Consider the following 107,764-nt stretch of genomic DNA (forward strand, 5'->3'; position numbering starts at 1 on the left):
ATTGCCCCCCTCCCCGATTTTGCAAGTCATGGTGATGGATAATGAGCTCAGCTTCCAGCCATTGACAATCTTATTCAATCACCTCTCCAGCTTTAATGTTTTCAGCTGTTTTAAAGCTTTCAGTCATGAGGGCATGAATTTTGTTCTTTTAAAAGCAAAGATCCTCAGGCCCCAATCACATGATTAAGAGATCCTCATTATGAATATAATGACAAAGGTAACAATGTAAAAAGAAGACACAGCTGATTTTTCTTGAAATCTAAATCTTAAATAGTTTTGGGGTGCCAGCAGATTAGAAAAAATGTCACTATTGAGAATCAATTAGTGCCATATTAGAATAAAACTATAATGCTTTTACATTTTACTGAAGGGATGAGTAACCTGTGGCATTCCAGATGTGACACAGACTACAATTCCATCATCACTGGCCACTGTCCTTGCTAGTTGGATTTAATGGGGGTTGGAGTCCAACAATTCATTCAGGATCCATTCCCCACCCCCCACTTTACAGGCTGTAACTGGAAGAAGCTGCTTTGGATACAGAGCAGTTATCTTCCTTTTCAAATGTGCTGTTTGCAAGAGAACTCTGTGCAAAGCCACCCACATAAGCTGCTCTGCACATACTACACAATCCTTCCAAGGGCTTGTGCAAGCCTGAGCTGGCAAATATGAGCAGTGTATTGTATTGCACACATCACTCTCTGGACTGTGACTGGTTTCTGTTAACCACATCTTCGTAACAAGCTCATAAGTGCAATACGGTTTAAGAATATTACCTGGAGCCGTTGTCTGCAAAGCATCAAGACTTCCGAAAAATTCCAACTGTGCTTATAAGCACTGAAAAATTAAATAGGCTATGGTGTCTTCACAGTTAATTTATTTTGCAGTTACAAGCAGCCACTTAAACTGGCTACAAAAGAATAAATAAAGGAACCATGAGTGCAGCAATCTGGATATGCGCATCATTGGAAGACTGTTGCAGCGCAATGTGCTTCATTGCTGCCCTCAACTCAAGTGGACACAAGATAAAGTATTTTCCCTTTTAAATTAAAAAAAAACCAAAAAACTGGCCCAGGTTATTTTCACCTTTGGCAAAAGAAAAATAGGCTGTTAAATACACCCAGCAATACCTCTGCTTCAAATTATAAAATGTAGAAAAATGGTATAATATCATACAGTAACAAAACACACACTGGTTAAAGCACTTCAGTCTGTTCCAAAATACTTCTGTCCAAAATGCGTTGGGGCAACAGGATGAACTTCTGTCGTTAGAATTGTGATATCTGGGAATTCCTGGATTATTGATTTGGCACCTTTAAAAAAAGAAAAGTTGGGGAAGTCAAACATTTCAGTAAACTACATTTGCAACTCTGCAACAAGGGCTCCCATCTAATTGCGGAGCTTGATTCTCTTCTCTCCCCTCCTCCTCCTCTGCCCCTTTAGAATTAACCCATCTAACATACAGACTTCATCAAATGTCTTATTAAATTACATGCTCACAATGGCAATTGCTGCTGGCATAAACTCCTTTCAATGATCCATTTTCCTCCCCAATGTTTTGTACATAGCTGCATTCTTTGGCCAAGTGTCATTAATTGCAATGATCCTGGATGCTGACATGAGTTGGTCAATGGCAAATCCCAGTAAAGTGGACTGGGGCCATATGTGTACTGAGAGGAAGGAATCTGTCCCCAGTCCCCTTGTAACAAAGTATTCCTTGGCAGAAAACTGACATGAAAAGCGTGGGGAGCAGGGATCTTATTGGCACATGTGGTGGAGCTGTACCATAAATTCTGGAAACAACCAATTACAGAAATCAGCACACATATAGGTAAACATGTTATTGTCTATTTTTGATAAAGATAATGTGTATCCTGTACCAGAGAAAGTCAACAGGATTAGCTCATAACATTCAGTTTGGCTGTTTGTCTGCCCTGTTGCTTTAACTTACCATGAGGTGTAGAGAATAGACTCAGCAGGATTATGACATTTGGCTGGACTCCATGTTCTATAAGAACCTTTACAGCCTCAATCACAGTGTTGCCAGTACCTGACAATATTTTTGGGGGGAGGGGGAGAGAGGAGGAGAAAGAGGAATTACTCTAGTATATTTTCAAGTTATGTTACTATCAAAATCAAACTATTTCACCATTAATCTGCATGGTCTATAGGTATGAATTCTGACATTCCAAACAAAAACAATAAGCTAAAACAATAAGCTCAGTGCATCTGAAGCTCCTTCTCCAATGGCTAGCATTGCTCAATGTACTCTTTCAAGGAGTAAATAGGGTCAGTTTCGAAATGGGTGGCAGCCATGGGCTTAAATCTCAATTCTAAACACTTAACTCTGAACTAAATTATCTTGTCAATTTCTAGCAAGTGCATTTGGCATTGGGGTTTGAGACTATTATGGCTTCTATATCTGATTTTAATGCATTTTTATAAAAGTTTGAAATTAAAAAATTGGTTAAACAGAATCAAACAGCTCAGATCTGAGAAATAAATATCTGATCCTATTTAATTAACATTTAGGAATGAGCAAAAGCTTCAATATCACCCCCTGCTGAACAGTTACAGTCTACTAGTTGCACCCAGCATCAACATCCTCATTCCTTGTTTGTACTTAAGTGACTCAAACAACAAGTTGCATCTTTAGATGCATATTTTCAACACGTGCAGCCTATAGACTAGGCATAGGCAAACTCGGCCCTCCAGATGTTTTGCGACTACAGTTCCCATCATCCCTGACCACTGGTCCTGTTAGCTAGGGATGATGGGAGTTGTAGTCCCAAAACATCTGGAGGGCCAAGTTCGCCTATGCCTGCTATAGACACTGCTGTGCCAGCTAATGTGCTGTAGTTCAACTAATGTAAATTCTGGAAAAGCTTGAAAAATCCAGTGTTGTATGGCCCCAAACCAAATCCTTAATTCTAACCAATGATAGATTTGCCTTCCAAGAGAGCTCTCTAGTCAAATGGTCAATATTTGTGATGTGGGGAATCCTTTAAGGCACTCACTTAGTATTGGGTACATGAGGAGAACTTTTCTCCTGAAAATATCTGGTGGAAACTTTGCATAGTACACTTTGGCTCTCTGAGTGTCTTCATCGCTCTGGATCAGGATCTTTCCTATTCGGATTGATCTACAACAGTCACGCAAACCCTGTTCCATAGCCTCTCCTTCATGGGGGGAAGAAAACAAGAAACAGTTACAAATCAAGCAATGGCCAGCCTGTTTCACTAATCTACCTGCCTTTTTGTTTTCGCAATGGCTTCTATATACAATTTTCATTCTGCAACATACAGTAGCTCCCATATAACAGAAGACAGCTGATGCCATTCAATAAAAGCTGGTGTGAGAGGCAAGCTCTATCAGCAAGGAAAGATGCAACTTACATTCATGTGAAAAATTATGAATACACACTTCCATCATCCATTTTCCATGAGGATACAAGCCAAAAGTGGCTGTGTCAAAACTTGCTCTTAGAAAGGACATATGGGATTAACCCTTTGCTTGGAAAGCAGTCATTTTTGTCACTGTTCCTCTTACAGCCCTCTATGTTGCTTTCCTAAGTATAATTCAGTAACTTATGTGGTAGTCATACATCTATTTCCAATATGGTGCCACTTTTGCTAGAAACAGCAACACTGCACTGATAATAAAAAGACTGAACACACACAAAATGTTAAATGACTTACCACTTCTCATTATGCTGACTCCACAATTTCCTTTTTCAAATTTCACCCCTTCATACTTGTACCCTGTTGAAAGGTCACACAGAATCTGGATTAAAGATGTTGTTTTCCTTTTACTCACACTGAATATCCTATTTCAAGATGGACAGTGAAAGTTGCATTAACCACTTACAATTCTAAGGCACATTTTACACACCTCGGTGATTTCAAAAAGATGTCTATCCCTCAAAGTTCCACAGAGAGTACAAGATAAAATAGAAGTTTATTTATTTATCCTACTCTTCATCCCAAAAAGGCTCACAGAGCATCTTAATCAACACACACACACACACACACACACACACACACGACAGTCCTTAAGTTTACAAACTTAAAAAAACCACACACACAAACGACAAACGGATAATGTATTGGAAGGGAGATCAGCTTGGGTACAAATCCTTCTTTCTTTTTTGTATAATATATTTATTAATTTCCATGCAAAAACATTACATTAAAGAGAAAAAATAATAAAATAAAACATTTATAACAACTGTATACACAATCAATATTAAACCCACATTATAAGATTACTTGAATCCCCCAACTTCCCTCTACTCCTTCCCTTGGTTCCTTTGTATTATCTTCATTCATGAATGTCAGCAGGGTACAAATCCTTCTAATGATCAGGTGGGATGGACAGGAGAAGTCAAAAGTAGCTGGTCTCTGAGATGAGCCAACAAGAATGGCCCTACATCCCTTCTACATCCAGCCAGACACTCATACACTGCATCTAAACCAAGACCTATTCTCAGACCCATGCAGAGTTTGTCTGAGGCCTGGGGAGGGAATCTTGTTAGAACAAAGTAATAAACTCAAACAGGCCACTGATGCCCCCTCCCCACTAAGTGGGCTTAGCCTGGGGCAGGTATATCCAGATGCCCCCCTCCTCTGCAGGGGCCTTCCTAGTCTAGCAAACACATTTTAAAAATTGCTTTTCTCCCAGTCATGAAAAGGCCTGGCCTTTGCCAAATTATCTCAAAAAAATCATTTTACAAAGTGATCAAATTTTAAATATCCTCTTATTTACAGAATGCCCACTCTATAGCTAACTTTATTGGTAGGTCAAACCACACTGCCCATTTTACTTTACACCATATCCTTATTCTCCACACCAGCTAGGCTGGACATACTTTCCCCATTACCTGTTGGAGTGGTTACTGTGCATTCTGTGTATGGCAATTGATTCAACCCCTCTTCAACCACAAGCCTGATCTGTAAGAGAGAAAGAATTCAAATGGGGGAGGGAGCAAGACAAAGTGGAAGAAAACCGAGAAAACATTGTCACAGCAAGGCTTCAGTTTCAACTAAATGCTAGCACACCATTAGTGCAAGGGCACAGCCCAAGTGCTCCCCTCAACATCTTCAACAGTCCAGAAATAAGCACAATGGACTTTGATCCACCATCTGCACCACCTACAGATCATTTTAACTATTGTTTTTTTTTTGGTATAATGTATGTACAACATTTACACACTGGAAAGCATGGAACAAAGAGCACAAGACTTCAAAGCTACACTCCTGTAAAGACTCCCAGTTTGAACTCCCCTTGCCTAGATATTTTCAAACTGTAATATCATCTTATTCTTTCTTTATCCGATGGTTAAGTAACCTTTTCCAGGTTGAGGGCCACATTACAATGGTCACAAGCTGTTGTGGGCCACATTCCAGTAGCAATCAGGGCAAGTCCCTCCACCCCCACAACTCTATGTAGGAAAAATGTTGCATGTGAAGTGGCCCTAGGTCAGGGGTCTGCAACCTTTAAGACAAAAAGAGCCACTTGGACCAAAGAAAAAAAACTGGGAGCTGCAAAACCATTGCGACATTTAAAACAGTGGGGAGTGTCAGGGCACACAATGCGCCTCCTCCCTCGCTAGTATCCGCCCCGGAGCCGCGGCAAAGGTGTAAAAGAGCCACAGGTTGCAGACCCCTGCCCTAGGTGTAGGTATACAAGAAAATGTAACAAAATAAGGATTTTCCTTGGTTATATATATATTTAATGTATTCTTCCATAGTTGAGGGGAAACAATTTGTAAGTGGAAGAACTTCATGTCTGTTATTGTGTAAGTGGGTATTTCCATGAACAAGCCAGCATTAAAGAATGGCAAGAGATTCTCTGTGTAGTAGATACTGCCCATTATTTAAAACGGGATCATGTTAAGTAAACATCCTGAAAATGTCATGTAGCCAGGACACCAGAGTGTTTTTTAACAGCTAAAAGCTAAATGGTTTTATCTGTTTGGTGCAAGAAACTCTGCAAAGAAACTAATAATGTCACTGTAGAAAGCAAGCCTGAGTTTTTGTTTCTAGATCACAATTTAGTTCAGCATATTAATAGCCTAATCCTACACATATTTATTGGAAGTCTGTTGGCATAAAAGTAGATATGCTTAGGATTAAACATAAATGCTGATATGAAAACTATTACTGACAGATCGTTGGTTTGTAAGCAGCAGGTTCAAAGAAAATTGATCTCTTTTCCAGTAACAGTTATTCATTCCAGCAGAATACTCCTGTTAATACACCAATCTACACAACAGGCCTTCAACTAACTTACCAATCGATCAGCAGAAAATACGAAGTCCCCTCTGCTGGATGTCCTGGAGGAAAAGAACAGAATTTTTAGTATGATTATCCAACAAGCTACTATTGTTAAATATCCCAGAAAATATGCACACAATTAAAAATAAGTGCTGAAATGCATCTATCACTTTCCCTCATAATATAAACTAAAGGCTTGACCTTTAGATTAACTTATTTGAAGTGAAGTCATTAAGGTCTTTGAACATTAGTCATTAGAGGTGGATTCAAAGTGTTTTCTAAGAAGGTTTATAAGCAGAGATATTATGCATGAAGACAAAGAGTTATGCATGTGAATCTCATTTTACTCATTGTATTATTTAGCCTGACAAGCTAAATCTAGAAAGTGAAGTAGCAGTCCATGGGGTCTCCCTATAATCCACTAAAAAACAGAATTAATTAAAAACACTAGGAAAAAGATTCTGCCATCTCATGCAGTGTTCGAAGCTCCCATTGCACATTTTGCGACAGGGAATTTCATTACTGTGAACAGCTTCTGAGCTCTGGGCGTAGTACTGTGCCTAAGATTTCATTCAGATTAAAACTGCAGAGTGGAAGGAAAGGAGGACCCTTTTCTGCCTCCCCACTTCCAGCTACTTTCTGAAGACTGGAGAAGAGACCCCCTTAAGAATATTAGGGGGTAGGCAGGGGAAGTATTAGACGATATGAAAAATTAACACAATATTTTAGCTGCAGTTCATTAATTTTCAATTTGTATTCTTGTTATTTTAAAAAGTGCCTAGACATTCTGTTGTTGTGCCCATAACCTAGGTTTAAGGTGCCATTTAGCTCCCAGTTTTCATATCTCAGTTTCTAACACTGATCTCATGACAACAGTCACAGACGTTACTTATACACAGTGCTTTTTTTCTAAAAAAAAAAAAATGTTTAGGGGTACTCTCATTTTCCTACTCATATTGAAATACTGCCCCTCAATGAGGCCAAACTTAAGATTCACAAAATGTTTAGGGGTATGCGTAGCCTGGCATTCCCCCCAGAAAAAAGCAATGCTTATACACCTCTCCCACATTTAGAAGCTTTCATTTTATCTTGTCATGTTGCTGTTGTATTCAATGGTGGGGATCATAGTTTAATGTTAGCATTAGACTACTCAAGTCAACTCCATGGTTTAGTTTGTTTTAAAACTAATAGTACTTAGTGTTAACCACTATCCCCAGTTAAAAAACAGCAAGCTATATTTAAGGGAAAGCAACATGAAAGCCTTTCAAACTTATCCCAGCTATTTGGGAGAAGGAGAGGGAAGGGTGGCAAAAGCCTGTAAGGATACTAGGTTCATTCGTGGTGCACTGAACCAAAGTTTAGCACCGAGGATTTCAACCTTTCTGGGTCCATAGCTCCTTTGATCAACTACATTCTTTCTGCAGCACCCCTGTGGGGCTCAGGAGCCCAGTTATGTCACCGCTTGCCTGCAGTGCTGACAGCCTGTCACCTTTTTCAAACACCCTCCCTTGTGGAGTATTCCCTCAGCCTCCTCTTCTCTCTTCTTGGGAGTCCTCTGGACAGCCACTGCTGCCCCTCTGCCCCAAAGAGAGGGGCCTCCTCGCACTGTCCCACAGGGGCCTGGGAATTCTCTATCCATTCCCAACGGCAAGGGCTGGTGAAATGGGTGGCTGGCTCCCTCGCCTGCTTGCTTGCTTGCTTGCTTACTCCAAGGCTGCCTCAGCTCCTACAACCAGCACCCAGTGACCAGCCCCAGAAGCACCATTTATCTGTGGAGCTTGTAGCCAGGGTTGCTGCAACAAATAGCTATGCAAGCCTTTGGGAGGCAGAGATGTGAGAGGGCATCATAGGATGAAGGGAAGGGAAGAGGGACAGAGGCCAGTGTTGCCCGCAGCACCCTAGACCATCATTCAAGGCACCCAGGATGCCATGGCACACTGGTTGAAAACCACTGGTTTAGCATGATATTCATACTCAGACCCCATCTGCACTATACATTTAAGGCAGAATCATACCACTTTAAACAGCCAAGGCTTCCCCTAAAGACTCCCTCAAAGTATAGTTTGTTGTGGGTGAACTAGCTGAACTCAACCAGCTACACTCTTTGTGGGTGCAGGCTATCACAAGTACATAATTCAATGCTTAAAAGCTTGCACTTCCTACCCATATTCTACCAGGCCAGAATCAAAGTTCTTCATTAAATTACAAGGCTCTTAACAACTTGGGTGCAGGTTATCTTAAGAACTGCCTGGCTTTTATATGCTTAATCACTGAGGTCTTCATGGAGTCACTGTTAGTGCTCCCCCACCTCACCAATGGCTCAAATGCACAACTTGTATCCACAAGGAGCCTTATGTTCAATATTGGGGCTGAACTCTATGAAACTCCTTCACAGCTGAGATAAGACAGATGACATCCATTTTGAACTTCTGGCATCTAATGAAGTCCTTATTTCAGCAGGCATTTTAAGCATTCTGTTGTTGTGGGTAATTTTAATTGATTTTTATTATAACTTTTTAATCATATTGTAAACCACTAAAATAAGCAATCACAAAAGGAAAATATTGCAACCTAAAATGGTCACATTCTGCATATTCTGATCAGAATTAAGTAATAATAATAATAATAATAATAATAATAATAATAAATTTTATTTATATCCCGCCCTCCCCAGCCGAAGCCGGGCTCAGGGCGGCTAACAACAGTCAAATAGTCAAACAGTCAAATTCTAAAAACATTCTAAAAACATTTCATTATAAAATTAATTAAAATCAAATTGTTGGCAACCGATTAGGCAAAATTCTGTGCAGGTTGCCAGAGGAGGGAGTCAGGCTGCGCCCTGACCAAAGGCCTGGTGGAACAACTCTGTCTTGCAGGCCCTGCGGAAAGATGTCAGGTCCCGCAGGGCCCTAGTCTCTTGTGACAGAGCATTCCACCAGATTGGAGCCACAGCCGAGAAGGCCCTGGCTCTAGTTGAGGCCAGCCTAACCTCTCTGAGGCCTGGGACCTTGAGGATGTTGTTATTTGCAGACCGTAGGTTTCTCTGTGGGGCATACCAGGAGAGGCGGTCCCGTAGGTACGAGGGTCCTAGGCCGTATAGGGCTTTAAAGGTTAAAACCAGCACCTTAAACCTGATCCTGTACTCCACCGGAAGCCAGTGCAGCTGGTACAGTACCGGATGAATGTGATCTCGCAACGAAGACCCCATAAGGAGTCTCGCCGCGGCATTCTGCACCCGCTGGAGTTTCTGGGTCAGTTTCAAGGGCAGCCCCACGTAGAGCGAGTTACAATAATCCAGTCTGGAGGTGACCGTCGCATGGATCACAGTGGCTAGATCAGGGCGAGAGAGATAAGGGGCCAACTGCTTAGCTTGGCGGAGATGAAAAAATGCCGCCTTTGTTATAGCTGTAATCTGCGCCTCCATAGAGAGGGAGGTATCGAAGATTACACCCAAACTCTTAACGGACGGTGCTGGCACTAATTCCACCCCCGCAAGAGATGGGAGTTGCCCCCTCGATCCCATATCGTCCCGCCCCAGCCAGAGGACCTCTGTCTTCGAAGGATTTAACTTCAACCGGCTCCCACGTAACCATCCAGCCACAGCTTCCAGACATCTGGTCAGTGTGTCTGGGGCCGCATAAAGATGTTAAAAAGCATTGGGGAGAGAATCGCACCCTGAGGCACTCCACACACCAAGGAGTGACGCGATGACAATTCCCCCCCAAGCGCCACCCTCTGTCCCCGACCAGAGAGAAACGAGCGCAGCCATTGAAGGACTGTGCCCTGGATCCCCACGTCGGCAAGGCGGTGGTCCAGGAGTTCGTGATTGACCATGTCAAAGGCTGCTGACAGATCAAGAAGAATCAGCAGCCCCGACCCGCCTCGATCCAGCTGCCTGCGGAGATCATCTGTTAGGGCGACCAGAGCTGTCTCGGTCCCATGCCCAGCGCGGAAGCCAGACTGGAATGGATCCAGAGCAGATGTTTCATCCAGAAACCTACCGAGCTGTTCAGCAACCGCTCTCTCAATCACCTTACCCAGGAATGGAAGATTTGAGACCGGGCGGTAATTGGATAGATCTAAGGGATCTAATGATGTTTTCTTTAAGAGCGGATGCACCACCGCCTCCTTCAGTTCCCCTGGGAATATCCCGGTGCCAAGGGACAAATTGATGATATCCCCCAGGGGGGCCCGCACCTCGTCTGGACACGCTCTAATTAGCCATGACGGGCACGGGTCAAGAGGACAGGTGGTGGGCTTTCCAGCTTGGAGGAATCTGTCCACATCAGCTGGAGATATCCGGTCAAAGTGGTCCAATACTGGACCCGAGGACAGTCGAGGGGCCTCCAGTTCCTTTATTGTATCCAAATTGGCAGGGAGGTCATGGCGGAGCAACAGGACCTTCTCCGCAAAAAAGCTCGCAAATGCCTCACAGCTGTGTGTCAGATTGTTATTTAAATTTGGCTGTCCTTCAAGGGACGTTAAAGACCGAATTATACTAAATAATTGCGCCGAGCGAGAGCTAGCGGATGCAATGGAGGCCGAGAAGTAAGACTTCTTAGCGGCCTTCACTGCCATCTCATAGGTTTTCATAAAAACCCTATAAGATGTTCTTGAGGCTCCGTCACGGGCACCCCACCATACTCGCTCTAGCCGTCTGAGGTCCCGCTTCATTTTCCGAAGCTCCTCGGTAAACCAGGGAGCCCGGTTTCTGCGGGGTCGCAGAGGGCGCTTAGGTGCGATCTCATCGATGGCTGCCAGGAGCTGGGTATTCCAGCCCTCAACAAGCTCAATCAATGAGTCGCCAGGGGGAGCAAGGTCCCGCAAGGCTTGGCGGAATCTATCAGGGTCCATCAGCCTCTGCGGGCGAGCCCAAATCGGCTCGCCACCTAAGCAGGGTGGGGGTGGAAAGTCAATCCTGGCTTTCAGAGCGTAGTGATCAGACCATGGCACCTTCATCGAAGGAGACATGATCACATCTATACCGGCGCCAAAGATCAAATCCAGCGTGTGGCCTGCTTGATGTGTGGGGCCCGAAACAAACTGGGAGAGCCCTAGTGTCGCCATGGAAGACACCAGGTCCAGAGCCTGTGAGGAGGGAGTGGCATCAGCATGGAAGTTGAAGTCTCCCAATAGCAATAGGTTAGGGAACTCCAAGGCCCAGCCGGCCACCGCCTCCAGCAGGCCTGACAGGGTGGCTGCTGGTGCGCTAGGTGGCCGGTACACCAGCCAGACAGCCAAGCTCTCCTCGGAGCCCCACACTAGGCCAACACATTCTTTTTTTTTTCTTTTTTTTGCATATAGATATTTATTAGTTTTCAGACAGAAAAAAGAAAAAAAAACAGAAAACATACATGACAAACATAAAAGTAACAGCAGAACACAAAGTAGACACACAATACATACTACAAAAAGTTATCACCTATCGAATTAACATTGTCATCTCTTTCTGGACTTCCTTCAGCCCGCCCGTAAATCTTCCACAATAATAATCAAAGATACACATTACCTAGTTTGTATTGTCATTATACATTCTTCTTCCTCTATTTTCCTTAAAACAATACCTCTTAGTCTTTCACAGTGCTTCTCTGAATCCCCTTAACGTTATTTGGCCTTTACTAATACATTCCAGGTAATCTACATATTTCTCCCAATCCTTGATAAACTTTTGGTCTCTTAGGTGTCTAATCTTTCCCGTTAATCTGTCCAAGTCCGCGTAATCTAATAACTTCAATCTCCACTCCTCTATTGTTGGCATTTCCTTTTTTCCCCACTTCTGAGCAAGAACTATCCTTGCTGCTGTGACTGCGTAGTAAACAAATTTATGGTCTTTCTTCTTAATTTCGTTCCCTAAGATCCCTAACAGAAAGATTTCAGGTTTTTTAATAAACGTATACTTTAACACCTTCTTTAGTTCAATATATACTTCTTCCCAAAATTCTCTCACTTTCCCACACTCCCACCACATATGGTAGAAGGCACCCTCCTTCTCCTCACATTTCCAACATTTGTTGTCTACCTTATACATTTTCGATAATTTCGCAGGTGTTATGTACCACCTGTAAAACATCTTCATGATGTTCTCTTTCACCGTCATACACGCAGTAAAGTCCAGGCCTTCTTTCCATAGGTTCTCCCAATCCTCGAATTGTATAGCATGGCCTACATCACTAGCCCACCGAATCATTACTGTCTTAACTTCTTCATCTGCCAAATTCCAATCCAACAAAATCTTATACATTTTGGATATTATTTTCACCTCATTGTTTACGATTTCCGTCTGAAATTTTGACTCTTTATCTGCATACCCTCTGTCTTTAGTCTCTTTTCTGAACATCTCATTAACTTGGAAATGGTGCAACCAATCGTACACATACTCCTTAACCTGCTCATACGGTTTTAATTTCCATTTCCCATCCTCTTTCATTAGCAGCTGGTCATATGTTGCCCAGTCACCTCTCATATTGGTTTTCTTAAGGCTCATCACTTCAAGAGGTGAGAGCCAGTGCGGGATTTTAGGTTCTAATATATTTTTATACCTTTCCCATATTTCAATGAGTGGACCTCTGAAGATATGATTTTCAAACCCCTTGTGTACTTTCCTCTTGCCGCACCACAGGTAGGCATGCCAACCGAACCTGTTGTCGAAGCCCTCTAAATCGAGTAGCTCCTTGTTCTCTAGTTTGACCCAATCTTTTATCCAACAGAGGGATGATGCCTCATAGTATAGTCCCAAATCTGGCAGGGCAAAGCCTCCCCTTTCCCTCCTGTCTGTCAGCAGTTTAAATTTTATACGAGGTTTTTTGCCCTGCCAGATAAATCTTGATAACACTTTTTGCCATTCTTTAAACATTCGGGTCCCTTTAATTATAGGAATTGTCTGAAATAGAAATAGTACCCTCGGTAGTACGTTCATCTTAATAGTATTGATCCTTCCCCAGAGGGACAGTCTCAGTCCTCCCCATACTTCCAAATCCTTTCTTATTTCTTTCCACACTGGCTCATAGTTATTTTTGAATAAATCTATGTTTTTAGGTGTGAGCCAAATCCCTAAATATTTCACTTTCTTGACCACCTGTATCTGTGATTGATTCTGGATTATTTCTATTACATTTTGATCCATATTCTTTACCATCATCTTTGTTTTCTTCTTATTTAATTTGAAGACTAGGCCAACACATTCAATGCCGGGGATCGATGGCGATGGTAGAGCCCTGAAAGGACAATCTTCCCGGATTAATACTGCCACCCCTCCCCCCCAGCCCACAGTCCGTGACTGGTGGAGGACGGAGAAACCCGGGGGCGCCATCTCTCGTAAGGTAACAGTTACCCCTTCACGCACCCAGGTCTCCGTCACACAAGCCAGGTCGACCCCCAGCGAGATAAAGAAATCTCGCAGGGTGGCGGTTTTGTTGCCTATAGACCTGGCATTGCACAACACCAGTGAAGGAGGTGAGTAATCCTTGCTCACCCTACCCTCGTCTCTCGGGATGGGGCGCAGATTGGAAGGGGTACGAGCATATCCGTATCTCGATCCCCTTCGCCTATAACATCTGCCCCCACCGCCATACCTCCCTCGCCCCATCACGGTAGCAATCCCAAGCCTCATACTAACCTCCATTTACAAGGTAGAAAACAAAACAAAACAACCAAAAACAATTATGCTCAAACAAAACCAATCCCCACCCCACTCAGTGTCCTACCCCAAAACAAAACAAAACGGAACAAAACAAAAATACATAGATAAAAACCACCATTCACGGTGGTACAACAAAGTAAACAATAAAAGCACCTTTAAAACACCTTAAAATACATATAAGCATCTTTAACATTTGCTGCTGCAGCACCAGTGTCCTTAAAGCTATCACGGAGGTGGGCCTGGGCCCCGCCCCCTAGGCCAGATGGAATTAGCCTGAGGAGGGAGAGGCCTTCTCCAACACTCACAATGCGGCAGCAGTGATGTCCCAGTCCTCAATGAGGCCTTTTAAAGCTGTGGCGAAGGTGAGCCTGGGCCCCGCCCCCTAGGCCAGATGGAATTAGCCTGAGGAGGGAGAGGCCTGCTCCAACACTCACAATGCGGCAGCAGTGATGTCCCAGTCCTCAATGAGGCCTTTTAAAGCTGTGGCGAAGGTGAGCCTGGGCCCCGCCCCCTAGGCCAGATGGAATTAGCCTGAGGAGGGAGAGGCCTGCTCCAACACTCACAATGCGGCAGCAGTGATGTCCCAGTCCTCAATGAGGCCTTTTAAAGCTGTGGCGAAGGTGAGCCTGGGCCCCGCCCCCTAGGCCAGATGCAATTAGCCTGAGGAGGGAGAGGCCTGCTCCAACACTCACAATGCGGCAGTATCAGCAGTTAAGACTGCTGTTAATTGGAACATGCAGATGAAGTCAAAATCCTTTCTAGAAGCTATAAGCTCATGTGTGACAATATTATAGGGTCATGTTAAAGGTAAAGGTAAAGGTACCCCTGCCCATACGGGCCAGTCTTGCCAGACTCTAGGGTTGTGCGCCCATCTCACTCTATAGGCTGGGGGCCAGCGCTGTCCGGAGACACTTCCGGGTCACGTGGCCAGCGTGACATCGCTGCTCTGGCGAGCCAGAGCCGCACACGGAAACGCTGTTTACCTTCCCGCCAGTAAGCGGTCCCTATTTATCTACTTGCACCTGGGGGTGCTTTTGAACTGCTAGGTTGGCAGGCACTGGGACCGAACGACGGGAGCGCACCCCGCCGCGGGGATTCGAACCGCCGACCTTTCGATCGGCAAGCCCTAGGCGCTTTTACCCACAGCGCCACCCGCGTCCCTTATAGGGTCATGTTAGTTCCATAATAAACTTGATCCCCCATTCAAAAAAAAAGGAGTGGCTTTTGTTGCTTATTTAGGATCAGCGTATAAGCAGTTAAAACCATCTGCAGCCATATACAAAATGCCAGCAGTTAAATTTACCTCCCATTAACTTTGGATTTTGTCAGAATAGAAACACACTGCTCAGAGCTGCTTCTATGGAAACCTGTTCTGAAGCCCAACTGCCTGCAAATCCTTTTTTCATTGTAAACTGCAGCACTGCCAATTTTAGCCCTGAAATCAGGCAATATAATCTGCGCTGGGAATGAAAGTTTTATGAGACTAAATCCCACTCCCCATTAAACCCAGCATACATATATAAACACGAGACATGTACAAATATTCAATGAAACAAGCCACTGAAGTATACAATATTTGTATCCCTTGTCCTATCACCGTGATCAACAGGGGCAGCCCATCCCATTTCACCACCTGAGACAAAACGGGAAGGTGTCAACCTCTCCCCACTGACAGTTCAACCAAAACCTTGCTTTCTAGGGTTGTGAGGCTGTGGCAGCAACTTCCAGGTTTCAGTGAGATCTCGCAAGAGGTCCACAAGGTCTTGCCAAAACCTAGAAGTCACTGCCACTGCCGCTTCTCTGGCTGCAGCAGCAAAGGTGGTGCACCTCTAAGGGAGAAGTGGTGGTACGGGCCATTGTAGCTTCCAGCAAGATCTCATTACTTTAAATTGAACCTGAAAACAGACTTGTATAATGTGATCAAACAGCCCATCTCAGTTCAGGACCATCTGAAATTTCAGACAGTTTTTGAAACACTCCCACATATAACTCATTGGAATAGTCTTAAACAGGAGGTTACCTGAGCATAAGCAGCTGTGGCTAGACTATTTCCATCCAATTAAGAAGACAGCTTGCATGGAGTTCGTTGTCTTTCTATTTCTAAGGGGAAGCATTCCTGTCTTACCTAGAATTTATCCAAGTGTCATCAGAGAAAATCTTCTGCACTACCTTCAACTGAACACATGTCTATGTGGTTGGCTTACACATTCAGCTGCCAACCATTAAGTGTACAGTAGTCTAGTGGAGTTAAATTTAGACACGGGGTTACCTACACAAGATGGTCGTGTTAGGGTTCATTTATTTTGTGCCTTGTTCCTCCCTGCCAGAACTCTACTTACTACCCTGCATCTTTAACAGTACCAAAAAAGAAAGAAATCAAGTAGATATGCATGTGTAAACAGCTGTATGTCTTGGCTACCTTTAACAATTATAGGGGATTGCCAATTGCCTTGTATTCCATAATCAAGCAAAAGATGTCTTCTTTCAAAAGTGATGCCTTTATAGGATTAGGCATTCTGTTTCTACAGCATCCAGGCAGAGGCCTCTTTAAAACCATGCCCTAGGGATTGCTCCCAGCAGCTGGTACTCAGGGGGCATACTAGCCCTGGACATTAAGGTCCCATTTTTCATGACAGTCAAAAGCTCTCTTCAGGTGCTCTGTATGTGTATTAAGTAAATATGCAAGAGGGGCTATGGGAATCAGCACATTTCCCTTCCCCGCATCACCCTCCACAAATTGAACGGCAGTCACCTGAAGTAAAACACCTTCCTATATTCAGAAGCTCCCTGTATGTTTTAGAAGCCTGGAAAAATAAGGTTCTAAAATGTGCAGAGAGCCACCACAAACTCAAGACGATGATCAGCTCAGGAGGTAACCCTCCAATTTGTGGAGGGAAAAGAACATGGAGCAGGGCTATTGCACTTGTCCCTAAAAGTCCCCTTCATGTATTTAACACACATTTAGGACACCTGCAGAGAGCCGTTTCCTCTAATATTTTGTAAAGTCATCTAGTGATGTGGGGTGTAAAAAATTTCGTTTTGTAGGTTCATTAGTAGCAATGAAATGGTGCACACAACATTAAGCAAGCTTGACAGTTTCAAAAGTTTCTTTGTTTAGTAAATACAAGTAAAATTAATATGCTACATTAGTTTCTAGGGCCTCTGATTTTTTCTAATGCAAATTAACTTAATTTGTATAAGGCATTTTTTCCTGAGAATTTTCCAAATTAAAATGTTTGCATAACCCACATCATTGAGGGCATCCAACCTACTATTCATTACAACTCATTATGGTTGTGGATTCCATATGCTAATTATGCTTTTCTTGTCTGTCTTGAATCCACTGCCAGAGTACCTAAGATGGACAGACATTTCTCTGCTGCATCGTTCTATTTTTCCCTTGCTTTTCTCTGTTTCATTCCAAAGATGTCTTATACAAGAAGACTAGATTATTGGCTAATCACCGTTTTCTCTTGTCACTTAGTGGCAAGGTATGACGAATATTTCTCCAATTACAAATACATTACACTGGAATTGACAAAGTATATGTGCATATCCCCCCAAAAATGTTGATGCACGAGGAAATTCAATAAGACGCAGAAATGAGGATTTTGACATGGAAAAACTGACACTGCCAAAGGCACAGTGGCAACACTGGGTGCGTCTATAATAAATGTGTGATGTCAGACAATGTAAGCGACATTTCTTCTAGCCCGCTGGAGCACACAGCTAATCATGATGCTATCTACAGCTAGCTGACTTTTTACATTGTGCTGTACATGTTAATACATTCATTCAAAATCAGGAAGTAGCTACTGCAAGAGCTTTACAGATAAAATAGCTGCAGCTACAATTCAGGAAAGCATATAATATACTATAAAGCTAGTAGCTTTGAGAAAAGCATCATTGTTTTAAGACAATTGCACAGTGGTACCTCAGGTTACATACGCTTCAGGTTACAGACGCTTCAGGTTATAAACTCCGCTAACACAGAAATAGTATCTCGGGTTAAGAACTTTGCTTCAGGATGAGAACAGAAATCGTGCTCCGGCGGCGCGGCAGCAGCAGGAGGCACCATTCGCTAAAGTGGTGCTTCAGGTTAAGAACAGACCTCCGGAACGAATTAAGTACTTAACCCGAGGTACCACTGTAGTATGATTCTTGCCTAAATCATCCTAACACTTACCTGATCCGCAAGATCATTTATGTAGTGGAGAACAGGCACTCCCATGACACAGGCACTTCTTAAAGAGACCGGTATGCACATAAAGCTGATTTTCATGATACCTCCTTTTTTTGAGGAGGAGAAAGCAGCTCATCAAACTGGTTAAATAGAAAAGCATCCATATGCAGTTTGAAAGAAAAAACTTTTTCATTGTTGTCTCTTAACTCTCTGTGTGCACAACCACCGGGCCCCTCCAAGCTGGTGTTATTTTGCAGGCAGTGTGTTCAAAATTAGCCATGCACAAGGTGCATTTTGCCCCTGGCTATTGGCCACTTGCAACCAAGTGAAGATGCATGGGTGCCAGGATGGAGGTGCATGCCTGGGGATAATTGGATCTTGATTGTTTGTAGGAATAGGCCAATATATATGTGGACTGTCCCTGGATAAAGTGACTTCTCTCAAAGTTCTTAACCTAGCACAAGGTTGTCATTTGAACTAGCCAAATATTTAAGTGATAATCAATCACAGTCAGTCCATCACTTGAAAAATAAGTCTTTAGAGTTGTCTTGCCCCAAACTGGCAGCTAGACATTCTGTTTTGGTGACTGAAACCTTGGTTAAAGGAGCCATTTGGCACCTAATTTATATATCTTAGTTTCTAACACTGATTGCAGGTGTACTTTGCAACATGTTCTTGAGTTTCTTCTTTAATAGTTGTTCTGTGATGATTCCCCAGTATTGCATTATTGCTCTCCAGAGCAACTATAGTACAACAAAAATAGCATTTGTGGTATAAAAAGTTACAGGATTTCAGCAGGACGTTACAGCTATGCACTGGTTGGAAATGAAAGGGTATGACTGCCACAAAACTTTTGCAGGAATAAATATTTTTTTTGCCTGTGGGGTCATACACTGATAGCATCAAAAGAACAAATCATCACAATTACATCATCTAGAGGGGTCCATACTCACCAACTGTAAAAAGTGAAACAAAATGCTCACACCTAAGCTGTACGCTAAAGACTAAATATATCAATACCAAACATGCATTCAAATAACCAATAGTCGGCTGTCATTTTCCTAGCCTGGCTGCATGTTTGAGAAGTTTAACTATACAGTACAATCCAAGAAGGACATTTCAGGCAATTTTTCTACTTATACAGCTTTCATCTGAATTCTGGATTCAGCTGATTTACTCCACATTTAGCACGTAAAGGCAGCCCATGGATGACACAAATTTCCCTAAATAAACTTTCTTAAGATCAGACTTGCTCCAAGGCTGCAATCCTAAATTCACCTTGGAATTAGAGTTAGACCCACTGAACTTAGTGAAATTTACTCCTGAATGAACAAGTATAGATTCAAAACGCATGCATATCAGCACTAGATAACATTAATGTACAGTTAATAAAATTAGTATTTATTGCCTGATTATGCTGTTTCATGTTTTTTTATAGGATAAATATTAATGTGTTGGGTTTTATATGTTGGAAGCACCTAGTAAGGACAAAGCTGGCCTAAAAACCTCACATTACTGAGATAACTAGATGTGGGACCACTGTCCAACCAAATCATCATGTGATACTTTTTGAAGAAACTGCAATGTGTGCAGCTGCAAGATGCAACAGTGCCTTCTCTATGAATGACCAGCGAAGTGATTAGCTATAGTGCTTATTAGCATTGGGACCCAACCACCATCCTACTCACTAAAATCTTTCACCTACCAGCCAGCAGTGCAGGATCTGAAAGGCACCTACTGCATGCCAAAACTTGTCCCTAAGAGTTTAGCAGAGTTCATGGTATATGCTAGGCCTATTTTCACTTAATGTTAATCCCAGAGGTTGGCTAACTCAGTGTTTCCCAACCGGTGTTCCGCGGCACACTAGTGTGCCGCGAGACGTTGCCTGGTGTGCCGTGGGAGGGAGGCGGGCGAGTCGGGCGGCGAGAGGCGGGGCGGCGGCGGCATCTCCTGCTGGATGCAAATCCAAACATGGTGGGCGCCTCCCTCGCTCCTTTGTAGGCGGACCATCAAGAGAGAAAGAAAAGGAGGCGAAAGAGCGAGAGAAGGCGCCTGCGCGGAAAGAGGAGCGAGCAGTGCGCCTGCGCGCCGCGGCGCAGTGAAATTCCGTGAAGAGGGGAGGGGGGGCTGGAAAAGAGAGAAAGGAAAGATTTTTCATTTTTTTTTAAAAAAAAAAAAAGGAAGAGGGAAAGAAGAGAAAAAGCGGCAGAAGCTGAGGGGAAGGTTTCCGTGAGGGAGAGAGAGAGAGAAACGCGGGGCTGGCGGGACCCCTCCTCTTCCGCCACACGTCGCCCGCCACCGCCTCAGAATCTCCTCAGGAGCGGCGGCGGCTGCTCCCCCTCGCCCCCTTCCTCCCCCCCAGCCCCCTCCCAACCCCCGGACGAGGGACGCAAGGCGGCGCCGCTGAGAGGACGGGAAGGCCCCCGGCGGCGGGGTCGGCTCGAGCAAGGAGGGGCGAGCGCTAGCCGGCTGGCTCTAGCCCGGCAAGAGGAGGAGGAGGAGGAGGAGCACGCCGTCGCTTCCACAGCGGCCACCCCACACTCCCCTCCCCGGGCACCGGCGGGGAGAATGACGGAGCTCCAGTCCGCGCTGCTACTGCGGAGACAGCTGGCAGGTCGGTCCGTCCGTCGGTCGGGGCAAAACACACCACAGCGCAGGCAGAGGCAGGCAGGCCCGTCTCTCCCTGTCCACCCCAGCTACACAAGCCACACCTTGCTCTCAGTTCGATCTGTCAAATAACTCACCTATCATTCACATAAAGAACCTAGTCTATCCTCAAACGTCAGAATGTACCTCCTCTCTAGCTTCCCCCACTTCATCTAGGCACTTTCAGCCCTTACTTAACCCACCCCAGCCTGCTTACTCTTCCTTCATTTGCTATAAAAACTAAATACAGAGAGAGACTGAGAGCTGTTGACGAAGAGCTACGTGTGTGTCTTTCTTCGATTCCAGCCAGAATATCAGCTTTGTGTTCAGCCAAACAGGCCCAGGTTGCGCACTGAATAAAGTATTTTATAATTTTTCATATTTCTGTTTACTTACTATTTCATAATAAAGTAATTATAAAATACTTTCTCTGTGTTTATTTGATTCCTATTAAAGAGAGTTACTTTATATATAGTCAATATAGGCACAGAGTTAATTTTTTAAACATTTTCTAATGGTGGTGTGCCTCGAGATTTTTTTCATGAAACAAGTGTGCCTTTACCCAAAAAAGGTTGGGAAACACTGGGCTAACTAGACAAGATACATTAACACTGCGCCTCTTTGCTTCTTCCTAGAAAGCAAAAAAACAGAAAAAAAGAAGAAGTTTCTAATACTAGTCAACCACAGTCAGTAATTAAGTACAAGCAGAGCAAACTGTCATGTCAGTTTGCATGACAAAACCAGATCTGGCAGCAAGCAAAGAACAGTGAAGCAGCAGGCATGGACATCCAGCTCCCCATTCATTGAAGGTGGCTGCAGCTTGAATTATAGGCAAAACTCCAGTGCTATGACTTGCTCTTTTGCAATGTCCTCCAAAAAGTAAGGGAAAATATTGCTTTGCATTTACCCAACCCTGAGGTTATGTGATCTCAAAACTATCACCTGCCATACACTCAAGCCTCAGTCATAAGGACACACCATGCCAGCTACCTGGTAAGCTACCCTTTGAAAAGATTCCTCCCATTCCATCAAATTTGGATGGCCAATTCAAGCATATTTAATAGGTCATATTTATGTAGCAAGTAGCATGTTTCTAGTACAATAAGCCCAAAACTTACACATATTTAGTTTGAGTGTATTCAGCTTTACATGCTTGGCAAATTACCGGTATTTAAAAAGTGGGTGGAAAAGGGAATGGGTGTTTTGGGGGGAAAGACTTTGGCAAACCCACCTGCCCTTGAACTCAGTGTGTACAGTTGTACCTCGGGATGCGAACAGGATCCGTTCCGGAGCCCCGTTCACATCCTGAACAGAACGTAAGACGCACATACGTGTCTGCGCGTGTTGCATTTCGCCGCTTTCATGCATGTGCGTGACATCATTTTGACCGTCTGCGCATATGCGAGCGGCGAAACCCGGAAGTAACGCACTCCGTCACTTCCAGGTCGCCACAGAGCGCAACCCAAAAATACTTATCCTGAAGCATATTTATCCTGAGGTGTGACTGTATCGACTATATGCAATTTTGGCTTTAGGGGTAATCCCCAGAAAATAACCTGTGTAAATTGCAAGCTTATGGCATTCAAAGCACACCACATGCATTATTCCAACCATCTTTTTTTTTAAAGGGCCCTGTAAGGTAGGCCACTATGACTATTCCCATGATGATGGGTGGGGCTGAGGTCAAGAGAACAGTGCTTTATAATGCCCCACCTAGTAAGTTAATGATGGGAACACTCTTTTATTCGCTGAGCTTTGCCCTAAGCTATCTCAGACACGGAAAACCAACCTGGGAAAAGTCCCTTCTGCTTTGTTTATTCCTCACCACCATCTACTCCCCCTCCTTCCTGAAAGCATAACGCAGGACGCATCATTTCTTATTTAAAGAGAGCTCGCCCACAGCTTCGCTCAGCACCATCACATTCATTGTGCCCAAATCCAGCAAGAGAGAAGAGACCGGCCCCCGAACATCACTGCATAATATACATTTATATACGTACAGAAAGGCTGGCTCCCCTGCTCATAAGGCTGAACTTCAAACAACAAATGAACATGCACCGTTAACTCCTCTTGCATCTAATGCGGTGGACCGCAAAAGCTTAGACCGCAATAAATTCAGTGGAGTTTCCAGCCTCCGTGGACGACACATCCTGACCTGAACCTGGACCCTAAACCTAGATAGTCATAACATACGTTACTGCGTACATTTGGGCGGGAAAAGGGAGGGTTTCCCCCGAAAAACACACAAGTGTTTGAGCACATCCTGGCCCTGCGGGTGCCACAAAAGGCAGGTTGGGCAGACTCTACGCCCCAGCTCTTGTCAGGAGGCTACGAGGCGACGGAGCTCCGTCTGGTCAGGGAACGAAAGGGGCTCTCGCGCTGACAGATGTCCACCACACCGCCCCCAACCACGCGCGCACAGGCGACATTCTGCACATGCTCAGAGGGAGGCCAGCCTGGCGCCAAGAATAGGAGCTGCCGACGCGTGCCCGCCTTACCTGTCCCGGATGATGGTCTGTAGCTCCCGGATCTGGTCGTTCATGGGCAGGAGCTTGAGCCGAGAGGCGGCGGTGACCGGCAGGTCGAGGGTCGGCGACCGGGCCGTGTCAGGGCCGCCCCCGTTGCTGCCAGAGCAGCTGCAGCCGCCGCCGCCGCTCCCGCTGCAGCAGCTGCTGCTATCCGGGCTGGGGCTATCGCCGCCAGGGCCGGGCTCGGAGAAGCGGAGCTGCCGGGAAACGACGCCGCTGCCGACGCCGCTCCCCGTTACCGCCTGCTCAGAGCAGTCCTGGTCCCGGTCTGTCGCCCCAGCCTGCTGCTGCTGCTGCCGGGGCGCATCTGCCGAGCCTACCCTCTGGTTGTGGCAAGGCATCGTCTCCATGCGCGGCCGGAAAGGCGCCCAGTGGTGCCCCGATGGTGCCCCACCGGTACGCCACGCGCTCGCCCCGCGCTTGGGGCTTTACCTCAGCCGCAGCGCCCGCCCAGCCGGTCAAGCTCCGCCTCCTCGAAGGTCCTGCGCGCGGCAAGCGGCCCAGCCGGGCGCGGCTATTGGCTGCTGTCCTTGCCACTCGTAGCCTAGGAACAATGGGAGGGCACCTTCGGTCAAGGTGGCCCCGCCCCCCACTCCTGACTGGGGGAAAAGCTCTTCTTTTACCTCAGAGAGAAGAGGCCGCATTCACGCCATACGTTCAAAGAGGCGTCATGCCACTTTAAACGGCTTCCCTCAAGGGTTTCTGGGAAGTGTAGTTCGATCAGAGTGCAGAAAGGTCTAGTCTAGTGACACATTCTTAAGCGGCGTGATAACAGTCCCCTCCCCTCCCAAGAATCCTGGGAGGTGTAGTTTGTTAAACCTGCTGAGAGTTCTTAGAAGATCTCCCCCCACACTTCCACACTTCCCTCTCAAAACGACAGTTCCCAGAAGGATTTAACAATCTCTCCTGAGTGTCTTCTCACAGGGAATTGCAACTCCAAGATGAGAAAGGGAGTGGCGTTCGTAACAGCACCCCTACAGCTCCCAGAATTCTTTGGGGGAAGCCGTGACTGTTTTACGTGGTATTAGGGCACTGTGAATGTATGGTGTGCATGTGACCAGAGAGAGATCCTCTTGTCTTTCATCATGGGCCTTTCTTATTTGGGCCACGCACCTGCTCCACAGACATCAACTAGTTTAGTGACAGGAATGGGAGTCAGGAGCAGGTCAGCAATAACCCACATGGCTTCAGTGAAGATAACTCTTCATTCAGACTCCAAACAGCTCAGGAGGCCAAGCCTAGTGAACACAGCAACTGCCCAATTGAACTTGCCCCTAAGTGGCAGTTGCTAGCAGCGGCACCACCTTGTGCCAAAGGCTGAGGGGGCCCAATGTTGCACTATGCGGTTACAAGGTTGGGTGCTGTGCCAAGACCCCTTTTGCTGTGCACTGGAGCACCCTGTGGTCAGTAGAAAATGGGGCACCATGCAGTGCCCCCCAGCAGAGCGTCCCACACTCAGGAAAAGGTCAGGGGCCATACCATGCCCCTTGCTGGAGCACCCCGTTCCACGCACACCCCGGAGAATCCCATGGTTGGGAGGTCAAGCACTGCATCACACTCCAGAACACACTGTGCCACTCCCCCTCCCCCAAAATATTGAGGGGGCCCAAAACTGCTCAGCGCTCCTGGTTGCTAAGACTAAAGGTCCCCACCTTCCTACAGCTCTCTAAGTCTCCTCTCCCCCAGTTCCTTCCCAAGTACTCTGAGGCTCCTTCGTGTTGCATGTCTTTGTTCTGCCTGTTCATGCCTCTTTGGGTTCTGGGAGACCAGCAGGGAGGAGAGCTGGTTGCTGCAGAAGAGGGAGAAAGGCTGGCTTCCTTACCAGCCTGACACACTTCTGCTTCTTGGGCTCCCTCATTCCACTCTCCTGTTTCATTCAGCTTCTGCCTCTGATTCTGGACTTCTCTCAGCCGCAGACTCTTCCTGCTCAATAAACCCTGTTACCTCTTCAGCTTCGGACACCATCTCTTCCCAATCTGCTTCCTCTAACCACTCATCATCATCCCACTACCAATCCCCCAGCTCTGAGCCAGTCTAGAACATTTAGTAAAGGTAAAGGGACCCCTGACAGTTAGGTCTAGTCGCAGACGACTCTGGGGTGGCGGCGCTCATCTTGCTTTACTGGCCAAGGGAGCCAGCGTACAGCTTCCTGGTCATGTGGCAAGCATGACTAATCTGCTTCTGGCGAACCAGAGAATGGAAATGCCATTTACCTTCCCACTGGAGTGGTACCTATTTATCTACTTGCACTTTGACATGCTTTCAAACTGCTAAGTTGGCAGGAGCAGGGACCGAGCAACAGGAGCTCACCCCGTCGCGGGGATTCGAACCGCTGACCTTCTGATTGGCAAGCCCTAGGCTAAGTAGTTTAGACCACAGCGCCACCTGCATTCCTAGGACATTTAGTTGCTGTTCCTTTTTACTCCTCCTTCTAAGGGAGGCCTGATCCTGTGTATGGAAATGCTTCAGCAGCTTTCTTCAAACTGGTGCCCTCCAGATGTTTTGGAATATGACTCCTATCAGCTCCAGCAAGTTTGACAATGCTGGCTGGTGCTGGTGGGAGTTGTAGTCCACATCTGGAGGCCACTAGAGTTTGGCATCAGGCAGCTTTAAACACTGCAGACTGCCAGTGGCGTAGCGTGGGGGGTGCAGGGGGGCTGGCCACACCGGGCGCAACATCTGGGGTTAGGGCAAATCCATGGGTTAGGGGGCGCAAATCCACGGGTTAGGGGGCGCAAATTACTTGCCTTGCCCCGGGTGCTGACAACCCACGCTACGCCACTGCAGACTGCTGCCAGCAATCTTTAAATTATTAGCTGTGAGAATATGTCACTTTTTAAAATGTTTTTTAAATCTTATTTTAAATTATTTTGTTGTTTTGTTGTTTTTCACCCTAGGGTCCTTTGGGGCAGAGGGGGGGAACAATGGGATAGAAAGGTTAACATAAATGGTGATGGTGATTATGTTTTGGGCTGCAGTTCCCAACAGCCCCAGCCAGCACAGCTGAAAGATACTCAAGAGTCGAGAGTGGATTTCATGCTCTTTATTCAGCTCATAGTGGTGAGGAGGGAATGAAAGTCCCCTCAAAGTATCTGCTTTATATACATTATTTACACAATAGGCTGCATGTGATTGGATAATTCCGGAATTCTCCTGTAGGCCAATCAGGTTGTGGATTCACTTCTATCTGGAGCTGGATTGGGTGGCTCCTGCCGACCAATCATACTGCTGCATTGTTCTAGGACCAATCAGACTGCTGCATTCTGAATCCTATTGTTCTAGGACCAATCAGACTGCTGCAGTTTGGATCCTATTCAACTCAGTACATAACACCCCTCCCCTCTAAGTTCCAGTCCTACCTGGGAGGTCGCATTCATAGTCCTCAAGGTACGCCGGCACCCTACGTGTGCGTTGTGGCCTGGGGTGTTCCCTGGTCTGGGGTTCAGGTTCTGGCTCGTGTTCCAAGGATGCTGGGTGTGATGGGGCCATTTCGTCTGGTGCAACCAGCTCGCTCAGTCGTGGTTCTGGTTCCGGTGTCCTTTCGGCCTCGCGGGTCCTCTCTGTATTTACTGATTCTCCTGCTGGCCCCTCCTGTTCTGTGGGTCTCACGGCCCCACTGTTCCCTTGGGACTCCTCTGACCTGTCCTCCTCCTGGTTTTCTCCCGAGTATCGTCGCCGTATCTGGTCGCAGTAGCAGCGCCAGCATTGCCCCCCATCCGTTAGCACCTCGTACGACACGGGGCCAGTGACCCTGGTGACTGTGGCGGATACCCATGCTGGGCCTGCCCCAAAGTTCTTTGCGTACACTGGGTCCTGGGCCACGAAGGTCCGGGGGTTCCTGCCTTCCCCCACCACTATCTCATCCTGAGCTCTATCGGGGTGAAGGCGGTCCAATCTGATTGCAAGGCGCCGACCCATTAGTAGTTCAGCGGGGCTCCAGCAAGTTGTTGAGCTGGGGGTGCTGTGCTGTGCTAGAAGGAATATGGCAAGGCGGTACTCCCAATCCCTTTGCGTCATGCGGCGGAGGGTGTCCTTGGTGGTCTGCACCATGCGTTCTGCTTGGCCATTGGTGGCAGGGTGGAATGGCACTGAACGGGTGTGGCGGATGGCGTTCTGCGCTGTGAAGGTTTGGAATTCTCCTGACGTAAATGCGGTCCCGTTGTCTGAGACAAGAGTGTCAGGGAGCCCGTGGGTTGCAAACAGCCTGCGTAGTACCCAGATGGCTGCAGACGTGGAAGTGTACGGTACCAGTGTGACTTCCAGCCATTTGGTGTATGAGTCCACCACTATGAAGAATGTTTTCCCCTGAAAGAGGCCAGTGAAGTCCACATGCAGGTGTGACCATGGTGCTCGGGCGGACTCCCAGGACTGGACTGGGGCCCTTGGGGGATCTGGGCGGGATTCTTGGTAGGCCTGGCAGTGTTTGACCCAGGCCTCTATCTCTCTGTCGATCCCCGGCCACCACACATAACTCCTGGCAAGGGCCTTCATTCTCACTACCCCGTGTGTGTGTCGTGTAGGGCTGTGAGGACCCTTTTGCGGTGGGGCTGGGGAACAACGACCCTGCTTCCCCATAACAGGCACCCCTTGTGGGCTGACAGTTCATGTTTGTGGGTTGTGCAGCTGGTGAATTCTGGCCCGGGGCTGCTGCTGGGCCATCCCCTCCACACCAGTCCAGGACCCGGGAGATGACCCTATCTTTCTTGGAATGGTGTGCAACTTCTTGTGCCTGAATGGGGCGGTCAGGAAGCAGCTCCAGGCTCATAACCTCTTGTGCAGGTGCTGGGTCGGGGCCTGTTTCCGGTAGTGGTAGCCTGCTGAGTGCGCCTGCATGGCCCATCGCCTTCCCAGGGCGGTAAATCAGTGCATACTGGCAAGGAAAATTGACCACCTGAGGACACGAGGAGACAGCACTTGGGGGCCTGCTTTTCGGGGGCAAACAAGCCAAGCAATGGCTTGTGGTCAGTCACCACGGTAAAGGGCCGTAGTGTGGTTCACCCCGGTGACGGCTAGCCCCAGTGGTCCAAACCATGCCAATCCCAGTAAGCTAATGTAGGGCCCCTTGACCATAAGCAAGTCCAGTTGCCGCGTCCGCCCTTGATATTGCACTCTGAAGGTACCCACCCCCATCGTGGGGATCTTACGTTTCTGGAAGTCCCGGAGGGTGAATGGGGCCGGCCTGAGTTTGGGACCCCCACTAGGACACAGTTTCCTTAAGGTCCTTGCTGAGATTATGAATAGAGTTGAACCCATGTCAAGCTCCATGCGGCACGGGGCCCCCCTCTATCTGTACCTCTACATAAATTTTCTCTACGTTGGGGTGGGGCAACTGGTATACCTGGAAGTCTGTGAGCTCCGTCGAGTTGCCTTGGTGCATTGGGCCCTCGGACCTGGGGGCTCTTGGATCAGTCATCTGATGCCTGACGTCGGGTGGGCTGAGCCCGACACACCCGAGCGATGTGTCCCAATTGTCCGCACTGCCTGCACTCTGCGTTGCGGAAACGGCAGGTCCTCCTCTCGTGATTCTCCCCGCAGCTTGCGCAGTTCCCTCCTTCTCGTCGAGGCAGCCGTGGTCTGTGCGCTGCTTGAGTGCGCTGCTGTACTAAGTGCACCTCCTCCCTGTCAGATCCTGAGTCGTTGGTGAGGTCTTCGTGGTGGACCCTTGGTTGGGGCGACAGGCTCGGCCGTGCCTCTTGCGTTGACCTCTCGGCAGCTTCTGTTGCCAGGGCCTCCTCCTGGGCGACCTGGAACGTTAGGTCCTTCTTAGCGTAGAGGCGTCGTTGTAGCTTCTCATCCTTCAGGCCACCGACAAGGCGGTCACAAAGCATGTTCTCCAATTCTGAGAAGTTGCAGAACCAGGCGGCTTGGCGGAGAGAGGTCAGAAACCCAGTTATGGTTTCCCCAGGGACTTGCTGCTTTGCGTAGAAGGCATTTCGACGAGCCACCACGGAGGGCTGCAGCGAAAAGTGCCCCTTCCACCGTTCCATTATTGTTTTGTATGGAACAGTAGCGACGTCTTCAGGCGCAAGGAGAGCCCGGGCGATTTCAAACGTCTCCTCTCCACAGACGCTGAAGTATATCGCCCTCTTCTTGGCATCTTCTTCGTCGGTGACCCCTTTGGCTTCTAGGAGGAAGGTGAAACGGGAGGCATACGCTTCCTAGTCTCCGGGTGCTGGGTTGAACGGCGAGAAGCTGCTGTCGGTTGCCATTCTGAGTTCCTTGGGTCCCGGAGCTGAAGCCTGGATACACGGTGCAAGGCAGCGGTGCGGCAGGTGGCGGTGCTGCGGTGCTGTGTGTGGCAGTCAGCTCAGCAGGATCCCACCTTCGTCGCCAGTGAAATATACGCAGTCGAGAGTGGATTTCATGCTCTTTATTCAGCTCATAGTGGTGAGGAGGGAATGAAAGTCCCTACATTATTTACACAATGGGCTGCACGTGATTGGCTAATTCCGGAATTCTCCTATAGGCCAATCAGGTTGTGGATTCACTTCTATCTGAAGCTGGATTGGGTGGCTCCTGCCGACCAATCATACTGCTGCATTGTTCTAGGACCAATCAGACTGCTGCATTCTGAATCCTATTGTTCTAGGACCAATCAGACTGCTACATTTTGGACCCTATTGTTCTAGGACCAATCAGACTGCTGCAGTTTGGATCCTATTCAACTCAGTACATAGCAACAGCTATATATGATAGTAGGGCTGATGGAAATGTGGTCGTGCTGGCTGTGGCTGATAGAAGCCCAAACATCTGGAGGGCACCAGGTTATGGAAGGCTGCACTTAAGTATCCATCTCCTCCCAGGTGCCTTCGAGACATTGTTCAACTACAACTGGGCTGATGGGGGTTGGAGTCTACTAGCGTCTGGAGAGTGGCAGGTTTAGGGGAGGCAGCTTTGAGAGTTCCTTCAGAACCCTTAGCATGCTACACCTCCCATACCCCCAAACATTTCTCCAATTAAAATAGGGACGTCCCATTCCATAATGATAATTTTACTATTTATACCCCACACATCTTTCTGGGTTGCCCCAGCACTCCGGGCAGCTTCCAACATATATAAAAACACAAGAAAACATTAAACATTTTTTAAAAAACTCCCTATACAGGATTGTCTTCAGACAGCTGGTGGGCTGGATAACTTCATACCCTCAAGCATTTCTCCAATAGAAATAGGGACATCCTAAGGAAAAGTGGGGCATTCCAGGATCAAATCAGAAACCAGGACAGCTTCACTAAATCTCTGGTAAATAGGGACACTTGGAGGGCCTCCTACTGGGGAAGCCATGACAGTTAAGAGTGGTGAAATGGCAATATACCTTTGTGGTGTAAATACTGATAATATTCACAAAGGATGACTATCTAAGGCACTAGTCATTAAAATAAATAAATATTAAACTAGAACATACACTTCAACGTGTACACACAAAGTAGAAACTGGGCTTTATTTACAATCCTTGGGGGAAAATTCTTGTTAAGTGTTGGAGGGTGGTAACATTTTTTAATGGATTTGTTATATTTATAAATATCAGGATATTGTCCTTGAGGTCTTACAATATTCTCACATAAAAGTAAGAGTTTACAAAGGATTCCAAATGACTACTAGTCATGATGGTTATATGCTACCTCCGGTATCGGAAGCAGCATGCCTGTTGCTGGGGATCACAAGCAGGAGAATGATGATGTGATATCTCCGTGTGCTACTTGAGGGCTTCCCATAAGCCACAATGGGAAATCAGGCACTGGACAAGACAAGTCTTTTGGTTGATCCAGCAGGCATCATCTTATGCTTATGACCACTGCATAGGGAATGTCTGCACTGATGGCTTAAACTAGGATTAGATAAATATATGGATAAGGCTATCAATAGCCATTGGTCATGATGGCTATATATTACCTCCATGCTCTGAAGTGGATTGCTTAGAAGGAAGGGAGTGCTGTTGAGTTCATGTCTTCTTGTGGCCTTCCCAGAGGCATCTGGTTGGCCATTCTGGGAAAGAATACACTGACTAGATCAGTTAAGTCCATTGAACCAGCAGGGATTTTATGTTATACTGTGCATTATCAGCCAAGGGCCCAGCTCCACAAGATGTTATTTGTCCATGGAGGTGCTGCTTGTAGTAAACTACCCTTTGGGGCAGGGTGGGGTAAGCAGCCAGGTTGGTAGCATGTTCTGAATTGCAGCTTTGCAGTTCCTCTCTCCAGAATAAGAGAGTAAAGGTTAAGCTCACTTATTTAAACACATAACCAACGTCTTGTGCAATTTGGCCCTGGGAAATATACTACTAAGAAGAGAGCAAACAAAATTATGGCTCTGAAATTCATTCTGACCACTTTAGTACTAAGGCTGTTTTCATAATGTAAAGCCTATGCTGGCTAGAGCATACATTTGACTGTGTTAACAGAATTTACATGGTGTGCAAATGGTGGAAGAGAGGGTCAAAGACACATGAAAGCAGTACAGGCATATATCAGAGATATTGTGTTCAGTTCGACCACAAGAAAGCAAATATCACAATAAAGTGAGTCACACAATTTGTTTTGGTTTCCTAGTGCATATAAGTGTTATGCTTATAGTCTATTAAGCCACATCCTCTTGGCTGCAGAGGCAGGAGGGGGAAAACCTGGCTCCAGCCCTAGCCAACTCCATTCCTTTGACCAGAAGAGGGGTAGCGGTGGAAGGTGGGCTTTCAAGCGGCTGGGCTGCCTGCAGCTGCACCCATGTCCTCATAAGCAGCAATATCTGCAAAGCACAGTAAAATGAGATACGCCTGTAATTAGGCTTACAGTCCTATGGATATTTTCTTGGCAGCAACAGCCATTGTTTCTTTGTCACTCCACAGGGGGATGGAATATTGGGAACTTGCTTCTATAGAGCAGGCAGAGGCAAACTCGGCCCTCCAGATGTTTTGGGACAACTCCTCCCATCATCCCTGACTACTGGTCCTGTTAGCTAGGAATGGTAGGAGTTGTAGTCCCAAAACATCTGGAGGGCCAAAACTGCCTATGCCCACAATATTATGTTGGAAGACTGGGAAAGGTTATGGAAAATGGACTTAAAAATTACAGATTGTTCTTTACTGAAAGAAAACTACATGAAAATGATGTATAGGTGGTACATGACACCAGTACTATTAGGGAAAAGGTATAAAACAGGCTCAAACCTATGTTGGAAATGCAAGGAAAAAGAAGGGACTTTTTATCATATGTGGTGGGATTGCAGTAAAGTTAAAATGTTTTGGGAAATGATATATAATGAGTTAAAGAAAATGTTTCATTTAACATTTGTGAAAAAACCTGAAGCTTTTCTGTTAGGGATTGTGGTAAAAGACCTGCCAAAGAAATTTAAAAATATTTATATGTATGTGACAATGGAGGCAAGAGTCTTAATAGCACAAGGATGGAAAAATGAAGAAATCCCGACAAAAGAACTGTGGCAAGAAAAACTGATGGACTATGCGGAATTGGCAAAACTGACATACAAACTACGTGACAAGGATAACTGTGACTTTAAAGATGAATGGGAACCTTTTACAAAATATTTGAAGAAACAACGAAACGAACTGGACTCTTTGGCAGGTTTTGAATAAACATTCACAAAATCTTCATTGGTAATATATGGATAGACAAACTGAGGATTTTTACAATTTTATAAAATGCAGATAAAAATTTGTGTTGAGAAACCAGAGAAAGGAGCTGAGAGAAGTTGGGGGGTGGGGTGGGAGGGGGAAATGGGGGGGGGGACAATGTAGATGATGTATCTTTGTTAAAATTAATATGTTGAAATTCCTAATTCCTAATTTAAAAAAGACTGCCTATGCCTGCTATAGAGGTATGAGATTGAGAGGCAACTGGCCTTGTCTCCCCACCTACAGCAATCACACAATAATTTCTGCCTAGATACCTCCTGGTCTGCCCATTGGGGCTGAATGTGCCCTTTCACTGCCTAGCTTTCCATAATCTTCTGTCATAGTATCTCTCTTTCCAAGGCTGGCTTTTACCAGGAGAGGGATATCTCTGCAGTTCTTCACTTCACTGGAGTGACCACTTGCCAAATGTGATCTTCTACAACAACCATTAAAGGTTTTAACAGTAACAACCAAATATCCTAGCAGTGTATAGAATGCAGAAGTCTTGTGCTCTCTTGACTGGAAGGTTCTCAGATAGATGTTTTCTTGGCTTTTAGGAGGCGAGGTTCCAGGCCTTTCTTCACAGTCATTAATGGAGAATTGGTTTTATTATTTTTCTTCTGCTGCTTTTTATTGTTGTTTTCACTGCTGTTTTATTCTATTTTTCTGCTTTAAAATATTTTATTGCTTTAATTTAATTTTAATTGTTTAGTACTAATTTTATTAGTCAGTTAGGTAGCTTTAGCTGGAAGGAAGAGAAATCTTTAAAAAGTAAATAATTAAACAAATAAGCAAAGAACAATCTTCTTTTTGTAGAAACTGCAATGGGCCTCCTAGTGACTTTTTCATTTGAAACACTCTTAGCCAATAGGACTAAGTCAGGGGTTGGCAAAAAAATTTAGCTGTGGGCCGATCCACGGTCGCCGGAGAAGTGGCACGGTGTGTGTGTGTGTGTGTGTGTGTGTGGAGCTGGAAGAAGAGGTGAGGGGGGCCAGCCACTGCACTTACCTTCCCAGGGGCACGATCCGTAGTGCATTTCACCTCAGTGGACTTGAGCAGTTCTTCAGGCGCTGAACAAGTGGCCTTGAAATGATTGTGACTTATGGTACTTACAAGTAAGCGCATCTTTAGGGCTCTTAGTGTCTGTGCGGCTACTCACCAAGACGTGGCTTCTTCTGGCAGCACAGGTGGAAGCTGGCAGGGAACAGAAAGCTGACTTCCAGAGGTGGCGAGGCGGGAAGAGCAGGAGCCAGCGGTGGGCGCTGCCTTGCCTCCTTGCAACGGGAGGAAGAGGCTGAGCAGGGGCAGCTCTGCCATTCAATCACTGCGCCTGGTTTACCTCAGCACAGCGTGGGGACATCTCTGCCAATCAAACGCCACTGAGGTAAACCAGGTACAGTGCTTGATTGGCAGAGACGTCCCCGCGCTGCGCTGAGGTAAACCAGGCGCAGTGATTGAATGGCAGAGCTGCCACCGCTCGACCTCTTTCGCCGCCATTGCTGGGAGTCTTGGCTTTATGGTGGGTTCCGGATTCGTGGTGTGGGCCGGATTTACAAACTAGGCAGGCCTGATCTAGCCCACAGAATGGATATCTTATTTTTGTTATAGTTATTTATATCCCCCATTACCCCAGACCAGAAATCAAGGTGGCTTATACAAATTAAAACAGCACAGATAAAATACAGAAAGATAAAAACATATAAGACGCAATTTCCAATATTACTTTTTAACTATTGACTAAAAATCTATTTTGTGATGAAGTTATTATTGTTTATTAATGTAAATACTCCTTATATGCCGAAATTGCTTGTACAATAATAGATTTGTAAAATGTACAGTGGTACCTCGGGTTAGAACTTAATTCCTTCTGGAGGTCCGTTCTTAACCTGAAACTGTTCTTAACCTGAAGCACCACTTTAGCTAATGGGGCCTCCTGCTGCCGCCGGAGCATGATTTCTGTTCTCATCCTGAAGCAAGGTTCTTAACCTGAAGCACTATTTCTGGGTTAGCGGAGTCTGTAACCTGAAGCGTATGTAACCTGAAGCGTATGTAACCCGAGGCACCACTGTAGTTTGCTTTGTAAATCATTTGATTAATTTTCAATATTCCAGAAGGTGGCAGTATTCAGGTCAAGCACTGTCAAGTATGATTTTGGTTAGATTGCAGGGTGGTCCAATAAACAGTCCTTGAGGCATTTTTTTTTTGGCAGCTCTCAGCTAAATTTGACTGCCTTCCTCTGCAGCCCTGATGCTGCCTTTCCAAAGTCAGGTAAGTGAGGTGCTGGGCTTTGTGAAGGAGCTGTGAGGACCCTGAAAAGGTCCTCAAGTCCTTCAGCCTCCTTCCCAAAGCCTGGTTTGCACTTTCCCAACCTTGGGAAGGAAATAGGAGGTGTCTAGGACCCTGGCAAAGCCTTCCACCTCCTTCCCAAAGCCCAGTGGGAAAGGCAGCTTTGGAAAGGCAGCATGGGGAGAGGTGTGTGTCAAATTTTGGCTATGCTACTCCCATGCAACAAGGCAGTGTGCAGCCTGTGGGTTCTGTGTCAAAGTACTCTTGCAGTCCACTTGGTGGGAAAAGTTGGGCAACCCTGGGGTAAAGTCTGCTTTGTGATACAGAAAGAAATTGTAATTCCTATGGTTCAGTAAATATGCATAATGCTCAGGCTGTACCTGGTTCAAAATTCATCTCAGTAAGAACTGGCTATCTTGAGTTGCCAGCTTCCCCAACGCACCTCCAGCAGGGCTCCTACACCTTTAACAACTGCACAACAGGTGGAAATTCATCAGGAGAAGCTTCCCCCCATCACTACTCTTTGTATGCAAGTGTAAGGACAAGAAAATATCTTTACCAACTGAATTTCCTCCAGTCATACAGCCGTTTAGGAACTCAGTAGCCAGGGGGTGCGTTTTTCTAGACACCTGTTGTCCTTCGTTTGCCAGCTCCCCTTTATCCATATTTACTAAGAAATCACTTCTTCGTCTTCTTCTTCACTAAATCTGCATACCACCCTTCATCTGTAGATCTGAGCAGTTCATAACATTAAAATTACAATATAAAAAACACAAAATATATAATTAAAATAATAACAAAAACGAACTAGTAAGCTTCCTCCTTCCACAATACATTTAAAATGGGATTAGATGTTAATCAGCCAAAGGCCTGGTTGAAGAAGAACATTTGCTTTGGGCACCTAAAAGTGTAGAAGGTGCCAGCCAAATCTCCCTGGGGAGAGTGTTCCACAAATGAGAAGCCACTGCAGAAAATACCCGTTCTTGTATTGCTTCCTGTAGAGGAGGACCATGAAGAAGTCTCAGAGGATGATCTCCGGGTCTGGGTAGGTTCGTATAGAGAAAGGTGGCCCATGAGGTATTGTGGTCCTGAGACATTTAAATAAGCTTACCCCTCCCCAGTGCATAAGAAAATTATTTTTTGTTACTACTGAGGTTATTGGTTGTTTTTTTAATAGTTACTGATTCCAGCAAGAAACCAGTTTGGTTTCCCTGCTTCACTTTCTTTTATTATTATTTGTTTATTCCATTTATATACTGCCCTTCCTCTTAGCTAGGGATGGTGGGAGTTGTAGTTCAACAACGTCTGGGTTTCCAAGGTAGAGAAAGGCAATTCTAGCCACTTACATTGGGAACCAACTACAGTATTTGGGATCCGTTTTTCTTATTATTATTTGATCTCCGAAGAGCCGGATTAATGAATAAAAGTAAATAAGGGTTGTGCACCCATGGTTCTTCCTCTCCACCACCTCTACATCCTACCCTGCGGGGTAGACCAAGCAGATGCGTTACCAAGGGCCCGAGGTGACCCAGCGCGGCTTCTGTCTCCAGCCACGCGTTCCACCCACTTCCGGTGCCTCTCCTTCCCCTCTCTCTCTATCCTCGGCTCCGTTTCCTGTCCTCCGGCGCCCCGCGACTCTTCTTCCCCACCTCTCTGCGCTCGCCAACATGGCGGCGCTGAGGGCTCTGTCGGCGGCGGCACCGGGCATCTCGCCCGGTGCGGCTGCTTCTCCGCGGCATAGACTACTGCTGGCTTCGCTGCTGTGGCGGCCGGCGGCGGGAGCTCACTCGTGGAAGTGGGGGCGTCCGCCCCGGAGGATATCGCAGGTGCGCCGGTGGGGCTGAGGCGGGCGAGCGGGTGGAGAAGTGGGCTCGCTCCGCCGGGAGAGGGTTGAGGGGAGGCTGAGGGGCGGGGAACGTCCTGAGGGGACCAAGGTCGGTTATTCCGCGCGGGTAAGACTTCGGGGAGATTGTAGTCGGAGGGTTACGAGGGTGTCCCAAGCGAGAGTCTCCTAAATGCGAAGCTGTGTATCCCAGCCCTGATGTCTCCAAAAGAGGATTAGGCCATTCATGGAGGGTGATAAGGATCAATGCTTTCTTTCCACAATGGCTATGTCCTTCCTGCACGGCCAGAGGCAGCAATACTTCTGAATACCAGTTGTTGGAAACCTCAGGCGAGGCGAGTCCTGCTTGCGGGTTTCCCTGCTTAGCTTCTGCGAGAACAGGACTAGGTGGGCTATTGGCCTGATCCAGCAGGCTCCGCTTATGATCTTATGTAAAACCTAGTTCCTAATGTTTCTTATCACACTTGTTTGTGATCAAGGGACAGCAACGAAACTTTACCCCTCCTCTTTCCTGGAGTGAATTCCAAGTTGTAAGCTCCTCTAGGTAGGGCTCTGCAAACTCATAGTGCTCTTTCGTAATGATAATAGTTGCTGCCGGGACCGTCCTGGGCCTATGTAGATAAGGGCAGCTGTGGATTCTCAAAAGCTGGGCTCGGTGGTAATGTCCCTTTTACTTTTTCCCACATGGTGGAATGTCTGCTGCCTGTGTGGAAATCAAAAGCTGCTGGTGTGAGAGAAAACTTTGCCCTCTGGTCTCTTAGATGGCCCAGACCCACACATGGGCTATATGGGGAGAGGTGCAGTTGTGTATCTGCAGATGTAATAGCAATGTATTGTACAAAAAATAAAATAAATAAAATAACACGGCTCTTTGGGGGCAGACAATCCAGCCATTTGCCATGTCAGCAGACAAAAAAAAAAAAAAAAAAAAAAGCGCCTTATTGAGGATCTTATTGCAAATGTAAAATGTTGGTACTAGTATATAATGCCTAGTGCTTTTTTTCTAGAAAAATAGGTGCTGTATCTCACCATGAAGTTGTTACAGTTAATGTCACACTTTTTAACCAAAAAAAGTGAGAGGTGCTGGTGCTTACCCTGAAGTTACTGCAGTAAGTGCCACACTTTTTTTTTAAAAAAAAGAGGTGCTGGTACTGCATACCCTTGAGTACTCCCTGAAAAAAGCACTGAAGATGCCCTAAATAGCAATAATCATATTAACATTTTTATGTTGCCCTTCTTCCCAAAGGAGCCCAGGGCGGCAAACACAAACAAGCAATTAAAACATCTTAAAATAATTCTAATACAGTGGTACCTCGGGTTACAGACACTTCAAGTTACTAACTCCGCTAACCCATAGTACCTTGGGTTAAGAACTTTGCTTCAGGATGAGAACAGAAATTGGGCGGCGGCAAGAGGCGTGGCAGCAGCGGGAGGCCCCTTTAGCTAAAGTGGTGCTTCAGGTTAAGAACAGTTTCAGGTTAAGAACGGACCTCCAGAACGAATTAAGTTTTTAACCCGAGGTACCACTGTACAGACCTAGACCTGGGAACCATGTTCTTGAAGGGACACTTTTCCCGATGTGTTTCAAACTGCATTTTACAATGAGAGGAATATACCTTTCTTGTAATACCACTGCTATGGATGTCTAGGAGGCTGCATATGTGAGAGGGGTTTCTCTGTGATGGACATTTGTCCAGACACGTAGGCTCTGTGATTTTATAATGAATAGGGTTTCATCTGATTTTATATTGTTAGCTCCCCTGGGCACCTTTTAGGGAGGAGATTTGGGCTATAAATTTAATAAATACACTCTACAGTACATAACCCTGGGTATCTATTCACATAAAATTTAATTATTAAGTTTAGAAGGAGGTTTCCCCTTTAATGGAAACTGACAGGAGACCAATGAAGAAGAGAAATGTATCAAATAATCCTGTCCATCAAAATTAAAAATGTATCACCTTTTACTTGTTTTTCACTTGACATTTACTTTTATCTACTGTGATATTAGGGAAGTGGGTGGCGCTGTGGGTTAAACCACAGAGCCTAGGACTTGCCGATCGGAAGGTCGGCGGTTTGAATCCCCGCGACGGGGTGAGCTCCCGTTGCTCGGTCCCTGCTCCTGCCAACCTAGCAGTTCGAAAGCACATCAAAGTGCAAGTAGATAAATAGGTACTGCTCCAGCAGGAAGGTAAACGCCGTTTCCGTGTGTTGGTCTGGTTCGCCAGAAGCGGCTTAGTCATGCTGGCCACATGACCCAGAAGCTGTACGCCGGCTCCCTCGGCCAATAAAGCGAGATGAGCGCTGCAACCCCAGAGTCGGCCACGACTGGACCCTTTACCTTTACCTTTACTGTGATATTGTTTATTTTAAGAAATAGATCACAAGAACAAAAGTACATATAAGGGTCATTCCACGCCAAATCACCTGATTTTAATACTCAACCATGCTCTCACGACTCAATATTTTCTTCAAAAATTTTTTTTTGTGTAGATACTTATGAGATGACCTCAGATAATTTTTTTGTGATTTTTTTGGTCCAAAATTGGGCGGAGGAGAATTTTTTTAACATTTCAATTTTTGCTTGATTTAGGCTAATGCAATTTCTGTTTAGGAGAAAAACCTCCTGTTCCGCTTATTTTTCAACCAATTGGGCTTATTTGGGTATCAAAATAAAGCTAATTTTTGTCTCTTTCAAAATAAGGTATAAAAATGGTATTAAGTGCAACAGAAAAGGGTCACCGACCATTCATAGTGAATTTTAGTCATTTTATACCTCGGTAGGTTCAATAAGCCATAGCGTGCAAACCACAACTAACACATGTATCAGGCCTTTTTTTATAGAATAGGCTAACCATGTACTTTTTATGTTTTATAAATAAGTGTGTTTTTGTGGTTATAAAATAAACTGATTTTGAAGTAATTCTTTATACATATATATATATATATATATATATATATATATATATATTTGTGTGTGTACAGGTTTAAGGTCTCTTTGAGCCTGAAATAACTCACACATTCGTGAGAATAGTTAATATTGCACTCTCTTATGTTACACTGTCATCTGATGTTATTTTTACATTATTTCACTGTTAGCTTACCTTTGTAGTGAGAGGTTACATCATACTTTTTTCCAATTTCTGCACTTGTTTGTGGACCTTACCGTCTATGACATACATCCTTCCTAGTTGATGATGAAGGAAATGGAACTTCTCTGATTATATTTTCATAGGGCACCCAGCAGCAGTCATTCTTAGTTGGCCAAAAATAGGTTGGTAAAGGGTCAGGTGGATGCATGAACTGAACCTTAGCATGCGTGTAATGTAATGCAATATATTTTATGAAGAATGCAATGCAGTATCTTTTGTGAAGGATTATTTATTACAACAGCACTTATAAAGAAGAAACGTGAGACACATAGAAAAAATGAGATATACAAAAATTCTCACCATGTCAGTTAATACTTAGTTGGGTAACCTTTGGCCTTCCCATGGAGTGAACCAAGTTTTTTAGTTCTACAGCTGTAATAATGTGAAACCAAGATTGAATTATTGCCTCTATTAATTGGGTTTTATTGCTGGGTTGCTTCCAACCATCAAGTTTCTTTAGTTGGCTCCATAGATTTTTTATTGAGTTCAGGTATGGGCTATGTATTTTGGGGTATTTTCATTCCCATTAATGACTCAAATTTTGCCCACACCTTTTGCTGTCATACAACCCCAGATCATAACACTAACTGGGTGTTTCACGGTAGGTGTAATGCAAGTAGGATGTAAATCTTCTCTGATTCTCCTCCTCGCATTTTTCATGCCATCACTACCAAGCAAGGAGATTTTGGTCTCATCCCTCCAAATAACACTGTCCCATTGTTCCACTGTCCAGTTAACATGCACTTTAGCCCAGTTTAATCTTTTCAACCTTCGTTTGAGAGATAACAATGGCTTTTTCCTTGGAATTCTAGCATTTAGATCATATTCCTGCACTCTGTGCCGAACAATCCTTGCACTCAACTTCACATTACATTGCGCCATGTCATCTTGTATACACCCAGATGATTTTCTTCTGTCATGTAGGCACAGTGTCTCAATTCTTCTATATTCACTTGCTGTTGTGCAGCTTTTCCTGCCTTTACCAGTCTGATTTTATAGCGACTGAGTCTCCTTATACCTCTTCAGAAATTTAGAAATGCCACCTTTGGTTAAGTTTCCACCAATTTTTCTTCTACTTTCTTCATAACTGTAGCCTTGTTCACTTGGTAGTACTGTTTTACATAGTACTTTCTGGGTGACCAGTCAACTCTTTGCACCATTCCTTTAATTTTATTATGTTTTACAAGCTCAATAAATGAAAGAACAAAAACCCCCAACCAACTTGATAGCAATCACAAAACACACTGACAAATGTCCTTATTTATGTTGTAATATATAATCTTTCATAAAAGTTATTGCACTACATTCTTCATTAAATTATCTTTCCATTGGTATATAATTTTATGGTACTACTCCCAAAAAAAGTGGTGTTATGAACCATTATTGCCAAAACAAGGTGACCCCTGATTGGCTCTCTAAACACTCCTTTTTCTGGTTATTTGGCTATAACTTTTGGTAGAATACAGATAATGGAACAAACTTCATTGCATTACATTCTTCATTAAATTATCTTTCCATTGATATATAATTTTATGGTGTTACTCAAAAAGAAAGTGGTGTTAGGAGCCACCAGACTTTGAAAATACACTTTCTCCAAAAGGTTTCTACAATTTTGGCCACTAGTGTAGAATGCTGCTGTCAGAGTTTTGACTGGTATAGCTAAGAGAGATCATATTGTTACAAAGGTTGCGTACCACCCCCAATCTCTGCCAAGTTGTAGCAAGATTCCAGAGGGTTCCTGGTGCTCACCCAGTGTTGTGTTTCTCTTGGGAGACCGAGGCACAGCGGAGACTACTGTCTTTAAAAAATGTGGTTTATTTTACACTTATTTACACGCAAAGCCTTCAGTGGAGGGGGAACAGAACATTATCCCCCAAGAGTGTCCCTGATGGCGTCTTTCAATAGCTTCAAGTGAGCTTGGGTCCAAAGCAGCAGCCAGTCATGCCCCCCCCCCCCCCGTCTCTCAGTGCAGCCTCCTCCTGTCAGCATTGCATGGAGTCCCCCCCCCCCTCTTGTTTCCAGAACACCTTGCCAAAAAATACCTCCCCTTCCATCTGTTTGTTCCCGCCTTCTCCAGACCTCTGTTTCTTTAAAAAGGACACATTTTTCCTTTGCTTTCTGTAACATCCCCCTCCTAGCTCTGCTATTTCTTCTGCTAACTAATACACAGCTGGGGGAAGGACAGCACCTGCATGGTCAATTGTTCTTTAATGGCCCACCACTTAGTTTTCCTTGTGTTCTTAATGATATCACCACCAGTGGTCTCCTGAACAGGAGAACTGATTCAGCCTGTATTTTAAATCTAACATCTTGCATCTTCCCTTCATTCTCCAAAAATCAGCTAAATTCTACCACATTATTTATTTCTGACATTCACTAACTCTAGCAGTTATGGATGCCCTTGCACCCCCAAACTCTTTTAACCCAGATCTGTAACAATATTATACCAATTGTCAAATAACTGCATTAGCTGCTTATTCACTTTCAAGCCCAATTCAAGAGGCTTGAGTATATCCTTAAAGCCTTAAGCAGCTTGGTACCTGAACACCTGAAGGAGTATCTATCAGTCTGCTCAAACTTTAAGACCAGCGGACAGATCTCTTTTTCACATTCCTCTGTTGGGGAGGCAGAGCTTTCTCTGTGCCACCACCCTGTTTGTGGAATTCCCCCTCCTTACAGATATGTCAGGTGCCAGTACTGTTGTCATTTCAGTGTCATGTGAAGATAGACATGTTTGCACAGGCTTTTAGATTTTTAATAGGTGAGCATTTTATCCATTAACAAATTCTACATCCCAGAATTCCTGGGAAGTCACAAATGTTTAAAGTGGAGTCATAGTTATTTAAATATGTGATGTGAATGTGGTCCTAGTCTAGTCATTTCACAGGGTTGCCATTAGGACAGAATGAGTGGGGGTGGGTGGGCTTGGGGAATCATATACACTATCCTAAGTTCTTTGGAGGGAAGGTGAGTTAAAATATATGGATCCTGTCACTAGCATACTCTGCATTTGTGGGTTGATTCAAACAAGTAGATGAGTATTTCAGTCTTGAAAAGAAACTTGAAACAGTTACTACCCCACAAATACTTCATATACCAACATTTACCAATCATTGGTAAAATCAACATTCCAATTTACTAAAGGTTCACTCTCAGGCTCTGTAAGTGACTGTTTCAATAACTGGAACAACTAATTACACCTTTAGCATTCTTGGCACATTCTGTACTCTGAAATGCTTTCCAGAAAGTAAATTATTTGCTCTGGCTGTTTGCAAACTAGTCAGCGTACAATATCCTATCCAGTTTATCTGCTTTGTGGTGCTGCTTGATAGTTTCAACCCTTGTCTATCTGTTTTATTGACATTTGTTCAGTGATTCTATCCTCCCCTATCCCCAATTACGAATATTTATTTAGAATAGATTAGTATAAGTTTATAAGTCAAAATTCATAGTTGCAGTTGAATAACTATTTAGGCTTTTAAGAATATTTGTTACATCAAATTATACTCATGGTTTAATTAATGACGTTTAATGAATTACTTTGCTTAGGGGGGAAAACAGAACGAAAGGAAGTACTATTGCACCTAGCATCACATAAGTAACCCACAGGCTATATCAGTGGCTGTTCACTGCCTCCAGTATCAGCGTTTGAATACTCATTGATGGAAATCAAAAGTGGTGAGGGTGCTGTTGTGCACATGCCCTGCTTGCATTCTTAGCATGGGCATCTGGCTGGCAACTGTGAAAACAAATGTTGTACTGGATGAACCTTTGGTCAGATTCAGCAGGGCTCCAAATATGTCCCCAAATGTATATTTGGGTAAAAAGTGAGTCCCAGCTCTGAAAACAATGAAGCTGTTGAGTTAGATCAGTGGCTGCTTCCAGATTTTGGAACTCATTCCCAAGAGAAGTTAGACCTTGCACTTCTGCTGGCATGTGAAGACTTTCTTGTTCCAACAGACTTTTGGAACGGCTTTAAATTAAAGAACTGGTGCCTGTTTTTATTGTAATTATTTGTATGGTTCTTGTTTTTATCTATAAGCTGCCTTGGGAAAAAGGCAGGGTAGTAGTTGTAGTTGTAGTTGTAGTACTAATAATAATAATAATAATAATAATAATAATAATAATAATAGGCTATTTGAGGGGAAAACGCTGAAGGAAAGTCTTGAGTTCATAGTCCTGTGTGGAGCTGTCCAAATGCTGAGGGTAGGTTCCTTAATAGAGATATAGCATTATTAAACAGATCATCTTATTTTCCCTTTTTACATTTGTCAGGGTATTAAATAATGATGCCAACTTGGCCACATAGTATTATTTCTTGTAGCCTTTCTAGTTTTATGATCATTTATATTTGCTTTCTGCTACCTCACCACTGGTTAATCTTTATCCAAATAAAAAAATGATGAACTTTTAGAATATGTTCAAGTAAATTAACATAGTTTTTAGCTAATTAACTTATTTTAAATAGGACAGTTGAAACAATAGGCACTGCAGCTAGAGTTCTGATAGCTCAAAAGTGGAAGCAACAGGAGATGCCGACAATAGGAGAATGGCAGATAAAGCTGGTTGAATACGCTGAGATGGCTAAATTGACACACAGAATTCGCAAGCAGGAGGAGACAAAGTACCAAAAAGAATGGTGTAAATTTTTGATCTATATAAGTGAGAACTGTACAAATTTGAAAACTTTGGCAGGATTGAAGTAAATCTTATGTCATGTTGTAATATCTAATCAAAGAAACTGTGAACTATAGAATAGAATAGGAAAACTGATGGAAGGGAAGGACGGAAGTAAACAGCTCTACAGAGCATAAAGTAGGATATATGTAATAAGATTTGATGTTTTACTGGTGTTGGTGGGTGTTGGTGTGTGATCTTAAATCTCAATAAAAATATTTATTAAAAAAAAAAGAAACAATAGGCACTGAACTAAGATAAATAGGTGTGCCTATTTTTCTCTCCAAAGTAGCTATAATACTCGAAATATTGAAAAGGTCGTCTAGTCCAACCCACTCAATGCTAGGGGATTTTATTAGCAGTGTTTACGGGGGGTGGGGTTTAAGCGCATGAGTGTGGATTTAAATCCCGCTCCCCACATGGTCTGTTTCCTTCCTCTTTGCAGCCCCAAATTCTGGCTGCTGTTATCCCACCTGCACTGGGGATGATTTTCACACACAAACATGACTTAAGACGGCAAAAAGATCAGTGCAGACATACATTGTGTCGCTTGCAAAGCAGCGCTTGGTTTTGTCAACCCGATTTGGAAGGAAGATGTCTGGTTGGTCTGGGGCTCCGTCGCTTCAGCCCCCCTAACCCTAGCCTTGTGCTGCAAAACAGATCCCCACATCAATTTTCTTGATTTCCCCCCCTAAATTAGTAGATCATATACATTAGAACCACTTCATTTACATTTAGTGCTTGTGTAGAAGGATTCTTCAGTGCTTTTGACAAGTGTGGGGGGGGGGGGAATACGTAGTAAGTTATTCTCATATATTCAACCAATACACAATTAAATACAAATTTAAGTGCTTTCCAGCCCTGTTTAACTTTCATGTTGCAGACATTCAGGCTTAAAATACAGTGGTACCTCAGTTTTTGAGCGTCTCCATTGACAAACATTTCAGTTTTCGGACACCATAAACCCAGAAATAAATGCTTCCGTTTTTGAACGTGCCTCAGAAGTTGAACATGAAACACGGCTTCCATATTGAGTTTTCTGTTTTGAGGCTTCCATTTTGAGTTTTTGGTTTTCAAATGTTTCAGAACTCAGAACTCCGGAACAGATAACGTTGGAAAATTGAGGTACCACTGTATTTTACATGTTTTGTCTGGTTTGTCTTCAGTTTGTATGCTCTTTGAGGATAATAGACTAGGGAGCAAAGTAGCCTGGGTTTGTCAAAATAATACTGTATTTAAGCAATGTAAATATCTCTTACAATAGAGTTATGAGCCACAGTAAAATAAAGAAAGAAAGGACACATTACACACCATAGCTTTTCTGCTAGAACATATTTGACACAGTTGCATCATCTGAAAAATGTGAACTGGACCAGGGTTCTGAAATGCAGACAGCAGCATGGTTAACAACATGTCATCTTACGTGGAATATGATATATATGAAAAATGATTGTTCAGTGATCATGCCCGCAATCATAGGTTAAGGTCAGTTTGAGAATCCCTGGGTTATATGAGGTTAATATGACAAGTATGCAACTGGCTACCATCCCCTGACCCTAAACCCATTACACATTAGAAACTACCACGAGGATTGATGGGACTTGCCAGGAAATGTGTGTAAAATAAACATGCAAGAGGGGTATTTACTAGTCAAGGATAATGAACAACGGCCCTACAGTGAGGTAACAAGGAGATCTGCTAACAATGTAATCCATGCTGTTCAGCAGAAAATCCATATATTTGTTGATAACCCAAATTTTGAGCACAAAACCCAAGAAACAGAAAATTCAGAGGGAGTGGAAATTCAGTGTGTTTGATTGGAAAACCCCCAGATATAATTAAAAGAACAAAAGCAAAGTTCTTATGACTATTATACATTTTTATATTGTTATTTCCAGTAATGTAAAGGGGATGGCGCTTGTTTGTTTTTTCCTCTTGGGTGTTTTTCTACCCTTCACCAGGGAGAGATCAATATAGTTGGTCTTTCTTAGGGTCTTACCTGCTAGCCTTTTTAAAGAACTGGTGAGGAACTACCTTGAGACAAGTCCTCTATATCCTTGTTCACATACCACATTAACCAGAGCATGAAAGAGCAGCATGCTGCTACTGGGGGACAAGCTGTTGTCTCACTGGTCAAGTAGAAGCCAAGGTTTGCTCTTGGCTTACTATTTATGGTTTGTTTGGAGAACACAAATCATTAGCCTGGATTTGGACTACATGACAAGCCAGACCATGGCTTTTTCCCTAGCAGCAGTAGGAAACCTGTCAGCACACAAGAAGGTAAGTGTTTGCTGGATCAAAGCAAAGGCTCATCTAGTCCAGCATCCTGTTTTCGAAGAGGCTAAGCAGATGCCCATTATGAGAAACCCACAAACAGGTCTTACCTCTCCTGCGGTTTCTAGCAACTGGTATTCAGAAATATTGCTGCCTCTGACCGTGAAAATAGGACATAGCCATTGTCCAGCACCCTGTTCTCATGGTGGACAACCAGATGCCCCAATGGGAAGCCACGAGCAGGACCCAAGTGAAAGAGCTCTCTCCCCTCTTGTGGTTTATATGCACTGTGGTTTAATGAGATGTGCAAACCAGACCTGGGAGTCAAAATCCCTAGCCTGGGTTTTGTATATAGATCATAGCAAGTACAAGAGCATGAAAATATGCTCTGAACAAATGAGTTATTTAAAAGAATTAAATTCACATGGTATATGGGGAAGGAAAGATTAAGTTGGAAGAGACTTGGCCTTCCAGAACACAAAAGAACACAAGCCTGGTGGAAATACAAGTGAAAGAAGGGGAAGGTTCATTGCCATTTAGCATTTTAAATAGTTAGACGCATTTTATTTTACACCTGCTCCCCAGTCAGTAGTCTTCATATATTCTTTTGTTCCTTTCCAGAAGCAAATGGTCTTTAAGTGTGCTAGGATGTACACATGAAATGCTTGGAGTATTATCTGTTCATGGACTTTGTGCTCTTATGTACCAGAGTCTCTTTTATCCTTTTCAGATTCCACCAATATTAAATCAACTCCCATGGCAAAGTTCAGGGAGATCCTATTCAAGACAACTATTGGATGCTGCAAAGGTAGGATTGAGCTCTTCTGTTAGTGAAGAAAAACAACAACCTGCCTAGACCATCTTCTGATGTATGCCATACATTTTGCTTAATCTGCATAACTTTTATCTTATAACTTAAGAAGAAGACTCCTATTCACTGGTTAGGGAATGTTCTTTCATTCTGCACATGCACCATGAACATTATATTAATAATAGGTGCCAAAAAGTATTCACTGGGGAAAATATTCCTTAAACAGGCACCACAACTGAGAAGTCCCTGCCTCCACCCATCTCACCTCAGGCAGCTGAGACAACCAAATAAGAGCTTCTGAGCATAACTCATGTAAATGGGCAGGCTAATGTTGAAATGGGCAATCCTTCAGTTATCCAGGTCCCATACCACTAGCCCATGAGTAGGCAAACCAAGGCCCGGGGGCCAGATCCAGCCCAATTGCCTTCTAAATCTGGCCTACAGACGGTCCGGGAACCAGTGTGTTTTTACATTAGTAGAATGTGTCCTTTTATTTAAAAGGCATCTCTGGGTTATTTGTGGGGCCTGCCTGGTGTTTTTACATGAGTAGAATGTGTGCTTTTATTTAAAATGCACCTCTGCATTTTTTGTGGGGCATAGGAATTCATTCATCCCCCCCCCCAAAGAAATTATAGTCCGGCCCCCCACAAGGTCTGAGGGACAGTGGACCAGCCCCTTGCTGAAAAAGTTTGCTGACCCCTGCACTAGCCCTTCCATTTGTGATTGGAAATAGGCTAGGATCTTATGGAGGAATTTCGGCAAGGCATGTTCCCACTCACTGTCACAGCCTTGGTTTACAACCATAACCCACTCCAGAGGTCTGTTTGTAAACCAAAACAGGTTGTAGCCCAAGGCGTGCTTTCACCAATGAGGCCTCCCAAAAAAAATTGTTCGTAATTTAAAAAAAAGGGTTGTAATCCAAAAAAAAAGGTTGCAAACCGGGACACACACTTCCAGGTTTGATGTGTTTGTAATCCAAAATGTATGCAAACCAAGGTACCACTGTATTTTGAACTAACTGAAATTTCAAATAGTCTTCAAAGGCAGTCCCATGTAGTGTAAATTACAGTAGTCTAACCTGGAGCATTACCAGAGTTTGAGTAACTGGCTAACCTGTTTTTGTCTAGGAAGGGCTGCAGTTTACGTAAGAGTCCTAACTGGTGAAAGCTTACTACATGCCATAGAGGCCATATGGGCCTCCAGGAATGTAATTGGATTTTATAAACATCCACAAGCTTCAGGGGAAGTGCAGTTTCAACTAGACAAACCACCCAGCAGCAGTACTTTTGTCTTTATCTGGATTGAGTACCAATTTTATTGGTCCTTGTCTAGTTCATTATTTATGCTAGTATATTGTACATGATCCCAATATATTATACAGTCATTAATACAATTATGCATATCTATGGTGCTACCCTATCTGGAATACAGTGTATAGTTCTTTTCGTCTCACCTCAAAAAGGATACCATAGAGATGGAAAAGGCTCAATAAAGGGCAACAAACATGATCAAGGAAATTGAACAACACCCTATGAGGAAGGTTTGCAGCTTTCGGGTCTTTATGGTTTAGAGAAAAAACAGATTAGAAGTGACATGACAGAAGTTTATAAAATTATGCATGTCACAGAGAAACTGGATAAAGGAAAGCTTTTCTCCCTCTTTCATGACACTAGCATTTGTGGACATCCAATGAAGCTGAATGTTGGTAGATTCATAACAGAATAAAGGAAGTACTTCATACAGCACATAGTTAAAACTATGGAACACAAACCAACAGGAGGCAGTTATGGCCACCAACTGGATAGCTTTAAAAAAGAATTAGACAAATTCATGGAGGACAAGGCTATCAGTGGCTACTAGCCACAACAACTAGGTTCTACCTCCACTGTCAGAGGCAGTATGCCTCTGAATACCAGTTGCTGGGTATCACAGGTGGGCAGAGGACTGTTGCCCAAATAGCACCACCATGATTGGATGATGCCTGCTTTGCAGGGTGTTGAACTAGATGAATCTTTTGGGTCATTTCCAACTCTGCAATTCTATGATTCTACCCCAAGCTGAGAGTACATACCTAAGCTTTAGAGAGTCTAGCAGTTCCCAAACTACCCTGAACTTTCCTTAAATCCAAAAGGCTTTCTTTCCAAAATCTATCAACTGATACTAACCATGCCCACCACTAGTGTTCCTTTTTATGTGTTTGCCCAGGACACTGACCCAGGAAACAGATAAGTGGAACAGAATTTGAAATTCCCCATGCAAGATGACAAGCACCATCAAATTGCTTAGGCTCTATACACAAAACAATGAAAAATTCTGAGAAATGTGGACAGCTCTGCATCTCTTTCCACATCTTGTATAAATGTCCAGTGGCACAAACTTTTATGGCAACTAGATATTTTCCAAATGTGGAACAACACCGGGCTGCCCATAAACAATGATCTCAAAGTATTCTTAATGCAGGCCACTGTCACTCGCTGTCAGCACAAGTAACTCCTGTTCTGTCTATTTTCGTTAGTCAAGATCATATGGGCAAATAGTTGGAAGCATAACCTTCTTCCCTACATGCAGGGATTGGATGAAGATAGTTTTGAGAGAGATTGTGGTGGCTCATAAAGAGGCTTGCCAGGCAAGCTCTACTAAAGGTGAAGCAAACCAATGAGCATTTCTTGCTCTCATTCTCTTTCTTTTTTACATTGATTATTCAGAGAAGAAACATATGATTAAAATTCTAATGTATTTCTGTAGTCAAAATTCAGTTTGTTCTGAAATTCATTTACATACCTCCACTTTGTCATATTGTCCTTCAAGCCTGAGCTGTCGACTAAAACAAATGGAGTAATGTTTGGTCTTGTGTGTTACTTCCACATGAAACAATATTGTAATGGGATGATGAGCTGCTTGTGCGTAAAATGCAAGTCCCTCAGAGTTTGGTCAAGTCCTCAAACCTCTGCCTCCGGCGGGCCCCTCCAGCATGGCTCCGTCAGTCGCTAGCAGAATCCGAAAGTGGTCTCTTACGGAATCTCTTCCAGCATAAAAGCTCCTTAACGGAAACACGTCTTCTGGACTCTCGGCGTGACAGTTTCCGGCGAGGAGTGGGTGTCCCTATAGGACAGTGTTTCCCAACCGGTGTTCCGCGGCACACTAGTGTGCCGTGAGACGTTGCCTAGTGTGCCGTGGGAGGGAGGCGGGCGAGTCGGGCGGCGAGAGGCGGGGCGGCGGCGGCGAGCACACGCGGGGCGGCGAGCGAGCTCCCTCCCACATCCCATCGCCGCGAATGCAGGCTTTCGCTGAAGCCTGGAGAGCGAGAGGGGTCGGTGCGCACCGACCCCTCTTGCTCTCCAGGCTTAAGGAAGCTATCCCCCCAGCCGCGCAAGCTCCCAGAGCGATGCCAAAGCTGCGAGCACCTTCGCCATCGCTCTCTGACCCGTTCGGGGGGCTGGGGACGGGAGAAGCTCCGGCTTCCCCCGCCCCCAGCCCGCGCAAGGTCCCAGAGCGATGCGGAAGGTGCGCGCACCTTCGCCATCGCTCTCCGACCTGCTCTGCGGGCTGGGGACGGGAGAAGCTCCGGCTTCCCCCGCCCCCAGCCCGCGCAAGGTCCCAGAGCGATGCGGAAGGTGCGCGCACCTTCGCCATCGCTCTCCGACCTGCTCTGGGGGCTGGGGACGGGAGAAGCTCCGGCTTCCCCCGCCCCCAGCCCGCGCAAGGTCCCAGAGCGATGCGGAAGGTGCGCGCACCTTCGCCATCGCTCTCCGGCCTGCTCTGCGGGCTGGGGACGGGAGAAGCTCCGGCTTCCCCCGCCCCCAGCCCGCGCAAGGTCCCAGAGCGATGCAGAAGGTGCGCGCACCTTCGCCATCGCTCTCCGACCCGCTCTGGGGGCTGGGGACGGGAGAAGCTCCGGCTTCCCCCGCCCCCAGCCCGCGCAAGGTCCCAGAGTGTTGGCGAAGGTGCGCGCACCTTCGCCATCGCTCTCCGACCCGCTCTGGGGGCTGGGGACGGGAGAAGCTCCGGCTTCCCCCGCCCCCAGCCCGCGCAAGGTCCCAGAGCGATGCGGAAGGTGCGCGCACCTTCGCCATCGCTCTCTGACCTGCTCTGGCGGCTGGGGGCGGGGGAAGCTCGGGCTTCCACCACCCCCAGCTCCTGCAAGCTCCGGGAGCAATGGCAAAGGTGCGCTCACCTTCGCCATCGCTCTCGGACCCTTTCTGGGGGCTGGGGGTGGGGGAAGCTCTGGCTTCCCCCACCTCCAGCCCCGCAAGCTCTGGGAGTGATGGCGAAGGTGCGCTCACCTTTGCCATCGCTCTCGGACCCTTTCTGGGGGCTGGGGGCGGGGGAAGCTCGGGCTTCCCCCACCCCCAGTCCCGCAAGCTCCGGGAGCCGCTCTGGCTCCCATTCTGGGGGCTGGGGTCGGGGGAAGCTTGGGCTTCTCCCGCCCCAGCCCCGCGTCTGGGGGGGGGGGATAATTTTTTTCCCTTTATTTCCCCCCCAAAATCTAGGTGCGTCCTATGGGCCGGTGCATCCTATAGGGCGAAAAATACGGTAGTCAATATAGGCACAGAGTTAATTTTTTAAACATTTTCTAATGGTGGTGTGCCTCGAGATTTTTTTCATGAAACAAGTGTGCCTTTGCCCAAAAAAGGTTGGGAAACACTGCTATAGGAGGTCTTGAAACCTCCCCACTGTTTTCGCTGGAAGTGTCTCTGAGCCATCCCTCCGACTCACTTTCCCCTGGAGCCCCTCCTCTCCCCCTGCTGGTTCCCTCTTCAGCTGTTAAGTCTCTCTCAACCTCAGGGAGCCCTTCCACCTCCTGTCCTTCCGATGGCAGTTCCCTGACATCCACCTCCCCTCCAGGGCCCCCTTCACCCCCTCCCGTCCCCTCCTCTATGGGCGGTGAGGAAGCAAAGCCCCTGAAAGAACCTCCCTCATCTTCCGAAGTCTCGAACACCTCCCTCCACCGGTTGCTGTTCCTGGTCCCCAAGTACTCCTCGTCATCGGAGTCAATTCCTTCTTCCAGCTCCGATTCCGTGAATCCTTCCAGTTCCTCCTCCTCGTCGGTGGTGCCGAAGTACTCCCTCCTGAACCTTGCTACAGGCTGAGGTTTCCTTGGGAACCTTTGGTGGAACGTTTCTATTAAGACCTCGTCATTGACATCCTCTGCAGTTACCCAGGTGTTTTCTGACTCCGGTTCCCCTTCCCACATCACCAAATACTCCACCTGATTCCCCTTCCACCTGGAATCAATGATTTCCGCAACATGGCTGCTCCGTTCCCTTTCTTCTAAAGCTGGTCCCCTGGTGAATTCCCCTTCACGTCCCCCCCTATACGGTGACAGTAAGGATCTATGGAAAACTGGGTGCAATTTCATGTGGTTGGGTAACCAGAGTTTGAAAGCCACTGGGTTGACCTGCTGAATGACCTCAAAGGGTCCCAACCTTTTGGGTCTCAACTTCTTACAACCCCCTTTGAACGGCAAGCCTTGGGTTGACAGCCACACCTGATCCCCCACCCTTACGGCTTCACCTTCCCTTCTGTTCTTGTCTGCCTGCCTCTTATAGCCTTCTCGGTAGTGGCTCCTGCCCTGTGGAACGCCCTCCCAGCAGATGTCAAAGCAATAAACAACTACTTTACTTTTAAAAGTCATCTGAAGGCAGCCCTCTTTAGGGAAGTTTTTAATGTTTGATGCTGTACTGTTTTTAATATTCAGTTGGAAGCCGCCCAGAGTGGCTGGGGAAACCCAGCCAGATGGGCGGGGTATAAATAATAAATTATTATTATTATTATTATTATTATTATTATTATTATTATTCTTTTGCCCTTTCTAAATTGTGCTGAAGCTGACGATGGATCGCTTCCATCTCTTCTACAAAATGTTCGGCCGCCGGGACGCTCCACCTCTCCCCTCCTCCCCCTGGAAATGCCCTGGGGTGACACCCATAATTGGCCAAAAAGGGGCTCATCCCTGTAGACACATTCTCCGCATTATTGTAGGCAAACTCTGCCAGCGCCAACTTTTCGACCCAATCGTTCTCTCTGTCATTGACATAACACCTCAGGTACTGCTGGAGGATACCGTTTGCTCTTTCCGCCTGCCCGTTGGTTTCAGGGTGCCGGGCAGTCGAAAAATTGACTTCCACGTGCAGTAAGCTCATGAGCTTCCTCCAGAACCTGGACGTAAATTGTTTGCCTCTGTCTGAGACCACCCTCAAGGGGGCGCCATGCAACCGAAAAATGTGTTCTACAAACAATTTCGCTGTCTCTTCCGCTGTGACTGCATGTGAGCATGCTACAAAGTGGCACATCTTAGTTAACAGGTCTACTACTACCATGATGGCTGTTTTCCCCTTGGACTTCGGCAGATCCGTCATGAAATCTATCGATACCGCCTCCCATGGCCGTTCTGGTGTGGGTAATGGTTCTAATAACCCTGCCGGCGCCCGCCTTTCCCCTTTAGCTCGCTGGCATTGGTCACACCCTCTAACATATTCCCTTACATCTTCCCTCACCTTAGGCCACCAAAATTCCCTGGTAACCAACCACATGGTCTTGTGTTGCCCAAAATGCCCCGCTGTGGGGCTGTCGTGCAGCTGCTTGAGTACTCTCCCCCTCAATTCTCCTTCGGGTATATACAGTGCCCCTTTGTAATACAATGCCCCATTTCTTTCCTCAAAGCCTCCGGGGCTCTCTCCCTCCCCCCTGAGACCTCTGAGCTTATCCTGGGCGTATTCATCATTCTCCGTTTCCTCTACCAGTTCTCTTTGCCCCACCAGTGCCGCCCCACACACCCAGCGGTCCTCTGGGAAGACATGTCTCTCTTCGTTTGCCCCCTCCCCCTCCAAATACTCAGGTTTGCGTGAGAGAGCGTCCGCCTTGACGTTTTCTGGGCCTGGCACGTAACAAATTTCAAAATGGAATTTGGAGAACTCCTCAGCCCATCTCACTTGTCGTTGGTTGAGTACTCGTGCTGTTCTCCAATACTCTAAATTCTTGTGGTCTGTGCACACTTGCACCTTATGTCGTGCACCAATCAATAAATGCCTCCATTTCCGGAACGCTTCGTGAATGGCGAGTAGTTCTTGGTCATACACCGTGTAGTTCCTCTCGGACTTATTCAGCTTCCGTGAGAAGAAGGCACACGGTCTCCACTCCGACTTACTCTTCCCCGGTTGTAGAAGCACCGCCCCTACCGCCCGGTCTGACGCATCTGTTTCCACTCTCATCGGTTTTTGTAAATCCACATGCAGGAGTTGTTCTTCCGAAGCGAACGCCCTTTTCAGTGCTTCAAATGCTCGCTCCGCCTCCACCGTCCAAACAAATTTCTTCTTGCTGCTGAGACAGTCAGTGATGGGAGCCGTCAGGTGGGCAAAGTTCTTTATGAACTTCCGATAAAAGTTTCCAAACCCTAAGAATCTTTGCACATCCTTCTTCGTTTTCGGTGTTTTCCATTCCAGTACCGCTTGGACCTTGCCTGGATCCATGGCCAATCCCTTGTCTGACAAGCGGTACCCCAGGAATTCCACCTCCTTGGTATGAAACTGACACTTCTCCAGTTTCATCCACAGCTGGTTGGCTTGCAGCTTGCCCAACACCTCGCGGACGTCCCTCACATGCTGCTCCTCATTCTCTGAATATACCAACACGTCGTCTAAGAAGGCTACACAATTCTTGTAGAGCAAAGGCCCCAGGACGTGATTCATAAACGATTGAAAACACGCTGAGCCCGCTTGTAGACCAAAGGGCATAACGAGATATTCAAAGGCCCCCAAAGGGGTGAACATGGTGGTTTTCCATTCATCCCCCTTCCTTATTCTTATCAGGTTATACGCTCCCCGCAAGTCCAGTTTTGTAAAAATCTTTCCCTTCCTCACCCTGGTCAAAATGTCATCAATTCGGGGCATAGGGAAAGCCAGAGGTTCTGATACTGCATTTAGGGCCCGAAAGTCCACTACAAGCCTCGGTTTATCTGTGTTTTTTTTGTCCACAAAAAACACTGGGCTGCCCCCCACCGCTCTGGACTCTCTGATGAAACCTCGCTTTAGGTTTTTGTCAATGAACTCCCTCAACTCCTGCATCTCCCTGTCTGACATGGCATACAGCTTGCCCACTGGGAGTTGGGCCCCAGGGAGTAGATTGATTTGACAATCAAAGGGTCTATGCGGCGGCAGTTTGTCTGCTTCCCTTTCGCTGAATACGTTGCTTAGATCAGCGTATTGTGGGGGCACCTTCCCTTTGTCCGTTACTTCCGTCCCTGCCAGGGTGGCTCTGGTCCCTTCAGGAGCCCTCCCCTCTTTGCAGTGTTCTAGGCAATGCGCTGACCCAAAGGAGACCACTCTCTGATGCCAGCCCACTAGCGGATCGTGCAGCGCCAGCCAGCTCATCCCCAAAATAATGGGCGCTCCTCCCAAGGTAGCCACATTGAACGCTATTCGTTCGGTGTGCCTTGCCACCCTCAATATCATTGGAACCGTCTGTTGGCTGACTTCTCCTCCCAGTAGCTCCCGCCCATCGATCGTGGTCACCTGCAAGGGGTTACTTAAAGGGACAGTTTGTATCTGGTGCTTAGCTGCAAACTCCTTACTCATGAAATTACAGGAGCTGCCTGAGTCCAATAGCGCCTTTATCTTCAGTGGGTGTCCATTTGGCAGCTCTAGTAACACCTCTATTACTAAAGCAGGTCTTGGAGGTTCTGGCGTGGGCACTTTTACTGCTCTTTGGCCTGGCTGCTGTGCCCCGACGGTGGCAGCCAGGCGTTGGCTTTTACTTGCTCCTTGCCTTCCTCCTCCCTCTCCCCAACAGCTCCCGCCATCCCTTGCCATTCCTTTCTTTGTGGGCAAACTCTGGCAAAGTGACCTGGCTGTTGGCAGAGATAACATTTCTTGGCGCTCTTCCCCTCCTTCTTCCGCCCTTCACTGGGATTTGAAACTGCGCGCGCGCGCGCTGTGCCGATTTCCATCGGCTCTGCCGGCGGGAAAGGTGGCTCTGGAATCTCTGGAATGCGGCAATCCCTCCAGCGCTCCCCTTTCCCTTCCCGCTTTTCCAATGCTCTCGCCTCCTGGCGCGCTCCTATGGTCAGCGCGGATTTGGTCAGCTGGTCCATAGACTCCGCCCTGGGCGCCCGGGAAAGTTCATCTTTCACCGCCGAAGAAAGCCCTTCTTCGAAAAGCATTTGAATGGGCTCCGCCGATAGGTCCCACCCCAATTTATGGATCAACATGGTAAACTCAGTCCAGTACTCACGGACAGATCGGCTCCCCTGTTTGCAAGCCATTAACTGTCTGCGCACCACCCCCTGCTCAATGTCGCTGGAAAACATCAGGTACATGGCGCGAAAAAACTTCCTCGTGTCCTTTAGGATCTCGTTATTCACTGCCATCAGGGGTCTAACCCAATCCCTCGCCCCCGATTCGAGATGGCCAATCACAAAAGCCACTCGCGACTCCTCGTCGGGAAAGTCATCAAACTGCAGATTGAGAGCATATTGCATCTCTGTCCTAAAGGCGTGATAGTTCCTGGGATCCCCCCCAAACTTCTGCACCAATCCTGGCACCTTTCGTGCGAGCGGGGTGGTTTTTCCCTTTTCTGCATCCTGAGCCCTCCTCTCCTCGAGCCTCGCCGTCTGCAGCGCTAGCTGGACCTCCAACACCCTGTACCTTTCCTCCAGGCTTGGACCTGCTCCAGCTCCTCCTGCTTCTCCGGTTTCGGCTGGGTTGCTCATGATGCCTCTCCTTGCACAAACTGCTTTCAGAGACTTTCGGATTGCTGTAATGGGATGATGAGCTGCTTGTGCGTAAAATGCAAGTCCCTCAGAGTTTGGTCAAGTCCTCAAACCTCTGCCTCCGGCGGAGCCCCTCCAGCATGGCTCCGTCAGTCGCTAGCAGAATCCGAAAGTGGTCTCTTATGGAATCTCTTCCAGCATAAAAGCTCCTTAACGGAAACATGTCTTCTGGACTCTCGGCGTGACAGTTTCCGGCGAGGAGTGGGTGTCCCTATAGGAGGTCTTGAAACCTCCCCACTGTTTTCGCTGGAAGTGTCTCTGAGCCATCCCTCCGACTCACTTTCCCCTGGAGCCCCTCCTCTCCCCCTGCTGGTTCCCTCTTCAGCTGCTGAGTCTCTCTCAACCTCAGGGAGCCCTTCCACCTCCTGTCCTTCCGATGGCAGTTCCCTGACAAATATATAGAGGAGTTACAATCTAATGCTTCATTTTACCTACTTCACAAAGTAAAAAAAACTAAAAATCCTTTAAAAATGAAATGATGGAAGAAATAGCATGTTGTAAATGGTAGCTACTTATCTAAACTTACTGGTAGCCTTTAATATTGGGGTCTCATAGCTACATTATAGGGATGCTCATTTTCTGAGCATTTTTAAATCTACAAATGTTTCTTCTGTTTCTACATGATCATGGCATTTTCATACTGCTGCTAAACACCATGAGACACCAGCAGGGCTGTGCCATTGAGACTGTCCTCTCCCCTCACAGGGGGACACACCATTCTGCCCTGTGAGAAGGAAAGAGGCAGGCTGGGAGAGGGAGTTGTTTGTGTATGTTTGGGCTTGCTTCAGAGTGAGTGGGAAAGTTGTAAATTGTAGAATTGCAAAGCACCTAGAGTGCCTTGGCAAAATGACAGTATATAAATCCAGTAAATAATAAAGCATAATAATAATAATAATAATAATAATAATAATAATAATAATACTATCAAGTGTTTACAGTACCTACATGGAACAAATACCCTGGAACACAGATTTGCAACCCAAATTGGACCATAGAACATGGATTTTAGAATTTGAGATGTATTTCCCACCCCACCCCCAATCCCAAGAATTACAGTTGGGAGTGGTTTTAAAGAAGTACAAATACTGAAATGCATATTTAAAGCTTTCAAAAAGCATTAACTCAGCCTAGGTTTGGTATTTCCACGTATTATGTGGCCTGGGATCTCTGACTGAATATTTATTCAAGACATGTTGCTATATTTTCCTTTATAGTGTTTCTTTCACTATAACCACCTAGGTCCCTTCTTCAAAGCAGAATCAATGATGTTTTCTGCAATGAAATGCTGTGAATTAATGTTTTCTAGAGCACTTGTAAGCATTTCTTAAGGTCTGTATAAGTGCTTTACATGGTTGTTACGATGCTTGCCAAATTGCTCTTGCTGTTCTGGCATAATAGAGATGTTAAGCATTTTGTTTAAAGCCTAGTTGCACCTTGAAAAAGGAGATTCTAAATGTAGCATTTCTCTCTTTACTTGAAAATGGAAGACCTGGAGTAAAAAACTCTGTGATACTAGTTCATCAAGCTTCAGTTATGATACATTTTAGAGTTTGTAGGTCTGAAATTTATTTTCTTTGGAAAGCTGCAGTGGTCTTTGGTCAAAAGCAATAAAACTATAGTATTAATTTTCACCAAATGGAGTTCAGGGTATTTCTTTCAGAGGATACTTGGTTCTCTGAAGAATGCTGATGCTGCTCAGAATAATTCCTGTATTATTTCATAGGGCTTTTATTATATTTATATTTTAGGTGCTGTTTGGATTATTACTATTCCTTTACTCTGTTTTTAATTATACTACTTAAGATCTGAAACATTTGTAAGCAGCCTTGAGGTTAAACACCTCATGGGTGTTCAAATAAAATACATGCGAGTAATTGCTTTATGTGTTGATGTACAACAATGGTGGAAAATCTCAGGCCCAGGGGGGCAAAATACAGCCCTCCATCCCTTTCTGTTTGATCCTTGGCACACTCTCCAGGCCACCTCCCTCCTTAGCCACACACACACACACACACACACACACACACACACGGCACCAACTACCGTATTTTTCGCACCATAGGACGCACTTTTTCCCTCCTAAAAAGCAAGGGAAAATGTGTGTGCGTCCTATGGAGCGAATGCAGGCTTTCGCTGAAGCCTGGAGAGTGAGAGGGGCACCGACCCCTCTCGCTCTCCAGGCTTCAGGAAGCTATCCGCTAGCCGTGGGAGACCCAGCTCTCCCACGGCTAGCGGACCGCTGCGCTAATCCAGAAGCTTGGGGCGTGCGGAGCACAGCGCGCCCCAAGCTTCTGGGTGCCGGCAAGGTCTCGCTAGCCCTGGGAGAGCCCCGCGACGTTGCGTGGCTCTCCCAGGGCTAGCGAAGCGCCGCGCTAATCCCGAAGCTTGGGGCGCGCGGAGCTCAGCGCGCCCCAAGCTTCTGGGTGCCGGCAAGGTCTCGCTAGCCCTGGGAGAGCCCCGCGACGTTGCGTGGCTCTCCCAGGGCTAGCGAAGCGCCGCGCTAATCCCGAAGCTTGGGGCGCGCGGAGCTCAGCGCACCTCAAGCTTCTGGGTGCCGGCAAGGTCTCGCTAGCCCTGGGAGAGCCCCGCGACGTTGCGTGGCTCTCCCAGGGCTAGCGAAGCGCCGCACTAATCCCGAAGCTTGGGGCTTCGGGATTAGCGCTCCGCTCAGCCTGCTTCCCGGAGCGCCGGGCGCCCTGAAAGCAGAGCTCCAGGCGCTTCGGGAACACATCCGCAGCATGGGGAGCCTTGCAGGAATTCCCCACAGGGCTCCCCACGCTGCGGATAGCAGCCTGCTGCCTGGCGGGTGGGGCGCCCTGAAGCAGAGCGCCCCTCGCGCCAGGCAGACATCCGCAGAGTGGGGAGGCTTGCAGGAGTTCCCGACAAGGCTCCCCACGCTGCGGATAGCAGCCTGCTGCCTGGCGGGTGGGGCGCCCTGAAGCAGAGCGCCCCTCGCGCCAGGCAGACATCCGCAGAGTGGGGAGGCTTGCAGGAGTTCCCGACAAGGCTCCCCACGCTGCAGATAGCAGCCTGCTGCCTGGCGGGTGGGGCGCCCTGAAGCAGAGCGCCCCTCGCGCCAGGCAGACATCCGCAGAGTGGGGAGGCTTGCAGGAGTTCCCGACAAGGCTCCCCACGCTGCGGATAGCAGCCTGCTGCCTGGCGGGTGGGGCGCCCTGAAGCAGAGCGCCCCTCGCGCCAGGCAGACATCCGCAGAGTGGGGAGGCTTGCAGGAGTTCCCGACAAGGCTCCCCACGCTGCGGATAGCAGCCTGCTGCCTGGCGGGTGGGGCGCCCTGAAGCAGAGCGCCCCTCGTGCCAGGCAGACATCCGCAGAGTGGGGAGGCTTGCAGGAGTTCCCGACAAGGCTCCCCACGCTGCGGATAGCAGCCTGCTGCCTGGCGGGTGGGGCGCCCTGAAGCAGAGCGCCCCTCGCGCCAGGCAGACATCCGCAGAGTGGGGAGGCTTGCAGGAGTTCCCGACAAGGCTCCCCACGCTGCGAATAGCAGCCTGCTGCCTGGCGGGTGGGGCGCCCTGAAGCAGAGCGCCCCTCGCGCCAGGCAGACATCCGCAGAGTGGGGAGGCTTGCAGGAGTTCCCGACAAGGCTCCCCACGCTGCGGATAGCAGCCTGCTGCCTGGCGGGTGGGGCGCCCTGAAGCAGAGCGCCCCTCGCGCCAGGCAGACATCCGCAGAGTGGGGAGGCTTGCAGGAGTTCCCGACAAGGCTCCCCACGCTGCGGATAGCAGCCTGCTGCCTGGCGGGTGGGGCGCCCTGAAGCAGAGCTCCCCGCCCGCCGGACAGACATCGGCCAGCCCCACAAGCTTGGGGGACAGCAGGGAGGCGCAGCGCCACTATCCCGCTGTTCCTCGACCTGGTTCGGTTTCCCTGACCTGCTTTTGGGGGGGAAATAAAGGGGAAATTTTTTTTCCTTTATTTCCCCCCCAAAAAACTAGGTGCGTCCTATGGTCCGGTGCGTCCAATCGTGCGAAAAATACGGTATGCTTCATATTCCCTTCTTGATTTTTTTTGGGGTGGGGGCATGACTGCAATGTGTCCTTGAACTTTGATAACGCCCTTGTATTTGATAATGCTTGTTGCTTGTCTTGATGGAGGGTAGATAGGTCATGTGTGTGAAGAAACTAGGCTACTGTACAAAGGAGAAATTTAGATTTGTTTCTCTGCTCACTTTTCCTCTGGCTCCTCCTGTCACTGGTGTATGGCCCCAGAAATTTGCCTAGAAAGAATTGTGGCCCCCACCCCAATCTGCAAACAGGTTTCATGCTTGCTGCAAAATGGAAATGTTTTCTACAAGGGAAATACTTAATGTATAAAGCAGCTATAAGCAAATATGTTTAGGGTAGTTCTAATACCCTGTTCTCCTGAGTTGTCATGTGCTTCACCAGCCAAGCCTCTTTGATGCAATAGAAGCTAAATAAAGCTCAACTTAAGTTACTAGTTGAACTCATTGAACAGTTAGTCTGCAATCTGTTTCATCATGATTTTTTAAAAAATGGTTGAAGTCATTGTTCAGTGTATTCTTCCTCACACAGAATCTTCAAGGATGGTCTCAGACTGATAAAAGAACATGCTGGCATGGACATGCAGGTGGAGGACTCCATTCAGATCCAAAGGAAGGGGTAAATATTGCTCAGCCCATTTGTTTCTGTATAACTCCGCAGTATAGCACACCTTTTAACTTTTGTTGGAGAACAGAAACCTTCTAGTAGTTTCTCAAAATGTTCCATCAAGTTTATTTGCTAAACCACTAAACCACTCTTACCATAAATAATTTTAAGCTTAGTCAGTAGAGCATGAAACTTTTAATCTCAGGGTTGTGGGTTTGAGGCCCACATTGGGCAAAAGATTCCTGCATTGCAGGGGGTTGGACTAGATGACCCTTGTGGTGCCTTCCAAATCTACAGTTCCATAATTCTATGATGAGGTGCTTCAAACCCTTTCCCAAAAATGTGACGGTTCCACCCTCTGCTGGGTGGGTCATGCCATTTTGACTATGTAAACATCAACATTCCTCATGAGAAAGAGAGAAATAGAGAGAGTGATGCCTCTTCCACTTTCCTTGCATCCTCAGCTATATCAGAGCACTCCTGGTCCTCAGGGACATGGGGTTATTTTTTTTATTTGTAATATTTATTTCTGCTAGACAGTATACCTTCCAGGCAGCTAACTGATCTGATCCTTATGTAATGTTAAGCTATGGTTTCTTTAGCTATAGTGTGATTTGCTTGAACATCCAAACTTAGCCCAGCAGCCTAACAATAGTTTGTTACCTGGCAACAAACCATGATGTGAAGCCACAATTTGGACACAAGAATGCATGAAATAAAGCATAACTCTGGTTAAAAGGTTGTTTTGTGTGGAAGCCTCTTGTAACAGATTCATGTATCTTTTAACCGTTTTTACACTTGCATTTAATTTATTTCTGCTTCTGTATTCTGATTAGTTAATCTGGATCTTTGCTGTAAATAATTTTTTTGCACCTTCTTTTCCTTGATCTTCCCTTTGCCCTTTTTAATAGTTCATGGCAATCCACTTGCTGCTTTGCAACTGCTTTCTGTGTTTTCTGTTGCTTTGTAACCAGTCAGGTTCAATTCCTTGGGTTTGTCACTGTTGTTTCCTCCTGGTTCTTTCAAACAGCATTCCTCTGTGATGAGCCAGTAGCAATATCTAATTTGAACAAGTAGCTGTTGTATTAACTGGACGTTTCCATTTCCTTCCAAACCATTAATGGTGCTCAAACATCTCTTCTCCCTGCTTTAAAATGTGACGTTGTGTCTACCTAAAAGGGAAGGATTTCTGTGTATGCTATTGCTCTTCTCTTTAGAGTGAGGGATAAGCAGAAAATTATTTTTTACCAAGTTGAGGCTTATAAGTTGTCAACAGAGAATATGTACCCTCTGAAGGATGTGTGAAAGGTACTTAAATACTTCTGCTCTCAAATACTTTAGATTGTCAACAATTTTAAGTGTATCTTAACACTTGGTGGGAACAGGGTGGGTTATGGGAGAAAACAGCAACAGAAAAGGAATCTGAATTCTTTTTTGCTTCTATATATGCATTTTATTCATTTACTTTAATAATGTCACAGTCTTGAATGCAACTTGGCAGTATTATATCAAAAGTAAGATTCCCCCCTTGATATTGAAGAAAGAAATCACTGACAGCATACATACAAATAACATTTACACACTCAAAAATCACATATTCCTAAGCACTCCACTTTGAAACCATGTGATATCCAGTTCAACCAAAAAAGCAGACAGCATACAAAAGAAGCACAAGTGCGACATCCAACATTGCCCTAATTTTTTACTGAAATGAAGAGAGAATAATGCAAGTGGGGCATGGCTGATCAGATGTTTTTGCTAGCTATTATCAACCCATCACTGGCTTGATGTAGGTATAACGTCGCCCACTGGGGAGCCCTCCATAGGCTTGTGTGCTTCTCTTCTGCCTGAATTCTCACCCAGTGTTCTCCATCTCTTTTTGCTTTGGTTAGGGTTGCCTCTGCACAACTATAGTAAATCCAAGGTTCAGTTTGGAAATCTGATTGTGGTTTCTAGCTATGATTTGGTAGTAGTACAGACATAACCTGCCCAGAGGTTCATCTGGATAGTCTGGCTTTTAATTGCTGTCTTTGGACCAGTCCAGCTGTATCCTGTCAGGGATTATTTAGCTGGGACATTTGCAGTGCAGATGGTCGGACTACATGTCCCTTGAAGACCATTCTAACTACAATTCTATGATTCTGTAATGCTAGCTGGCCAGTAACACTGATTAAGAGATCAGGATTAGGTTACATGCCTGACAGTGGCAGAGGAAGGAGGATGCAGTGAGTGCAGGCCACCCCAGGTGTCGTCACTGAGGGGGGTGACAAAAAATATGACTTAATATTTTTTTAAAAAAATTGGGCTCATGAAACTTTTTAGTTCTGTCAAGAAACGTAACGAAATGTGGCTGGCACTGGCCGCCACACCACGGGGGGTGGCACTTACCGTGGTGCCTGCAGTGTGCCCAAGCCACACTTCTCTCCTGGGAGTGATGTGGTGGCTTGGGTGCCTGCAGGCTCCCGCTGCCTCGAACAGCAGCATGGGACTTGTGTCTGCCCTCCGCCTCTCCCTCAGCCACCCTACGGCTGAGGGGGGAGACAACGGAGAGGTTCCACGCAGCTTGCCCTGCCCCCGGCTGCAGGATGTGTGCGCTGCACCCGGCACCCAAGCAGCTAGCTACACCACTGATGCCTGATCCTCATCTCCCAAATTGTTTCTGATCCTTGATTTTAATGTGTAAATAATATTTTTTTGTTTATACAAACCTGGAGCATTTAAATACTAGCTTTCAGAACACAGGATTAATCCTAGATTCTAAAAGTTAGTTTTTGAATGCCCCCTGCTTTATGTGCAATATGAGGGAGTAGCATATGATCCTGCAGCCTGATCACTAAAGCCTGGTGACTGGGCAGCTAGTGTTACATCTGTACAGATCCCTACTTCTCATTGTTGCTGTACGATTATGATTTTATGGTGAAGGAATATATATAGCAAGGGTTTGAAATGATGCACAATTTTATGACATTAGCTTGGGAATACAAATAGAAAGTTGTTTTTGGCTTTTATACTTGAACATAAAAAAATCCTGGCTATCTTTCAAATTTACCTGGCTTTAGAAAGGCTCATAAAATAAGAAATGAGCTGTGATTGATTGGTTTGAGCTTTAAAATATGGAATAACACAGAAGCTATACTATAGCGCTTCAGTTGGCTGTTAAACAGCCTCATAATGCATGATTACCCAACTTCAGAGCCATTCTGCTAAAAAGGAGTGGTGACATTTTGCACACTATTAAGCCATCTAGAACAATTTTCTTGGTCTTGAGTGTGACATTCCTGTATACCCCTTGAAAGAATTCCCGGCTATTCTGAATATCCATTTGAAGAAGGGAAGTATATCTCTGGGTTGAGATTTTGCAACCATCATTTGATTTGTCTTCTGCAACATAATGTTTTCTCTCTTCAGATGAAAGAATTACAAGGTGGAAAAATAATCAAAGCAATGCTTTCCTACGTGTGGCCCAAAGATAGGCCCGACCTACGTGCCAGAGTTGCCATATCACTAGGATTTTTAGCAGGTGCAAAGGTAAGAGCTTTTTCATCAATTTGAAACAGGGTGCAAAGCCTTTACAATAAGTGCAGAAACCGGGAAAGAAAGAAAGACTGGCTTAAATCAGTTCATTTGGATTTTGTGAGCAATTTTAAAAACGCTTTTAAAGAACTCTTAAATGTCTCGGCCACTGTATCCTAAAAAGGTAGCATTTTCTGACATTTCATCACAGTCTTCGTGACAGGCCTTGAGTGCCTGCAGTACTTTTCCATTAATGGGCTAAATACTTCTGATGAAGATGTTGAAGGCTTGAGCTCATGTTACACTTACAGATGCCTTACCATTGTAAAGCAAGACTGGATGCTCCATCCCTCCTGCTTCTGCATTCTGGTGCACAAACTTTGCCTGCCTTCGCTGCAGTTTACCAAACCACAGTTGGCCTCAACTGGGACCATTGTTGATCAAGGCAGGGGTAGCACCTGGTGTAAGGATGTGTGTAATTCTGTGGCCTTTTTGGAGTTATTTAACTGGATGGACATGTAGGGACTGCTTCTTTATGGTAAGCTGTTCACCTGGAACTGAAAGTCATCGCTTCCCTGGGCAATTACAACCCCCCATTTGCATGAGTTTATGGTGGCACAGTGAATATGTAACTTCTCTGCATATTGGTGTACTCTGAACAAATCAATTGATATGTTGATATCATCTGTGTTTTCCAAGTGAAAGCAGTCTTCAGATAGATCTTTTTGTTGGCATTTTTGACATCTCTTGAAGACCATCTTTTGCAGTAGAGCTTTCCTTCACAAAGGCTATCACTAACTGACATTGAAGCTAGATTTCAGGATTGCATATTAATCTTGATGGTATTTAGTAAATCTTATTGTAATGTTCCATAGGATAAATGTTGGTTCACTCTACCATAACCCCTTTGCAAGTGGAAATATAGAAATAAATAAAATAAATAAAATATGCCAGAACAATGTAGATATATGGTGATCTACATTTTGAGGGAACAGTTGTATTCAGTGGCTGTCCTGCAAGAATTAAGAGCAGGCATTTTCTCCCCCTCTTCATATTCATATTTTTTTTTGCCTAAGGGACTACTTATGAGCCCACCAGTTACAACTTTGCATTCAAATCCAGTGGCTCAAGATTGTACATGGGGCAGCTTTAATTCAAGATGCAGAAATGGATTTGCAGTTGTGTTAAATTCCCTGTCACAGGGAGGAAAGCCTATGTTAGTGAAAAATAACCTTCAGTCTAAACCAGGTTGAATCAAGTACCCTCTTATCTACATTCAGCAGGTTTGCTTTGCTAGGAAAGAAGGGAGGAGGCTGCAAGGAGGAGACACAGAGATGATTAAAAGAGAGCACTTGTAAGACACACTTGTTTCAATTTTATTTTAGCTGAACAGGAGTGGAGCAGGCAGCATTTTTGGTCCCAGTATGTTTAGCATGATAGCTGCCTGCCTTCAAGGCTAGTTTTGTGTGGCTCCTCTTCAGATATTTTGGCTAAGATTCAAAGAGCACTTTGGCTCATGCAAAAAGGGCACTTCTAGCCCAGTAACATTTTAAAAAATATTATTATTTTATTTAAAAGCTTGATAGTTTTGCCTTTCCATTTGCACAAATCTTCTCAAGGCAGCTCACAACAAAATAAGTAACATCTCAACAAAAGAATATGGTAAGCTAATATGGTACAGCAATAAAATAAAATAAAATAAAAAACCGGTGGTTCAACAAAATGACTTCTACAGAGCCAAATCCACTGAAAAAGGAAAGTTTTTGAAAGGCAGCAGAAAACCATTGGAGAGGAGGCAAGGTGAGCCTTTCTAGGTAGGGAGGTCCATAGCACAGGAATGGTCACAAAAAAGGGCTCTCACTCCTGTTCCTACCACCTTCCAACAGGCCATTCAGAAGAGCCTCCTTAGTAACTCATAATGAACAGGCAGATTTATTATTACTATTACTACTATTACTATTACATCTGCCCTTCAGCCAAAGTTCCCAGCATGGGTTATAACAGTTATAACAATAAAAACATTTGTAGGAGATAGTCCATTAGGTATTTCTAGGTCCAAGTTGTTTAGGGCTTTAAAAGTAATAGTCATCACTTTTGAATTGTATTTAGAAACTGACAGGAAAAGCAATAATCCAGTGAAGATTGAACTAAGGCATGTTTCATCATGGTCTTTCTAGGAACAAGTGTAACTGCCACAACTGTCTAGACCTGGCATAAGCATCCAGAGCAAACTCTGGACTCTCTCAGTGGTTTCATGAAAATATTAAATGGAACAGGTGACAAGATGGGATCCTTGTGGGGGACCATATTCCAAAAGTGCCAAATAATAATTCCTTCACACCATCTTCCCACTCTTTCCCACTATCCTTTTGCCTCTTACGTAGACTGTAAACCTTTTGCAAAGTGTGTTCATTCTACTTTATAGTGCTTATTGGCGTTCAAGAAATGTTTCAATTATTGCACTTATTTCTCCAAGGAGTTCAAGGTGGCGTACATAGTTCTCTTCCTCCCCCTTGTATCCTCACAAGAATCCTATGAGGTAGGTTAGGGCTGAGAGACTGGGACTGGCCGAAGGTCACCCAGTGGGTTTCATGGCTGAACAGGGATTGATTGCTGTAATACCAAATGCCTTGCTAGAATAATATAAATACTCATATTATTCAGACACACCATCCAGCTTGGTCCTGGAAAATTCAACAAACAAATTCGGAATTAAATTGGATCTTGTTGCAGATTGATGTATGGTTAATATTGTATAGAACAGCTGCTTCTGAGAATTCAAGCAATGTTCCTTCCACATTGCTGTATTCTTGTTTCTTTCCCCCCAGCTGACCTGTTCCTTAGAACATGCTGATTTAAAACAATTTTTAAGGGTTTCTATTGCAAAAATAGGACAGGACTTTTCAACATGAACTGATGTAGCACAATTTTCTTGGGGTTGGTTTTTTACATGATTGGCAAGTTTGTATAATCAGACCCCCCCCCCTTTTTTTTAACCTACCCAATTGTACACACCCACCCCGGACTTCTTGGAGAGGGCCCTTATCACTTCTGTAGTAAAGAGGCTTCTCTAAAATGGGATGGGGGGGGGGAGACATATCAGTTTCTTCTTCATTTTTTAAAAAATTTAAAGATCACCATGTGCTCCAGTGCCGGTGTGCAGAACTTCCATCTTGAAAAAGAAATCCCCTTCATCAGAGTGTCTGCTGCTAGGATTGGAATGGGCTGCTTTTCCTTAGGGCTAGGAGGATGTGGGGATCTATTTCATCAGGATAAGGATTTAGGGACTATCCACTAAGCCTTTTTAATTAAAATATTACTATGTGCTTAAATACAGTGCTTTTGAACAAGGAATAAAAACTTCATTGGAGTTGCAACAGCCATGGATATAATGGCAGGGGGAAAGGGATGGGCAGGTGGTGTACGCTTTGTGTGGGTGTTCGGTAATGAGATTTCCACAGTTCTACCATGACATTTGCCATATATAAAAATGGATGTGTTGTGGTTGTCGGGAAGTCCCCAAGAGGTACAATTTTAGACATTTATCTATAAACTGTCATGTCCCCAAAATTCTATTCTGATTCCTGACAATAGTGACAGCCCAATTCACAGTATAGGTAACACTTGGAAAGCAGAGATGACACTGGTAGTCTAAATTGGTTTAAGCCCTTCATTTTAGCTGAGTTATGGATCAATGTCTATGTATCCATAGTTGTTGGCATCTGCCTGTCTCAGCAGACAGAGGAGTGTACCTTTGGGGGTAAAGTCAAGCTGTTAGAAGGCTGTAGAGATTGATACAGGAGAGGCATGTTTTGTTGCAGCTGGGGCAGATGAAGGCGTCTAATTGTGCTGATGCAGATGCACCATGGCATTTCTTCTGTCTGTGCCCCTCAGCGGTCATTCCTCCTCTGATCACTGCAATGGATACTCTACCCAACTCTCTGACTCTAGGCTGTCTCCTGACATCCTGTCTAGTTTCTCATAGAACTGGTCCGTGGTTTGTATGTCAGAGCACATAGTTGGAGCATAGATGCTCTAGATGTTAGCGAACCAGAGGTAGTTGAGAGGTGGAGGGAAAGCAAGCATTCTGAGCCCTCCATCAGTGGTTCTATCACAGACAGAAGGGAGTTCCTTACTGCAAAGCCTACACCATTAATACGTGATTCTTTTGGATGCCCTCACCAGAAATGGTGTAGTTCTTCTCTCAGAGGCTGCCATTCAAACTAACTCTGGTCTTCTGTGGAACAGCAATGTCAGTTACAGATGGGTAGCCGTGTTGGTCTGCCATAGTCAAAACAAAAAAAATTCCTTGCAGTAGCACCTTAAAGACCAACTAAGTTAGTTCTTGGTATGAGCTTTCGTGTGCATGCACACTTCTTCAGATACACTGAAACAGAAGTTGCCAGATCCTTCTATATAGTGAGAAGGTGGGGAGGGGTATTACTCAGAGGGGGGTGGGAATGGGTGATTGGCAGATAGCTGTGATGAGCCTGTTGACGACTATTAACGACTGCAGTAGGTCTTACAGGAAAAAGCAAGGGGTGAGAAGGTGAAAAATGGCTTTGTCATGTATAGTGAGATAAGAATCCAATGTCTTTATTCAGTCCAGGTGTCTCCATGGTTTTAAGTTTGGTAATGATTTGCAATTCAGCAGCTTCTCTTTCCAGTCTATTTCTGAAATTCCTTTGTAGTAAAACAGCTACTTTGAGATCTTGTATAGAATGTCCTGGGAGATTGAAGTGTTCTCCTACTGGTTTCTCTGTCTTGTGATTCTTGATGTCAGATTTATGTCCGTTTATTCTTTGGCGTAAGGTTTGGCCTGTTTGTCCAATATAGAGAGCTGAAGGACACTGTTGGCATTTGATGGCATACACAATGTTAGACGATGAGCAATTAAATAGTCCAGAGATGGTGTGTGTGATGTTGTTGGGGCCAGTAATGGTGTTGTCCGGGTGTATGTGGCAGCAAAGTTGGCATCTGGGTTTATTGCAGGCTCTGGTGCCAGTGTCCGTGTTAAGTCTGGTTGTAGTATTATTGTGGGTTAGGAGTTGTTTAAGATTGGGTGGCTGTCTGTAGGCAATGAAAGGTCTTCCTCCCAGAGCTTGAGAAAGAGAACTGTCATTGTCCAGGAGAGGTTGTAGATCTCTGATGATGCGTTGTACTGTTTTAACTTGGGAGCTGTATGTGATGACTAGAGGAGTTCTGTTATTTTCTTTTTTGGGTCTGTCTTGCAGCAAGTTCTCTCTGGGTATCAGTCTGGCTCTGTTGATCTGTTGTCTAACTTCATCTGCTGGGTATTTTAGTTCTAAAAAGGTTTGCTGTAGATCTCTTAGGTGAGAGTCTCTGTCTGTAGAATTGGAACAGATACGGCTGTAACGTAGTGCCTGGCTATAAACAGTAGTGCCTGTAACGTAGTGCCTGGCTATCAACTGGAGCTACTGAAAAAACAGAAAAACAAGAAACTCTCTAACCTTTCCAACCTACAGGCCACCAATCAAAACAAGATCAACAATATTGTCAATCTCTCACAGCAAGCACTCAGCCCAGCTGAGGAATCAGTCCTTTCACGTGGACTGTCATTCTGCCCTGCCAAATCCCCACACATGATTCAGTTCTATGGGGACTTGGAAGCATTTTTCCGCCGTTTACGCCTGAAGGAGTATTTTCAACACACACAACAACAAGACAAAGCAGAACAAGCAACAACTTCACAACACAACACCTCTCAACCCACTGGAGAACAACCACCATCCTCCCAACAGAACACTAACCACCAACTACCACCGAAAAAGTGTTACACAAAAAGAGACTCCACATGGACCCCTCCTGATGGACGCAATACCACACTGGACTTGTACATTGACTGCTTCCGCCACAGAATACAAACAGATGTGACCAGAAAACACCACCGCTTACAACAAAATCTAAACAATGCTGAAAGGAGAGCCGTAGATAATCTCAGAAACAACCCAGACATTATAATTAAAGAAGCAGACAAAGGTGGAGCTGTTGTCATCATGAACAAAACTGACTACATTCAGGAGGCTCACAGACAACTTTCCAATACCGCCTTTTACATAAAATTGGACTCAGACCCCACACAAGAATACAAAAAAGAACTGAACAAGATTGTTAAGGAGCTACCCCCACACATCCAAGAACAGATCCTCACCAACACACCAACAGAACCTCGACCAGGAACTTTCTATCTTCTACCTAAAATACACAAACCAGGAAATCCAGGACGCCCCATCATTTCAGGTATTGGCACTATCACAGTGGGTGTCTCCGGTTATATGGACACTGTTCTGAAACCATATGCCATCAGTGCTCCCAGCTATGTACGTGACACCACAGATTTCCTGAGGAAAATACAGTCTTTAAATAATCTTCCCAACAATACTATACTAGCTACTATGGATGTGGAATCTCTGTATACCAACATCCCACACAACGATGGTTTACAAGCTATAAAGAACACCATTTCAGATAAAACCACAGCGGACTTTGCCACCAAACTCTGCCAATTTGTCCTTACCCACAACAACTTCAAATTCGGTGATGACCTGTTCCTTCAGATCAGCGGCACAGCAATGGGCACCCGCATGGCCCCACAGTATGCCAACATCTTCATGGCAGATTTAGAATAACGTTTCCTAAACTCCTACCCACTCAAACCTCTCTTGTACCTGCGATACATTGATGATATTTTTATCATCTGGACACATGGTCAACAGACCCTGAACACCTTCCACCAGAAATTCAATGATTTTCACCCCACAATCAACCTAACAATGAATCAATCTATGCAAGAAATACATTTTTTGGACACTACTATAAAAATACAGGATGGGCGCATAGACACCACCTTATACCGTAAACCAACTGACCGACAAACATATCTACATGCCTCTAGCCACCATCCCAAACATACCAAACAGTCCATTGTTTATAGCCAGGCACTACGTTACAGCCGTATCTGTTCCAATTCTACAGACAGAGACTCTCACCTAAGAGATCTACAGCAAACCTTTTTAGAACTAAAATACCCAGCAGATGAAGTTAGACAACAGATCAACAGAGCCAGACTGATACCCAGAGAGAACTTGCTGCAAGACAGACCCAAAAAAGAAAATAACAGAACTCCTCTAGTCATCACATACAGCTCCCAAGTTAAAACAGTACAACGCATCATCAGAGATCTACAACCTCTCCTGGACAATGACAGTTCTCTTTCTCAAGCTCTGGGAGGAAGACCTTTCATTGCCTACAGACAGCCACCCAATCTTAAACAACTCCTAACCCACAATAATACTACAACCAGACTTAACACGGACACTGGCACCAGAGCCTGCAATAAACCCAGATGCCAACTTTGCTGCCACATACACCCGGACAACACCATTACTGGCCCCAACAACATCACACACACCATCTCTGGACTATTTAATTGCTCATCGTCTAACATTGTGTATGCCATCAAATGCCAACAGTGTCCTTCAGCTCTCTATATTGGACAAACAGGCCAAACCTTACGCCAAAGAATAAACGGACATAAATCTGACATCAAGAATCACAAGACAGAGAAACCAGTAGGAGAACACTTCAATCTCCCAGGACATTCTATACAAGATCTCAAAGTAGCTGTTTTACTACAAAGGAATTTCAGAAATAGACTGGAAAGAGAAGCTGCTGAATTGCAAATCATTACCAAACTTAAAACCATGGAGACACCTGGACTGAATAAAGACATTGGATTCTTATCTCACTATACATGACAAAGCCATTTTTCACCCTCTCACCCCTTGCTTTTTCCTGTAAGACCTACTGCAGTCGTTAATAGTCGTCAACAGGCTCATCACAGCTATCTGCCAATCACCCATTCCCACCCCCCTCTGAGTAATACCCCTCCCCACCTTCTCACTATATAGAAGGATCTGGCAACTTCTGTTTCAGTGTATCTGAAGAAGTGTGCATGCACACGAAAGCTCATACCAAGAACTAACTTAGTTGGTCTTTAAGGTGCTACTGCAAGGAATTTTTTTTGTTTTGAGCAATGTCAGTGTTTAGCGTTTTCAACTCATGGTCAATGATAGCCATCTTCTGTGAGTCACTGACCTGCAGCAGATCAGTGGACAAGCCAGGACATATGGCCCTGATGCTCCAGCTTGCTAGGTGCAAGAGGGTTTCTTTTCTTTTTTGCCTGGTGCAACTTTATTCTTATTCTTATAGTGACAGCCTAATTCACAGTTTAGTTAAGACTGCAGCACTTGGAATTAAGCAGAGATGACACTGATAGTCTAAATTGGCTTAAGCCCTTCATTTTAACTGAGTTGTGGATCAAGCTGTATGTATCCATAGCAGCTGGATTAAATTTGTGGGTTTGATGAGCTGCTGTCACCTCCTGTCACATTTGCAGTCACTTTTGCCCTTTTACTCTTGGGCTGAACATCCATTACTTATGAATCAGGCATATCTTTCACAGTATCTATGTTGCTGCTGACTGTTAATATTGTACATTCGGAAGGGGAACTGGCTGTGCAAAGCATGCATGTGTAAAGCCATGGGAACTTAACATGGATGATCCGCCTGCTTTGTGAGTACCTCTTACCTGTATAAGCAACAAGGGATATGCCAATGTGGTATCAGCCATATGAACCCTTTGGGTCTACTAGCTTCTCCCCACCACCACCTCCCCACACTCTATTAGGACTAGATTCCAATAAGGAAAAAAACTTCTGCTTATCTCCTACTTCCCACCCATCTAGCTGTCTTTAGTAGTAGTGATCTAACAGCAATTTGTACTGCAACTCCTAGACATGCCCTGCTCCTGGTAAAGTGGTACCTCTAGTTACAAACTTAATTCGTTCTGGAGGTCCATTCTTAACCTGAAACTGTTCTTAACTAGAGGCGTGCTGTTGCTAATGGGGCCTCTTGCTGCTGCTGTGCCTCCAGCACATGATTTCCGTTCTCATCCTGGGGCAAAGTTCTCAACTCGAGGTAACTCTTCCAGGTTAGCAGAGTTTGTAACCTGAAGCGTTTGTAACCTGAGGCGTTTGTAACTCGAGGTACCACTGTACTTGCATTTGTACAGTTTTTACACTTTCAACCTGCCCCATCCTTCAAGGAGCTCAGAGTAGTCTCTTATGTTGCCACAGCTGGTGCAGAAGTAGTCCTCTGGGTTCATGTATTCCAGCCTCTTCTTTCTCTTCTCCCTACACCAAGCCTTGTGATGTCCTTATACTTCTAGCCCTAGTTAACAGCAAGTCCCTGTTTGCCTTTGCCTTGATCATGGACAATGGGATCCATATGTATAGAATAGAGGGAGCTGGCAGTCCTGCAGCCTAATCCATTAAGGGTTGGGAACATTACACCTTCATTGTACCAGTAAGACAGGCCAGGTTTGCTTTATAGCGTCAGTGCATCAGGTCCCAGACAAATGTACCAATGCTTGTATGCAGCTAGACTTGCAAAATTTGTTTGCTCCATCTGCTTCTTCCCCTGCATCCTACATACTAGCAAACCAAATGTTAAACTTTCCTTGAGGTTTAAACATTCTGCTGGAAAAATGGGTTTAAAAACCTTGGGTCTCCATGCATGATAGGTATTTGTTGAATTGATACCAACGTGTTTTAAGTGAAGACCAAAATGAAAGAGAGGCCATGTTGGATAAAACAAATGTGGGTGCATCTATTGTGCTGGAATGAACAGGAAATACCTAAAAATCAAGCGTTATATGCAAATTGTTACTCAAGTGATTTATTTTCACCTAACAATCTAGGTGCTTACACAAAGGACTCCCTACTTCTCCTGTACCCCATAGCAAACAATGATTGAGGATGGGACTCAAGAGTCATATGTAAATTGTTGCTCAAGTACAACTTTCTGCAGGAGAGCTATATGCTGATGGAGGCTTCTGCTGGACACCTTTATAACGCATCATAGCTCTTAAGATATCACAAGTGTCAGAAAGACTCCATACTTCACCTGCATGTGTGTACTCACTTCAGAGCAGTACCTAAGAAACAGTATTTGACATTTTAATAATGTAACAGCCATTACCATGCAACTGCTTACCCACAAGTAAGCAATGAGAAGAATGTGAGCCATTTTTCATTTTTATTCATGTGGTCCATAAATGAAAGCACTGAAGTACCTCAGAGGGATAGAGTTTAGGTTCATTTTTCATCTGTTATTTATCTAGATGTATAATTTATGTCATATTTTGTTTCTTTATCTCTAAGATCTGCACTAAAAACTTTAACTACAGCATTCTGTATCTGTTTAGGGTCCAGTATAGGAGCATTAGGATTCATTCTAGAAAACTTGATAGTCTCCATATATAAGCATCAGCTGATGTCCAAAGAACATCATTGCTTTTGCTTGCTTGAGGAGGCCTTAATCTTTTATTTCTTGAATAACAACATGTTTTCTCCCAAACTGCTTTGGAAACGCAGGGGTGTTTCAAAAGCAATTTCTATTATGGTCTGGGCAGCAGTCAAGAATTGCTGTTTGAAGAAGAAATAGCATTTTTTAAAAATCTCACTGGGTACATTCAAGGACTTTTTGGCAAAGCATGGCTCAGAATTCTAGCCATGACTTATTTTAGTATCTAATTCAGCCTTCCCTAACCTGATGCTCTCTCTGTGCTGGCTGGGGAGTTGTATTCCAAAACATCTGGAGGGCACCAGGTTGTGGAAGTCTGATCTAATCTTTCACTCTGAGGGTAAGAGATGGTGGAACTAGCAATTTTGTTTTGAACAGGACTGGTGGGGAGAAGATGATGAGAACACAAAACTGGTTGTGAATGAGATTTAATAACATGCTGCCTTGTTCTGATTCATGTTTTTACCCTCTGGGATTGAGAGAGACCATTTTTAAACTTCACTTAAATACTTAGGGCTATATTGGAGGGTGGAGAAATTCTCTTGCAAAGCCGTAGAGTGGTGCCAATTAATTTAATTGCAGGTTGAGATAGAGGTTTGAAGGAGGCTACAGCCTCTTAGCTTTAGAAATAGAACTTCAGCTATTCCAAGTGTAGCTCAAATCATACCATGTAGCCTGCTTTTGAAAAGTAGAATGGCTGCAGAGGGACTTCAAGGGAATCTGCAGCAAATCAAGGCAATCTGCATTAGAATAAATTTCATTTCTACTGAATAGGCTCCCCTAGGAAAAGCTGTGTTATGTCCTCTAAATGATGGTCATCACAATGTAACACAGATGGAGCAGCATTGTGGTTATTAAAACTAAAAGGATGGATGAAAATTGAGTTTCTAGGCAAGTAACACCAAAGGGAGTTGGTCAACTTGTGTTTTTGTTTATCTGAAGGGCATATTTTGAAATTAACATTCCAGAGCAGTGTCTTTCCTTAAAGCTTTAAAATCTATTTAACACACCCTCAATTCTTTGGAGCTTTGTATCTGTGAAATTATTTTCCAGCCATAACAACCAGTTTTGTTTGTTCCCTATTGACTGTGATTTGCAGTCATGGAATCTCAAGTCTGTGAATTCTTCAGGGGTTTGCATAATTCTGATTTAGGTTAGTGCCTAAAGGCAGAGCTAGACTTCAGGCAGCAGTGGTGTGGGACACCTGATTCATGCCAAATGGTTGCAAAGCAGTGAAGCAGATGGGATGCAGTTTTCAGGGGTGAGGAGGAGTAGAGAGAGAAGAGGACAATAACTCTGTCCTTAGAAGCAGTGAGATCTACTAAGGAAGCTATGCTCCATGTTCCATTATTTTCTGACGTTAGATTAATATTTACTATGTTTAGACCCTTTTCAATTATGGCTCCAGAACTTTGCAATGCCATTCTTCCGGCGGTCCATCTTGTATTCCTCTTTTGCTGTTCGTTGAAAGCAAACCAACCTGGAATATAGGATTTGGTATTGAGCAAAATAAGGCATTGGTAAAAAAAACAGTTTATAAACTGTTGGTATTGATAAACCCACACAAATCATTCAAGCAAGTGGTGTATCCTTGTGAACAATATAATGACTGAGGAATAGGCGTCATAATATAATAGAAGAGCAACTGTGATCTTAAGCAAGACCATTTTCTAGCCTTTTAGTAGTTGACTTTTGCAGTACATAGTATTAATAGTTCAAGAAATAGTGTCAGCCATAGTCAAAATTCAGTCAGATGCAGCCATGTTCCTGCAACTGCAAGCAAGAATTTGGGTGCGAGTTAGGTAGAGAGGCATAGTAATTTTTATTCCTTTGCATGATGGAGCCAACAAATTGCTTGATTCAAATTTGGATAGAGCCATCATGGGTGATGTTTTTAATAAGCTGCAAGCGTTTGTCAGCTTGTACCTTTAGCTGCAGCAGAAATAAGACATTGCTCATCACATTATGACATTACACAATAATGCACTAAGGTGTTCCGTGTGCTGGGCTATGCGCACTGTGACAGCTTTGCAGATAAAACTGCTCAGATAACTCAACTTTAGGCACATCTTCTATAATGAAAGCATCTAGATCCTCCTTGTGTGCAATTTTCTTGAATGAATCTCATTTATGTACTGCTGAGGTTGGGGACAGAAGTGCTTGGATTTCTGTCCAGCCTGCCCAATGTTATCCTGTCAAGATGGGCAATTGCATCGTCCTCTATAAATATTTCCAGCTGAAATGCTCTGAACTGCCTCTGATAACTCTTCATAGCTTAATGGCCCTATAAATATATGCTGAGTCTTTCTGCTTTGTGTTTCCCAGTCTTGCCATCACTTTAATGAGCCCCCCAAATGAACTGAAGCACATTCTCAATGAACTGTTTAGTTGAGATGAAAACTGATTTTTATAACAAGCCAGTGGGAAGGTAGCTTTTCTGCATTGGGGTTGCAGACCTCTTATTGCAGTGCCCATACCCCTGAAATCTGTAGAGCCATCCTTCTAAGTAGTTAATAGCAAAATACCATAATTGCAGCTAATTCAGGGGAAATATTTATACTTTATAAATAAACATTTTAGTACATCTTGCATAATTGCTATGTTTTGTGCTTTTTAGGCCATGAATATAGTCGTTCCCTTCATGTTTAAATATGCAGTAGACAACCTCAACCAGATGTCTGGAAATGTTCTGAACCTGAATGATGCACCAAATACTGTGGCAACCATGGCAACAGCTGTTCTGATTGGATGTAAGTGTGATGCTTTAATCTGTTGACAGGTGCTGACTTTCTTTGGGAAGGTTTTGGAACATTAACAAACGTGACCTTTTCATTGCTAACTCCGCTAAGCATCTGGAAGTCCCCCCCCCCCACTTTGTTCACTACCAGTTCCTGTAACTTGTTATTTATTTATTTATTTATTTATTTAATAAATAAATAAATACCAGTTCAATACTAAAACAATGGTTATAGCAGTAATCTACCATAATAGCAATTCATTCTTTGGGCTTGTTGAAGTCAGCAAATGAAGTGTGGATTTTAAAACGATTGAACTTTCGATCTAGTAAGTAACACTGGCAAATATGTGAAATAAAATGTTCCATCTATTAAGAACTTATTGAGGAGCAGCAATATATGCATCTTAATAGTTTTTGTTTTTTTAAACCAGATGGCATCTCACGAGCTGGGTCTGCTTTATTTAATGAGGCTAGAAATGCTGTATTTGGAAAAGTAGCCCAAAACTCAATCCGAAGGATAGCAAAGAATGTCTTCCTCCACCTGCACAACCTGGACTTGAGTTTCCACCTGAGCCGGCAGACTGGAGCATTATCAAAAGCCATTGACAGAGGAACAAGAGGCATCAGTTTTGTGCTCAGTGCCATAGTATTCAATTTGGGCCCCACCTTGTTCGAAGTGGCACTCGTTAGTGGAATTTTGGTATGTATTGCTTACCAGAAGCAACAGTAATTGTCACTTTTATTGATGTACATACAGTGATGCTCTCTTATAGCAGCAACTTTGTTGATCATTTGAATGTGATAAGCACTAAATTGGCAAGCGTTGGGTATTGAGATAGTTAGGCATAATTTGGGGAAGACAGTCCTGTTGGCCAAATTGGAACCTCTGTCAGGACAAAGTTGGCCCACCTCCTGATGTGCAGTCTTGGTGTAGAGGACCAGGCCAAAGTTTCTCATGCAAAACAACTCTCCTTCAGATGGCCACACTTTTACCTGAATAGCTCTAGAGGTTTTTCTGCTAAATATCAGACCTGGAACATAAAGACAGTAGATGAGAAAGTACACAGTGCATTCCCTAGAAATCAGATGTCATATTTCATTCACAGAATTGTAGAGTTAGAAGGGACCCTAAGGGTCATCTAGTCCACCCACCTGCAATGCAGGAATCTCAACTAGATCACACATGACAGGTGGCCATCCAGCCTCTGCTTAAAAACCTTCAAGGAAGGAAAGTCCACCCTCTCATAGGAGTCTGTTCCGACATGTTACTACAAAACACATGCATCTGAAACAGCTTTTGCATTGAGTTCAGTTGACAGCTTAGGTGTGTCCCTTCACACATCCATATCATTGAAGCAAAAAATCTGAATAGAGCAGCTCGTGTGCAAAATGCATCTGTGTATATTGGAGTACATGCAGGGCTGCAGAAATGACTGTAAGTTTGTACTATGCACATTTGGACCTTTCAACTGCCTCAAATGCAGTTCAGCACAATGTCTGCCCCAGCCTAATGCCTGGTGCCCTCCATATCTTTTGGCTTACTTCTCCCATCAACCCAAGCATCATATAGCTATGTTCACTGGAACTATACAGGGAGCTGTAGTCCCAAACAGCTAGAGGGCACCAGAAGGGGGAAGGATGTTGTATTAAGGAGATGGATTAGCCATATCATTATTTTTCTTTCAGTCATCCCACTGTGCTTCTGGTTTATCTTTACAGAATCATTTCCCTTTTATTTCATGGTACATCTTGTCAAAACAGATTTGTCTCTGTCGGCATTGTAACCAAAATGATAGAAAACCATTACTGACATTCTCCCTTCTTTCTCTTTCCTTGTTCAGTATTATAAATGTGGCGCACAGTTTGCACTAGTAACCTTGGGGACATTAGGAGCATACACAATATTCACAATAGGAGTTACACAATGGAGGTAAGGCATTTTCCCTAACTGGTTAGGATTAGCTGGTTTATAGAGCTGTGGTGAGAACAAATCTATATGCAAACCTTTTGTCTTGCAGAACTAAATTTAGGATAGAAATGAATAAAGCAGATAATGATGCAGGTAACGCTGCAATTGACTCGCTGCTGAATTATGAAACTGTGAAGGTGAGCCATTAACGTTTTTAACTTTTCATATTGTTATTAAGTAGGATAGACTTTATTATCCATTTATGTATCTTGATTTTACTCAAAAGGAACTTGTATCTGCTTCCTTCTATTAATAATGACTTGCTGAATTAACCCCAGCTTATGTAGTTCTCCAGAATTTTCATATATTTTGTCTTTGAGTATTCTCTCCATTTATGCTATTATCTTCAAACAAAATGACATTTTAGGGGAGAAATATAGTTTTATAAACCTCTTGGTTATCTGGGTTTGCTTACCATTTTTCACTTACATAAAAAAGATCCTCCTGTGTATTTGGCCTCGTCCCTCTTGATTTGCTTTTCAAGTCACTTCCAGAACATGCTTTGAGCTAGTCATCCATGGTATATGTGGTGTAGTTGTGAGAGAGTCAAATGTAGGACCAGGTTCAAATCTTCACTTAGCCATGAAGCTCACTGAGTAACACTGGGCAGTTGCTGTCCCACAGCCTAATCTTGCCTCTTGGGATTGCTGTGGCAATAATATTATGGTAGGGTGCGGGAGGATCCCTTGTGGAGGAAAGGAGATAATATTGTGAATAGTATTAGAATAAATTTAAAATATCATGGGTGCAGGGCAGTAGCAGCTGTGAATGAGTAGCTGTCGGCGATCAAGAACTGGAGAGACAGGCAGGCATGACATTTGATTCGTCCAGAGCTGGAAGGTCGGGTGCTGGGGCTAGGTTGCTGAAGCAACAGTAAACTGCTTTATAAAGTGTTTAGCTAGTTATGTACTAAAACGCCCTCCCCCAACCCAGTACCCCCTGCCAACGCTTTGGATTACAACTCCCAGCTGTATGGACAAAAGCAATCTCAAGAACACCAGATTGGGGAAGGTTATATTAAAGAATAATTTATGAAGTACAATCCTAAGAATGCTGAGACTCCTTACATTGTTTTCCCCCTTACTTACTAGTATTTCAATAATGAAAAGTATGAAGCTCAGCGATATGATGGGTTTTTGAAGACCTATGAAAATGCCTCACTGAAGACTACCACTACCTTAGCTCTGCTGAACTTTGGACAAAACGCTATATTCAGCATTGGGCTAACAGCCATCATGGTACTGGCTAGCAAAGGAATTGTTGCAGGTACCCTGTTTGTGTCTAAAACTCGTGTCCTTTTTATGTTGCATGCATGCTTGGATTTTTAAAAAATGTATATATAAAGTCCTAAATTCCTTAATTGCAAGCAAGTGAACTAAAAGAATGAATGACCTTTTAAATTTTGCTTTCCTTGCAAACAACATCTGTCTGTCTCTTGAGACAGTTCTTCGAATAGGTTTACTTTAAAGGACTATATTTTGGTTTTTAAAGCAGCTTTATCACAATCAGACTGCAGGGATTCTTAAAATTCTGGAAAAGAATCAGTTCATTGGTTGTGCAAATCTTGTGGCTGAATCACCCAGATAGCACCTAGTATTCAGTACCACAAAGTACTTTTTAGGAAGTATCCACTTCTTGGTCATGGGTGGAAATCAGCTGACATGTCCTAAGCAAAGACAATATTTTAGGATTACATTTAACTTGTGCAGTTTCAGTCATATGCTGTTGAAGGCAGACTACTTGAAATTGTGCACGTTAAATTCCAGGAGGGTGGAAAACTTAAAAGCTCTTTTTGTGCCAGGTTCACTTGGGGTTACACCTGCTCTTGGAGGCTCTTACAATATCTTGCCTGGCAATCTGAGTTCCTACAGGATCTCATACAAGCATCCCTGGGCTTCCAGAACTAAAGTGATGTGCAGGCCTTACCCTCCAAGCAAGGCAGAGAACTTAAAAACCATCTAGAAAGTAACTTGCACTCATACCTTAAAAGTAGAGGATTAATTAACTGGATAAATTATAGCCTGTTTTGAAGTTGCTGCAGCTTGTGTTGAAGAGCAGAACTAAATGACTAAAAAGTGTGGTAGATGTTTGGCAAGCAAACATACTCTAAGCCCAATTTTTTCTTTTTTCTTTTTAATTAAGGTAACCTAACAGTTGGCGATCTGGTAATGGTGAATGGACTGTTGTTCCAACTTTCTTTGCCCCTTAACTTTCTGGGAACGGTGTACAGAGAGACGAGGCAAGCGCTAATAGACATGAATGTCTTGTTCACACTTCTTAATATAGACTCAAAAATTAAAGTGAGTATTGTGCAGCAATAAAACTGTTAGCCCTTTATGCAAAGCTAAGCAAGGTCTGGTATGATTTCACATGGGATGGGGGACTACATGTTGAGATTCCTGCATTGCAGGGGTTGGACTAACTGACCCTCGGGGGTCCCTTCCAACTCTACAATTCTGTGATTCTACCCATAAAATGCTGCTTAAAACCTTTGCCAAATATGTTAGAATGAATGCAGTCACCTTGTGGAGTTATTTTGCTTCGTCTGATAGCTATTTTTCTTCTGAAAAGGGAATGCTACATGTGAGGAACTTGTGTTTGTTCTTTTGGAAGAATGGTTAGTGGAGACGCTTTATTTGAACCTGTGTCTCTGAAAGAGCTTTTCTCTCCTCCCCCTTTTTTAAAAAAAGCCAAAGCAGTGTGTTTGTCATTGTCATACTTTGTGTGCATGCCAGGCATTGAAGTATTATTTTATCACTTTAATTAATGATGCAGAATTTATTATGCAGAACGCTGCCTAGAAGCCAGACTATTACATCAGAAATTCTTGAGCTTTATAGAAAAAATAGGGGGCGGGGGGCGGGTAGAAGAGACTATTTACCTGTGTGACTGAAATGGCTAGGTTCTCTCCCCCCACCCCCTTGGAGAAAACAGTGGCTGTAGCTTGCACTGAATTAGATCCATTGTTTAGCTTGCTAAACTCTTTGAAATACCTTCTGGGCAGTGTGTAAAGCAGCGCTTTTCTTTCAATAGGATAAAGAGCTGGCTCCACCCCTGCAGATCACTCCACAGACTGCTACCATCGCCTTTGATAATGTGCACTTTGAATACCTTGAAGGGCAGAAAGTCCTCAGTGGCGTGTCTTTTGAAGTCCCTGCAGGAAGAAAAGTGGCCATTGTAGGAGGCAGTGGGTCAGGGTGGGTAAACAGATGCGCAAAATTCTGCATCATTGATTTATTTATTTATTATTTTAAAATCATGATAAAGATACACCAAGCAAGTAACCCAAGTTCTAACTTTGTTTCTCTTTTTTTGTTTTTGTTTTTGTTTTTGTTTAAAGGAAAAGCACAATAGTAAGATTATTGTTTCGCTTCTTTGAACCTCAGAAGGGGGAGATTTACATTTCTGGCCAGAACATACGAAACATCAGTTTGGACAGCCTGAGAAAATCCATAGGAGTTGTACCTCAGGTATTGTACTACTTCTCCTTTGGAACTCATAATTCCCTGCAAACATCTGATGCTGTAGCCACAGCTACTGCAGTGTTGATTTGAAAACAGGAGCAATGAAGCAGCTCAGGATGACAGTCCAGGGCACAAAGGAAGAACAACCATAAAGAGTTTCACTGAACATGGGCAAGAATTACAGTTTTCTCAGTCTTTATTTAGATTTACAAACTGCTCTTCAAACACATTTTCAGGCTGTCATACCATAAAATATTGCAACATAATGAAATAGCCAGTAGACTGAAAATAAGCTACTCTGTAAAAGCGGCATCCAAATAGCAAATCTGCAAGAGTTAAAGCAAAATAAAAAGGTCTTCCAGCAAGCCTCTGTGGGGAGAGAATTCCAAAGCCAGGGCACCACCTAGTAGCCACCTCAGATGATGGAGGAAGCCAAAGGGCCTCTGATGAATAGAGAAATACATGCAGGCCCATGTGGAGGCATAAGATCTTCCAGGTATTGCTGGTTACTACTTTTAAAAAACATATTACGTATAGTTATTATAAAAACTCTAAAAATACCAGTCACGTGGTGTCAGGGAACTGCCATCGGAGCTAGGAGTGGAGGCAAGGCTCCCAAGCGATGCCGGAGAAGGGCCAAGCAGGGAGAGAGGAGACTCATTGGCCGGGGAAGGAAATCAGCGTGACACCAGGGAGGAAGGGGGGCAGAGGAGGGCTTCGGAGAGATGGCTCCAGGACTCTTCACCAGAGACCAGCGGGGAGAGCACGGGTCCTCCGCTGCCCACACCCACCCTGCGCAGAAGACTTCCGCGCAGGGAGGCTAGGCGGAGACTTGGCGTCAAAGAACTTTTATGCTGGAAGAAGTTCAGGAAACGCCCACTGACGGATTCTGCCAGTGACTGAGACAGACGCAGAATCAGGACTGTCCAGCCAGGGAAAGGTTTATCCAGGAAACCCCGCCGAGAGTGGCGGCAACTTACGCACGAGCAACCCCCAATTCCCATTACACGTGGAAAATAAGAATATTTGGTAGACAGAAAATAGAAATTGTGTCCAGATCTTGTCTTCACTTTTCTAGTATGTTTTGTCCATTTCAAGAAACTTAAATGAAGTTTTTGAGTGAGTTCCACGAATTTTTATTGCTTTTTATTCCACCACTCCACACGATGCTGCCCAAGGCAAATAAATAAAGTACAAAATAAAATAATTCTATAAATTACATAATAGCATATAGAAGAGCAAGCAAGAAAGCAGGGTCATAAAACAGATCAAAAAGAAGCAGCAGGAGATAAAAGGGCTTTAACCACCATCATAGAGGAGGCCTAAATGGACTTCTCCAAAAAAGGGAGTTGCAGAGCCTATCAATAAAGGCCTCCTTGGAAATCCCTCTGTTCTCTGTGGTTATGTAGTTAACAGAATCTTGGTCTCTTTACTGGCAGACTCACGTCTTCTTTTGAGACATGTTTGCTAGTTTCTTGCTTATGTTTTTCAGGTATCAACTTAGATCAAGTTTATTTGACATTGCTGTTTTTAGTTTGTATTTTTGCCCTTATGCATCTTACCATCCATTTGTTAATGTGATCTCATTTCTATGTGATTTTGTATCATACACTGTTGGTTATCTTACCTGCTTTCATTTAAGCAGCATAAAGGTAGAGTTCAAATATTTTAAATAAAGTGAAAAAAATGCCAAATTTTCATGGTTTGGGAAGCTCTGATAATTTAGTAGTATCAGAATGTGAATGAAGCTATTTCAGCTAACCCCATGAGCTTTCGGTGCTGCATCTTAAATTACATAATCATTCTGATTTCTGCCAAAACAACAGAAATTATCTATTCGCTCTTCTCTCTCACACACCCCTTTTGCTTTCTTGGAGGAGAATTATCCTTGCAGCATCTTTAACCCCTCATTAAAATGTCACTGGAAATGCTGTTGCCTGAAGGGGCTTAGTGAAAGGTTCCAGACAATTCACTATTGGCATTTCAGAAAACCCTCTGACTTGTCAATTGGCATTTCATGTTTTGAGAGGTATTGTTCTGCTTGCATGTGTCCTAGGATTCTGTTCTCTTCCATAACACCATATTCTACAACCTCTTGTATGGCAACATGAATGCCTCTGCAGAAGAAGTCTATGCTGTTGCAAAGCTGGCAGGAATCCATAATGCTATTCTCAGAATGCCCAATGGGTACAACACACAAGTGGGAGAGCGAGGTCTGAAGCTGTCAGGTAAGTTGACAAATGTGCAACTTTTCTCCATGTTTCCAGTCTTTCTGCTAGCCTCAGGCTTATTGCACAGTATGTAGCTCACCCCAGCTTTTGGTAAGGTGACTTGCTTTGCAGTAAGGTAAATGCCGAGTTTATTATTAAATGGTAGTCCAGCTGCCTTGAAATTCCAGCACTGACCATGAAGTCAATTAGAAGCCTGTGGTATAGAGAGCAGAGAGCTACTATTATTCTTCATTCCTCCCCACTCCCAAAATGTAATGTGGCCAATAATGCAGCTGTATTCAACAAAATATTTAACTAGAATTTAGATGATTCATGGCTGCTCTGTGGAATGAAAGATGTATGCTTTTTAGTATAAAGATACTTCATAGTGCATCTGATCTGAGTAAAATGATTTTCTGTAAATGTGCAAATTCTCTATAATAAATACTAGCCTCTGTTAGGAGGTCATGTTGAAAATGAAGTAATTTAAAGACTGGAATTATTTTATGGTCCTAGTAATGTGCTGTTTGGCTGTGTGTAAATGTGAGGATTTAATGTCAGAATTGGGCTTAAGGGGGATGACGATGAATGGTTCTGGGTTCGGAGCCCATTACCCCTATCCTCTGCCCCTTAGCACTGCCCTTTTAGCTTTTTTGTGAATTTCTTGGATATCAGACATGTTGGTTTCATGTTAAAGAAAATCGTGACTATTTGTCTTGTGGGATAATATCTCTAGGATTCTTTGGCATTAAACCCTAAATACATTGTTAAGGAGGGGAGCATTCTGTTGTAAGTAGATATTATGCAATACTGGTAGAATTCATTTTATTTGCTTCACTCTGCTTGGTTGAGTTTTTTTCTTCCATAGATTGGTAGGCAGGAGGAGGCTAGAGTGCTTGGTTTTTATTACATATTTGGGGGGGATTTACGACTACATGGCTCTAAAGTGTTTGAGATAGATGAACCTGAAATGAAGGACATTGATCTTTGTATAGTGTGAAATAACATCTATCCCATGTCAACAATGTAAATTGTTTTTTTAAAAAATAGTTTTTAATACTGCACAATACAGTGTTTTAATATCAGTGTTGTGTTTTAATTGCAGTAGTAGTAATAATAGTAATAATAGCCCTATTCAGATGCTGAGCCCTATGTAATGGAAACTGTAGGGTGCCTGAGGCTTCTAAGAAACAGATTCCATCTTCTACAGCATAGTAGTGGCCGCAGGAGATTTGCTTCTCTAACTGGAGAAAGCTAATGCTGCATACTTCATATAATTAATATGCAGCATTCCTACAGTGGTCCTGGTGCACATCCTTTCAACATAAAAAGAACAGGGACTTCATTAAAACTCAAGAATTGAATAAGCTAAAAGGAAACTGGCTCTTTTTAAATCCACTTGTTTTTAAAATATCTCCAAGTATTTGCTTGCTTAAGTCATGAATCTGTTTGTAGTACAGTGGTACCTCTGGTTACAAACTTAATTCATCCTTAATTCATAACTGGGGGCTGCTGCTGACACCACATAACACCGGTCCTGAAAGACCTACATTGGCTCCCAGTACGTTTCCGAGAACATTTCAAAGTGTTGGTGTTGACCTTTAAAGCCCTAAACGGCCTCGGCCCAGTATACCTGAAGAAGCGTCTCCGCGCTCATCGTTCTGCCCGGACACTGAGGTCCAGCACCGAGGGCCTTCTGGCAGTTCCCTCACTGTGAGAAGCAAAGCTACAGGGAACCAGGCAGAGGGCCTTCTCGGTAGTGGCGCCCTCCCTGTGGAACACACTCCCTTCAGATGTCAAAGAAATAAACAACTACCTGACATTTAGAAGACAGCTGAAGGCAGCCCTGTTCAAGGAAGTTTTTTATGTGTGACATTTTTATGTATTTTTAATCTTTGTTGGAAGCCGCCCAGAGTGGCTGGGAAAACCCAAACATATGGCTGAGGTACAAATAATAAATTATTATTATTATTATTATTATTATTATTATTATTATTATTCTGAAGGTCCGTTCTTAACCTGAAACCATTCTTAACCTGAGGTACCACTTTAGCTAATGGGGCTTCCCGCTGCTGCTGCCGCCACCACCGCACAATTTCTGTTCTCATCCTAAAGCAAAGTTCTTAGCCCGAGGTACTACTTCCGGGTTAGCAGAATTTGTAACCCGAAGTGTTTGTAACTCGAACTGTTTGTAACCCGAGGTACCACTGTAGTTACTTCCTCCTACATGTACCCAGCACTTTTTATATAATCACGTAACTGGAAGAATGATCCAAACTGCTTCCACACCTGCAGAACGAAAACACTGGATGACTTGAGTAAACAAAGGTGGAAATAGCAGAGAAAGAAAAAGAAAAAATCTCTGGACCCGGGGATATCTCCTTTAGTGTTGAGTAGTGTGAGGCCTCAACTGGAATTCAGCAGATCAGGCATTTATTTCTGATCAGAAAAGGATTCTAACATTTCTGGTCCTGAGACTTAAGTGATCCCAAAGAACCAAACTTGTGCCGCCACATGCTCTGCAGTTTCAAGGTCTACCTCACTCCTTCAATCTGAGCAGCTCATTATGCAGTTCATAATTTTAATGATAGAGGAAAACCACTGTGCCCCCCCCCCCAGTAGTTAAGTTCTCCCTCCTGCTTACTGGCCATTTGCTCCCTCTGCTTACAGGTACAAGCTGAGGAAGGCCTGGGCCTTGTCAGCATTGGCACCCAAGTGTCTGCCAGTTAGCTTCTCTAATGTCTTAATTTCACAGGTTGGGTTCTAATAGGTCACTTATGACAACAAGAGAGGTCATCAATATGGCAAAAAATGGCAAAAAATATACATTAAGAACATGTCAGTGACTTTCTAAATGTATGATGCCAGTCTCCTCTGGGAATCAGTTAACTTATATTTGTGACTTCCTAAATGTTGAAGTAGTTTCTTTCCCAAATAGGTTTTATCTTACATAATAGCAAACTCAGTAAATAAGGAGTTCATTTGTAATATATCAGTGGTTCAGTGCTAATTTCTTCTCTTTACAAAATAGATCTTATCTTGAATAATTGCAAACACAGTAAAAAGTCCACTTGTGATATACCAGTGGTTCAGTCCTTGGACGTTGTTCCAGTAATCCAACATTTCGTTGCTAAAGAGCTTAGTCATCGAGCTGTCAAAATCAATGTAACAGAATTGCACTGAATTAACAAGTAGAATTTGTTGTTTAGTCGTGTCCGACTCTTCGTGACCCCATGGACCACAGCATACCAGGCTTCCACTGCCTCCTGCGGTTTGGTCAAACTCATGTTAGTAGCTTCAAAAACACTGTCCAACCATCTCGTCCTCTGTCCACCCCTTCTCCTTGTGCCCTCCATCTTTCCCAACATCAGGGTCTTTTCCAGGGAGTCTTCTCTTCTCATGAGGTGGCCAAAGTTTTGGAGCCTCAGCTTCAGGATCTGTCCTTCCAGTGAGCACTCAGGGCTGATTTCTTTAAGAATGGATAGGTTTGATCTTCTTGCAGTCCATGGGACTCTCAAGAGTCTCCTCCAGCACCATAATTCAAAAGCATCAATTCTTCAGTGATCAGCCTTCTTTATGGTCCAGCTCTCACTTCCATACATCACTACTGGGAAAACCATAGCTTTAACTATACGGACCTTTGTCGGCAGGTGATACGTTTTTGTGGTATTTTGCTTTTGAGTACAAGAATGTCCCGTCTGTCACATGCATCTACTTTCACTTGGGCTTTATGAATAATATGCTGGGGATATCCTCTATTTGCCAGGGCAATCTCTAGCTCACCTGCCACTCGTTGTACACGTCCAAAGTAGGGGAGTTCCTTTTTCTCTGCAAAAATTGGCCCAAAGGTAGGTTACGTTTCAGATTGTATGGATGATACAATTTAAAATGTAACGAAGTGTTATGGTCAAAACACTAATGAGGGGAGTAGTTGATTCATCCAAGATAAAAAGTCAGGAAATCTATTGGCATTTTTAAAAATCAACAAGATATCAATGAACCTTTGATAGAAAGCCAGATCTGAAGCAAAAGGATTATTAGGACTGTACACAAAGCAATGCTCAAAATCAGCCATAAATAAATTGGCTATGGAAGGAGCCACGGGACTACCCATGGCAATACCCTTCACTTGAAGACAGAAGGTATCTCTATATCTAAAGAAATTGTTCTCTAAAGCTATGTCTAATAAGTCCATAAGAAAATGTTTTGGAGGATTTGAAAAGGTATGTTGTTCTAGAGAGTCATACACAGGTGCAGGCTTCCTCATGAGGTATATAAAGATTTAAAATCCAGAGTCATGAGGAGAGAATCAGAAGGAATTACCACTGATTCAAATTGTTGAATGAATCCATGGAGTCCATAATGTATGACGGAATCTTAGGTATGAGTGGTGACAGAAAATAATTTACAAATTTAGCCAAAGGTTCCAGAATGGAATTACTACCAGAAACAATAGGTCTTCCAGATGGGGGAAATCTTGCCTTTTGAATCTTAGGTAAAATGTGGAAACAAGGTATTCTAGGAGATTAGTTAATCAAATAACCACCTTCTGTAGATGTAATGTAATTTAAAGCCAAACCACCCTGAACAACCTGTTTAATAGGTCTGGTGATCCTGTTAGTAGAGTCACATGCAATGGGGATGTAATATGTGGTATCAGAAAGTTGTCGCTGTATTTCAAAATCAAAGTCTGTGGTATTTAAGTATAATGAAAGTAAAACTTTCTTCATTTACTAGTTATTTAATAATGATGAATCTTTCCCTTCATTTCATTATTGTTAGGTTTAAACCTTTAAACAGTGTGCTTAAAACCTGATTTATTTGAAAATATAAACCTGTGAAATTATTTTGGACAGAACACAGCCAATAATGACTGCAGTCCTTTTTGTAGTTTTGTATGCTTGGCACTAATTGTATAGGAGTTGCACACTCAGAACGTTATAGGATTTCAGTCATGAGGATTTGAAGGTGGAGTAAGGATGAATTTAATTGTGATCTGAAGCATAGAAACTGCAGTTATAAATAAACAGTTTGCAATATGATATGGGGAGAGCAATAAGCAGCAACTGCATTTCTAGGAAAACAGATGTTTAAGGGCTGCATTTCATGTTATACCATTGCTGCACAGAAAAACACCCTTGTTTTATTAAAAAACCCAATTTGTAACCATTTGAAATGAGTTACGCAGAATCCTAGTTACACAGAAATTGAGTTACCATTAGCCACAGTTAGCCTTGATAACATAATACTACACCATAATTAGAGCAATCTGGGGTACAGGGCAGAAATGAAATCCACACACCTCCTGCACACTTTTTAGGCAAACACAGTGTTTGAATCAGACTACCACAGTGTCATGAGATTGTCAAATGAGAAACATTTGCACAATATTCTCAGATGTATGTGCTGGGAATCCAATCTGTTAGCAGTGCATGTATATGCAGTAAAAAGTATGCGTGCCTTTTCATATGGTCAATACAATTTCTTATGCACACTAACTTTCCATGGAGGCATTTGGTCCCATTTGAATTGACCCTTGAACACAAGAGTTCTATGAACCCATGCTGAGCTCCCCATCGTGTCTTTCTGAGCTGTTACATGTTAAAGAAATCCTTCTCACATTTTAATTTTTTGTCATGAGAGTGACATAGAATGTGAAACGGACATGGGAGGAGACTAAGGGAAATAGGCCATTATGCATTATGCAGTCATGGCATACTCTTTCAAATACAGGCAGTAAAAAATGCAACACACTTCAGACTAGGTTGTTATGAAGGGGGAGAAAAGCAGAATTTTCATCTTGGGTGAATAGTTCAATTTCTGTTTATTGCTCAGCTTCAGCATAGCCACTTAAGGCTCAAAGTGAAATGAGATTATTATCCTCCTAAAGTGGTTTGCTAAAACAAGTCAGTGTTAGTTAGGAGGTCATATCACCAAGAATATGAAAGAATTAAATGGAAGCCTTGTCAAATCTTTGAAATGCAGCACAGGATGGCAGATGCATATATAGCCATTAATTACTTGCAGTGTCCCTAAAGCCCCAAATGGGTGTATTTATTAAAATAAAAAATTGCACAACTTGTATCCAAAGTGGCATGGAAAAGTTGGCCTAATGGTAACCTTAGTGAATTGGGAGAAAATTGCACCCTGGATACACCTGGTTCCTCTATGGCCAGTGTTTATGCTCTCAGCTATAACTGGCAACGTGTGTTGTGCAGGAATAGACTCTGAGATAGGTGCTTTTTTGCTAATATGTGCTCCTCTAAAAGGCACAATTTCCGCATCACCTACAGTTGTCAGTCATGCTGGATGAGCCCACCTGATACTCAGAAAACCCTGTTTGAATGCAGCCCTAAATAGTAGCTTAGCTATGGAATGACAGTTGATTGTACGTTTTGACTTTTCTAGAAGAATTTCTCATTCATTCTGATAAGACTTGCTGTTCCAATGCTGCATTTGTTTTGTTTGTTGTTTGATTACACTTAAACTATAGTCTTCATCTGAGTTGCTTGGAGTCTTTGAGAGCTTTGAAGGAGCAAAGGACATTTCACTGGGTGGGTGAAGAAAATGTGCTGGTGTTGGGTTATTCAAGGGTAAAAATAACCCTCAGTGGGTTTGTTTAATCTTTTCAGGTGGAGAAAAGCAGAGAATCGCTATAGCCAGAGCAATCTTGAAGAATCCTCCCATTATCCTCTATGATGAAGCTACTTCATCTTTAGATTCAATTACAGAAGAGGTAAATTAAGCTACAGAACACAGTACTTTTCCTGCTTCATCCTTGTACAATCCTGCTTTGCCACTCCACCAAATTCACAAAGGCCAGAAGTTGGGCGCAACCCTTCTTGAGCTGGATGCAGAAATAGTTGGGACCTGTTCTAAACAGGTTCCAGCATAATCTCTTGTATCCTGTGAGGTACTTGGGATCACCTGTCCTTCTCAGTGTGATATGAAGGGGAAACAGATAGTTGCTACTTAACATTCGTAAAAATAGTTCCTGTAAATTATTGTTGCAAAACCTTTTCATGGAGCATCCTAACTGAAATACAGGTTGGGTGCACATAGACCGCTGGCCTGGTATCACTTTATATTCTCAAGTAGAGCTGTAAAACATCAAGATGTTGTGACACACAAGTCATGACATTACTGTAGCAACTGCATCAGACTTCCATAACTGTTAAAGAAATCTCAGCACCAACAATAATTTTCTAAACCAATCATTCTGTCTGTAGCAAATACGAAGTTGTTGGTTGCTAAGTGTCTCTGTTCACTTTAGATTACTTGAAGTAAATAACCTGTTGACCTTCACTCATAAGCTTGCCAGCCTGCTGGCAGTCAGTTGAGGCACATGGTCCCTTCTAATGTGTAGTAAGTTAAAATATGTACCTTTCAAGAGTAACCTCATTGGATTCTATTCACAGATTGGAATGTGAATTTCTAGTGAATGTTCTACTTCTTGCCTTTTCATTTTGATATAATTATTGTGAGGTTGTCAAACGAAGCTGAATATTTACACAACACAGCTGCACTTTAAAAGCATCAAGTTAAAAAATCACGTCTTTCCCCAAAAAATGTGTGCACCAAGCAATCAGCAAAGTAGCAAAATGTATGTCTTGTGCTGCCCAGGTTCATTTTTAAAGGAACTGCTTTTCTAAAGGAAGCAAAAATAAACCACTCCCTGTGCACACACATTACCCTTATTTAGAAACTAGATTTAGAAGCCTAGCAAAGCCCCTGTTGGGGTATCTAGACTGGAAAAGCTTTTGTAATATTGGAATAGTATTGGAAGTTTTCAAAGTAGCTAGCCCCTGAATCCTTGCACTTTTGTTTCTCAAACTAGCCACCTCTTTCTTATGTAGTAACTTTGAAATTGCTGGTGACCCTTCTTAACAAGTGATTAAATTATTTTCATTTGATACCTTTCTTAAGATGGCCCCTCTGCCCTGAAAGGCATAAAATGTTCAATGCTTCACATATCTTTAATCTTACAGAACATCTTGAGTGCCATGAGGGATGTGGTGAAACACAGAACATCCGTTTTTATAGCACACAGATTGTCTACAGTGGTTGATGCAGATGAAATCATTGTCCTGGATCAGGTGAGACTCTCTGAAGTTATGCAATCTTTCTTAAATTCCAGCCACGCTAAAGAATATAGCCCAGCTTTCTTTAAGGTCATTTTACTAGAAACACGCTCTCCACCAGTTATAAATATTTGAAAGTGTGTGTGCATTTTCACATACACTCAAGGACATAGGAGCAAACTTAGTTTCACTGGGTGACTTGGTGGTGGTGGAAGAAGCATTGTGTGTTTCATAAACCCTAGTGCATTTGTTCTGTTCTTACTCTGCTGCATTTCTAATGTGCATCTACACAAAAGCATACTAGGAATGTGACTACTTTTCAAAAGCATGCAATTGTTTTGCCATTCAATAGAAATTTGACAATAAGATCATATCCCCATGGACATTTCTTTTGCAGCAAGATACTCTTCACTAAATGAGAAATTTAATACACCATACCCTGTTGCAATTGGATCATCTCTAGTATTTTATTTTATTTTTTGCTTTAAATAAATTGTAACCCACATTTCCACAAAACTCCCCAAGGCAACTTGCATCATATTTGCTAACAGCAAACTCCACTGTCCAAATGCCAGTTCCGTGCACAAGGGGGGAGGTATCATCAGACTCAAGGGGAACACTGTGGTTTGCAGAAGTAACAAAAATAGATTCAGAAAGAAAACTGAGGTGGGTGAGGGAAAACAGCCCGATGAGGATCAAACATGCTCAGCAGTCACAAATGTTGACTGCTGGAGTCGGGAGACATGATAGACAGAAAATCAGGTTTAGGAGAGGGAAATGGTGTATCCCTGAAAAGCCTCTGGGTGGGGGACCCCAAAAGGAGCACTCAGTATATAATCATTCTGCTTTGGGTCCCACACCCACTTATTTTTTAAAAATTCAATAAAATAAAGACCAAATTACTTTTAAAAAAAAAGCAGTGGGGGAAAATCAACAAATTCTGGGGGAAAGTAACAAGATAAAAATGTTTTTTAAGTGGCTCTTACAGTTTCCGGTTCAACAATGAATTCAACAATGAATTCTTCTGCGGAAGAATTCCGCAGAAGAATTTAGAGCAGAAGAATTTAGAGCAGAGAACTTCTAAATTCTTCATTTCAAATTTCCAAATGCACTTTTGTTGCTCGTTTTAGGATTACTATCTGGCAGGATAGGGCCTGTTTGAATAATGCTGTATGTACTGCAAAAGAGTTATGCTAGTCTGCTGTCTCTGCCTGGGACCCAAATATGGTGTGTGTGTGTGCAGGAAATAAAGTAGAACAGTGTTTGTTCCTTCACTGGTGGGAATGGCTGCAAACCCTGCACTTGAAAACCTTAAGCTGCTCATACACAGTTCTCTCCCATGTGCCCTCTTTTCCCATTGTCTCTCTTCTATGTATTTCTAACCCCAGTTTTTGTAACACCAATTTTTTTAAAAGGATCTATGGAGATGGATCCTGCAAATTTCAGGCTGGTTAGCTTAATGTTTGTCCTGGGAAAACTGGTTGAAATTGTGGTTAAAAATAAAATAACCAAGCATATAGAAGAACAAGTTGTAATGAAGCAGAGCCAGCATGGCTTCTGCAAGGGCAAGTCCTGTCTCATGAACCTATCAGATTACTTTGAGAGTGCCAACAAGCATATAGATAAAAGATGATCTGGTTGACAATAATGTACCTGGACTTTCAAAAAGCTTTCAGCAAAGTACATCATCAAGGACTCCTGAGTAAGCTTAACTGCCAAGGAATAAGAGGAGAGGTCCTCTTGTGGTTCAGAAATTGGTTAAGTTGCAGGAAGCAAAGAGTATGTATAAATGGACAGTTCTTCAAATGGAGAGGTGTAGAAAGTGGAATCCTCCAACGATTAATATTGCAACCTGTGCTTTTTAACTGGTTTATAAACAATCTAGAGTGAGAGTGAAGTGGCCATGTTTGCTGATACTAAATTGTCTAGGATTGTTAAAACCTAAAGAGATTGTGAAGAGCTCCCAAAGGACTTTTGCAGTTCAATGTAAACGAGGGCCCAAGCATCTAAATTTCACACGGGGCCTGAACTGGCAGTGACTGGCTAGAAATGAGACCTTGGGGTCATAGCAGTTAGCTTGATAAATATGTTGACCCAGGGTGCGGCAGCTGTGGGAAAGGCAAATTCCATGCTAGCGATCATTAGGAAATGAAGAATAAGCTGTCTATAGCACAACTCCTTTATATAAATCTATGGTGCAACTGCTTCTAGAATACTGTGTGCAGTTCTGGTTACCTCACTTCAAAAAGGATATTGTCAAGTTCATAAAGGTTCAAAGAGGAGCAAACAAAATGATCAGGGGGGTGGAAAAACTGCTATGAGGAAAAGTTGCAGTATTTAGAACTTTTTGGTTTATAGACAAGTAAGAGGTGACATTATAGATGTAAGAAGGGCATGGAAGAAAGGAGACAACACTGAGTATACACAAGTAGCCAAGGGTGCTCTTTCCTTATTCAAAATCAGGGTGGCTATATGTGCACTGTTTGTTCCTTCCTGCTCGAGTCTGTTTGGATCACTGCCTTCATGTTTTTGTTTTTTTAAACAGGGTAAAGTTGCAGAGCGTGGCAGGCATATAGATCTCCTTACCAGTCCCAGCAGCCTCTACTATGAAATGTGGCACACGCAGAGCAGCAGGATGCTGAACAGAAATACTAACGAGAGGTGGGAGGAGAAAACCAATCACCTGTCCAAAGACGAGGAAAGGAAAAAGCTGCAAGAAGAGATCATCAACAGTGTGAAAGGCTGTGGGAATTGTTCTTGCTGAGTGTGAGCTCAATTCCTGTCCCCTTTTTCATCCCAACCCTGGTTTAAGGGTGGCACAAATTCACACTGAAGCTGTTTTCTGCATTCAACAGAAGAAACAGTTCAGAGATTTTGTTGTCCATGTTAAAAAATAAAGAAAAGGCTTTTTCCCGTGGAACACAAGTTCTTTAACCAAAGGATGGTTTTACATCTGCCTCCCCTTACCTCAGATATTAATGAAGTCATAGGAATCAAGTCAAAACTGCCTCAGAACATCTGATTGATAAAATGTTTTTGGTGGAAGACATGTATACACTTTTTCAGCAATTGTTTATAAAGTACTGTAAATCCCTTTGCTCTGGCCAGAATATAATAATCTGACCTGCCTTGTGAAATGTTTGCGTTATATTGCTCTTCACCACTGATGGTGGATTAGAAATGTTTTTATATATCGGTTTTAACAAAAGCCAGTTAACTCAAATGTCTCTGTTAGTGAAGAAAATGATTTTTTTTAACATTCTTTAATGATCGTTGGGTTTGTTAGAATTTGTATCCTTTTGTAAAGAATAATGGATTTCAAGCCTGTGGCAGCAAATTCAAAACAGAAAGATTTCTGCTTAGTCCCTTAACTCATTCCCTTTCTTATAGCACAAGGGAAAAATACATATTTCTGGGGGAACTAAGATCCCAAAATTATGAAGGGAATGGCTCTTTTTAAATGATCAGTGTACCTTGCAAGGTAAAATAATGAAGGTTAGTTATCTCCATTCTCAGCTACTCCTGGAAGTGCAGAAGTAATTGATTCTCCCCACCCCCAATAATTTTTATAAATTTTTAAAATACAGTGTTATCAAACAGGATCTGATGACAGCACACATAGTCCATATACAACTATAGACCACTGTCAAACAAAACAAACATAAAATAAAACCAAAATAAATAAACTACATGTATATGACTGCACAGAAGGCAGCAACTGGAACTATTTATAGTATAGACACAGTGGAAATTAATTGAAGTATTCAAATGCCCTGAGACACTGTATCAGCTGTATTCATTTGTAGGCCCGGTGGGGTCCTTGGCTATGTACTTCCTTTTTCTTTAGTCCTTGAGGACTCTTGGCTTCTTCATTAGTTTTTCCAGCAGGGCAATATACCACACAGTAGTTTACCAGGTAGTAAGAGTGACCCTATCTACATTTTTCCAAAAATCTGTGATGGTCATTCTTAAGCCTATTTAGTGTCTGGGTTCATATCTGAGCAAAATTCTATGAATATTTAAGTTACACCTTTTGAATAGTGTGAAGAAAAGAATGAAACTTTCAGGAAATTATTCTGTTAAATTCCAATGAAAATTCAATACAAATATTGTCTGTTATTGTTTTACCAATAAGGCAGTTTTCTGTTGAGCGGTGCAGCATGTCTTCAAATCTGTGGGCGCCGTTAGGAGTCCCTATCATTTGGGCCCAAGTAGGTTGTTAAGTGTTGATGAAGAAAATGTATTTATGTAATAAATTGGTGTATGACATGACTTTGATTAAAAATATACCATTCTCATAAACAGTGACTCTTCTAAACTTTTCACATATTAGGTTGATGACATTTAGTCCAGATAGACTTACCTGTTACTGTTGAGTTCTAGTTTTGTGGCATTTTCTTTGTTCCTATTGCAGGTTTTTCTCCTTGGGGAAGCATCTGGTGGAGAGCTGTAAATAAAGAAGCATGTTAGCTGTTGAGCACATTCTGTATACTTTGGGCTTAAGTACAGTTTAAAAACTGTAAATGTGTTCTCATTCATTACCTTTACTCTGAAGAACTATGTTTCTTTGTTAATATCCTCAATTTTGTTGAAAAATAGTAGTAGTTTTGCATTATGGATGGTCTTTACATTTTGGCTTTTGATATTTGCTACAAAGCTGGCATTGATTTATTTATTTTTTACACTCATTTACAACATATTGAAAACTTATATTGGACCTGGTAGGATTCTATCTGAGCTCAAATGCCATTTCTATATATAGGTTATGCAAGGCAATCTTGGTTTTGCCTTTTGAGGCAACTGGATGTTGTAATGTAACACCAAATCTTGCCATGCAAAACACTGAAGCTGTTTAGTAGTCATGGACAACAGCTGTAAACATTGTAGAATCTCTTGGCTCTATAAACATCTCTGCATGTTCTAATGATGGGTCATTTTGCCATAGCTTAACCAGATACAAAATAAAAGCATGTAACATCAAAATGGGGCAGGCTAGATAGTGGTAAGTCCTGCAGGATCTTCCATTTCATTGCTTGCCTCTTGCCTGCAAGCTGAAGTATGGAGTACATGATGAGCCCAAAGCCAATACCTGTTTTCCACCCAGGTAGAGTCCTAGTTATTAACTGGTGTCAGATCTGTCCCCCTGTATGCCTTTGTAGAGGGGGGTAGTTACGGCTTAAAGTTGTTTGCTTCTTCTAACAACTTAGACATAACTCCTAAATGGTTGCAATTAATGGGCAAACTCCTTAAACACAGAATGCTGTGAAATAGCCGGGGGGGGGGGGGGATACTGTTAGCCAGCACATTGACTGTTGATAGGCAGACCTCTCTGGAGATTCTTTTGGCTTTTATTCCTGACTGCATTTTTATTCCTAATGACATCATTAAAACAACAACAACAACATTGAAATTATAACCAGTCTTTATTTCAGTTGCAACTTGTACAGTAGAGATAGTAGTGCCCCCCCCCAAAGCACCCATAGTAAAATAGTTGTATACAAAACATTCATCAGGAAGTTACTTTATCATAATTCATTTATTGTGTGTGTAGATAATTATTACTAGAATAAATTATTTCTGAATACAAATGGGTGTCCTGTTAACATGGCTTATTATAGTAGCCAGCTTCAACAACAGTTCCAGGAGGGAAAACCCAACATTTTCTCTGTCCCTTGTACAGAAGAGAAGCCCTGATCACATCTACCCTGGCAGAGCAGCCTTGCAATTATTCTGTAACGTAAGTGATATGAGAAGAAATCGTGGTGTTTTGAGTTCTAATAGTGGTTGGTAGAAAATCTTGCATGACTGTTTAGAATAAGGGAGAGCTTTTTATGTGCCTTGTCACCTCCCACAATGATCTGTCTCATTATCAGAAGTGTGAATGTTGCCCTGCCTAATGATTTTAGACCACACCTTTTAATCTAGCTATGGTCACAGTTCGCCTTTAGCCTATCTGTGCCAGGGAAGATGTTGAATCAAAGCTTTGTAATTGTGCAGCCACAAAGTATTTAGATCAGAAAGATGTTATTGGATAGGAACCTGCTTTTCTGAAAGTAGTAAGGATACCTTCTTTCTTCTGTTCTCTCACCTCACCAAAGAAAATTCTTGAACTCAGCTTGGAAGTGGTTGCAATATTCACTAAGCATAGCTACAGCCACCTTGTGGTTTGTTTTAATTATACTTTCCTCCAAGGAGCTTTCCCTACTTTTTATCCTGACAGCAACACTGTGAGGTAAGTTCAGCTGGGAGATAGTGACTGGCCATTAATTGCCTACTGAGCCTCATAGCTGAGGCTATTTGAACCCAGGTCTGGTAGTCTAAGCACTACATTAATACTACATACTGGCTCTTGACTGCAGTAGGAGTGAGGACAGAGCCTGGATTGAGAGGAAAGGAGCTGGAGGCAGCTGGAGGAAATTGATGGAGACCTGCATCTCCTCCTTTTGTCAGAACCAGCCAGAAAGCTGGCTGAATTCAAAAAGTGTCCAGGCAAGTATATATATTCCCCATGCCAGGATATTTGATGTCTTAATCTACTCCCCTTGCCTTAAATTGACAATTATACACGATATGCTTTGCTAGGCTTGCAGAAACAAGTTTTTAGCAGGCACGGAAAGCACAATGAAGGTGCCTACATAATGTCTGGTCAGGGAGTTCCGGAGAAATAGGTGGCATCGCACTGAAGAATTGTTCCTTGGAAGTACAGGACAAACATTTTGTGGCACTCGTAAAGGTTTCAGTTCCATGGATTGAAGCAGCCAAGTGGGTCCTAAGCTGCTGAGGACTTCATTTACTAACAGTAACACCTTGATTTTGGCCTGGTAGCCAAAGAGCACGTGGTGGCAATGGGAACTGGAGTGTGCATCTCCCCTGTTTAACTCTGGGGCAAGTGGTATGGTAAAGGTAAAGGTACCCCTGACCGTTAGGTCTAGTCGCGGACAACTTGGGTTGTGGTTGCGCTCATCTCGCTCTATAGGCCAAGGGAGCTGGTGTTTGTCCGCAGACAGCTTTCCTTGTCATGTGGCCAGCATGACTAAACCACTTCTGGCGAACCAGAGTAGCGCACGGAAACGGCGTTTACCTTTCCGCCGGAGTGGTACCTATTTCTCTATTTGCACTTGAAGTGCTTTCAAACTGCTTGGGGGCAGGAGCTGGGACCGAGCAACGGGAGCTCACCCCATCGCAGGGATTTGAACCACTGACCAGATCGGCAAGCCCTAGGCTCTGTGGACCCACCTCTTAGTTCTTTCTCAGATTAATTAATAGGGAGCTTCCTCGCCAGCGGTGACCCATGTTGGAAACTGTTATTAATCAGTTTTCAACATTTGTATCCTGCCTTTCTATAGGAATATTCAAGGAGCTATTCGAGCACACGTGAGTTCCAAATAATAAGACTGGAGGCATACAAATTTAATTAATTAATTAATAATATAATTACATTGGCACATACAGCAGCAAGCGGGATCAATCTTTTAAAGCTACCTGCTGAGAACAATATGTCATGGCTGTCCACCAAATGGCGCAAAACACACTTTTGTTTCTTTTGGTGGGACATTCTACCATCTGGGAGCCACCACAGACAAAGCCTTGTCCAAACACCTGCCATAGTTCAAACAGTTTTGGTAGCAAATTACGTTTTCTGATGGAAATTTTGCAAGGGCAGGTTGATCTGCATGTATGAATTTCTTATTCACATAGTAAATTATTGGGGGGGGGGGACCAATCTCTTGACTAGTTTTTATCAGGAGGTCTTCAGCATTTGTGAAACACTCCACAGAAGCTTACGTAGTAGCATTCTGCTGCCTTGCTAGCTTAACTTGGGTTTTTATTATTCTTGATTTCTCAAATGTCTTCATTGCTTTTTAACAAAAGTAATACAAAGCTACTTACAACAATGAATAAAACATATATATGGGGGTGTTGTTTTTTGCATTTTTTGAAAAAACGGAAATCAAGTGATTGGGGCCCTTCTTTGGTTTTTTTAAGGCTTGCAAGTAGTTTACAAAAAAGTAACAACACCAGTAATGTTAACAAAAAAGAAAAGTCAACAACAATATTGCTAAGACTTTAAAAAAGCTGAAATGACAATAGACTAAGCACAAATTAAAATTCACACCGACTTTCCAAACACCTGTGTGGGCTTGTCTAAACAAAAATGTTTTTGTGAAGGCCCCTGCTATCAATAGGCAGCGACTTCCAAGGTAGGCGCTGCCACACTGAAAGCTCAAGTTCTTACAAATGCAGAACAGGTATTATGTGACTCCTGTAACAGTACCAGTTCTGCTGATTGAAGTGGTCAGGTGGGTGTATATGGGGTAAGGCAATATCACAGGTGAACTGGTCCCAAGTTGTTAAGGGTTTTATATATGAATACCTTGAACTTGGCCCAGGAGCAAATCAACCAGTGCTGATCTGTGAACACTTGTCCCTGAATCACTTTTTCTGGTAGGTTTAGGAAGAGATGATGCTCTGCATCCTTTCAGCATGTAGCTCCAACTCCACCTAAGTTTTCTTCGATATATACAGCCACCATCATTGCGTTCTGCCTTTCATCCATCAGGCACAACCCATTGTACTAAATTGTACTGGTTTTTTATGATGTGAAGAAACAACATTTTTAAAAGCTGCCTGAGGCCATACGTAAGGCTGAATCTCAAGAACTGACATATGAATTTGCCATCCTAGCAGCCTGGCACGTTCACTACTGTTCTTCCATGCTTTGTCGCCATCAGTGAAATGGTCAAGGAGAACACATCACTCCAGCCTTAAAACATGCCCTTTAAAGTTTTTGGGTTTGTGTGTGAGGGTTTTGGTTTGTTTCTTTGTTTGTTTTTGGAAGGGTGTTACCTACAGTATGAAGAAGTAGAATGTAGTAAGAACTCTGGACTCTGGTTTGTGCATGCAGCATCCTTTTGAATCTCTATTCAAGCAACATGCCTTGAGCTCAGATTTATAGGCCTTGTCCCAGGGAAATTCTGAGAAACAGAAAATAAACATGAATATAGCGAGAGAATGTAATGTGAAGGTCAGCTGCTTCTACTAGCACTAGTTGAAACTAGTAGTATATTACTGGATTAAAAATGGAAGAAAGCGAACTTGAAGCTTTTGAAATGCAGTCTTGGAACAGCAAGTGTAGAGTTAGAGAGGAAAAACTAATAAAGAGATATTGGAGAGGTACAAGGGCTTAATGCAGAGCGCAGACGAGGCGATCAAGTATGGTAGGGCAAGCTCTAAGAAATACAGGACTAATTGAAAACATAATGGATGGTAAGTTGAAAGAAAGGAGAACAATAGGAAGGCCTGGATAACAACTCCATAAGGAAATTGAAAAGGAAAAGAAGGAGAAAAACATTGTTGACCGTAAAATGGCTTGGCAGGGATAAGCCTTTAGATTTAAGCTTTTGGAGCTGGAAATGGATTGAATACTGAATACTTATACCAAATGCAAGTGGGCACTCAAAATCTGCCAGAAATCGGGAAGGAGCGTCTCTCTCTTCCTTGCCAGCTTGGGCTGATGGGAATTGTAGTCCAGCCATCTCTGGAGAGCCACATGTTCCCTTCTATATTGAGTAGTAGTGACTCTCCAAGGATTCAAGTTGGAGTGAAATCATAGAACTGTAGAGTTGGACGTGGTCCAAGGGGTCATTTAGTTCAACCCCCTGTTATAGGAATTCTTATATATATAAAATAAACGTTCATAAATGTACAAGGCAAACAGATATATAAGTATATAAACCACGTGTCTGAAATAGTACAAGAGAACCATCCTGAAGCCATTTTGACTCTTCCAGCCACCTCAAAAATTCTCTGCAGTGAGGAAGGAAATGGGAAAACCTCCCCATTGTCTCTCTGCTCATAAATCCTGTCTTAAGGGTGTATTTGTGTATGAATAGGGTGAGCCTGTGACTTGGATTCAGGAACTAAGTATTTAGCATCTCAAAAGGAATGGCCAGGCTGCCCTGGTAAAGTCATCAGTGACCATTATCAGTATCCTACCAGACAGGATTTCTGTTGTAGACCACCCCCTTCAGTGATGTATGTGTGATGTTTTAGGGGGTGGTATTGAGCTACAGGGTGAGCAATTTCAAAAGTCTATATAAGGGCTTGCGCACCATTGTTCGGGGTTCCTCTCCTCCCATGCTGCATGGGGTGAGTAGGGGACCCTGTTGCAACAGTTTAATAAAAGATTGTGCTTACTAGTTGCCTTGCTTCTCAACATTCTCTGGCTGGCCCCTGTTATTTTCTCCTACCAATAGAGAACCTACATAAGGAATATCCCATCTCTTGCGGGGGTGCAATTAGTGCCAGCACCGTCCGTTAAGAGTTTGGGTGTAATCTTCGATACCTCCCTCTCCATGGAGGCGCAGATTGCAGCTATAACAAAGGCGGCATTTTTTCATCTCCACCAAGCTAAGCAGTTGGCTCCTTACCTCTCTCGCCCTGACCTAGCCACTGTGATCCACGCGACGGTCACCTCCAGACTGGATTATTGTAACGCGCTCTACGTGGGGCTGCTCTTGAGACTGACCCAGAAACTCCAGCGGGTGCAGAATGCCGCAGCGAGACTCCTTACGGGGTCTTTGCTGCGAGACCACATTCATCCGGCGCTATACCAGCTGCACTGGCTCCCGGTGGAGTACAGGATCAGGTTTAAGGTGCTGGCTTTAACCTTCAAAGCCCTATACGGCCTAGGACCCTCGTACCTACGGGACCGCCTCTCCTGGTATGCCCCACAGAGGAACTTACGGTCTTCAAATAAAAATGTCTTGAAGGTCCCAGGCCACAGAGAGGTTAGGCTGGCCTCAACTAGAGCCAGAGCTTTTTCGGCTGCGGCTCCAACCTGGTGGAACGCTCTGTCGCAAGAGACAAGGGCCCTGCAGGACTTGACATCTTTCCGCAGGGCCTGCAAGACAGAGCTGTTCCACCAGGCCTTTGGTCAGGACGCAGCCTGACTCCCTCCTTTGGCAATCTTTACAAAACTTTAGTTTATGGTTGCCATCAATTTGTATTTTAATTAATTTTTATAATGTTTTTATAATGTTGCGCTGTTTTAGTGTTAGTTACAGATGGGTAGCCGTGTTGGTCTGCCATAGTCAAAACAAAAAAAATTCCTTGCAGTAGCACCTTAAAGACCAACTAAGTTAGTTCTTGGTATGAGCTTTCGTGTGCATGCACACTTCTTCAGATGTATCTGAAGTGTGCATGCACACTTCTTCAGATGTATCTGAAGAAGTGTGCATGCACACGAAAGCTCATACCAAGAACTAACTTAGTTGGTCTTTAAGGTGCTACTGCAAGGAATTTTTTTTGTTTTAGTGTTGTTAGCTGCCCTGAGCCCGGCTTCGGCTGGGGAGGGCGGGATATAAATAAAATTTGTTATTATTATTATTATTATTATTATTATTATTATTATTATTATTAATATTACAGCTCTTGAGTACCCCATAAGGGAAAAGGAGCAGTTTTTTCTTATAACACCCTGCAATGTAGGAATCAGCTAAATAATCCCTGACAGATGGCCATCTAACCTCTGTTTAAAGACCTCCAATGAAGGAGAGTCCACCACATTCCGAGGGAGTCCATTCCACTGTCCAACATCTCTTACAATTAGAAGGTTCTTCGCAGTGATCAGAATCTCCCTTCTTGTCATTTGAATTCATTGATTGGGTCCTTCCCTCTGGAGCAGAAGAAAACATGCTTGGTCCATCTTCCATGTGGCAGCCCTTCAGATATTTGAAGAAGGTTATCATGTCTCCTGGGACGTGGGTGGCGCTGTGGGTTCAACCACAGAGCCTAGGGCTTGCCGATCAGAAGGTCGGCAGTTTGAATCCCTGCGACGGGGTGAGCTCCTGTTACTCGGTCCCTGCTCCTGCCAACCTAGCAGTTCGAAAGCACATCAAAAGTGCAAGTAGATAAATAGGTACCGCTCTGGCGAGAAGGTAAACGGTGTTTCCGTGCGCTGCTCTGGTTCTCCAGAAGTGACTTAGTCATGCTGGCCACATAACCCAGAAGCTGCATGCCGGCTCCCTCAGCCAATAAAGCGAGATGAGCACCGCAACCCCAGAGTCAGTCACGACTGGACCTAATGGTCAGGGGTCCCTTTACCTTTTTATCATGTCTCCTCAATTTTCTCCAGGCTAAACATCCCCAACTCCCTCAACCATTCCTCATAATGCTTGGTTTCCAGAGTCTTGGTCAGCCTCCTCTGCCGACGTTCCAGCTCGTCAAAATTGTGCAAATTAAATTCAAGCAAGATGGAGAGCTAAAAAGCTCTTTTTACACCAGGTCTGCTTGGGATTACCTGGCATGAGAAAAGCTTTTAAGCTCTCTGCCCACCCTGCATGCTGGCTCTCTGAGTACAGGGGATTCATTCTATCTCCCCCCTCATTCCCTAGTCATGGGGCAGCTCCAAGGGTTTGCGTATATGTGATTTTCCTGTCTACGTGGAACCCTTGAAACTGAACCTGAGTGTAAGATGTGAGTGTATATCTAAGCACACATACAGAGGAAAGGGGAAATTATGAGAGACCAAGAAGTGGAGGAGAGCCAGTTGGTTTGTGAAATTTTATGCAAAGCTGAAATGCATACAAAAACCGCTAGGATGAGAATTGTTCTTATCTTGTATACTTTTGAGCTTTGCATGTAAAGTATCACAGACCAACTGGATCTCTTGTGGTTCATTGCCTTTTGGGTTCACTGTTTGCAATTTTTATCTGTGCCTTCCTTTTGAGGATAGCTCTTCGCACATATGATGAAGTGAACTTTAGTCCATGAAAGTAAATGGCACAGCAAATTGTTCTTTTAAAATGGTGTGTGTGTGTTTCACATGTTTTGATATACTTCTTCCCCCACCCCACCCCATGAATTTATCTGTGGCCCTCCACAAGGCTGAGTTTCCTGCAACATATTATCAGAGCCATCCCTCTGGAATCTGAGAACCTTAGGCACACTAGCAGAAATTGGCAATAGTTGCTTAAATTCTGCTACTGGCTGCTACTTTTTTGTGTGAAGGACTGGTGGAGGACTGCATCAAAGTGCTCTGTGCACACTGTATGGAAAAGTTTATCTGTGGCTGTA

General features: G+C 44.0%; 2 protein-coding genes and 1 pseudogene across 2 annotated transcripts; 1 reads left to right on the plus strand and 2 right to left on the minus strand.

Moving 5' to 3' along the window:
• Positions 1-860: 860 nt before the first annotated feature.
• On the minus strand, positions 861-23,730 carry UPRT (uracil phosphoribosyltransferase homolog). The gene is made up of 7 exons (XM_028715342.2): positions 23,242-23,730; positions 6,292-6,334; positions 4,880-4,949; positions 3,699-3,761; positions 3,018-3,179; positions 1,952-2,050; positions 861-1,313 (listed from the first exon to the last, which is right to left on the minus strand). Exons 1-7 carry the CDS (start codon positions 23,619-23,621, stop codon positions 1,207-1,209), a joined length of 924 nt encoding a protein of 307 aa, XP_028571175.2. The 5' UTR covers positions 23,622-23,730; the 3' UTR covers positions 861-1,206.
• Positions 23,731-27,857: 4,127 nt separating this feature from the next.
• Positions 27,858-32,977, minus strand: LOC144326165 (uncharacterized; annotated as a pseudogene).
• A 3,828-nt stretch (positions 32,978-36,805) lies between these two features.
• On the plus strand, positions 36,806-98,989 carry ABCB7 (ATP binding cassette subfamily B member 7). The gene is made up of 16 exons (XM_028715308.2): positions 36,806-37,008; positions 47,859-47,936; positions 62,253-62,339; positions 65,736-65,855; positions 78,844-78,976; positions 79,395-79,663; positions 80,805-80,893; positions 80,982-81,069; positions 82,024-82,198; positions 83,075-83,232; positions 83,966-84,129; positions 84,273-84,402; positions 86,453-86,624; positions 93,239-93,342; positions 94,595-94,702; positions 97,233-98,989. Exons 1-16 carry the CDS (start codon positions 36,850-36,852, stop codon positions 97,449-97,451), a joined length of 2,253 nt encoding a protein of 750 aa, XP_028571141.2. The 5' UTR covers positions 36,806-36,849; the 3' UTR covers positions 97,452-98,989.
• Positions 98,990-107,764: the final 8,775 nt, after the last annotated feature.

Source organism: Podarcis muralis, chromosome Z (genome assembly GCF_964188315.1).
Source record: "Podarcis muralis chromosome Z, rPodMur119.hap1.1, whole genome shotgun sequence".
NCBI classification, from domain to species: Eukaryota; Metazoa; Chordata; class Lepidosauria; order Squamata; family Lacertidae; genus Podarcis; species Podarcis muralis.

What these genes read in the sequence shown, in the direction of transcription:
- ABCB7 (XM_028715308.2), top strand. Translation starts at nt 36,850, where the DNA reads ATGGCGGCGCTGAGGGCTCTGTCGGCGGCGGCACCGGGCATCTCGCCC. An exon ending in ATTCAGATCCAAAGGAAGGG is followed by an intron (nt 62,340 to 65,735) that starts GTAAATATTGCT and finishes TTCTCTCTTCAG; the next exon opens with ATGAAAGAATTACAAGGTGG. An exon ending in ATATAGACTCAAAAATTAAA is followed by an intron (nt 83,233 to 83,965) that starts GTGAGTATTGTG and finishes TTCTTTCAATAG; the next exon opens with GATAAAGAGCTGGCTCCACC.
- UPRT (XM_028715342.2), bottom strand. Translation starts at nt 23,621, where the DNA reads ATGGAGACGATGCCTTGCCACAACCAGAGGGTAGGCTCGGCAGATGCG. An exon ending in CACAGTAACCACTCCAACAG is followed by an intron (nt 3,762 to 4,879) that starts GTAATGGGGAAA and finishes ACCTTTCAACAG; the next exon opens with GGTACAAGTATGAAGGGGTG. An exon ending in TCTATTCTCTACACCTCATG is followed by an intron (nt 1,314 to 1,951) that starts GTAAGTTAAAGC and finishes CTTTTTTTAAAG; the next exon opens with GTGCCAAATCAATAATCCAG.